Raw genomic sequence first — 143,096 nt, 5'->3', positions numbered from 1 at the left:
GGACCCATCGCTCCGCCCCCCGTCTGCTCCGGCTGGAGGCCCAGGCGGTGGATGATGATGATCACACTAACTGCCGTGGTCCTACCCCTCCCTCTAATAAGTCACTGAAGCTGGACAGCGGCACAAAGACAAATAGAAGTATGAGGCGTAGATGCAGGTTCCCTTCGCCACGTGTCGCTGATGACTCGCTGTTTGCAAGGAACTACGTTCGCTATTTCCATTTTTTTCTTTCTCCCAGGATTATATGTTGGAGATAACTTAGTGAGAAAACAGATAAGACTGATTGGTTTTTTGGACTCCTCAATGAGGCCTGGGCAGGGCCTTGGGGGTCCTGCAACACATCTATGTACTGTTTCCCTGGCAACAGACTGCGCTAAGTGAGCCTCCGTGTACACAGAGTCAGGTGAATGGAATTGAATCATTGAACACTTACGGTGAATGAACCATCTCATCCACTGTGATCCAATAACAGCAACCCCATTTGCTCCAAAAAGGCAACCAGGACAAATTCATTTAAATCAGGAGACACTGAATCGAATCAAATGTGCAATTAAAACAGCAAATTAGTGGTTCTGCATTTGGAAGTAAAATGTCAATCAATTTATGTGGAATGTATAGTTTTATGACAGCGTCAGGATTTGCATGTATGTTCCACATTGTTCCACTACTGATGGTGAACTGCAGCTGCTACCTGATACAGGTGGAGATGACACCTGATACAGGTGGAGATGACACCTGATACTGGTGGATATGACACCTGATACTGGTGGAGATGACACCTGATACTGGTGGATATGACACCTGATACTGGTGGAGATGACACCTGATACTGGTGGAGATGGGGGGAAGGTGCAAGGTGATTCAAGGGAAGATAGGGTAGAGATGGAACCTGATAGTGTTGGGGATGGGACCTAATACTGGTGGAGATGAGATCTGATACTGGTGGAGATGGGGGGGAAGTTGGAAAGTGATTGAAGGGGAGATGGGGTGGAGACAGAACCTGATACTGGTGGAGGTGGGAGGTGATTTAAGTTGAGATGAGGTAGAGATGCAATCTGATACTGGTGGAGATGGGGGCGGAGATGGAACCCGATACTGGCGGAGATGGGGTGAAGGTGGAAGGTGATTCAAGTAGAGAAGCGACAGAGATGGAACGTGATACTGGCGGAGATGGGGTGACGGTGGAGCTGGATACGGGTGGAAGTGGCGGCACGCACAGCATCCAAAATGAGACGCCGTACAGCGCTGGTGTTCATTGGGGTGAACAGGTGCGTTGTGATACTCGTGCAGCGGCATGGCTCTGTGGTACAGGCAAAAGCAACCCTTCAAATATCGTCGGGCATCAACGCGATTGCTGCCAGGTGGGTGTGGTTCGCTTTCTAACTGATCATTTGCAGACCTTGCAACTGAATTCAATTGAACTTGTATGAATTTTTTTTTTTATAACATGACCCTTTCCTTTCAAACGATATTGCATAAGCAATGGTCTGTTAATTAAATGAGAGCGATTGACAGGCGTGCTGCGATGCCATGTGGCAGTTGCACGAGACTGTACAACAGCTGTAAACTGCAGCAGTGCTGGTAACCGTGGCGGGTCGGAGAGTCGGAATAACCTTCGGGTCATTAATTTTGAAACCCTCCTCTCTGAATTTCCTGCTCGTAAAGCCAACTCCCGCCGGATTCCAAGGGTGCTATTAGATTAATTTCTCAACAAGATCGACAGACGGGCGTTAACCCGAGGAGGAGTGGCGAGCTATTGTGGTAGCACTGAGCGCCGCTCTGAATGCAAGATGGCGTGAGCCTTAAGAATATGTCGAACGTATTAATTCAAGAATGGGGGTGGAAAAACACTGCGCACTCCCACCAGGGTTCATTATTTTCTGCATCTGACTCCCGCTGCTTATGTTAATTCATACAGGAATTTCCACAACAAAATCAGCATCAAGGTAGGCAGGACAATCACATCGTCAGGAAAGTGTGCGATTTGCATGTTCCTAGTTCTCAATCAGTCAGTCACCGACGCCGTCTGCGTCGCCTGCATTTTGGGCGGTTTCACCTCGAGCCCTCTATAAAATAACCAAAACGTAGTCTCCTTAAAGCGGACCCGAAGAAATCATCATTCCCGCTGTCTGTCTGTAGCCTGGGCGGAGCGCTCCGATCCCTTTCTGGTTCACTTCAGTTCTTAAGTGGTCTCGGTCCACCGTTCCCTTTGCACTGAGGTGTGAATTAATGTAAGGTGGAATACGTTTGTGTTTTAAGCCGCGATGCGATGTGTTAATAAGAATAATTGCGCTCTGATACGGTCGTCGTTACCTGCTTCGAGGAGAATTGTATCTTAATGGGAAAACGCCGGTTGAAATCTCAAGCGCACTCGGAGCGCTTTGTGCTCACGATACGTCGATAAAGCGCCGCGCAAAGAGGACGCCAAGCGAGCCGCACTCAGACCGCCTCCCGAGACCGTCTCAGCTCGCTTCACTCTTTTGGTTGTCCAAGCTCACTTGGAGCGTTCATACGCCGCACACCAGTCCAATTAAATTGGCCGGAATCTAGCGGCGTGTGGAAACACCTGCGGTATAGAACCACTGGCGGTTGTACAAACTGGTGCAGGTTGAGGCACCAAGGCACCGCATATAAGCAGGCCTTTCAGTCTCCCCGTCACCCTTCACGCTGTCGCAACGACGGCTCAGGATGTGGTCCTGGCATATACCTCACAAGACATTCAAAGGATTACAATATATTGTATATTTCTCAATACAATATACTTCTCTCGGAAAATCTCCACATAACAGAAAGCGGGGAAACGGAACGGAATGTGGAATGTGTCTGTTCGCTCATCTTTGGGTTGCATAATTGTGATGAACTTCATTAATTATTGCATGATTAATTGAGCATCATTGTCAAACTGCCGGAGCCTGCAGAGCTGCTAAAAATCCAAGGGAGCTGATAGAGATGATTATAATTATACAAAACACCGCTCGCAAATCATCTAATACCAAGGCATGGGAGGAAATTCTCTCATTCACTTTCCTCAAAACAGCAAAGATATATGTATGTATATGTGTATATATACATGTCTATATATATGTGTATATATATATATATATTTGTATATATACATGTATACGTGTGTATATATATATATATATATATATATATATACGTATACGTGTGTACATATATAGATATATAAAGCTTGATAACAAAGTTTTGGAGCGTGGCTTGGCTGAGCTGGGCTCTCTGTATTGAAACAGACAGTGGTATTAATGGAAGGGGGATAAAGGGGCAGCTGACAGTCCATGCCAGCCATCTCTCTTGTCCCTGAGCTAAAAGCCTCCTGTCACCACTAACAACTTCTGCAATTGATTAAGTCGTCGCTGCCGATAGGAAAACAGTGGGCCGTCTCTGGGTCACAATTATGATGGATGTGCAATCTATTTTGTTGGCATTGGATATTACCAAGAGATTATTTTCCCTTTGTATGACGAGAGTCAGGTTCTAATCGTGATATTCTGCTGTAATCATGAAAGCCTGCAGCCAAAAACAAATTCAGACCGGTGAGAGTTTTTCCGAAATAGTACCAATTTTAAAAAGGATTCAATTGAATTCTATGATCTTTGCAGTTGGACAAATTTCTCTAAATCTGCCAACGCGCGTGCCAACAACTTTCCCCACCAGCTGGAGCCGAAATAAATGAAAATTCAATTCCTCGGCCCAGAATCTGTTTATTCATCACGCTGTTCCCCTGTGCATCTATCGGTCGGCCCGCGCTGTTAATGTAGCCCCATCTCACCGGAGCCGGGGCCCTTTTTCCACCGCCGGCTTCTGCGCCTCAATATCTCCCATCGCTCCGGCTCTCCGCGGCTCGCTACTTTCTCCTCTAATACATATAACCGCTCCTCTCAGAAGCCAATTCAGGAGCTAACCACCACATTCCGGACCTCTATCAAGCCCTGATAAGGTGGGCTTTGACCATCTGTCAGTCCGGTGGCAGTTGGCTATAAACTTCACGGTCTGCCTTTTTATTCGGCTGTTTCTCTGAGGAGGAACGCAGGCAGCCTGGTGCGGGACGGGAGACGGAATTGGAGAGGGGAGAGAAATCAATTACTGTTTTTTGCCTCGCGCCTAAAACAAGCCGTGTCTGAGACGGTCTATAAAAGGGAGGACGAAAGGAGGTCAGCGGCCCCATGCAACCCCCACCCCCACCCACACCCCTTCCCGCCTGCCCAAACCTCCGGAGACGGGGCGGAGGGCGGGACGTCGGGGAGCTCTGGCACAAAACAGGCTCCCGTCACAACTCAAAATGGACGCCGGCTGACCCGCGTGCTTCAGTGTCGGGCGGGGTGACGCGCGACGGCGGATTTTCTGCCACAACCAAGGTTTATGTTAAATGTCAATGACTGTATTTGCTTTGGGGGGGATTATCTCTGTCACGCCCGCAAACAGGGCTGTTTATTTTTCTGATGGCCGCCACGACTCAGATGCGTATCCACGGTAAGAATCAATCGGAGAGACACTCAACTCCGTGCAAAAAACTTCCCAAAGCGAGGTTTGACATTTTAATTGGTATCCAAGTCGGTAAGTGCTTTTTCAGATCACATTAAAATTCTCATGAGTGATTTCCCGCTTCATGCGAACCATACACCTCTGCAGTCCCTGAACCGCAGGTGAGGCGGTCCCAGCGAATTGAAAGCCATTAGACGGAGAAAACAAAATTGCTGTGGCCCAATAGGAGGAAACCACGGCCTCTCTTGTACTGACTGCCGATCTAATATTGAGAGATGGAGCTGGTCGAGCTCTCAATGTTATCAGCCGACGTGCAAAATTCTTCCGCAGGGTTGCTGTGACGTGACGGTGTTCTCCGATTGAGAGGAGCACGCGTGAGGTTTTTGATGAGATATGCTCTGAAACATTAGAGTTTTCACTGAAAAATGTTTGATCTGGTAAGATATTACTGCTCCAGCGGGGTTCTTTTATGTAGAATTTAAGAGCCGTCTTATGATATATTTGTATGAATATATGTGTATATATCTCTCTATATATATATACATACTGTACATACAGTATGCATATACAGTATATATATATATATATATAAATGTGCATTATATACATCTGCATAATGTCAAAAACATATTGCGTTAACATAATAATGCATTATTCTACCTCCCAGCTCTGGACTTTAATGTGAACAAGAAAAAACTGTGTGCGTGCGTGCGCCTCAAAACCCTGAAAGAGTGTTTTTTGGGGTTTTTTGTTCGTGAAAACAACGGCTTGTAAGTCGAAATGAGATTTACCAGAACCGTCCTCAGCCAATCACAACGGAAACCCAACAGGGCGGCCCTCGGCCTAATCCGCCCGGCGACGGCAACACCAAAACACAAAGCATCTGGAGTGTGAGATTGCCGCCGCCGCCGCCGCCGCCGCGTGTGCACGTGTACATGCCCCGCGTGCCCGTCACAAGCCGCTGCCTCCGCCCGCGCCCCATCGGCGGGGGTTGGGGCGGCGTGCCGATCGGCTGGACGCATGAGGGGGTCAGTTTGCCGGGACGCCGGAGCATGAAGGCACCGCCGAGGGAACGGGGGGGGCGGTGATGGGGGGGTGGGGAGGGGGCAGAGCGGAGGAGGGCTGAAAGGACGGAGGTGAAGAAGCCCAGCTGGTGGCGGCCTTTTGTAATTGGGGCTGAGCTGGTTTGCGCCACGGCTGGACAGAGCCATATGCGGCGCGTGGGAAGGTGCGGGGACGGAGGGCCCGGGCGGCGGGCTGCGCCGTCACACTCTGGCAGCCATGCTCTCTCTCTCTCTCTCTCCCTCTCTCTCTCTCACTCTGTGACAGCGGGGCGGAGAGGGCCAGCTGTCGCCTGCCAACCCCCCCTCCATGCGCGACGGCGGCCCCCGCTCCCTCCATGTCTACACACATCGCACGGAAACACAACACCACGGGCGCTTCGCGACCGCGCCCGCGGCGTCCCGGCCAAAATGCAAAAGAACGGGGGGAACCGGAGGGGGGGTGTTTACCCTGCCGCATTAGAAACAATCAAACGTGATTAAAACGGAGGTGAACTGACAAAGTGGGGCGCCCCGCCCGGACACCCCCGCCGCGCCACGCCGGTGAGCCGGGGGTGTCGGCCCGTGTCGTTGCTCAGGGGGGCGAATCGATTCCCGTCACACTCCCGGCGGCTTTAATTAATGATCTGCTTCTGCCTGGTACAGTATCTGTTCCACCGGGGCGTCGTCCTCCCGCCTCCCTCGCACTTTCCCCTTCTTTTGTCTTCACAAAGACATTCATGGCGCAAATGCTGCTTTAAGGTGTAAACGCCGACAACAAACCGTAAACGCGCCCAATAAGGATTATAATAACATTGAAAAGGGATATATGTCCCGGCGATACATAAATTCCAGGGCGTCATTCTTCTTGGGCCTTTATTTTTATTTATCCGTTCCTTTTTCCTTTTTTTTTTTTTTTTTCCTTTTCCATTTTATTATTATTATTATTTTTTATTTTTTTTACAGCCGAGCAGATGTCTGGAGGGCAGAGTCTGTTTATTATGGGAGGGAAAAGGGCGGGAACGACCTGGGCCGGAGCGAGCCGCGCCTCAACGCTGCCCCCTGCTGGTACCACACCGGAAATAACACTTTGCTTTATTTATTTATATATTTATTTCCCTTCCCAGAAAGTGTCTCGAGGTGTTGGAAGATGCAGACACACTGGACAGTTTCTGTTGAACTAGAGGTTATGCTGCCTTTTTTTTTTGTGTGTGTTGCTGGGAATACAGCTCTTGTCTGTGCTCGTATGCCGACAGTGTTATCTATACTTGTCTCGCAATATATATAGTAGTACAAGTGTTCATATTTGAGTCCCTTGGGTTGATTGCACACAGACAAGCAACAGCATGAAAAGCCGTCCGAACATTTTTAGAGTGATAATCTGTAAAATTAGTTCAATGGATTTGGGTTGTATATTTGCTCCTCTACATGCTTTATTCTTTATTCTTTATGTGGATCCCCATTAGCTTCCACAAACAATAAAACAACAATAAAACCAAACAATGATTAAAATCACACAGTATCAACAAAACAAAAAAGCAAAATATGCAGAATATGAGAGATCATATAATAAGTGAAACGACATACGAAACAATAAACAATTGTAATCTCCAATGAAGACAAAAACAAAGTTGTCACAAATACAAAACCAAATAAAAACCAAATAAAAACAATTTAAGGTTCCAAAACAGCCAAAGCCACAATAACGTCTATATTAGATTCATCAATTTTTGTTCTACTGTCAATTAAAAAAGAAAATCTACTTTTGGTGAAGCAGCTCTATGAAGAACAGTTCTCATCATACAATATGTTCGTGGACTTATCCTTATTGTTATTCTGTATTATTCCAAAGGACATTTTGCATGAATCGAAGACACGATTTTAATTTAGCCTCCTTAGCCGTGATAATCGTTTATGCATCTCACGCCCATTAGCACGGAAGGGAACAATGAAGAGTTCATCCGGCTGCTCTGTTCTGTGCAAGTTTTATTTTTTTAGATGTTTCTCAGCAGCACTCGACATAATAACGCGGTGGCGCTGCAGATGTGACGGAGGAAGTGAGCGAGCACGAGGATGGAACAAAGACAACAAAACCGGATGTTGTCAAAAAGTATATATATAATAATTAAATAAAAATGATTCTGTGTTGATGAATTGGAATTCTGGGACTTGTAATGTAAACCTGTCTGTAACCCAGACGAAGTAATGGATTTCCACTTTAATTAATCAGTCATTGAAGTCCGCGACGCGACTCTTGACCGCAATCTTACTCGTCAGAACTGCTCAGAATATTTTCCCGTGGTCTGCTGTTCCTTCGGCATAATGGATTCATTTACACCGTACGTCTGACAATGAACGCCGAAAGCCGAATATCGGCACGAAATTGAAATCAACGCAAATGATGCGATGCACAATTGCGTGCAGACATTTTTTTATTCCGGTGTATTAGCGGCCGCGGCTCATCCCTATGCATATGCCGGCGTGCCCGGTGTGGGGCCGGAATGATTGGAGTGACTGTGAGATTCTCTCGGGTGGAGAGAGAGAGAGAGAGAGAGAGAGAGAGAGATGGTAAACTAAGCCTGGAGGGGAAAAAAGAAAAATCCGATCACCTTGAATTTGCATAAAGTGTCTTCAAAAACGGCCGTGCGGAGGGTATAAGTGCAGGCTCTCAGAGCCTCCAGTAACGCCAAACCGTGGATTAGCATGGGGTTCAGCCAGGTCATTTAACACTTAAAGACGGTCCCACGGGACCCTCGTTCGCATCGGACAAATTGTTTCGCCTCTGTGGCCGATCTGTTCCCCGCCCGGGTGTTCGGGGAGTTCTGAGGAGCAATTTTCGGCCTGTGGTGAGGGACACTTTGCACCTCGTTCCCTCTGTATGGAAAAGCGGGCCCAGATCAAAACATAGGGAATGACGCCGCCAGCCGCCATCGGGGGCCATCTCCATGTAAATGCCGCCATTCTGCGATGAGGATACGGCTTGAGGACTAATAACCAGGCTGGAAAATAACGTTGAGAGAAATGTCAGGCTTCAAAGGGTTCAGTTTTTTTCTTTGAACAACGCGCTGCTGTAATTCAGAAAAGGTGAACCGCATTTCATCGCATTTCACCACACCACTCTTCTTTTTAGGATTCGCTGCTACCCAACAGAAAATAGACATTTACAATTATGGAAAAAATATATATACATTTACAATTATTAATATTAGTTAAGTAATGTTCATATTTATGAAAAGGCTCGATGTTTACCTAAATGCTACACACTCAGGTAGTAGTGATGCAAGACCCGCGAACGATTCGTCCGCAGCGAACACACCTTTTAAATGACTCGGGAGTCGTGAGCCACTCCGGCGGCTGCAGTTACCGACTCGGTAGCGGCAGCCTGAACCGAGACTCGAATCTCTGACCAAAACAGCCGGGAGCTTCTGGAGTGACACATATACAGAAAATAATTACTCAGGATTAAACGAACGTGAAAAAAGGGTGAAGGCATTTGCCATAATCCATATTGAATTTGACTGATTTACACTTCATAATAATAATCAATAATAAATAATTAAGAATGAGTCATTTCGAGCAAATTAAATGTCCCTTGTGAGAATCCCATTGACGACTCAGAGCCGTACCGACTCCTCTGACTTGTTGCAGAAACTCAACGAAACGAACCAGGAGTGGGGGAAAAACGGAACCGGTGCCACTCGTGAGGAGCCGAATATCCGAAAAGAGCCGAACTTTTCCTCGCCCTTAATTTCAGTGGCTCTTTCAGCTGCGGTGATTGCCAAATCTCTATCTCTTCCGAAACTCACGCTGTCAGCCCCGCGTGTCCACAATTACCTGAAACCTCGGCCGCTTCCGGTGAGTCAAGTGGCCGCTCCCGGCCAAAAACCAGAGCAGACGATTATCATCACCAGCCCCGGCAAAAAAAGAAACAGAAAGCAATCAGAACCACAGCACATGAATGAGACTGTAAAATAGATTTGTCACCCCTTCCCCCGCCACCCATTATACATTTCCCGCACAATTTATAACACAGCAATGCTTGCAAGTAACACTTCAATTGCATAGCTTGATTAATGGCGCCGTCGCCGCCACCGCCACCGCCACCACCAACACCAACACCACGCATGGAGCTGTGAGAGCCTCACACCGCTGGCATCAGCAGTCTGGACCGGTTCCTTCTGTCAAGGCTCACACCCCGGTACCCATAAAAGTAAAATGCGGCGGGTTTGGAAAACAGCCTCGTCCCTGTTTGTCAGGGAGAGGGCTTGTCGTAAATAGTCGGGGCCCGCGGGGAGGGGAGGGGGACTGGGAGGGCGGGCGTGGAGGGGAGCGGAGGAGGTGATGGAACTCATCACCGCCACGGTACTTCATCCAGCGGTGTCAGACGTGCACACACACACACACACACACACACACACACACAAATGGACACACAAGCTGGTCAGAGAGCATGTAATGAGATGATTTGCCATTATGCCAGGCCACAATGTTTTATATAAACTTAGAATGAACTTAAAGGAGAGCTCCACCCCCGTGTCTCGCCTCTATTCTGGTCTCCACGTGTGCTACATCCCTTCTCTGACTGCCTCTCTCCCATCCCAACCCGAACCCAGCGAGCGTGGAGGTATACATCATTTCGACATACTGTAACCCTAACCCTGAGGCCTGTTACATACACCATGCAAGCTACAATAGGCAAACGCAGGTACCTGTCCTTACCCCTGGGCCACACCAGAAGTAACACGCCGACGTCGTGAAAGCACTTCACAATACACCGCCATTAATCAATATGGAAGGTCACACCGTGCAGAGGCGTCAGCATCGCGAAAGCGGCATTTACGTTCTATTTTTCCGGGTGCGGGGCGTAAACTGGAGGATAGTTTCCCATAGAGGTCCATTCAAAGACGTATTTGGTAAAAATATTTCATTACCAAGCCTGGTATGCACCAACCACATTATGTAAAATCGCTGATGTGCCGTCCTAACGTGGATTACCGAGTTAAATTAACAAACTAGTACATTCTCACCCACAACAAATTAAACCTCTCCGAAAGAAAATGTATCCTTCCAGCAAGAAATCAAATGTCGTGCCCAGGATTAGACTTTATATTTTACGCCATACTTGGGAAGTAGTTTTATAAACTTTATTAGTCTGGTATACATGAGGAGAGTGGAAGGGGCGTGGTCTCCTTGCTGCTTGGAGTCACTACCTGTGGGTTCTAGTCATATGTATATACTGTGTGTGTATATATATATATATATTTATTTATATATACACACGTGTGGGCTCTAGTCAAACTCACTTGTCAAATGATGGCTTTTTTTAGTAGAGAAATCTGTGAATTTATTTACAAGGTATTATGAAGCAATTAATATGTTTTATCAAGTGTACAAATATCCATTGCATGTTTTTCTTCATTTGACAATCGAAGCACAAATAACTGATAGCAAAAAATAATCAGAAAACACTTTATCACAGAAACAGCTCAATAAATACACATATAGATTGTGGAAATCTCCTGCATCCTCCTCTGGTTAATGGGATGTATCAGCCACCACTGCCGGCCCTGCCTTCTCCATCGACCCACGGAGAGGAACCGGCGCCGCCCTCCTCCTGTCAATAGCCGCAGTGTGTATATATAGATTACTCAATCCAGCAATAAAACACGTTGTATTCAAGCTAGAAGCTGCTGTGTGAAATATAAACAATAAACACTAAACACTAAACTCACAAACTTATCCAACTACATTAATAAACAGACTAACCCTAACCCTAACCCTAACCCCTAACTTAAATGCAAATAAAAATGAAAATGAAGAGGTTGAAAACAAAAAAACAAAGATTCACTTACCCATTGAAAGTTGAGAAATGTCACAATTTGAAGGTCAACGTCTCGAGAAAGCTGCTTGAGTTCGTCGTAGATGGAATAGACGGGTCCGGAAGGAAATGACCAATCGTGCGACCCTTTCGCATTGATGACGTTTTGCTGCTGCCATGGCCCAAACTGCAACCTGAACCCTAACCCTAGTCCTATCCTCTTACCCCTAACCCCAACCCTAACTTTATCCTCTAACCCCTAACCCTAACCCATACCATAACCTCCAACCCTATCCTGTAAACCCTAACCCTAACCTTAACCCTTACCCATAACCCCTAACCCTAACCCTAACTCCTAACCCATAACCCCTATCCTCCAACCCCTAACCCTAACACTTACCCTAACCCTATCCTCTAACCCCAAACCGCAACCTGAACCCTTACCCATAACCCCTATCCTCTAACCCCTAACCCCAACCCTAACCCTAACCCTAACCCCTAACCCTAACCCCTAACCCCTAACTCCTAACCCTAACCCTAACCCCTAACCCTAACCCCTAACCCCTAACCCTAACCCATAACCCCTATCCTCTAACCTCTAACCCTAATGCTTACCCTAACCCCTAACCCTTACCCTAACCCTAACCCTATCCTCTAACCCCAAACCGCAACCTGAACCCTTACCCATAACCCCTATCCTCTAACCCCTAACCCTAACCCTTATTCACAAGCACATTCACTACTGCACATATCTGTTTCTATAAATACCCTTTCACACATACATAGCTCTATTACTTTCTATTTTATACTCCCAGTCTGTATTACCTTGGTTTTGAGTCTTGTTTTATTTTTATTTTAATTTATTTATATTATTCAATTCACTAACTGCATTACGTTTTAGGAATCAGTTTGTTTCAGTATTTTAGCTAGGTGGGAATTAGGTTAGCTATTATTTTCGGTTTAGTACTTATTGTGAATAATCTCCGGGTGCGTTGCAAAGACATTTCACTGCATATATGTATGAGAGTATGTATATTTATGTGCCAAATAAACCTCTTGAATCATGAATCTTGAATCCTAAGCCCTATCCTCTAACCCCTAACCCTAACCCCTATCTTCTAACCCCTAATCCCAACCCCTAACCCCTAACCTTACCCCTATCCTATAACCCTTAACCCTAAGCCTAAGCCTTACCCACAACCCCAACCCTAACCCTAACCCCTAACCGTAACACTAAACCCTCATCCTAACCTCTAACCCTAACCTCTAACCTCTAACCACTAACCCCTAACCGTAACACTAAACCTTCATCCTAACCTCTAACCCTAACCTCTAACCTCTAACCCCTAACCCCTAACCCCTAACCCTAACGCCTAACCTCTAACCCTTTTCTACTGCATTGCACAGAATTAAGGCTTAAAAGGTTATGCCTCAATCTGTTCGGTGACTATAATATTGCTTTGCTTTGCAGTGGAATTTGGAATATTCAACCTTTGCCTTGTGTTGGAACGTGTACATTCATATAAAGTATACATAGAAAGACCGCCGTCGCTGAACTACAACTACATTGTTCCACACCACAGCAGTTCCTCCCGATTCCAAACACCTGACATCAGAACAGGACTTGTTATCAGAAGGGGGAGGGTCTGTTTGAGCCATTATGAAGTAGCTTGGTCTCCTTTTTTTAACCTCTCTCTCAAGTTCAGAAATGTTTTTGCAGAAATGGGACGATGTCGGGCGCGGAGACAGAATAATGAACTCAAAAGTCACAATGGAAGGCGAGGGGAGTACGGACCCACTTTCTCCCGGCTCCACGTCTTCCATTCAGCGTGAAAGGCACAACGCATTCTCGCCGCACTCAGAACTCATCGGGTCACACGCTGCCACAGCTCTGTGTGTAAAGCCGACGATTAACTTTATGCTTACTCCCCCAAATACACAATGTAATCTATGAGAAGTTCCATAAAGGAAGGTGCTGCACTGGCAAGAAAAGCGGACAAATCAAGAATTTTTCTCGAGAACAATTTTATAAATTTAACTTAATAGCGGCCCGCTGACTGGGAGCCCAGATTGAGATCTGCGTTAACGTGAAGACAGCACAATCATTTGCCTCATAATGAACTGAGAAGTTTGAACTCAGCTGCCGCCAGAATAGAAATGTGCCGGGGCCGTTGGAGATGAACCGTGCCGACGCGAGCTGCATTTGCAAGTAGCGGTGCCATCTGACTGCTCCCTCGACAATGAGCAGACAGACCTCCGCTCGGAGACGGCGCAAAATAACTCAAGGGCACATCCACTCGGAAAAGCTGACAAAACTGACAGCATGTACTGTGCCGCCATCGTCCTTTATTATTGGTTGGACAATGGGATTCCTAACAATCTCCATCCACTCACTCTATCTCTGCTGAATTCCGCTACCACAATTTTGCTCCGGGGCACTTCAGCAGGGGAAGATTTCCGTGAAAACGAGTCATTCAGTTGATAGTCACCTGGTTTAGTTTGCCGAATCGAAGATTGCAATCATACTTATAATCTTGCACAGGCGTTCCTGTTTCTTCCACGTCTTCCAGATCTGCGCTGACCAAAAAAATGAGATGGGTACAAAATCCGACGCACCAAATCTGAATTTCAGTGGGTTTCTTCCCTCCGGTTGAGCTTACAGTAACCCAGAATTGTGAGCGAGGTGTCGACAGAACTCTCGGGATCCGCCGAATGCAGTCACAATCAACAGATGGTGAGAGCTGCCTCTTCCCTCCGGGGCAACAGTAAAACGGAGCCTGTGAAATCTGTCACAATCCATGGTGGCAAATGTCTCGCAGTTCCTGCAAATGCTAATGAAACTCATGTGAGGTCCAAAACTGAGCTGTGGGGCGGGGGTGGGGGAGGGGGTGGGGGAGGGGGGGTGCGGGGCGGTGGAGGAGAAATGACACAGTGTGATAAAATCATATATCTAAAGGGCATTGAAATTTCCCTGGCCCATGGACAAACGCTCGCAAATGAGCGGGGCTCAGATGCCGGTGACATTCAGCTCTCTATTGTGGCGCTCTCCTCTGAGACTCACCCCGACAAATTCCATCAGACTCGTAAAAAATAAAACGGGAGAAAAAACGGCCTCTGCTGGCACACACCAGGCCTCATTAGATGGGAGTGCAGTGATGAAGTTAATTACATTGTGCTGCCTTTTGACTGAGAATAATTTAAAACAGTGGGATGTTGGCCCTGGACTGTACGGATCCCACCCACCCCCACTCAGTCTAAATCCAACTTGAAAACCTGCCCTTGGTTTAAAAGCCTCCATCTGCAGGGGGATGAAATCAGGTTGCTTTGGTTTTTTTGGGGGTTTTTTTGTCAGCTCGTGGACACAAATTAGCTGAAACACTCACTCGCAAAACGTTCATTGTACGCTTATTCCCAATTAGCGCAAATGTTCCAGATCTCAGCACATATTTGGAGAGCTGTTGAGTGAGGCCGGATGTTAAGTATTTGCGAATAGAAACAGCAGCTATGCGCCCTATCAAATGCGGTTAAAAAACAGTCCAGTGCCACTTTGGGCAAGTCCCCGTCAGGTTGCCGGACAGAAATGTTTCCCTCGCATTCTTGTGTTGAGCACCAGGCTACAGAGAGTTCCCTTTGGAACCGCCTACGTCAGCGCGCAGGGGCGGCTCCTCCCATTGGCCGGATAGGCGACCCACCTATTGCGCCATCCAGAGGCGGCCACGGAGAGGGAGGCATCGGGCTGCAATTTGCGCACCCGTCTCCCTCTCCCATGGTACTGATGGTTGCGGCGTGCCGGTGATGGGGTGCCCGCGCTGCCGACGGTACCCGGAGGGTTTTCAGCTGGATTGCATCCCGATGATGCATTTCGAGACGATAACTGATTGCTCAAACTGTATTGCACGTCGATCATTTTTTTAGACCGGTGGCTCACACCCAGCAGACAGGCAGCCGGGAAGCCAAGTTGTAGAGGTGAAGTCCGAGGGAAGCCAAGGCCCCCGCAAAGTCCGGCAAAAACACATTCGCCCAAGGCGCTCACCACGCGACGCTTCGCAGCAGAAAGTGTCTTTTACTACTTGAACAACTTTAAACACCTTCCTCCTTACTTCATAATGTCTTTAAAGTCAGTCTGCTGAGCCAGTTTACACTCAGTGGAAAGTGCTGCCAGGTTATTGAGCCTCTCCTGGCTCACCGTGAAGTGCGTATAATTCTTTATCATTTTTAATTTGCTGAATGATCTCTGTCCTCCTGCCGCAGTCACAAGAGCAGTGCGGATGTCACCATTTGGCAACAGCTATCGAGCCGCTAGATCACTTTTGTGTGCCACCTGTGTGGCAGCTGTTTTGGTATGTGTGTGTGTGTGTGTGTGTGTGTGTGTGTGTGTGTTTTTTTACTGGGATGCGTGTGTTTATATTGTCATATGTACTTGTTTGTTTTTTTCGTTTGGCTGTAGAGAATTGGAATCGGTTTATTACACCAAGTACATTTTCATATGCGAGGAATTTGACATGGTGAAGGTCGGTGCGCTTCTCTGCAGACAATTACAATAAAGAAAACTTAACAGCCTGGAAAATTAAACATAAAATGGCTAAATAATAATACAAAATAAAAAAATAAATAACCAAAAATTCAGATTAGAAATAGCCTGATATGTAAAAATATACAAAATATACAAATATACAAATTGCGATTCTATACACAGGACAAATTATTGGTATAGATATAAATCAGGTAGAAATCAGTGTGGCACGGAGGAATTCCAAGGGGGGCACAGAAAAAAGAAAGATAAAACATTTTAAAATAAAAGTAGGTACATACCTGTGATTCATAAATCAACATTTTATTTAATTAAATTAAAAATAATAAAATAAATACAAATAAATTGAAATAGGACAATAATATAAATAATAAATAAATATGTATATATATATATATATATATATATATATATATATATATATATATATAATTATAATAATAATAATAAAAAAACGTTCATTAGTTGTGCACCTTTCTGCCCCCGTTGGCCTGTGTGAATAGGCAGGTTTTTGTGTCGAAATTGAGTTTGTGAATTGCAACGTGTGCGTAAAAACTACACATTACATTTTTTATTCAGCGATCATTTTTGTAGACTTTTGTGGACTTAGACAAGGAGAAAGTCACCACCAGCTTTGAAAATGTTTTGTAGTGCTCTGTGGGGTTTTTTTTTCCCTAGGGCCCTGTATTAAAACCAGATTAAATCACAAAGCCATTCTCTCATGGGCTTGGCAAAGCTTGGCTAAACAGCATGCACTTTGTTGCCAACTGGAAGGCTCGAATTCTAATCAGGACGCTAACACCCAACACTGTAAAGAGATTGTGTGGATTTAGGTAATATGAAATAAACCCAGCAAAACCCATTCCGCCATTCTTTTTTTTTTGTCTTTTCATTAGGAAAAGCTAATTTCGTCACACAACAGTGCAACAGGTTAACAGACCGAATTGTTTGTTAAAGGCTAACAAATGCATTGAAACGCCGCCATGGAAACTATTTGGCCCCGTCAACAACTAACAAACCAGGACATACCTTCCTTTTTCCTCAAGAGAGAAGGTCAACAATTTTCCTCAATGCACTTTGAATGACGCTGCGCATCCTGTGTGGAGAGCCCGGTGGGAAATTAAGCGCAGTAATCATTAGAGATTCAGAACCCGTTCCCGAATGTGTGCCTTCTGACGATGGACACAGAAGGGAACTTACACTACTTCAATCCGAAAATGAAGTCATTCCCAAACTTGGAGGTGAATAAAGCGACACTGTGATTGATCGCCGGTGGGAAATCTGGGATGTAAGGTGATTAAAAATATATATTTTTTAAATCTCTTTTACCGTTTTATTATTATTTTTTTGATTAGTAAGTGTTCTTGTATGTAATGTAAATTTGGTGGGACTAATAAAGGTTTATCTTATCTTATCTCTTTCACATCTTATTTCACTGGTTGCAATGTATTTGTTTAATGTTTGTATTTAATGTATTCTCTGTAATTATCCTTCTTCTTTTAACAATGTTTAGTCCTCTACAGGTCATCATATAGTAGGCATACTGAGTGTCCTTTTTTCTTCGTCCCTAGAATTTCTAAAGAAGTTGCACGACGTGCCTTTAAATTTAAAACTCCATCTGACTGGAACAACCTGCCAAGTTCACTTAGATCAGTGACCTCCTTTCGTTTCTTAAAGGCGTCTCTTTTTATCTATCTTCAAACAACCTGCTCTTGCTCCTCATGACACTTGAGATATGGGGAAAAAAAATTCTCATATGTATGTGCATGTAAATTCATGTTTACAGCTCTATATTGGTATGTGAACATTGACAGTAAGTGTATTATTTCTTTAAATCATGTTGGGCGTCGTCAGGGGAATCAGCGGGAGAGTGGTCAGGCCTGGGAGAGCTCTTCCTGTGTATGCGTGGGTGTATCTGTATTGTTTTGTTGTCTGTTTCTGTACATTTGTGTTTAGGACCCCCTTGAAAAGGAGAAGTTTTCATCTCAAGGGGTTTTTCCCTCGAATAAAGGGTTGTTGACGTCTTCATTTGACGTTACTATCAGCAAAGAAAGGGTTAACAGATGATATGCATTAACCAGGACAAATCTACCCTAATCGTTTGGTTTTCTTTCCCGCGTTGCAAATTTGACTTCATCATTCCAAATCGACATCCCCCTTTTTTTTTTTCCATTTACATGAAACTGTGCATAACCTGTACAAATATTTGCATCAGCTTCGATACGATCGGGACATTTTTTCACAAATGAACCCGTGGAAAATCCAAACCCTAACTCCCGACTGACTCGCATTTGATGCGGTTATATTCGGTTGTGACTTCTACGTCGACGCGTTTCAGCCACGGGACGGTGCGTGACTCATGGCGGAACAAAGACTCCTCCACAGCCTCCCCGCCCCCACCCCAGAAAACGCTCCGATCTGCGTTTTGATTGGAGGTCAGATCTCCCCCCGTCCTGGTGTCGTGACTGTGATGCTCCATGCGAGATGGGCGCGGTCGGTCGGTCGGTTCGGGGAATGAGGAGCGGGCAGCCTCTTGCCTCCCGCTCCTCATCTGTGTTTGACCAAAGTGGGTTGCAGGACCCGCCAAAGCAGCCGTTGGTATGAAAATGAAAGCTCTGTCCTTGGACTGACAACGGTGACAGGCCCTTGGCAAATGTTTTGCACGATTTAAGAGTGTGTTTACCTTGTACTGGGATGATACCAGTACAGAAACAGAAATAAGTGTGTGTGCGTGCGTGCCTGCGTGCGTGCGTGCGTGCGCGAGACTAGAGAGGTCAAGGATCTGTGTTTTCATTAGGAAATAACCCAAAACAATATGCAGTGCGATGCAATGCGATGCAGTGCGATGTGATACAGTAAATAAATAGAATATATTATTATATTATATTTAAATATAATTGTCTGAAAATATAAGCATCATCTTCAGTATTTTCTGTAAATATTTCACGCCAAAAACCAATATAATTAAGAAAATCAACATAATCCATGAAATAAATTGAAGCCGCAACGGCAAGTTTTTTTCCCCTCACTTTTACAAGTAGTTACAGCACTACTAACAAACAATAAGGCAATAGAATTAAGTGTTTGAGACAATAAAAAATTCAAGCGCTAAATCAATATAATATAAAACATAAATCCTGAAAAAAACTATATTGGCACAGAAAGTCAAACAGAACATAATTTGTAGAGGTAATATTTGCTCTTGGTGCAGGGGATGGTACTTCAGAGCCAGAACTCTCTGGCCGGGCTCTTCATTATGAGCCGTCCAGCCTATGATCGGGCGTCTGACAAGTGATTTATCAGGCAGCCAGCCAGCGCCGAGAAACTGAAAGTTAATTTCCACACTTCAGCCCATCGAGATGAATTGGAGACTTTTGAAGGTGGTATAGCTACCTTCGCCCCCCTTTCAGGGTGACCCTTGACCCCAGCGTACGCTAGAATTAAATCCACTCTGGTCGCGCCTCTTTCGTCTGCATCGCGCACCAGCACACACAGAGGACACCTGAGTGGGGGCGGAGGGACGTCCTCGATTTGGGAGGTGTGGACGAGGCTGGAACAGAGCCCTCTTGTCGCAGAACCGGGCGGGTTTCAGTCACAAACATGCACGAGGGGTGGGGCTCATGCACACCCGTACGCACGTGTCCGGCAGTCGCAGGTCGGGAATGTGGACTTGCCGGTCCACTGACATCACCATCAAGTCTCTGTGAAGCAGTCGGTGCCGGGGAGACCCTCCGGACCTCAGGTCAGAGAACGCCCAGCAGGGCGTGGCACAGCTCTTTGATCAGCCTTTTGCTGTGGGTGTGGAGACCCAGGATAGTCTCCTTTGTCGTCACTTGGACCTCCCTCAGCTGATGCAAGGGGAAGTCGTGGAACATCGCTAGGGACCAAGCCAATTTCCAAAGTCTTCCCGGAAGATTGCGTCAGTCTGTTCAAGGGCGGTGGTTGGAGCTTTGCAAGGACGTCAGGGAACTGCGTCAGGTTCTGCAGTGCTCTGCACAGACACCAAGTCCTCCAATCATGAGAATCCTTGTCTCCAATTGTAAAAGTAGCCTGTGCCTCACAGCCTTGCTGCCATGGTGACAGCTGCTTTTTGATCACACTCGGCTTTTCTTCTGAAACAATATTTACCATGTTCGCTTTTTTTGCTTTTTTTTTCCGCTCAAAATCCTCCACACCACATGATCTGTTCTATTCTTGGACCGGGTTTGGATGCATTGGCTGGACGGTACGGGTTGGTGCCAGGGGAAAAATTAATGCTATGTTCGGGCTGATGAGGCTTCTTGTGTGAGCTCTACCTGGATGCTGCATCAGTGGAAAGCCATTGGCGATGGAGAACACGAGGCTGCCTTTTCACTACATTCAGGAACCGGCTCTTCATGACCAGGGAGACCACCTTGCTGGACCAGAGAGTCTCCAAAATGTCACGTGCTGTCCTGCCCGACCTGCAGGGCCGCAGGGGAACACTACAGAATGCGGTCCGCGTGGCGAAATCTTCCAGAAACTGCACTGGCCGGGGAGTACCGCCCAGAGTGCTGTTCCGCCGTGACCCCTGCTTCACCGTCTCACGGGGTCCTCTCTGGATCTCTGTGTTCATCAATCTCTCCACAGCAGAGCCGGCCCTCCAAGGCAGTCCGCTCAGGTTCGACAGCGGGACGCCTGGCTGCCGTGTGCGCGTGTGAGTTTTTTCCGGAGAGCAGAGAACGAGCGCCGGTCCACGGTGGGACGGGCCCGCAGCTATAGCTCCTCCAGCACTCTGCAGGTGGGACACGCTGCCTAATGAGCTCCCACCAGAGCCAGGATGCCCCTCGTAGCCGTCAGCCGCCACACCTTGGCTCTGATTAGCATCCCCCTCTGGCTCCCCTTCGCATCCATCACCGGGGCCCAGGACACCTGTCTGGCGGAGTCTGGCATCCCCCAGACCGAGGAGCTCCACGCCCGCAACCCTCCACTCCGGTCCCAATCTCGGCCTCACGACGCCCGGCCCCTGATTTATTGCCTTCCCTGGTGCAACCCCAGCAGTGCGGCTCCAGCCAATGTCGAAGCAGAGTGAGGCGTATCCCAGGCACCGAGTGGCCCAATTTATAGCGCCGGATGAAAAAGAGCGAGGACATTTCCAGGGAGATGGAAACTTTTGTACAACGGAACGATTCGGCTTCAGACCTCTTCTATTCCCAAACAAACAGCCAGACCACACGACACCAGGCGCAACACGTTCGCCGATCGCGTTGAATCCCGTCCGCCGTTCGACGGCAAAGGGGAGTCGGGGAAAACAAAGCGATGGGGACATTTTGAGAGCGTCCCCGATGCGCTCCGCTTCTCAAAGAAAACAAGCTCGATCTGATTTGAAATAGGTCCATAATGAATGGAAGAAAATCAAAAAAAATCTAACAAAGGGATTTCACGCCTCGCGGTGCTGCCAGTACCAGGGGGGGGGGCGGTTTTGGCGTGGGCTCGCTTTCGCAAAGTGCTACAGTGCTGCTGATGCACTCTGTCGTTTTAGACTTGGCACGGCAGCATTCTAATGCGGGGAGAAAACTTATCGTTGACATATTGTCATATACCTTTGCTCAAGTCCTTAAATGCTCCGGATTCGTCGCCAACGTGACAATTATTCTTGGCTGTATCAGTCAATCTTCATAATATCCGTGTGTGTGTGTGTGTGTGTGTGTGTGTGTGTGTGTGTGTGTGTGTGTGTGTGTGTGTGTGTGTGTGTGTGTGTGTGTGTGTGTGTACGGAGCACGGGATGCTGCTCCTCAGTCTATCGTCAGCGCTCGATGGGGCCGGCCCATCCACCCTGCTGGGGGGTAAAAAAAAGAAAAGAGTCGGTTAATGCAGAGGATTGAAATGCTAGAATTGTTATTCGATCAATTTGTTATCTGAGAAAAGCCCCATTGTGCCTTAATGATATGAGAGGGTTGGCGCGCGGTGCAACCGGGTTTATATTGTAATAGATGCCGCCAGGCTGTATTCAAAAGCAATTTGATTTCTTCTTCTTTTTTTTCTTTTTTTTTCTTCCGTTCACTGTGGTGCGACACTCGAGACGTCAAACAGGCGAGAGACAAGATTGCGATACAACCCCCCTCCCCACACACCCCACCACCACTTCCCCGCCTCAACACACACACACACACACACACACACACACCCACGCACACACGCACACACACACACACACACACACACGCAAACACCCCAAACGGCTGAATGAGATTAGAGCCACTCAACCTGCTGTGAAATAAAATAAAAATCTGTGCATTTAGATTTGAGGATTTGCATACAATATGTGACACTCTTAGCAAGGACAGAAACCAAATCTACAGCTCAGGAAAATATTTCTGACAGCAAACAGCAACTTCAGGCTAGCTTTCAGCATTACCAGTGTGTGTGTGTGTGTGTGTGTGTGTGTGTGTGTGTGTGTGTGTGTGTGTGTGTGTGTGTGCGCAAACGTGTGTGTGTGTGTGTGTGTGTGTGTGCAAACGTGTGTGTGTGTGTGTGTGTGTGTGTGTGTGTGTGTGTGTGTGCGCGCGCGCACAGGGGGGGTGGGGGTTACGCTAAGCATCAACAAAAAGGCCGCTGTTCAGCTCCTGTGGATGATTAAAGGATTTCCGCAGATCCGGGGATCAATATGGGCGAGATCTTGAGAATGAGCGGTGTTTGCCTATTCCGCTCACGCCGTCCAACGAGCAGCTTGAAGCCGTGGGGGGGGGGGGGGGGGGGTGCAGGCGTTCTACAGTTTCCAAAACACAAACGTCGCCACGCCTCCACACCCGTCCTCCGCTGGTCGGCAGCCGGGAGGGGCCGAGGGGCCACGGCTCTCCCGGCCGTCTCTGCCCCGGCGTTATTTTCGAAAACCCAAAAAAAAACGCAAGGCCGCGCTAGTTCGCTGAGTCCCCGGGCTCCGGACGGAGCTGGCAGCTCCGGCGGAACGAGCTTCACCCTGAAAACCCAGGACGGCTCGGCGTGACGAAAGGTTCCACTCTTTCTCTGGGGACTCGTTTCTCGGTCGTGCCCTCGCTGTTTTGACTCTTTGTTCGTTTGATTCGCTCGGTGTGACGCGCGGCGAGAGAGGGGGGGGGCGGGATTCACTCCCTCGTGCTCTGTTCCGTGGCGGGGGCTCCCGAGTCACTCAGAAGAGTTGTTGGCTACGAGTGAGTCGCTTGCATCGCTACCAGGAGGCCGAAATAACAAGCGCAGTTCCACATGTTTCTGGCGTTTTTGGCGGTTGCGATGACAGCGGCGGGGTCATTTCATCGTGAAAAGAAAGTGTGCTGTGGCAGAAGAAAAGGTTGGGAAAGGCTGCTCTAGCCACCTCCACCTCACTACAGACTGCATGTACTGTATTCATAAAGGCATCCCTCCTCCTTAGCCGCCTCCCTCCTGCACCCGCGTGTCTTCTTCTTCCCTGCCTCGCAAAGGAAATTGCATGTCAGCGACAGCCAGAGTCGCTGCGAGACATCAGGGGATCAGATGGAGCTGGGGCAGGCGGCGGGGGGCCCCTGCGGTGAGATGCGCGGGTTCACCGCCGAGCAGGTGCACGTCGGAGGCCTCGGCGGTTTCGCGTCCTGCCGTCTCCGGGACGCGGCCGTGATTTATCGCTTTCATTTGTTCCCGCGGGTCGGACGGAACGCCGCGCAATAAGCAGGCGCGCCGAGGAGAATGCGGCGGGGGCACCGTTTTCAGAATAATGGGGCGGTCAGCTTCGGTTACAGCACAGGCAGGGGGAAATATTACACAACACTCCGCAAGTCATCCCGAGGCCCCGCCCGGGATTGAGCGTCGCGCGGTCGATTTCGACAGGAGAGTCGTGGAAGGATGATGAGGATGTGGCAGGGTTTACCAATTTTGAGGATTTACCAATTGAGTCGAGGATTATGAAATTTAGCCGAGAATAAAAAAGTGGATACGTAGATATATGCGATGGAAGTGTTACAAATGTCAAAATGATGATAAAAGCAACCTTTAATGTTGTATAACGTAGTTAAAGTAAAGAAAGCCAACCGGGTCGACCAGTCACGTTCATTTATGGCTTTTATTGCCTATTTACAGGCTTATGGACTGTGCAGAAAGGTGCAGAAGTAATGAAAAAAATGATGATGATAATATCTATAATATATTGTATTCATATAAATTAATATATTGTATTATTTTAACATTTCGTGTTTTATTTTTACATTTTATTATCTTTTTATATATTATTTATCTTTCATCTTCTCTTGCAATTCCTCCGCCTCCCACTTGCCTCAGCCTGCAAGTGTGTGTCAATAAGCACAATTCATAATTCCTCACCGCGTCAATGTTTTCTGAAGCTAAAAGCCTGCGTCGACAGAACTTTGAGTGAGCAGGAAATCCTCGTCTCTCATTTGAGGAATTTGTAAGACCGGTGTGGAGAGTCACAGCTTTGGGGGCGCTTGGATCTTCTAGACGCCAAACTCTTTAAACTAAAGCCTTTTTTTTTTTTTTACTGCACGATGCTCAGCACAGAGATGTTATGGAAATAGATTCCGACTGGTTACGCAAAGTCAAATGTATATTTAAAAAGAAGTACACCGTCAACAGCACTGCGCACAGACACTGTAATAACAACGTCATCATTTAGACCTAACTCATCCATTCTTATCCTTGCTCATATTATTGATTACATATTGATTCACCCTGTATATCAAATCTATATTTATATTTATACCTCCACTTAGCCCCCCTGCCGTGGAGTTTAACTGGATTGATCCTGTGCATGAAACCAGGTTTTGTATATTCTGTATATTTTTGTTTTTCTCTTTTCCAAACAAAAGACTGGAATGAACCATTTCTCCATCAACAAAAAAACAACAAAAAACAAAAACTATTGACATCCAGCTGTAGTTCAGCTATATCGAGTCCATACTTGGTTTTTTATTTATAGCATAATGCAGAGGAGTAATGTTGATATTATATTACAAATATTTGTGTTTAAACACCTTAAACCAACCAAAACAATTGAAATTTATTTCGATTGCCGAAAAGAAATCTTGAAGGATACAATTTGTCATACCACTGAGCGAATAACTTTCCAAACTGGCGCGCTGCGTTTCAAGACTCTGCTTGTCTAATGACAATACATGAAAATTCATGAACTTTAAGAAACATTTGAACAACTATATCTCAAACGTACATTTGTACATTTAGGCACAGTACATATGTACATTCAAATACTTCACAGCCTTGAGACGTTTCCTTGCCTGCTCAAGTAAACATGAAATTCAGTTGAACATGAACAAGAAACAGGAAGGTTCACGACAATATCACTGGAATGAAAGCAATTTTCTTTCTCTATTTCAAATTTCCACATCCACATGGACACGCATATGGAGGAATTTTACATGGAGGATTTACCTCGGGGTCGCTGAAGGGAAAGCCTGTTCCCTTTTCCCTTTATGACAATAGTCGCAGACTGCAGTCATAACCTTGGTTCCAAAGCAGATTCCGTAATAATTTCTACTCTTTCTTTAAATAGACAGCGCATTAGCGTTAATATACAACACTATTATTATTATTAAGACTAGGATTAAAATTGAAAGACTTTTGTCTTTAAATACCATACATTTGGATCTCTGATGGGCCTACTAACACAAAAACTGTGAAATAAAAGTCAAACTCAGTCAGTTTGCTGTGAGCTGCCCTGAAACATCCCGTTCAGATGTTTCAGGATCCCTTCCTACGTCACAGGGCACATGGCAGAATTAGAGCCGCCCTCTATCCGAGAGTAACTCCACCCTAACTCCTAGAGAAATAACACGGATAAACACACAATAAAACACAGGGACGTCACCATATCCACTCCGGCTCAAGCCATTTTTTGTGGCAAACTGTCAACGGGGTGGGGGCTCCATAGAGAAACAGAGTAAAAAAATAAACCGCGCATCGCACCTGCGCGCATCGTTGGCAAATTGCGTCCCGATTGCTCCCTCTCTGCGCCCCGATGTGTGCGCATCTTCGTATATTATTATTGGGTTGGGGGAAACGCTCTGTTTTTCCCAGGAGCAGGGGGTTCCGGACCCCCTTGTCTCCCCCCGTGATTTCCACCCCTGTTTACTTGAAACATCAAGTCCCATGCATCCGTGTCTCCCACAAGCTTGCAGAACGGCAACGAAAGTCGGAACAAACTTTGAAATGAGGCCTTGTAGATCAAATGCCAGCAAGACAGCATGGATAATATCATTGCGAGACGGCACTGGAACTGGATTGGGCGTGTGATGAGGAGAGAGCCAAACAGCATCCCAAAAGTAGCCCTACACCAGACAACCGGATGGAAAAAGAAAGAGGGGACGACCCAAAAGGACCTGGCGTCGTACGGTCGAGGACGAATTGAGAGCTATGAATTTGACCTGGAGACGTGCCCAGAAAACAGCCCAAAACCGACAGGAGTGGATAACCTTCTTCCTTGCTGCCCTAGATGTCAGAAGGCATAACGGGCAGGAAGCAAGTAAGTAAGTTGTAGATCAAATACGAGTGAAGATTGAAGAGTGGACTGAAGCTCAAACCCCATTGGCTCACAGAACCCGGGGCCTCGGGAGGGAGGCTCCTCCCACAAGAAACAGCCCGTTTCTGAACAGGATGGTTTCGAGGCATGTAAGAATGACTAGAATGCATAGCCTGAGTGTTATTTTCGGCAAAAAAACCTCAAAGATATACATATATATATATATATAGTATTTTAGATAGTTAACCAGCTGTTTCAAGATTCAAGATTCAAGATTTTTATTTGTCACATACATATACATACTTCCATACATATATGCAGTGAAATGTAATGCAACGCACCCGGTGATAGCACACAATATGTCCTAGGAAAAACTAAAAAATAAAATAAAATAAAAAGTAGAAAATTCCTTTCTAATAGACCGACTAACTGACTCCTAAAACGTAATACAGTAAGTGGAATACTTATAGAATAAGATAAAAATATATAGAATGAAATACAATAAAAATAGCTTGAAATAAAGTGGAATAGCTAGAAGGAATATGCCTATGTATATACAGATATGTGCATTTAAAGTGGCATGTGAATTTAAGTGGCGTGTGAATGTGAATAGTGTGAGGTAGTGTTTGCGATAATACAGCACAGTATACAACAGTACGGCGCAGCAATACGGCATCACGAACAACCCTGAACAGTGATACAGTATGCGGTACAGTATGCTACATACAGTACAGTAGGTAGTGGAGCTTAGTGCATGGCTCAGTTAGGACCCCTGGTGAGGTCAGCGTTGACAGTTCTAATGGCGTGCGGGAAAAAACTCCGTCTCAGTCTCTCTGTTCTCTCTGTTAACCACCCTTCTTAACTTTCGGAAACAATACTTAATTGACGGATTGAGAAAAAAAAAGGCTTGTTTTTTGTGGCCATTCTTTTTCTGTATCCACCTTGTTTATCTTCCTCAGTTGAGCAGCTCCTGCGGTAATCGATTAAAACAGAAAATTGGCCCCTTTCCCGTACGACAGCCACGAGACAAAATATACCAAACAAATGGTTCTGAATAGAAACAAAAAATCCCCAGCTCTGAGAAGTTTGGCGTTGCTTTTGATGGGGAGGGAGGCTGTCGAAACGGAGAATGACGTACATTAAAGAACGGTAGCGATGTCAAGCAAGGCTGTGAGTTTGCTGCAGCAAGCTCACCGACAGGCGTGGGGCACGGCATCGGTCCTGTGCCAGAAACACGTTCAACTCCAACCGCCGAAAGCCTTTATTCCGGGATTCGCGCCGACCGACCGGTGCACTCTGTAAACAGAACTGAAAAGTTCCCCTCGGCGGCTTCGCCCCCCGTCTGAAGGATCGCCGCAGAGAACACATTTCCAATGCCCTCGACGCCGGACCGGAGCGGAGGGGAGCGGCGGACGAGAGGAACCCGGGAGCTCTGGCAGCGCCGTCGGGGACGGAAGCGACATTACGGTGCATATATTTTATATTGCGTTAGGCCACATCTGCACATTCCCTTTAAGACGAGCGGAGGGTAAATACTAATCTCGCCGCGGCTAATGACTTCTGACGAGTGACAAAGCACCTGAGAGGGCAGCCCGCCGTGGATTGCTGCCGCGGTCGGAGGGAAAATGACTATCATTTGTTCGAGGAAATGGCCTCAGATGCGGCGGTATTCTGAAGGGGATATTGGGCAAATTGAAATGGTTATAAAAGAGAACGCCGCGGCCGGGCCCCCAGCTGTCGGGTTCCGTGCGCATTTCTTTTTTTTTTGTACCTCTCTGAAAGGCGAGGCTGCGCGGCAACGGGAAGCCGGGAGGGGCGGGCGGAGTTTCGGCCGGGAAAATCTCCCAGCCCGGTTGTGGGGTGACGGAGGGGGGCGGGCGGGGCGGGGGGTCTCCGGGGCAGGGCTTTCAGCTCCGCTTGGCTCTGTCCTTTGAAAGGTTAATGCGTCGACCCACTTCAAACCTATCGGCCCTATCAGCTCCATCTGCCAATTAAATGGAGGGCCCAGGGCTTTGTCTGGGGCTTTGTCCGGGGCCTCTCACCCTTCAAAATGTTTAGTAAGAGGAATGGCATCTGCCCTGCGGAGAGAGCCGCGGTCGCAATCCACTTATGCCCCCGAGTGCTCAGGAGTTGAACCACCGTGCGAGAAAAAAATGAAATACAAAAAAAAACAAAAAAACGGCTCCATGTGAAGAAATGAAAGACGAAAAGGTATTGCCTCCAACCAGAGCAATGATTGTGAATCTGGGAAATTGAATCGAGTCACGAGTGGCCTCTCCCCCATCCTTCCACCTTTCTTGCGTTGGGTTTGGAATACCAGGGGCTGATTAAGGTATTCAGATTCCTTACCTTGAGTAAGCTGGCATGGTTGAGTCACCCTCCATCCCCAGCGACAAGACACAGCGCTCCTCTCCCGGGGATGAGGTTAACGGTCCCCGACAGAGCTCTCAAACGCACGGTGCGCGGCTCGGGGCCCTGAGCGGACAGAATGAGCGATGGAAAGCGCGCTACACCGCGGCTCTCATCGACAACGCAATAGATGACACACCAGTTGTGAATATATTGTTAAAAAAATGAATAAATAAATAAATGAAAACCCCTAAAAACAAGGAGGAGAGAGCCCTCTTTCCTCCTGACTCACCAATATCCTGAGAACAGACGCTACATCACGCCCCACCGGCGTTCCGCTCTCTTACGCGGGGATCAGAAGTTAAACATGGTGCCCGCTAGACATTTTACAGCCATCTATTTGAGAAAAAGTAGAGAAAAACGTTCTGCGGTAAGAGAGTATCTACAGAACAGTGTGAAATGAAGCAACGAAATAGTTTTTGCTGCCGACGCCCATGCAATTCCTTTAATAACCCCTAGGGGACCGGGTAAATGCAGTATAGGGGTTTTTAGACCCAACAGTTGTGGGGAGTCCCTGAGGGGACCGAGGAACTGGGGTGGTCCCACGAGGACTAGGCACCTTCAAGGGCTTTTTTTTCTGCCTGTATTCGCACTGCAGTGGAACTCTGACGTGACGCTGAAGTGACAAAGGGGTTTCAGCGCGGCTTTCGTGTTCCATGTTGTATTTACTCCGTAAAACGTTCCCCTTTTACACCTTATCACTCCACTAAAATATGTTTCTGAACAAATCTGAGGCAAGAAACAAACAATCCAGTTGCTGGCTCTTCACTCATATTGGATCTCCAAGACGTCCTTTGAAAGTTTTTTCCAACTTTCGCAAGGCAAGGGCTCGCATCGGGACAGCGGTCGGGGATTCCTTGTATCATTCAGTTAACGTCGGAAAATAAAATGAATGAAATAAATACATCTGCAATAAAAATACTATTTTTATTGTTTTTAATTTTTATTGGTTATTTTTTTTAGTACAGCTGAGTGTACGTGAGCGATGCGACTTCACCGAGCGGACTCTCCTCGGTCCCAGGGGCCGGCGAGGGATGGTGCACTTACGTTTGGGCCAACCACTGTGCACTTAGGTCACTGAAGGTTCCTCTTGTGCAGGTTAGTTCCTGCCGTGGAGTTGGAGCTAAAAAAAAAGTTCCAAACCTTCCTAGTTCCTGCAGTGCGGACACAAAAAAAGAGACGGTTCCTTCAGAAGTTCTGAGAACAATGGAAAAAGTTCCCGCCGTGTGAAAACAACTAATGATATAAGCAGATGCCCAATGTCCCCCCCCCCCCCCCTTCACAACGTGAATTCCGTGTTGATTTGGGTTCAGGTTCATCGTGGCAGCTTGGCGACGATCGGCAAAAACAGAGAAAATCCGACGCTTGCTTAATTATTCATCTCCCGTTCCCTTGAATAATGAATGACAGATAGTTTATTCAGCCAAAGAGAACAAGCCTCCTTTAGTGCCTCTAAATGACTTCAAATCCACCCTGCAATGTAATCTGGTCTATGAATAATATCTTGGTTAGACTCCATATATGTGCGTGCGTGCGTGTGTGTGAATGTTCGAGGGACGATGCCCGAGCTGAGTGTGTCCACATCGATGTCTAGTCCCACTCCTTACAAAAGAGGGCACGCTATCGGAAAGAGAAAAGTAAATGAGCCTCCGATCGCCCGTGGTTAGAATGTTGCACGGTATAATACAAAAACAAAAAAAACGCTGACACATTTAACGGCGGCCGGCAGAGAACCCAACACTGAATTCTTCATGAGCGCTCGTCTTCGCCGCCCGAAGGCCCGAGCGGGATAATAGTGACGTTTTCCAACGACGTGTTGCCAGGAAGCGGTGGCGTGGCTCGCGGCAACATAAATCATCCTTATCGCGCTTGGAGTCAAACTGTAAAAGGCTTCACACCAGGCGGGGGCTTTTACGCCCCGGGAAGAAAAAAAAAAGGAATATTGCGTTAACTGTGTTTTACACGTTGGTTCGGGTGGAATGCGGCTATAAAAAGCGTTCGCCGCTGCTTTTAAAGTCCTCCCGGACTGATGAAACGGAGTCGCTTCATGTAAATAACCGTGCCAAACTTGATAGATCGTTGTCGCGTAAGCCGCGGCGGATGGATTTGCTTCGGTCGGAATCGCGTTTTTTTTTTAGACGGAGAGACATTCCGGGGTCGACGCGCATCGGTCCTTGTCCGTAGGCGTCGTATGAAAAATTTATTCCGGCGCTGTAGACATTATGGACATTTTCCCCCAACGGAGAAGAGCGCAGAATGTAGTCGTGCAAAATAATGCATCAAAGGGGGGAAAGGTGATGATCCGTGTTCCACACACACACGCGCGCACACACACACGCGCACACACACACCTGCCGCCGTCCGTGTGACATTCAGATCACAGCCACTAACGGCGACATTACAGTCACATGGCAAGCCAAAAGTCAGGATGAAATCAATGTCCGCGTGGAGGAAAAAATCCATTTCACTTGTCCAGAAATCCCTGCTAAATATGTATTCAATGGCATTTCGGCACCTCTCTACAAGACAGCGATAAGTGGAGAAATTGATTTAATCCGTGAGAGCCATTTCTAAAGCAAAGGACGGCTATACTTATACCTCCGATTTGTTCCAAACACCGCTCCCCTTCCTCCAACCAGAGCAGATAAGGAAAAAAGTGTCTGTCAGGGGGAAAATATGCACTTAATGTCTCATATACTGTTTATATATATATATATATATATATATATATATATATATATATATATATATATAATATACTGTATATATACTGTATATATATATATATATAAAGCTAAATTATTAATTTCACTGCAAAATTGGCCTTGAAATACAGAGGCGAGCCAGAAGGAAATGCAAAGTTCATCCCTCGGCAAATTTATCCAAAAGTATTAAGCATTGTGATTTTTTTTTTTTATAAATTTGGGGGGTTGGGCCACATTCATATGTCTGGTGGGTCGGATCTCGCCCCCCGGGGCCTGTAATTTGAGACCCCTGAGACCCCTTTCGGCACTTTCTAACCCGGGGAGGCCAAAGCGAGTTCCTCAACCTATCGACCCCGAGAGCGAGACGTGCCCGCCGCCAGCCTCCTCTCATTGGCACATGTGCGATGGGAGAAATCCATTTTTTATTTCTTTCTTTCTTCCTTTCCCTAATGAAGAGGGAGAGGCATCGACCACGGCCTGTACTTAATTAAAGGGGATTCTTCACAGACTTCATTAGAGGTGAGCAGCCGCCCGGCAGATTAATGCACTGTGTCACTTTTCCTCAGACACCAAGAACAGATGAGACCCCCCCCCCCCACACACACACACACATACACACGCACACGCACACACACACACACACACACACTGTCCATCTCACTCAACCCTTGAAACCAACACACACACACACACACACACACACACACACACACACACTCACACACACACACACTGTCCATCTCACTCAACCCTTGAAACCAACACACACACACACACACACACACACACACACACACACACACACACACACACACACACACACACACACACACACACACACACACACACACACACACACACACACACACAGACTTATAGACATCCAGAAAGTCTGCCTTCTCCTCTGCCTTCAGGATGAGGCAGCTGGTGAACATAATTAATTGTGGCCCAAACTCGCAGCCAGGCTTAAAAGTCGTCATCTGTGATGGTTCCCTTTCCGTCGCTGATGTAAACTCTTCATTTAAGGAAATATCCGTCAAATTTCCACTTCCGGGTCCGAAATAAAGCTTCAGGTAAGTCCCCATCACCTCAGCGCTCCTGCAATATAGCCGTTCTACGGCTAGAGGAAGACAGAGTCCTGGTTTACTGTAACATAGAGATCCATAAATAAGGATGTTTGTATATATTTTTACACATGGGCAATCGAAATGCTACTCAATGCACTTTCCCCCGTTTCAGTTGAACAACACACAGGTGGAAATCGAACGCCCACGGAGCATCCCACGTGTGTGTCCCGCTCGTTTCCCTTCCACCCAGACGGAATGCAAATGCCCCGGCAGACAAATGTCAAATCTATAAAGCCATTCATCAAACACTTACAGGTTATGGCAATAACAGTGTGCCGGGTGCTCCTAAGTACAGTGGCCTTTTGACAGCGTCACAATGCGTCGTGCATCACAACCGCCGCCTCTGGATGGATGGCCGCGGCCCTGGACATATCAGGCACCATGACATCGGCGCCTCAGCCCCGCGACCGGAGACGGGCCGCGACAAAAGGCTGGCTGCGATCCAATCGAATTCAAAACCCAACGATTAATCATATTCCCACGGAAATCTACGTGTAAGCCAAAATTGAAATACGTGGATAATCCAGATCTCTTAATTAGAGGTAGTGACGGCGGCTTGTTAAGCTCCAATACGCCAATTAAAACTCATAACCTTCAGGGCAAGGCCCTCAATCTTCGGGGGATACTTGTTAAAAAAAAAGGCCAATCATTAATATGAGACGGATCATTAATTGCTGGATGGAATCTGTAATAATTACTGTTGGTTTCTGCTACTGGGCTTCTTCAAAGCCGTTTGGGAGAACAAGGAGCGTTTCCACTGACAGCCCCTGCCACGTGTCATCATCATAACACGTCAATGTCCAAGCCCATGCTCAAATCGGGCCTAAGCCCGAAATCTCCATTCAACGCTTTTCCTAACACACGCACGCACGCACAGGCACACGCACACGCACACACACACAGGCTGCCGCGGCTCTCTCCCGGCCTCATATGGGAAGGAACGAGAAGGAAGGGTTTTATTTCACCGCTCACACTGCCACGTGTTGTCTTCAGGATCGTCACGCCGCTCACACGGCTGTTGGCCGCCGTTCTAATCCAAAAGACGATAGAGTTAAATATAAACGGCGGGTTTTGGGGGTGGGGGGGTTATGACCCAAGCCTCTGAAGTGGCTGACTTTGTTCCAAAGACCTGCAGCTACACCATGTGGTGGACCACCATAGCTGCAGCACGGTGTTCTTGCCTTGGCTGCCGCCTGGGCCACGTCGGTTTGCACGGTAGTGGTATCATCATAATAATAATAAAGAAAGCTTTGAGATGGCACGCTCTCAGCGGCCTTTTTGGAAATCTACACAGGTTTAATACAACTGAAAATGCTAGAATGGACCCTGGACTCAAAGACCTGACTCCAGACAGATAATTGCTTCAAGAATTTTCTGCTTTTGCCATCAATGAGCTCATGCATGATTGCGGAGGAGTGAGAGAGGCCTGAGCGAGTGATAAGCATTATTAATTTATAAAAATGATGGACACAAGAACTGGAGGAGGCATTAATGATAAGGCCCTATTGAGAAAGAAATTGTGTAATAGCCACTAATATATATGACGACAGTTCCGGGAAATGTCTGATTGCTCCTCAGCGGCAGCACCGACACGTTTGATGCTGAAGGGGGTCAAAGCATGTCAGACTTGTTGTTCCAAGCATGTCAGACTTATGGGACACAAATTACAGCTAAAGAGTTGTAGTATCTAAAAGTAAATAGGAATCAAGGTAAGCACTATAAACAATATCAAATATGTAAAAATATATACCTATGTAGAAACAACATAAATAGGATGATAATATACAGTGTATATATATATAAATATATATATATATATATATATATATATATATATATATATATTTATTTATTTATTTATATATATCAGACTGTATATATAAATAATCATTGAATTGTTTCTTTAATACGATAGATTCTAAGGATGAGACAGGGGGAATGAGAAAAAAGAAAAAAAAAAAGACAGTGCAGAGTCAGTGCCTGCGTTGTGGGGTCCACATTTCTATCTAATTGAATGCAATATGGTTATGTGGGGGTTATGATGGGGTTATGATTATAAAAAAATGTATCTCCCTCCTTTTATCACAACGGCATCAACAACCAAGACGCGGTTGCAGGCTTCTCCTCTGTAGACGACAGAAGCCTGCGGATGAGGTGACGACCACCTGAGACACCGCGTGTAAGAAAACATCAAAACAACTCATCTTCTTTTACTGGAGGAAATCTTTGTTTGGGTTCAAGACAGGCATTCCACAGGAGGCATGCTTTAATGCTTTTACAATTTAGGCAGCTGAAAGATTTCAATAAAAATAAAAAACAGGCGACTTAAAGGGGATTTTAAGGTGGACCGGGCAGCACAATAGCGGTTAATATAACTCAGAAGAGGATGAAGACGGAGATAATTAATGCTCTTGGGAGCTGGACTCGAACAACACCTGACGGTGGGAGAGATTTTTCGGGGAAAAACTTCTTGAATTCAAAGCAATTCAAACTTGTTTTTTAGGTCGCAGATTGGATTAGATTGCAATTTGTGGGACCAACGCAGGCAATTCAGGGGCTAGTCTCAGACTGATGTATTTGGAATCAATGGGAGGCCGATCCCGTCCAGACAGAGTCGATGTTGTGGTGGAAAAATAAGGAAAAAAATGTATTAATCCAATAACTAGATTTGTAAATAATTTGACACATGCAGTGACAGATAAATAACAGGATTTATGATTTCTTTGCATCTGAAATCATCACATAATAACAAAAGTAATAATAATAATAATAATAATAATAATAATAATAATAATAACAATATGAATAATAACAACAATATTAATACTACTACTACTACTACTACTACTACTACTACTAATAATAATAATAATAATAATAACAACAACAACAACAACAACAACAAAAATAACAATAACCATAACAATATTAATATTAATATTAAGAAAAAATAAAATAATAAATAAAATAATAATAATAATAATAATAATAATAATAATAATAATTGCTATCCTATGTAAGTGTGTTGGTTTTACAGATGCATTAAACCTGAAACTGTGTATGGGAAGGTATAAGTATCACTCGTCCCACTTTCTCTAGGTGCGAACACTCCAACATGATATTTTTTTTCCTAATCCTCTAAAATGAAGTTAAACAGTACTGAGATAGTGCTGTAGGTGTACTACTGCAAATACTGGATGAGCCATTCTAATTGCACTGAATCTATTTTGGGATGACCAGGTTTAATTCAAGTGTGAGGACCAGGTACCCGACCTCTGTAAGACACTCTCACATCTCGCGCACGTTTTGCAGAATAATCCCTGACAGATCTGTGGGATTATACCTTTATCCCACTGAGGAGAACAAAGAAAAGTGTGTTTAAATCAAACATAAACTGTATAAGCCTGGTATGTTGGAACAGTTTTTGTCTTTATTAAGTCTGCATTGCACAACTAAAGATTTTTTTTGCCCATCCCAGTAGTGGATCACACATTTTGGGATTCCTTCATCAGTCATTGAACCCATTTAACCAGGATCCCAGCATAGCACAAATGATAGGAGTAGGGCAGCCACCTTCTACAGTACGCGGAGAAACAAGGGATGCCCCCCCCCCAGGTTGCACACAGTCTTTTTGTTTTGTTCAATAAGGACATCTAAATACATCGAAACTAAAAACACACTGTTTTTAATTTGTTTTATTTGAAGGAACTGGGCAGAGAACGCAGGCGCCCCGATCGCTCCCTCCCTCGAGGTCTACAGTACGCATGGAGAGGGAGCAATCGGTCACAATTTGCGCCTCTGTCGCCCACTCCATGCATACACGCATCAGTGATCTGGATGTTCAGCAGATCGCTTTTGCTGATTGCTTTTCTGACCCAACACGAACCCCCCCCCCGACACTGATCGTGTGCGCCCCCACCCCCAAAGGTTATGGCCCTAAACAACGGCAAAGAGTGTTTACGCCAGCAGAAAAAACAGGACAAACCGCGACCCTTATTGATTCAATACGGACGCAGCATTTTATTTTTCAATACAGGACGATCCCGTTTTATAAGGGACGGGTGGCAACCCTAAATCGGAGCCAAGGCTTAAGATTTAGGAGAATCTCAAACCAGCATGATATCCTCACAAGAGTCTCGAACAAGTCTGGGACTGAAAATAAGAGTTTCTGACCGTCTCAAATCAAACGACTGCGGGTGCCAGGAGCACACTCTTCAAAACCCTCAACATACGAGATCGGGATTGTCTTGCAAAGATCTTGCAAAATCTGTCCGGGACTGGGAAAAGTCTCAGCTCGAGTCCTCTAGTGTATGCTGCGCATTGAGTGAATCAACCAAACAACGCGAATGACAGCTCATCTGATACAGAGTTGCTGAGGCGTGAAAACAATTCCCGTCGAGTTTATTCCCTCTCGTTTTTAATTACAAAGTAACAGATAGTGAGTATTAGGAGCCGCACACAATTATGTTGACAGCGGCTCCGCTGATGACCTTGCATCCGTCTCCTGGCGGACAAGCCGAGCGCCCGTCACCCGTGGAAATTTTCCAGGAGATAAAAGGAAGCTGCCGCCCTCATCACATTTTCTGATTAGTAAGCCGGGGAAACTCGGGAGATAGACGGGGAGGAGGGGAGGGCCCCGTCCAAGATGGCGCCATCAGTCAGCCCGTAAGGTAGCGTGGCGCAGAGCGCCCGCACGGGTGCATCAGCGTGACCACGTCCACTGAGGAAGGTCGATGGTGTGGAATGAAGGGATGGTGTCCGTCGTCCACGGGGTTCTGGGCGACGCGCTACATCGCCGGGTACCACACTTGAGGTATTCTGTTTCTCTTATCGACGGGCCTTGAAACCAAGCAAGACACTTTTTAAGGCGAGGGTCAAAACCTGGCACCCAACGAAAATAAAACTAAATGACACTAAATACAATTGAGCATGGGCAACCAACACTCTCATCAGGCTAATAAGGGCGCGCGTTTCGGAGCCACGTCCAAACATCCCTCGCTCTCTCCGCCTCAAGACAAAATACTGTTGAGATAATGAACGGCAACCTGCAGTCACCCTCTGCATCCCCCTTCATCACTACACGGGTCGATAGTATAAATAAAAATAAGACGTGCATTTTATCATTTGTTAAGCGATCTCTAAACTCAATGTATGAGCTTTGAATAGTAAACAGATCTCTTGCAAATGAGAAAATAATGAATACACTTTTTTTTTTTTTTTTTTTTTTAAGAAGCTGCGTTGGGCGTGACGTCATCACGTCGTCACACACCCGGAAGTGTCCAGCGCCTACGTATGTGACCGTCCGCCGCTCTGAGTGTTTCGTCAGGAGAACTTCGTCGACTTCAATTAATGACTTAATGTCTTACTTTTGCGTTACTGAAAAAAAAAAAAAATAAATAAAAAAAAACAAGTTTAAAATGGAAACCGATGATTGATAACGACTAAAATCACGCTCTCCAGTCTCATTATCACGCTATCGATATTATGACGATATATGAACCCAATAGCAGGTGTTCGCTGACGTTACTAACCCTTTGTTTTATTACTAAAAAGCATCGTGATGTGGCTGCATTCTGCCGTCTCAAATAGATGTGACTTAACTATAACCATCTGTAGTCATACATCTGTAGTATGTATGACAAGGGGGGGATCTAGTACCACGTATATTTTAAGATGCGTTTCTCATCTATAAGCTTTGAGGAACGGAGGGGAACCTGCTGTTCTTGTCAGTAGATGGGGCCATTTCTCAAGTGTACCCCAAGAGACGAACGCTTCTTCTGCGTCCCGTCCACATTGCTATTGGTCATATTTTCAATTTTATATTGCTGTAAGTCGTCCAAACTAGGAGTTTGATCAAGTGATGCACTATAGTAACGTATGTTTGGATCTCACCAGACCACGAGGAGGTTGTGCTGTCGCAGTACAAAATGGCTTTAGCTTTGTAAACAATAAATATTAATGTTTGTATTAATATATGTTATTATTGTACTGTAGCGTAACCGCCATTGCGTAATTATTCTATTTTTTGTTGTTGTTTTTTTGCCCTGCTGTTGTTGTTTAGGGCAAATTCTCAGAATTTTTTAAAAACTCAATCTATCAATCTATAGCCTTGTCACAAACATCTCGGAGTTGAGGTTTCATCCAAATCGATCTGCATACGGAGCAGATATTAGTGAAAAATCGACCAAATTTGATTGATATCACAGACACGGGCGAATGCGTTTCACGTCAAAATACGTCCAACCCGGCTGAAACTATCTGGAGGACTCAGGCAGAAGCTACATACACGGTTGAGGTACCATCTATCGATTTACGTGTGTATTTATACAGCTTCAGAAATACAATAACAATAAACAGAAATACTATTGATATTCATGCCACCACCTGCATGCTGCTTGGATTATTACCCTAACCCTATTCCCCTGTTACCCGTATCATGAAACGTCACATTTTAAAAGTCTTGCAAATGATTTGTTTTAGAAAAATAAGAAGAAGAAAAACTATAAATAAATTATATGCTGAATTATTTTCTTTACAAAGGTTATACCAAACCCTAGCGCCTAGAGACATGCAGACACTTGCATATGATTGTGAATACTCCCTTAGCTTTCTTACAACATAATCAACATTGCGAAAACACAAAATTGGTTATTCAAGAATGAGAATGCTAGATATAAATTATACCAAACATAGATTTACAAATGTACAAATATGAAATGTTATATATATATATATATATATATATATATATATATATATATATATATATATATATAATACTTTATCATATAAAATATGAGGAAGTATTTTACAGGATTATGTTGGGAATTTTATTTTATTTATGTGGGAATTATGTCCATTGTGCAACCTGGAGACACATAATAACTTGTGGACTGTTTCAGGTTTTGGGTAATATGTAGAGCGGGAATTTAATTTAATAACGAGTCCTTTATTAATCCCCAAAGGGAAATTCCAGAGTTGCAGCAGCAGCGACATACATGACAAAAAACACATAATTTACAAAAACAAATTATGAATCAATTACTATATATATATTTATGCAGATATACACAAATACATATATACATATATATAACATACATACGCACATATATACAGATACACAGACATACTGTATAACCATATACATATAAAATAACAAAAAAAAAATCGAAATAATAATAATATAAATAAATAAAATAAAATAGAATTTAACTTAGTGAAAGGTAAAGCTTAAAAGTGTAAGTTAAATGTAAAGTGAAAATATGCCTTGTGCATTGCCAGTCGGTGGATTGCTTGTGCATTACTCTAGTCTTTGTTTATAAACCCAACTTTTACATGATGAGGTTGTAATACCCAAATTACCATAGATGTACAGGTCACTATTAAACAAGATGTTAGGCACAAAGGTTATGGAAGAAGTTGCCATCTGAAGAATCTGTGCTGGCTCCAACAGATAGAAAACCCTGTTACGCCTGTCTGAATTTCAAACCATGCGAAAAATCTAAATGGCTGGGGAGATAAATTCATAATAAAACATATTACGATGTCAAACAATATTAAAACTTCCAGAATTTAACCAAAGCAAACTCCTTTGTGTCTATATGTACTTAAATAAATAATTGGCAAGACTTGTATTATAGAGGGGAATATTCCAATTTGTATGCAGGTGGTTGCATGTGTATCAATGGTATTGTTGAGTAGCTTAGATATTTTCAGGATTGTGTTTTTCTTGCTATTATATGGCTGTTATGTGGGGTTCTTCCTTTTTTTAAGGTAGGGATTAAAAAATGGGCTGAAAATAAAATAGTCATGATTGAGATATCCGTATATACACTAATCAGCCAAAACATTAAAACCACTGACAGGTGAAGTGAATAACATTGATCATCTCATTCCAATGGCACCTGTCAAGGGGTGGGATGTATGAGGCAGCAAGTGAACAGTCAGTTGTTGAAGTTGATGTGTTGGAAGCCGGAAAAATGGGCAAGCGTAAGGATCTGAACCACTTTGACAAGGGCTAAATTGTGATGCTAGACGACTGGGTCAGAGCATCTCCAAAACGACCGGTCTTGTGGGGTGTTCCCGGGATACAGGGGTTAATACCTACCAAAAGTGGTCCAAGGAAGGACAACCGGTGAACTGGTGACAATGTCATGGGCTCCCATGGGCTCATTGATGCACATGGGGAGCAAAGTCTAGACCGTCCGGTCAGATCCCACAGAAGAACTACTACAGCACAATGTGTAATGCTGCTCTGATAGAAAGGTGTCAGAACACACAGTGCATCACAGCTTGCTGTGTATGGGGCTGTGTAGCCGCAGACTGGTCAGAGTGTCCTTCGCCGAAAGCGCCTACAATGGGCATGTGAGCGTTAGAACTGGATCATGGAGCAATGGAAGAAGGTGCCCTGCCCTGATGAATCATGTTTTCTTTTACAGGATGTGGATGGCCTGGCATTCATGTGGATGTTACTTTGACACGTACCACCTACTGAAACATTGTTGAAGACAAAGTACACCACTTCATGTCAACGGTATTTCCTGATAGCAGAGGCCACTTTAAGCAAGATAATGCGTCCTGCCACACTGCACAACAGGAACATGACAAAGAGTTCGAGCTGTTGACTTGGCCTCCAAATTCGCCAGATCTCAAGGCCCAATCCATGGGGGCCCCACCTCACAACTTCCAGGACTTAAAGGATCTGCTGCTAACGTCTTGGTGCCAGATACCACAGGACACCTTCATAGGTCTAGTGGAGTCCATGCCTCCACGGGTCACAGCTGTTTTGGCAGCACGAGGGGGAGCTACACAATATTCGGCAGGTGATTTTAATGTTGTGGCTGATCGGTGTATTTAAGAAGTATCTCTCAAATGTTATATGGTGTCATTTTGTATCGAGGATATTCCTCATACATCTGCTTTTCTTGGATTTATTTTCTTGGTGCACTTTTGAAACGACCCCTTTGGAAAAACATGCGAGTGGCCTGTATTTTTCCATACATTTTCTGAAAACGTCACTCGTTGGCATATCAGATTTGCTCATTATCATTAGCTGGTTGAAACTATGGTGTTCAGTCTAAATCAGTCTAAATGACAATGACCAGTCAGGCTGTACAGTATTATTGAAAGGTGGTGCCCGGTAAGTCTACTGCCTATGTACGCATCTGTGCTTGCATTTGGCTTCTATCGACTCCATCTTTTTCTCTGTGCACCCGTGAAATATCTTGCCAGGCATCTGCTGCGAAACCCGGGGACCCTGCCGCTGGTTTCCACAACCAGACAGCCTGCGAGGAGTGAGTCCAATTCCAGGCATGTTTGTTTCCAATAAGGTTATGTTGAAACAAGATACAAGGTTGATATTACTTCATGCATGTACAGCGTGTTTGACTTTGCTCGAAGGTGAGGGGTCATCGGGCACACCCCCTGCATCGACAGCTTCTTCTTGCTTCCAGCCTACAGAGACAGGCATGGTGCGGTGTACTAAAATGCCTCTGATTGTTTGGTGACGGCTGATGCACGGCGGCTCACAACGAGACGGTTCCCACTGGATTCCAATCCAACCGGGGCCTTTCTGTGTGGAGTTTGCACATCCTCCCCATGTTCACATGGGTTTCCTCCCCACCTAAAAAAACCGCTGCCCACGCCCCTGACCAAGGCATCGGTCAACATCTGGAGTTGGTCCCCGGGTTCCTCAGTGTGGCAGCCCACTGCTCCTAGATGCTCCTAAAGGATGACTTAAATGCAAAGGATTAAATACACTTTGGTCACTTACAGTTCAAGTGCGGTTCTGCAGCTCCATAATTGATCATGGCATTTTACATTTCCAACTGCGTTTGTGACTCGGTCTGTGTTCTCCTGACGACCAAAGCAGAAGGATCGTCCCTGTCTCATCAGCGCCGCACACTTTTAACTCAACAGCTATTCTTTTTTGAATGCCAAAAAGTATTTATTGGGTATGCAAACATTCATTAGGGGATTAATTACTCTGCGGCCATCTGTCCCTCCCCAATGATCCCTCTCCCCCAGGTTCCCCATCCCTCCACACCAAAAGCAACACTTGCCCATGCACATTGATACATTTAATACAGAAAAAAAGATTAGTATTAATATTTATTTATGTATATTTTTATTTTGTGAGCTAGTTAATTACTTAGTTGAGCAAGTCGGTTAATGCAGGACTGGGACAAATGGAGCACCCTTGGACATGGATCTAAACACAAAACATAATTCAAAATGCTCCAACCTAATCAAATTAATCGCAGGCTAATCAAACGTGTATAGAGCGGCGGCGGTGGGACAATGCGTTTAATAGACGGGTGTGCATGTCATACGGTTAGCACAGAGAGTGGCTTGTGTCGCGCTACGGCCGCTCGCGCTCGAATAGCTCCGGACAGCGTGATTATGCACGGCCATTACCCAACAATGGAGTTTAATTTCGGCTCCTCTGTTGAATCCCCGGCAGGATCTGGCACACAGGCCTCCTTAATCGTCTATCTTGTGGCTTGTGCCACCGCGGTGGCGTTTAAAAATTTCCAACGTTCACTTCTGAGGAGTATTGTTCACTTAGTGCTCAGGCGGGTTTCTTGCCTTATAACAGTGGGAAATATGCCCCCCAGAAAAATCCCAATGCTTTTGTCATCCTGTGCCCCGATTTTGCTGTCAAATAGAAGTGCACTTTGTGCGTCGATATTTTGGTCCCTTGTTGACGTAATCGTGACTTGACTTATCTGAGAGAAAAGAGAGCTGTGGACAACAGAAGAGATTTATTCTCCAGGGAGGCGGCACATCAGGCATGACACTGCCATCAGCCCTTCTTAGAACTTGACACACACACTCACAAACACACACACACACGCATTTTCAAGTATGCTTTCACCCTGAAAACACACCATGATCAACTACTGAGGTGTGTGTGTGTGTGTGTGTGTGTGTGTGTGTGTGTGTGTGTGTGTGTGTGTGTGTGTGTGTGTGTGTGTGTGTGTATACATTTTTTTATTGATTAACATTATAGTGTTATTATATGACAACTATATATATTACTACTATATTGATAACTATATTATATAATTATGACTATGATAACCCCTATACTTCTTCAAGAGTTTTAGTTGCAATCAGTCAGCAAAATTAAGAATGAAACCTACTAAGCTTTGAAATGTTTCGTTTTAGGTTAAAAAAAAAAAGGTATTACATTAGAAATAGTTATTATAATCATATATAGATAATTTATGTCTGCGTCGTGGCTTTTATTCGCCAAGAGAAATGTGTGGACAAAAAAAGATGTACTGTACACAACAACCTGTTTTCATGAAAAAATATTAATTTTATTTTCGGTACAAAAACTATCATTGAACAAAAATAAATGTCTGTCTGAGAGCAAGAACAACTTACAAGTCTACATATTAGGGCTCGAAAAACATTTTTTGCTTTTGACAAAATAAATGATTTATTCAAACCACACCGCTTTCCCGTGACTCGCTTACAAAACAAATACTGATAACGATTGCCAGCGGCTATTGAAGAATTGCACAGCATTTTGGGGCCATATCATAACAACAGATAATAGTACAATCTAATAAAAATGCAACGTATTCGTAGCACAATCTAATGGTCACACTAGTCATTTCACATTTCCTTCAGTGAAACAATCCCTTTAAACTCTACACCTGAAACACAGCTTGTTGGACATTGCGAGGAGAAACACCCAAACACAAGGTTCTGAACAGAAGTAGAAGCTAATTCATAGTCGTAAAAAGACTACATAAATGTGCCAATAAATAAAAGGTAATACAATTGTATTTACTTACTCCTTGACCGGAGGAAAGACTTATTATGCAAGCACATCACATAATTTTGCACACGCCTTAACACGCGGTCGATCGCCGAGGGATCACGTTTGGACCTGGTAGCCGTCAAACTGGTACGAGAAGGACGAGTGGATGTACTCCTGTTCTATGGGGGAGTCGTACCTCCCGAGGCAGGGGTAGGCCTCGGCCTGCACGCAGTCCAACTGCAGGTCCAGCCACTGGCAGTGGGGCGCGCTGTGCCTCCGGGGGTCCGTCAGGATCCGGTTCAGGGCCACGATGTAGCTGAGGGCCATCTGCAGGGTCTCGTACTTGGACAGCTTCTTGTCCTGGCCCCACTGGGGGACCACCTTGCGGAGGCGGTCGAAGGCCGTGTTCAAACCCTGCATCCTCTTGCGCTCCCTGGCGTTGGCCGCCGTCCTCCGCCGCGTGGCCGTCTCTGGGCTCTTGGCGTCCGACTCCGACCCGGAGTCGGTGCAGCTGGGCCGGCGGGACTTCATGCTGTAGGTCCTAGCGGCCACCGTTCTCCAAACCACTGAGTAGAGGCACTTGAAAAAAGGAGAAGTTTCCAAGTTCTAAGGCGGCTCAGGGGTCTGTGTGCAGCAGTCCTGCTGATATCCAAACTGCTTCGCCCTTTATCACACAATGCCCCGGAGATGTGATATGTGTAAATCCGGAGAGTGGGGTAACCCTGAATGTCGGAGGGCGTCCCGGGGGTTCTATGGTCTTGGAGATGGTCGGGGTGCAGCTTTTATAAGACGGGGCAGAGATGGAACAGGTGGCAGCAGGTGGAGTCCCAGCTCTTTAACCGCCCCCCCACACCCCCACTCTGCTTCCCTATATTGCTTTTAGAGGAACACACCCATGTGGACTCATAAACACCCACAGCCACTCTCAGTATCTATACACACACACACACACACACACACACACACACACACACACACACACACACACACACACACACACACACACACACACACACACACACACACACAAACCCCTTAATGAAATTCCAATTATCTTGGACTGGTCTCTCTGGTCATGGCTTCACTTGGGGCCATGTGTCACAAACACCGAAAGTCTGCCATCTGGCTGGCACTGTCACTTCACAAATGCAGCAAATGCTGAGTCCTTGCAACCAGCAAATTAAGAGGACATCATCAATATTTCAGAGGGTTTTGTTTTTGTGCGTGATGCTAGGCCGGAGAAAATGCATTAATTTAGCCTTCAGAATGCAGTATGAATTTCTAGTGACATTTAGACATTGACATTGATTGTCTGTATATACTGTAGTCAGATCATGAGACATTTTCTGTTTAGGATATAACAATTGAACACAGATATAGTATAATACATCAGTTATAATTGTTGTTATTATAGTTATTATTATAATTGGTAGTATTCATTATCATAGTCATAATCATAAATTAAAATTGTTAAGCGCAATGATGAAAATAATTCACTCCAATCAGTAATTACAATAGGAAAAATAAAGCAAATATCACATTAGTATGTATTAATTATATTATATATAATATGTATTTAATTATTAGCATACAAAATATATTTTATTTTCAATATTTATTCTTTACATGTATGTGTATTCAATCTTGTTAAATAACGTATTTTCCACACATGACTAATTACACTTGCGTTTGTATTTTAGGTGGATTCGTTTTTGATAAACGGAACAACTTGTATGTTAAAATGTAGGGTTACTTTTGTATTTGTGTTTTTTTATTGTGAAAGTCGGCATCACTTTTTTTCAAATAGTGGATAAAAAATGTGTGTGTGTGTGTGTGTGTGTATATATATATATATATATATATATATATATATATTGAGAGAGAGAGAAATGGGATAGACATAAAATAAATGTATTTATTGTCCACTTTAAGTCCTTTTTCCTCTTCTGTGCGGTTACATAAATCTCCCTCTCGCTCCCCGTGGCCGTGTCAGATTATCACATAATCTCATTTCAGCCCGAGGCGACAGAAGTGTAAGTGTGGCCCCTAACCTGAGGGACTTAAAAGCACATCAGCAGCCTTCGCTAAAGCGGATTAAGGATTTCAAAACAATGGTGGGACAGGATGTTTTCCAGCTTTCTGCATTATTTGACTGTGTGTGTGTGTGTGTGTGTGTGTGTGTGTGTGTGTGTGTGTGTGTGTGTGTGTGTGTGTGTGTGTGTGTGTGTGTGTGTGTGTGTGTGTGTGTGTGTGTGTGTGTGTGTGTGTGTCGTGTGTGTGTTCTCCGGCGAAGCTGGGAGTTCAGGTAATATTTTGTGCAGCGTCCCTCACAGCCACAGAGTGTGTAATCAGCACTGGAAGTTTTAATGAATCACAGTATGTGGCATGCATTAGTGTTCCTTACGTACCAGGGGCCACATGTGAAATAAATAATTGATCTGTCTACTGGTCCGAGGAAATGGGAAAGACAGAATAATTTGTCTGTCTGTTCTTTCCATCTGCTCGCAAACCAGGAACTAGGCCAGTTTTGCACACACACACACACACACACACACACACACTGATAAACACCAGGGGTGGAAGTAACAATGACAACTTTTCATGTTAATTCTAATTAAGTACTTTGTTTCACGTACTTCATTACTTTGCTGCTTTTTCAATGAGGTCGTGGATGTCGGTCATTGTCATTTTACCATTTATAAAAAACAAGTCTATGGATACATTCATACACTTTACGAACAGAGAAATATGTCGAAATGTTCTTTTCTGCATGGACCTCCCCCTTGGACTGAACACTTCTACTGACGATGCATTCAGAATCCACCGTTAAAAAGTAACTACGTAGTAATCCCTTTGTACTTTTATCCACCTTACTTCTATTTGAGTAGGTGTTTGCACGACAAAACGCGGCCTGGCAACCCAATGAGCCTCTCATTGCCACTAACCATTTCAAATATACTTTGTCTGAGGCAAACGTTGGCCGGTGCGTATGTATAAAGGACCCCCCCCCCAAAAAAAAGTCACACTAACACCAAACTGTGTTCTTTAAACGACAGCGTTTCGACATCCTAGACCCCCCAAGCTCCGTGGTGGGGGAGGGAGGGGGGGTGATGAATGTTTAATCATCGCCAGAAGCCCTGGGTAACGCCGGCCCCTTTGCTGTCGGGTCATGGACACAAGCTGATGCTGTCTGGTCATTTTTGGGAAAGGACTGGTTCGCTGTGCAATTAGGCATATAATCCCATCCACCGCTTGCTTCATTGATTACAGATCGGTGTGGTCGGCCAGCTGCTGCTGCTGCCGCCGCTGCCGCTGCTGCTGCCGCCCGCTCGCTTGTCTTGTCTGCGGGCCCCGTCTCAGACATCGTCGTCACCACCCCGGGCCCCGACCACCATCTTCCAGCCTCGCCCCCCCACCACCTCCTTCGCGATTGGCTCGTCTGAGCACCCATGGCTATAGACCCTCTGTCAAAAGCCATATGTCACATGGAGAGGGAGGGAGGGTGGGGGTGGGGGTGGGGGGCTCGGGGTCTGACCCTGTATGCTGGAGCCCGGTGTCAAATATCATAATAAATCCGCATGCGATAAACACTCCTTATGGGGGCGGAGATTAATGGGAAGCCCGTATGCTGAGACAAAGGGGAAAGTGTAAAAAAAAAAATATATATATATATATATATATATATATAAAAATATATATATAAAAGCAGTATCTACTGTTTGAATATTCTTCTTTGTAACCACCTCTGAAAATGACCACGGACCCTTTTTTGTATTCAGTATAAATATGTGCAATAACGCTGGTATTACATTAGTATTATACATACTGTAATAAGATCGTTCATACATAGTAATAATTCATATTTATAATATGTACCCTACACACCCATAACAATTTTTTATCCTGTGCATTCTGTGTATTTCTATGACTATTTCTGATTTGTATTTTTTGCCTATATTGTTTATATAGTTGACAATACGTTTTTACTTTTTATTGAATTTTATTATTCTTTATTTTTTCAGACAATTTTTTTCTTTCTATCTGCATCTGGTTGTCATGGTTTCCATGGTACATGGTTATCTGTAGTGCACGGAACCTTCCCCACAACAAACTGTGTAAATGTAAATGTACCCGGCGGAACAAACTGATTCCAACACAACGTTTTCTCTTCCACCCGTCCTGCAGCGATGCAGCGCCATTCAAAATCAACAGGGGGAAAAGATTTGTATTAGCCTCTAATCGTCTTCTCACGTTGTCTCCAAAAACCTCAGACGCTTGTTAGCTCCCCTAAAACACATCCCGAAACGTCCCATCCCCGTCACGCACGTAAACGGCCGGGGCCAACTTGCGGGGACCCGGCAGCTGGCGAGACGGGGCTGGGGGTGTAATTAGGTCACGTAAGGTGAATGAAATTTCACGCCTATTTGAACATCCACCCCCGCTCCGCCCCTCACGCTCCACCCCACCGCTAATTGGTCTGATTAGCGATGCTTAATTGGCTCCACCACGGCCCGGTCACTCGGATTCCAATTATTATTATTATTATTATTTTTTTGTCTGGCTTGATGGGTCTTAAGTACAGCGGGGTCAAAATCGACAGGTTCACGTTTTCAAATCGAACCTTCTCTACCGTCCCTTCGGTGGTTACAAGCAGTCGTGCAACCGCGTCGTCGTCGACGTGTTTCCCTCCTGAGCAAAGACCAAAACACAGAGCTCGTGCTTGAATAAATACAGCTTTAATCTCGGAGGAAGAAAAAAAATAACTATTTTACATTGTGCAACTTCACATGAATTAAAATATGTGCTTTAAAAACACACCAACCAACGAAACCAAATAACAATCACGATATGGACTTGATTTGGGTTGGGGTTTTTTTGTCAGTGAAACTTTGCCGTCCAATTTGGGTATCCATGAAGTCCTCCCAGAACTAAAAACCTAATTTATCGTGGTTTATGACAAAAAAAACAACAACAAACAAAACAGAAATGGCCACAGGGTAAACATGTTTCACGAGTGTTTAAGTGCAAAACTGTGACGGAGACACGCCCGGGGGGCGGGGGGACCGGACATCTCCGTTCGTACGTCATTGAGCGGGAACGTCCTCCTGGAAGCCGTCGGCCACGCACACGTGGAGTGTCTCACCAAAAACGAGCCGAGCAGCGCGTGAGCGAGTGAATCGTGCTGGAGCGGACGTCCAGAAACGTGCAGCACTTCCTTCCTTCCTTAACTGAAGCCGTTTCAGTCGCTTGTTTGCGAGCACAACAGCAGCAGGGTACAGTGTATCTACTGACTTGGGCAGAAACTCGTTACCCGACGCTTTACCAATAAAAATAAATGGTGGCACGATAAAGGGATATAAATGAAAATCTCGTCAGTAGCATTCAGCAGAAGTTCATAGCCAAAACCTAAAAATTCAGAGCCAAACGTAACGTAGAAAAAAATTAATATGTAGTAAACCGCCGTCTTTGATGAAGCCAGCGTCCCCAGGGCTCGGCTTCGACTCGTCATCCTCATCCTCATCGTGGTTCTGGAGAGATGGAGGAGGAGCTGACGGAGGTGCCGAGCGCGCGGGACTTCACAGCTCGTCGCTCTCCAGCCGGGCCTCGGGCGGGGAGCTGGAGAAGAGGATGGGGCTGTTCTCAGACGCGGGGAAGGCCGACTTGACGTCCAGGCCCTGGCCCGTCAGCGCGGCGTAGCAGCTCCCCGCCCGCAGAGCCTTCTTGGCGGGCGCCGGGATGCTCTGGTGCCACTGGGCTGGAGCGGACGGGAGGGGAGTAAACAGACAGATACCTCATTCATCCCCAGAGGAGAGTAAAAAAAAGAGAAAAAAATTGGAAATATATAATCGACCTAAAACTTAACTGAAAAGTAGAAAAAGAAAAAGGCAATATACTGCACAATAAACCTAAAAATGAACCAAAAAATATAACATTTGGTCATATACAATATACCTAGGAAATAACAACAAAAGGGCAATAAACATAGAAATTAAGTATAAAATATAAGATTTGGCAATTTACTGTACAACTATATACACAAACTATATTCACACACACAAATAGGAAATTGTTCCAGTTTGCATACATACTGCATATATAAAATATAATCTGTACATATACTGTGTGTACTGGGGTTGAAAGACAATTGTTATAAGTATTAGTTCTTTAACAGTAAACCGTAATGAATTCAAATTTTACGGATATAATATAAAATTGTTAGAAATTTTTTTTTTTTTTAATCAATCATAATCGGGAACTCAATGCAGGAACGTCGTGTTATATCGGTATCTGGTTGAGATGCCGGAGCACGGTCAGACAGCTGGATCTAATCAAAGCGATGGCGGCAATCAAACTTAGCAAGAGGGAGATTTTACCATAGATGTCTAATCTTGACGTGCATGACACTATGCCAGCCTCGTTTTTAGCCGACACGGTGTACCAGCCCGCATCCCCTTTCTTGGTGGGCTGAATGAGGAGGCACACGTAGCCAGTGGCATCCTGGTGCATGCTGGAATAAATAGATAAGGGAAAGGATTCACCTTAACTATCGCCCATTACAAATCATACAAACTCCATCCGTTTTCTACGGCGAAAAGAAGAACGTGGATTTGCATTCGCTTTATTTATTTACGTGTGCCACGTGTTAGAAGCCTGTTTGTCCAAACCCCACTTTCCCAAACGTGCTGGTCACTTTACCACCCCCCCGGTTGCCGGGCAAAATAATTATCGTTTTTCCAGGTGTGTTTTGAAAAGATGTGTGGATCCACGTTGATGTGCCTGCCTGGACTCTTATGCCCGCTTTACACCGAATAAGACAAGCGACAACAACAAACCGGAGGTCCATTCATTCCTATGCAGAGTGGGATTCCGGACGCGGAAAGCTGTGTGGGTTTTGTTTTAATCCCTGTGACAAGTTTCGTTGACTGCTGGTGGAAGGTATGTCACGTTTTTTATTGAAACTGGGCTTAAATCTAAGAAAAAAAGTGACATATACTGTATATATAATAATGGCGTTATTAACGTTAACCCTGGATGTCACCATATTAAAAAATTCAATGAGCCTCTTCTCTATGAGTGAATCGTGTGTATTCTTTCCCTGCACTTTATTAACACTATATAAAGGGAGCTTTAAACTCACATTCATGGAACATGGTAAATGTCCAGCTGAGCAAACTACTTGCCGTTGTTCTGGAAAAAAACGAGGTTTCCCATTTTCCCGAGCGTCCCGAACCTTTAATCCCACCAGCCGCGGTTTGATTGGATTAACAGTCGAAATTTGGGCGTTAGTTAAACGTTGATTGTGAGCTGTGAGCGTTGAGTGTCACCTTCAGCTTTGTGTCGATGCGTTTCCCAATAAGGGTTTTTTTTTTGTTTCCATTTTAATAGTTTATTTGGCTTAAGAAGTGGGAGAATGTTCTCAAGCCATCAAGGAACACTCAAACCAAATTTGGAGACACATAGTTTTCACTGGACAGCAAGGGCATGAAAAATTGGAATGTGAGAAATAACCTGTAAATACAGCGGTCAGATAAATCCAGTGGAGTAAGAGTAGAATATTTCCCTCTGAATGTAGTGGAGTAGAAGTATAAAGATGCATTAAATGGAAATACTCCAGTTAAGCACACAAACCTCAAATTTGTACTTGGACGACACCCTAACCCAACCCTAAACTTAACCATCTATAACATTATACCTAAACTTAACCTCCTCTCACCAGACATTCGTTGGATTATTGGGTTTCTGGAATAATTGGCCATCGGAACAATGGGCAGCGCCCCTACGTTGCGGCCAGGCTCCCCTCTGGATGGATGGTAAAAATGACCGAAACGCTATGGAAGACGAGTAGCGACACCATGCTCATTGGATGAGGTGTGTGTTATGGATGTTTAACTTGTCAACTCGTGGTTGAAAGTGATCGTTATGTTCAAAACAGAGGGTTTACAGAGGAGTAGTTCCCCGTGTCGTTTAACCCCGCCCAAAGCCAAGTCCATGCCAATGAAATCAACGTTTAACCCCGCCCCAAATTCGACAGTTAAACCAATCAAATGACGCGGGGTGGAATTACACATTCAACGTTGACCGCCACCCAGTTTGGCAGGCTGCAGCCAGGTATACTTGATTTTCCCTGGTATTCATTTTATTTTGGGGTGCGAGACTCCGACGCAGTTCATCCGACGGCCACTAGGGGGGGGGGGGCGATCCAACTATCACATCAGGATACGCATTCGGTGTGAAGTAAGCTCAAGGAATAGCTATGGTATGATGTTGTGTTCAGATGTTTGTTTCTGACAAAGCTTAAACCATGGATTGTGTGTTTGTGGGACGCTCTCAATAAATAGCATTGTGTTTATTTTCTAGCGCAGTTAAAATAAACCACTTGGATTGATTCAGAGACAGCTTCCATGCGACTCACATTCCTTCGCGTTTCCATGCAGTTCCGTTGCAGCGATGCAAACCATTCGTTCGCAGAAAAACAAATCTTTGAAATGACTCAAAGCCGTCGTCCGTTACTGCAGCCAGGCACGCGGGCGCTGATTGAGTCCCGACCCTCGATTCGTTTTTCCTCATGCGCTTCAGTGAGTGGGCGAGCGAGAGAGCGAGCGAGAGAGCGAGCGGGAGAGCCAATCTTCAACTCACGAGTCACAAACTGGAGACAATTTGGGAGCTGAATTCATGCCACTGGGACAGGAATGTGACTGATTTACACTTTGAATTCTGCCAAAATGATCTATTTTGTCGGAACGCAGCGATTCCTGTGAGAATTTGATTTACGACTGAGACTCCCTCGCTCGCCATGCGTTACACCGGCTGAGTCAAATGGACGAAGAGTCGGACAACCAATCATTTTTCCGAGTCGCGCATCGGGATACCTCGCCTCCTTACCTGAATCTGTCCTTGGATTTGGGAATGGTGTCATTGTCTTTTTTCCAAAAGATGACCGGAGGAGGCATCCCCACCACCCGACACTCCAGCCTGACGGGGTTCCCCTCCGGTATCCCGGTGTTCTGAAGCTTCTCCACAAACTGGGGGGGGTGCTTCATCGCTTCCTCTACGGTGGGCATACTTGACCGTTATTCTACCGTCCGCAAAACACGCAGGACACCACCGGCAAGGACCTCAAACGACACCGGGGTACCAATATGCATAAACCACACCTAGTACAGCCGTACCTACCTGCAACGTGAAGTTCCAGACAGAAGGAGCTCTGGCCCGCTTTGTTGCTGGCTATGCAGGTGTACGTGCCGGCGTCGTTTTGCGTCAGGGGGTCAATGACCAGCGAATGGACGCCATTCTCCCGCACCAGCATCTTGTGGTTTGGGTCCGGATAGATCGGTCTCCCATTGACCAACCACATCAACTCCGGGTTGGGCAGGCCGCTCACCTGTTGAGGCAGGCGCCGGTTGAGATACGACTCCTCCGAGGGGCACGTCCTTATTCTGAGAGAGATCCTCCTCCGCGTGTTCGCCTACCAACCTTGCAGTCCAGCCTGCAGAGCCGCCCTTCGTGGACGACCATGTCCCCCGGGGCCTGGAGGAAGTGCGGTCGAAAGAAGCGCTCCTGGGTCTGCTCGTTCTCCTCTTCGACCTCGAGGATGCGGGCTCGCACCCTGTATGGAGGGGTTTACCGTGCACAAACCTCAATGCATTGAAATTCAGCTCTATGGGAATAAAAGTGCTAATTCAACCTCATTGTTTCAGTCCGTCCTGCGCCTAGAGATGCCTGCTGTGCACACTCCCTTTACCTGCACAACACACCGCAACACTCAGTCCTGCTCACCTCTGAGAGTGAATAGGTGTCATGCGGTTTCGGTGGGGGCCGGTTTGCACTATCAAATGGCCCGAGCAGCTGATTCGTCCCTGGCGGGAATGAAAGGACAAGTCAGATTTTAAGATAAGATAACAGTGCAAGTGCAAAAATAAATAAAAATAAATTAACTTAAATATACAGTATGTACACATAAACATAAGTCAACAGGGGGTAAAGCAGGGCAATATAAAATAAATCAAAAAATGGACAAAAATATTAACAAGAAATTTCAATATACAATAAACATTAAACTGATCAACAATAAACTAAACAACAAATGACCAACAAGAAAAATAAACAAAGGAATAATCGATAAACAAGAAAGAATGGCAATATACAATAAACATAAAAATGCACCATGGACAATAAAACATCAACAAGAAAAATAAACATCAAAATAAAGATTTGCAATATGCAACAAACGTAAAACAGTTAACTATTTGCTAACATATTGCTAAAGTATGATATAATATCCTGGTTTAATATAATATATGTATAACTGTATTATAAAACAGTCTAGAGTAATCTATAGTATGGTAGTATAGCACAAATAGTAGCGTTAATAGTAATAATGCATTAGAATCACACAAACTGTAATCTTAATAATAACTGAGGCGTTACCTGGGGATTTGCTGCCATCACAGTGTAGTTGCCGTCGTCGTCACTGGTCGTGAACTCTATGTGCAAGGCACAGGTGCCGTCCCCATCTCGGATTTTCTGGTAATGGTCATTCTTCCTCAAGATCTGCTTTCCGTCTTTGAACCAGTAAACCTTTTAGACATATGATTAATGTAATACAAATATACACTTGCATGCATAGGGCTGCGTATCAAAATGTGATTGTTTTACTGTAAGTCGCATCAATTCTAGTGAGTAGTGAAAAATGACGTACCACTTCAAATGGAACTGGATGCCACATTTCAACAAAGCACTGACATTCGACGGTGAACCAAAAATACAACCAAAGGTTTGTAGAGTATGAGTAAATATCTAATGTAATTGACATAAACGTTTTTCCGATTACTTTTAAAGCGAAAATCCGTAAGGGCATTTTGCAAAAAAAATAAAATAAAATAAAATGTGATGTTTTAAACTTTTACACTTTTAAAGAAACAGCCATTCAAAGAATTTGCATTCCGCATGTGCTTCTCTATATGCTGTTTGATTTGGTGGTGGCGGGCTCCGTCTTGCCTGCCAAAGAGACCGGGCACGTCTTTGCCATCAGCTGCAGGGAAGCCAGTTCTTAGATTTACTTTTAAATGTTATTTAGTTATTATGCATCATTTTAATTTGGCGTCTGGGCTCTACTGCTCAACACTCCCGGTGAGTTGTACAGCAAACATGAGCCTACTAAGTGAGCTAGAAATAAAGTGGTGATGAGCTTGAATCCACCCACTGGATAGAAGAGTAGAGGCCGACATGTGGATGCAGGGGAGGTGGAGGGAGGGCGGTAACGCAGCAAGCAAGCAGGCAGCAAAGCAGGTAGGGCAGAAGGGGGTGGCTGCTTAAATAGGCCGGCCCATAAGGACGTGGAATCGTGTGGCGCCGTCAAGTTGTCTGACAGAACGAGCTCTGCATGCATAATTAGTGGTCATATGCTTTTTATCTATATATACACATATATAACTGTATATATAGATATGGATGAACATTCACAAAAAAGAACAGCCCCTCGAATGAAAAAATATCCCCACCACCTCACGTGGCCAGAAAAAAACATTTTGATAATACCTAGCCATTGCTATGTACTGTATTACGGCCAGATAGGGCTGACTTGTGTCGTCTTGTTATGGAGACTTTATGGAGACTGCACTCCCACCTTCGGTATTGGGATTCCCATGATTTTACAGGAGAAGGTGACCGGCACGCCCTCGATGGCTCTGTAGTTCTTCAGCTTCTTGCAAAATATGGGGGCGATGCACTTCCCCGTGGGGATGGCCGCGTGCTGCACCTCGTCGTCCGATTCCTCCACTGGCGTGCGCTCCAGGCGGAACTCAATCTCGCTCATCAGCCTCTGCTCAAAGTTGGACACTCTATACTCCTGAAAAAACCCAGAAAAAAGTTAAAAAAAACAAAAAACACTGCATAAAAGCTCACCTGTGTCGGATTAATCTGTGCATGTTTCAACTCTCGTGTGAGAATGAACGGCATCTGTCAACGTATTGTTAACGTATCTGTTAACGTGAATTTGACTTTAGGCGAGTTATGAACTCAGAAACGAGGGCGTAGCTATAACAACGTGCATATATTACAGACAACATCGCCCTTGATCAGTTGCGAGGATGATCAGTACAGAACATTTCAATCCAGCAACAGCGGTGTTCCTTTGAAGCAACAATCTCATTGTTATCTAAACCTTTCGCACAAAAGTTCAGATTGTGGCTTTATATGAATCCCATGGAGATCATGCACCGACATCGTTTCCCAAAGTGTGAGTCCTCGGGGGGCATACATTACGCGCATCCTAATTAACAGAAGAAAAAATAAAAACAGAGGAAATAGAAGTGAGCTAATGACTTTGAATGGACCGAGGTTAGCCAAACCCTCAGCGAACGGCGTGCCCTGTTGTCGTGAGCGCTGGTCTTTTTCGGCAAAAAAAATAACATAAGTTCATGTGCGCAAAAAGGGATGAAGCAATGACAACCGATTAGACAAATGTGTACATGGAAAGCAGGGAAATAAGGGCTGAAAGGGAGGGAAGAAATTATATCAAAACAGCATTGTGTGGTACGAGTAGTTTCGCACCGACTTAAATACGTTTCGTTTTTTTCCGGTTTATTCATGCATGTGATATATTAGCTAAGGGACGCTTTGATGCTTGATTAAACGCATGAGGTAACCCTGGTCATTGGATAAGTATCGGGAGAATTCAAATAAGTTCACCGTGGTTCTCGGAACCCATTCTAGCCTTCGGCAAAGCAATGCTTGTACCTCATCATAGTTAAAGACAGTGGCAGGAATGTTTGGTCCGAGGGTTCTGCTCGCTGTTTTCACCTCATTACTCAGCTTCTATGAGAGGACAGGGGATGAATGATGAACACCGACACAAACACGGACCCAAACACATGAACGTTGACGATGAAAAGGGTAATGATAATGTGCCGTTCACATTATTGTATTGACACACAGAACGATGGATGAACAAACACACAAAGCAGCCTCACACATGCGCACACACTACAAAGTAACACGCGATTCCTACGGATGGAATTACATGGAAACACTGACTGATGAACGAATATGGTGAATGAATGATTGGGTGAGGATCGGGCACTCGCGCTCATACGGAGAGAGTTTCTCGTCACCTCCGCTGCAAGCGCCGCAATGTTTGTGTCGGGGGGGGGGCACGAGAGCGGGGCCCAAGCGGTAGGGCTAGAAATTGTTTTTTGAAGTCAAAAACAGACGGTTGGTTGAACATTTGAGCTTCTAATTGATTTCACATCATTCATTCAAAGCATATTCAGATGACTTGAAAATGTGGCTGCCCACTCAGTGGAGAGGTGTAGACCACCCGGTACCTGTTGTAGCCCAAAGCGCGAAGGATCGTCCTTCAAGCGCATCTTTTTCTCGATGTCGCGTAGAAGGACTTCCTTGCTGTCGCGGATGTCTTCGGCTGTTGACAAACGGCTCTTGGGCAACTTCTTAAGTAGCCTGTGGCAACAACGAAAGGAGCCTCAAGAACGCGCCTCACCCAGTTTTGATGATAATCTCAATAATTGTAAAAAGGTCTTACCCTGCCGGAGCGCCTCTGGGCAGGCCCATGGAGTTGGTGGGCTGCGTGATGGGTAGCGACGGCAGAACGGAGCTGAGGAACGCCACGGGGTTCTGTATGGGGCTCGGCGTGGAGCTGCTGGAGGCAGGAGAGGAGGCCTGGGGAGGTGACTGGGCTCGCGAGGCAAACACCGAGTTGAGGAACGGGGTGGCCGTCAGGGTGGGGGAGGACAGCCGGGCGGTGGGGCTGGTGGGAGACCTGAGCACCCGCGTGGGGAACACCCTGGGAGGCGGGGAGAAGGGGGGGAGCGTCGGCGAGCTCGCGGTGGAGGAGTTGAGCTCGGCGGCCAGCTCGTGGAGCAAGGGGACGGGGGACTCCGTCGGGGAGGGACTCCTCACCGGCGAGAGAGTCTGCGCGGCTATGAACTCCTTGGGCCTGGCGTAGTTGAAGCTCTGGGAGGTTGGGGCGAGGTTCATGAGGGAGGCGTGGGTGCTTCTCAGCATGGCAGCGGGGGACGTGATCTGCTCTGAAGCGGGAGGTTTGCTCAGAGAGGCAAGGCCGCGGGGGTCTGTGGCGGCTGTGCTGAACTGAGGTGCGGGAGGCGGGCTAAACTGACTCATGGGCATCACTCTGGACAGACCTGCAGGCGACAGATTGAGGTGAGACGCGTGGATGGTGTTCATCTCGGTTACAGGCGCAATGCTGAGCGGAGATGCTGTAGCTGTGTACAGCTGCGGGGCGGCCGGGGGGGATGTCACGGGTGGAGCCATCTTTAGCTGAGGAGCAAAAGAAAGACTGGCCATTGGAGGACCAAGTTTGGTGTGTTGTTGAGGACCAGATGGAACACTGACCAAAGGTGTAATGTTCTGCTGAGGTCTAGATGGAAAACTGACCAACGGTGGAGCCAAAGTGGTGTTTACTTGAGGTGCAGATGAAAAGCTGACCAAAGTTGGAGCAGGTGTGATGGTCTGTTGAGGTCCAGAAGAAAAGCTGACCAAAGATGGAGCGGAAGTGGCGTTTACTTGAGGTGCGGATGACAAACTGACCAAAGAAGGGCCAGGTGTGGTCGTAAGTAGAGGTCCAGAGGTGGTACTTAGGAGCGGTGCCTTACTGGAACTTGGGGCAGTGGCCAGTGAAGGCACGGGGAGATGGGGCTGCTGGGGTACGGTGGCATTAGGGTAGTGCTGAAAGGGCTGTTGGAGAGGTTCGGGGCGCATCCTGGGTGACCAAACAACAGACTCGGAGCAGGTCACGGGCTGAACTTGGGTCTGGATTTGGATTTGCGGCTGGGATTGGGGCTGGCTCAGAGGCAACAGTTGTGACCGGGGCAGGGACTGGGGTTGGGTCTTGGGTTGTGGCTGGGGATCAGTCTCCTGCTGCTGCTCCAGGAGAACCTGGTTGTGTAGGAGCTGGAGCTGTGCCGGATCCCTGATAATCAATGACAAAACCAAGAAGAGAACCATTAACTACACAAAGTACTTAAGAATATCGCTCATCAAATCGTATCTACACTCCACTAGAGTAAATATTCGCATATGACAAAGAAAAAAAATGAGCCTCACTCAAAATGAAAGAGTCTGCCCTTTTATGGGCTCCCAAGCAGCTCCTGAACCAGACACTTTCCATGCTCAATTTCCACCCTTATCCCACTTTCAAGCTCATACTGTGAATAGGACGTTGATCTTAACAAGACATTTCTCGTCTGAAATCCCATCAAGTTAAATGTCGAAGGCAACTTGTCATCACTCGTCACTTTATGCTGCATATTTCAAAAAATACAAAAAAAACTACTTGGAATCAATATGTTAATTAATATATTTCCCAGTATATCTGACATCTAAACAAATGATCATGGAATAGAATTCAAAGAATTTAACTTACAAATAGAAAACACCATCCTTTGTTTTTGAAAGCTGGAAAGTCCACATGTTGCAGTCTGGATGCCTTCACCAGTGAACTGCGTTTGTTATTAAAGCAGCGAGGACAGCCTTAAGAGGAAAAGCCCTCCCACCTTCTCTGTTTATCTGGACACATTTTTTAAACGATATAGTGCAACATGGGGACCGGGAGATTTGTAAGTGGACAACAAATACATAGCTTTTAGACTACGGCTTTTTTTGTTGTTGTTTCCAGCCTTGTGTTTGGTGGGGAAGTTAAGGTTTACCTAAAAAGGCTTTTTTAATATATTTTAGACCAGGACTTGGGTTACTTTAAACATAAACGCTATCGGCCATACTCACAGTTTGGGTTTTGCCAGCAGCGGTGGTGGCTCTTTATTAGCGGATGTCTGAGTTGCGTCCCCGTGAGACTGGCTGGATGCGTCGCTTTCCTCGTCCTCTTCGACCTCTGGAAGTTTGAAGTGCACACGGAGGCCGACTCTGGAGCTGGAGCGTGACTCTTTGCGGCTCGCCGGAACACCCGTCTTCAGGCATGAGTTGGCAGGGGGGTCGGGGAGTGGCACCACAGCGCCACAAGACCCACTCTGGTGGTTTGGAGGCAACTTTGCGTTTGGGCTCCCGGGCGTGGCCAAATCGGGCAAAGTCGGACGATATTTGGGAAGTTCAGGTTGGGCCTTGGGGCTTGAGCTATGGGTGTCAGCCACTGAGGAACTAGAGAAGGGTTTTAGGTAGGAGGGAGCCTCTCCACTGCTCTGCAGTTCCATGGTAGTTCCACCACCGGATCCGGGCAGGTCCTGGCGGTGGGTGCTCAGGTAGATCGGGTCCAAGCGCGGAGTGCTGACACACCGGGCACCGCCGTGGTAGCTGCCGCTCAGGGCCTGGGGATCCAGGACGGGTAGACTGGTGCTGAGGGGGTCCGTACGGGATACGCTGGAGCTGTGGGGGTCCAGGGGGAGGGCGCTTGCACTCAGAGGGTCCAGGCATAAGGTGCTGTAGCTAAGCGGATCCAGGCGAATTGTGCTGGAGTGCGGCTTGACGCTGTTGGTCAAAAGGACCTCGGGCTTCACGGTGCGAGCCGCGAGATCCGATGAGGGCGATTCCTGGACTTGGACGGGCTCTGCAGCCACGTGGCTTGGCGTCTTCACCTGGTTGCCGGTGAGACCATTGCCTTATGAAAATAAGAAGAATGGATGTTTAAATATGATATGCCATCATTGAGAAGTGCAAGCAATGTGTCTCAATTCAATCTGACACAGAAATGTTACCTTTGACCGTGAGGGCAGCAATACTGGACACAGTTCCGTAATTGTTGCTTGCTGTGCAAGTAAACATTCCTGAATCTTCAGGAAATACCTCAGCAATGACCAAAGTGCATATTTCCTCTAGAAGTTCCAGGACAAAAAAAAAATCGGCACTTAATGAAGAAATGCATTTATATTTACAACACAGTATTGTTTGAGAGCAGCATCTCTGATATAATGGATAGAGCGTAATACAGAAAGGAAGTGAACTATTTCTTAGTTTTAGTCCTTTCCAATCTTCCAGTTATGGGAATGGAGATGGAGACAGTTTATTAAATGATCAGCGGCGCTGGCATTTTGACCCAGGTTGAGAGACTGCCTTATATGGTTCAGAGTCGGGTTAAAAGCAGTCCTGGCTAATGCTCCGAAGAGGAGCGGAGTCCTCAGCCAGGGGTCTATAAACACTTCAGGAGTGTAATATGTACACAGCACACCATCGTATACCGGAGAGTGGAGCTTCTTTGGAGTTTGAAACCTTCATGATTTCAAACAATTACTATTTTACTGTTGAAGTAAAATACATTGTTAAACTGTTTAACTGTTAAATAAATGCATGCTTCATCCGGGGATCTAGGCTCTGGGAAGTTAAAAAAAAAAAATGTAATAAAAGAAAAAATATAAAAAACTGGATTAAAATCGCTACAAAGTAAAAATTGAAGAAAACTAAATGTCGGGAAAAAGTTTAAAAACTTGTGAAATTATATTGTATTTGTGGATAATTAAGTTACCACAACTTTTGTACTCATAGAAAGCTTTTCAATAACAATCTTAACACTTATGGGTAGGTAACTTATGATCCTGATGATAATATCCTGTCCTATCATACAGTATATTTAAACATTTTGTTCTGTATGATGAATCTAATCATCCTGTATAAAATTAGGGATTTATTTAAATCACAGTGTCATTTATTTTGGGTTTTATTTTTCTAATATATGAAGTTAAAAAAATGTCATCTTTTGTTCCCTATTTACCCATGAAAGAAAATATACTAGTTTTGGAACTCAGCAGTTTTTACTCAAACAAATCTGTCCCAGTGAAATTTGAGTTTAACATAAACACTTTTAAACCATTTCAACTATTTATATCTTTCCCCAAAGCTGTGCTTGTTGAATACACTAAACGCCTCAAAACCAAAGCAAAGACACACAACAGAGCTTTTTTTTTTTTTTAACAGATATACACAATTCCACATAATACGATAGTTTGTGTAGTGGGCTACAATTTGATCCTGACACAATGTAGAACAGAAGTGGCACCTACTTTTCTGTAGTATCCTGAAATCAGGAGAGTCCTCTATGAGAGTCCCCTCCCTGTACCACTCCACTCTGGGGGCCGGCGCCCCCTTCACACGGCACTCTAGCACCACCAGCTGGCCCTCGAACGCCATGAGGTCCTGCAGGCTCTGTTAAGAAGACCAGCAGAAGGCGTTTTTGGAGATTCGGCTCTTTACGAGTGACTCAGGGTTTAGAGTTAGGGTTAGGGTTAACCCCAAACCCAGTAAAAAGAAGAGTTGTTCCATTTTCCGACTCGGGTCTCAGTGGACGCCCGTGTGTCGGGCTGCAGTTACCGAGTCACGAACGAATAACTCTTTTGCCCGGAGCTCACTCCCGAATCACATAAAGGATTTGTTCGCACACAAACGAATCATTCGCGAGTCTTGCATCACTACACCAAACCAACTCTTGACAATCCAAAATCATGTCTGGATCGATGAGACAGAGAGATGACGTACCTTCGTGAATACGGGCGCAGCCATGATAGGTCGTCCGTTCAACCCTTGGAGGTAGCTGTGGTTGGCGTTTTTACTCTGCAGAAAATAAAAAATTGAGCATACAAAGTAAAAATAGTACGATTACTGGATAGATTTTTAGACTGTTTAGGCAGTTTTACCCCGTTTGTGGTCGCTTGTGTGGGAGCCGCTTGTTCGGAAGAGAGCGTCGGGTTTGACGGCAGCTCCGCCGGCGTCTGTATGGGTTGTTGGTAGGTGGTGGACGTGACCGGTTCAGGGGCCGACGCCTCCTGGACCTCTTGAGGACCGGTGACCCCCGGTGGGAAGGCAGGGAACCGCTGGGCGGGCGTCACCGTGGCCGCCTCCTCCTCCTCCGGGACGTGTGGCGTGGAAATTTTAGGTGTTCTCGGTGTCTCTGGAACCGGAGGCTCGGGGGTCACCTCGGCGTTCGGCGTCCAAGGCGGCAGCTCTTGCGGCCGTTCCTCGCTCGCTGTAACGGGTAATTGGGGTGAAGCGGCGTCTTCCGCTTCAACGGGGGCTGCCGGTTCAGGCGCTGGCAGTAACGCTGTGGCTAACGTTGTGGCGAGCTCTGATGGATTCCTCTGTAGCCTTTTGGGAAAATCTGAAGATTCAGAGGCTTTGCAAAACAAACGCTTCATTGCGGGGCTACATGCTTTTCATCACGCCATGAAGTTAAGAAATGGACGTCAATAACGATCGAAGAGGTTCCAGAAACTCACTCTGCGACAGTGTCGGGGTGCTGCTCCGCCTCGGAGTCCGTGGAAGAGGCGCCTAAGAGACAATGCAGGTAAGCAGCCAGAGTTCTACTTAATCCGATGCCTCACACACGCGGGAAACCGCCTCACGCGACAAGGAAACAAGAGTCACCTTCGATGTAGATTTCAGCGGACGTCGAGTCTGTGCCATAGAAGTTGGACGCGAAGCAGGAGTAGCGGCCCGTGTCCTCCTCAAACGCCTCCGCTATGATCAGCGAATGGAGCTCGCCGTTGGTGACGATCTGAACGTCGGGGCTGTCCTCCAACTCCTTCCCCTCACAAAACCACCTGAAATTAAAACCCGCACAGGTGGATACTGCTCAGTGGGGCTTGCAGTTCACAGCATCACTGTGTAAGTGTATGAATATGTGTGTATAAATCTTGGGAGGCATTGGTGCCGCCCAACTGCTTCCTAAAATAGATTCAATGCACACTTAACTCATTAAATTATTTAATGACAGAGATGGAGATGGAAAAGTTTTTGAGACAATACTATCAGTGGTTTCGGATTCCAGAAATCAACATATGGACCAAAGTACTACACTGATATACGATGCTCAAATCTCATCATTACTCCTTAGTATCATGTTGACAACATTCCTGATGCCTACTCTTGGAGTTATGGGACTCCTACTACGATGGAGATTGGTCCTTGCTGTGTATTTTCCTGGTTGCCAACACTGCTGCTGGCAACCAGCCGATCCGTGGAGCTATATGGAGGTCAGGAGGGAAAATGTTTCTGATGAGCTCGGGCCTATCCTTTTCCTTGTAAAATAAGAAGCAATGCAATACATCTTGGTGTGCCGAAAGGACGCGTCCCTCCGCCCCACCCCCGCCCCAGCCCCGCCCCAGCCCCGCCCCGAAGAGAGAAAGTTCTTAGTTTGGCTTGTGGGACGGCGAGACATCCTGTTTGGCCTCGTCGGTTTACCATTCCTTGCTCACACGCCCATTCACCTGCCGCTCTCGCCTTTCCTCTCTGTCCCGTATGATCGTCTTCCCCCATCCCTTCATTAGCGACGCGTTGCCCCTTGAACCACCGGGTACCATTTCCCCAAAAAAACGCTCGGCTGTGTTCTCGCTTTAAAACGCTGCCCTGGGTGTTACCTCCAGCTAAATGCCGTCTAAATGAAGCACCAGCGGATGGCAGACAGTCAACCAGTCGACCCACCACAACAACTCTCTTCTCCGGTTCTGACTTATAACGTGCAGCATCCTCTAAGGCCGAGTAGATCTATTTTTAAATAAATGAATTGATGGATGCTGTGTTAAATATACCCAGTAAACAGGAATAGGTTATTACGCTCCTAGCCCCCCTGCCCCCTGGGAGCAATAAAGTGATATCTTATGTCAACATGTCGCCCGGTCTTAAGTACGCAGCTTTGCGGAGCACACAGATCCGCTGGTTTGTGAACTCCTCAGTGTACTCTGCTACTGCTAAGGTATGGTCCATGGCTAAGATATGGTCCATGGCTATGGCATGGTCCATGGCTAAGGTATGGTCCATGGCTAAGGTATGGTCCATGGCTAAGGTATGGTCCATGGCTAAGGTATGGTCCATGGCTAAGGTACGGTCCATGGCTCTATTGTATAGATTTCACACCAAATATTTTTATTCAAACTATGTCAGACAACTTTCTAGCAAGGCCTGTACGCCTGTTTGCATCTCTTATACTTTGGGCATCTACTGCCTGTCTTAACACTCGATACAGCGGGGGTTGGGGGTGAAGCCTGGGAACCAGACCAATCTGCAGCTCATGTTTTATTTGCCCTGGCTGATACGTCTGGCCCCCCTCCCACTCAGACCGATTTCCAGCCGACCCGGCCGAGGTTGGGCCAATCACAGCCATTTATGTAATATGACGCAGGTTTCTAGCGCTAACCTGCTGAGCAGCCGGTATGCAGCGCTACGTCACACGTTTCGTTGCTCTGGTTGGTTGTAGGTCTAGCCAACTGGGCCAAGTTGTGCCCTTAAGTGCACAGGCCCGGCTCCAGCCATTACGCTCAGTGTTTTTTTTGTTTTGTTCAATAAGAACGTAGTATTATAAAATACATCTAAAATACAAACAAATTGTATTGATTTGTTATACTCTACTTAGAGGAATGGGGTATGAGGCTTTACCAACCGGCACAGACCAAAATATCTCTGAACGCAGTTGGATAGACCTACAACCAATCAGAGCATTGGATAGACCTTCAACAAATCAGAGCATTGGATAGACCTTCAACAAATCAGAGCATTGGATAGACCTTCAACCAATCAGAGCATTGGATAGACCTTCAACCAATAGTATAGCCATCGTATCAAACCCGTCCCATATCAGATAAACGGTTGTGATCGGCCTGACCCTGGTAAGATTTCCACCCGACCAGGGTGGAAATCTGTTTGAACGGGAGGCTGGCTAGACGTATTCTGCAGAGCAAATGAAACATGAGCTGCAGATTGGTCTGGCTTCCAGGCTAGGGACTCGGGAAACCCAGCTCGAAATCGGGACAAACTGGTCTGTTCCCCATACTTTATACTACATCACACATTTTGTTGCTCCGATTGGTTGTAGTTCTATCCAACTGTATCCATTCCAGAGGCATTTTGGTCCGCGCCCGTTGATAACCACCTTGGAAATCGAAAATGCACTGAGAGGCCCCAGACCCGAGTAATATCCATTTGCGAATTGGTCTGGCGATGTCAGGCTAGCGGGGGGTGGGGATTGGACCCCCAATCACGGAAAACAACAGATGTGACACATGACCGGGATGTCCTGGGTGGGGTGCTCTCCGCGAGGAAGCACGTTGAGGTAAAGGGCCCAATGTGAAAGCGTGAGTCGGAGAGCGCTTGACCTGCTTCTCGATCCAAAGTACCCAGATCACTGCACCTGTTAAAGGCTACCCCCCCCACAACCCCCACCAGGGCAGCGTGATGGTGGCGTTGGTGGTGGTGGTGGTGGGGGGGATCCCCATGGAGTCTGGGAGCTCTTGCCTGGTTGGCTCAGTCCACATACGCACCGGGGCTAAACATAGAGCTTGAATATGCACAATGCTATTCCCTGACGCATCAGAGCCGCTTAAGCTCGGAGATAATATGGTGAGACATATCGGGCCGACTCCCGTCTCCTCACATTCACAGGTACACACACACACACACACACACACACACACACACACACACACACACACACACACACACACACACACACACACACACACACACACACACACACACACACACACACACACACACACACACACCTTTTGTGCAGCAGAAACTGACACACTCCAGGCTAAAATAAAATACAACAAACAACAGCAACAAAAAATGAATAGAATAAAAAGGGAATCAAATATCCACAAGTACTATGACTTTTACTAGTACTACCACCACCACCACCCCCACCACCACACAGGACACTGGAAAACGTTGCGAAAATGTTTTGTTTACATTCAAAACTCTTCACAAAAAACAACCGTTGGCCGTGACGGCCTGCGATTTCTTACTTGATTCGACTTTGTTTCTGTGTCGGTCACATCTCCCGCGATTCCATGAGACACAGCCACGCTGCTCAGTGGCTGCCCCGGCTAAAAATGGCCGAGAGCTATTCTCCCCGGACAAGAATATGTTAGCAGGCTGAACAATGTTTGGAGAGACCAATGGATCTCTGCCCCCTCTCTAAACCCTCGGCTTAATGGAAAAAAAAACCTCTTATTATATGCAATACCATAAGGGGATCGTTTTGCCTGCTCGGATAAGTCCTTTATTTTTTAATGTTCATTCATTTAGGTTTTACCACCTTACCAAAGTGGTTATAAAGGTTTCCGCAATGTGCCACATTTGGAGCAAAGATAATCAAAAGCAAAAGCAAGTAACCTAACTAACCCAGCCATCCACGGGTGGGCTTATTGTGCATCACCGAGAAACGAGACGGACACCAGGATTATAAAATGTTCCAGACATAACCTACCACACGCACACGCGCACACACACACGCACACACACGCGCACACGCACACACACACACACACACCAAAGAACTCTGATCACTGCAAACCACCTGAGGAAAGTGCAGGACTTCCAATCCTCCACCTCCGCCTGATGGCTCTCCCCAGGAGAGCAGAGTTTGAATAGACTTGAGAAACACAGACGCTCCAAACTACATTTGGATTTTCAAAGTGTATCCCGAAAGGCAACGGCACGCGTAGTTCCCATAGTCCGCAGCCTTTGATCACAAACTCTAAAGCAAGACTATTATTACCTGGAATTCAGCTTTAATATTACAAAGCTGTTCTGTTCCACCAGCTCACCCTGGACGCTTCCCCCGTCTGGTCCCTGTCTCAACCACCCCGCCCCAAAAAGAACAGCAGCTTATCAATCCAGACGCTGTCACATCACTTCACAGAACAAGAAAATGGCACGGATGCTGAGTGACCGCACCCTATCGTGGCAGACGTGACCTCTTGCCGTACTCCCTGTATTACATTTCCAAAGAGACTCATTTAGACTCATTTTGAAAGAGACTGAATGTGAAAAGATCGCGCCCCACCCCCACCCCACCCCGGGACTGAGTCTCAAACTAAACTCCGGCAGCAGCTGCACCGAGCAACAATGAGAGCGAAGGCCTCGTCCACAGCCCGTGTCTGTCATGTTGGGTGGGTTTGCCTTACCGGACTTCGGGCACAGGTAGTCCTCTTACAATGCAGTCCAGCTGGACCTTCCTGCCCTCCGGAACCTCCCTGCTCTTCAGTTTTTGGATAAAGTGGGGGGGCTCGCAAACGGCGTCCTCCGAGTAGGGGGTGTCCGCCAAGTCGGGGGGGCTCTCGGCCTCCTCTGTCTCCTGGCCGGGCGCGTCGTGCTGCTGCTCCTCGGCGATGCAGTAGTCCGACCCGGTAGGCTGCGCAAGGCCCGTCCTGGAGTCCAGGTGAGCATGGGGCTGGTGGGCAGAAGCGGGGCTGGGCCTCTGCCCCTCCGCCTCCTCCCTCTCCGCCTCCTCCCTCTCCGCCTCCTCCTCCATCTCCTCTTCCAGCTCCAGGGCCACGACAGGACGTTCCCTGTCGTCAGCCTCGAGGGCGTACGCGGCCCCCTCATTTTGGCCCTTGTTCTGGCTCGCACTCCTGTGTGCCTTGCAGGCTCTCGGCCGCACCCTTTTGGAGCTGTTGGCCTTGAACAGGGAGGACAGCTCCTCGATGAAGTCCGCCGCCTTGTTCAGGAACTCCTTCTTGGACTGGGTCTCCACGCCGTAAGGCGCGTTCTTCGTGGACCTGCTAAAGTCACCAAAGGCCTCCCCGGAGGCCTTGCTGTTCCTCAACCCATTGCTCGGCTGGGCGGAGGCTTTGGGCGTCTTTCTTTCGGCCGGCGGCGGCTCTTTGGTTTTATTGGCTTTTTGAACAGAGGACACGGCAGATGGGGCGGTGAAGACCGGGACGAGGGGATCGGTGGGAGGAGGGACACTGAAAGAAGCTGAAGTTTCTGGGGAAGGAGTAGGAAAGGCGGCTGAGCTCCCCACTGCGGGAGCCGAGGGGAGGGCGGCGTTGGTGGAGGCGATGGGAGCCTTGAGCTCCGCCCTCTCCTGCCGGGGATCATGTCCGATAGCCTGGCGAGCCAGGTCCACGCTCTTATCCAGCTCCTCCTGGCTGAGGAAGGCCGACAGGTCGGGACAGCGGGGGTCGCTGCGGGTCGCCGGGTCCTCGACTTTGCCTTTGAGAGGCCCGTAGACCAGGCGGCGCGAGGGGCAGGCGTCCGAGCGGCTCATCTCACTGTGGCGCTGCTGGGCTCTGGCCTCTGCCAGGTAGCTCTCCCTCAGAAGCTGAGACAGGGACGGAGGCTGATCCCCGTGCTGCTCCTGCATACTGGGGGGGAGGGGTGACAAGTTATACTGACGTGCTCAAACAACTGTCATTAAAACACTAACGGTACATGCACTCAGCACTCAATTCTGAGCCATTCTGTAATCACTTAAAAGGTCACTGGACACATTGGTGACTCGAGCAAAAAAATACGGCAACAACATACTAATAAATTAAGAAACGGGTTAATGCCCCGTTGAATTATAGTAATGATAATAATAAGGTTGAACGAAAGAATCCAAGACACAATGCCTTATTCATTTTGATTATTAAGTTGAACAGTCAGCTACAAGTCAACACCATGAAAACCGAGACACGCACCAATTTACATGGAATATAAAAATGGATGATTTTATTCTCCATCACCTGTTAAAAAATACTGATGAATTTAAAAGGTACAATCAAGATGCATTTAAAATAGCTTTTTACTTTGGCCTAATTTCAACTCCCATAAAGCCTCAGCACGATATCCGTTTCCCACACCAGACTGCGGCGGATACGAGGCAAGCTTTACACTTCCCTGGCCGCCCCAGGCAAGTTCTCTGCTTGAATTCAGTCTTTCTTTTTGACAAATTTCCGATCCCGTCCTCAAGCAGTTATTGGATATTGACATGGGATAGGGTACACATTTGTCTCCGACACTCAAATCAGCACAATTACGGGAGGCAGCAAACGCCCTTCCAACAGACCTGTAGCTGCAGCTGTTGTGTACATTAATCCTTCGCAAACCGCCTCCAAGCCCACCGAGTCCTCTCTAATAATAGCCGGGGCTCAGTTTACATGAAGGAAATCAAGAAAAAGCTGTGTCGCTCATCCTACCCCCCAGCCCCCCTATTAACAACGTCGCTCAAAATTAAAACCCCCAAATCCAATTTCCAGAGAACTAGAAACGGAGCCATTTTCCCATTGAGGCAACACTGGCCACCAACAACCTATCAGGGCGATTAAGCGACGGCACAAACCAGCACAACAACACGTTCAGGTTGAGGCAAATTCAATTACGCATCACAAATCACTTAAGCAAAAATAGAAGCCCGCGCTCGCCTGTGGGTCAGTGTCACCGGCTTTCCTAAGCCACACACGGCGCTGATAAGGCTGATGTCAAACGACAGTCGACGGGACGCTGGGAACGACAAGCAGACCGGGGGTGGGGGGGTGGGAGGAGGTGCGTTGTTCTACCTTGGAAGAAAGGCAGCTGGCGCCTGTGCTCAGAGAGGGAGATCCCGGTCGTCCGGCGGCCACCGAGGGAGATCCAGAACCGGACAGCTGCCCGGCCTTTCCCGCTTGTCTCGCACAGTTAACCTTGGAGTTTACAGGAAGATATGGAGGCGAGTCGCCCCGGTAACCTGTCAGCGGTAAAAGTAGCAACATTTGTCAGTGCAGTAGTCGCAGGTTATTTTGGGGGGGTGGTGGGTGGGGTGGGGGGGCTTGCCCATGTGCCTGGGTGGCGTCACTGCTCATTGGCCGGGGCGGGCGGCGCTGTAAAGGGATTCCTCTCCTGGCCGCTCTCAACAGAATTAGAAGGCTCTTGTTCGGTCTCCGCCTCTTAACGGGCCTCACGGTCACCACGGCAACACAATGATTTTCTGTTGGATTTGAAATCTGGGAATCGTTTTATTCGGCTTGGTCAGGTTAATAATCTGCTGGTAAGAAAATAAAAATCATATTTTCAACAATGTGAAGGGGATAAAGTAATCGACTCTCAGGCTGTAGGGAAGCGCAATAGTTTATTTGAAACAGCCTGTACACACAAAAGAAAAAAAAAAGAAAAAAAAAAAAAAAAAGAGGGGAAACGTCTCCAATGTCCACCGGGTTAAACAAACGAACAAATAAAAAGTCAAAAGCTAGCCTGAGTGTCTAATTAAATACACTTAAAACAGTGTAAAACCAATGCGTCAAAACCTCCATGTTAGGCGTCTAACAGACTTTACTCAGAGCAGCAGTTAGTGTATGCAGACCACCATGCAAAGACCAGGTCTATTTACATTTTCTTTTTAAGGGATTTTGACGACCATTTCGGTTTGCAAGCAAACCACGGCTGGCGTCGAGTTGTATTTACAGTTGATTCTTGGGATTTGTTCACACACACACACACACACACACACACACACACACACACACACACACACACACACACACACACACACACACACACACACCTTCAACTGAACTGTTAAACCCAAAAGGCTCAGTGACTTGGTACAATAACAGATACAATAGAATAACAGAATGCCATCAGGTGAATCCGCATTCAATCGAAAAAAAAACAAAAAACATTAGCATTGCAGGTTGTCTTTGGCATCTTTGCCTGGAAAATACTGTACAATCTGGTTGAACCAAAACAGTAAAGGCAACGGGTTTATAAACCAACAGAATCAAGGTTGAAAATCTCTTGACTTGCTCACAGCTCATAAGTTCTTTACCATTTCTTTTTTTTTTTTTGTGCCACAGTATTTCACCGTAAAAACTACTTTTGTCTGCATAAAAGCTCTCAGCCGTCAACAGCGCAAGCTCGAGTTTGCTTATTTTCCACGCCTGCGGTTGTGGCATTTTTACGATATTTAAAAAAAAAAAAAAAAAAAAAAAGTAAGCATCGCCGTTAACTGGTGTAAAACTATTTGATGGCAATGAGTAAAAAAAGTCATATTTTCATGTGCTCAATAATCATTCGTTATTAATGAATCACTAGTTTCCCTCTAGCAGCAGTGAAGAGTGAGTGAGTTATTGAGAAGTTATTGAAACCACAGTCTCTGTTAATAGTAAAGAAATATTATCAAGCTCAAATCATCCCTCTCTGCGATACCTGCTTATTAACAACACATGGAAGGCACTGCTCAAATAAGAATGAAAGGTGGATAAAATCTTTGTCGTACAGGAGCTCGGAACTCAACCCTAGTTTGAAAGCGTGGCAGATATGGGCAGGACAGCCCCACACTGAGTTTACTGTGCGTCCCAACGCCCCCGCGCAGAGAACCCAAAAGGAGTCTTGGTGTTGAACAAAGCGAGGACGGCCCTCCACCGTCCTTCTGAGAGCGTAGCTTCAGACGGATGGAGCGCGTGGCGACGCAAATGATGAAATGGTATCAGATGCGACGAGTCCTTTTCTTGGGGTGGGTCGTGGGAGCACAGTTTGCGGGGGGGGGGGGGGGGGGGGGGTCCTTGGTGGTTTTTTTAGTTTTTTTTTTGAGTCAAGTCCGTGTCGCCGCTCAAGACTCAGGATCAAGAATCTTCGCTGGCCCGCTTGCGAGACTGGTCGCCCCTGGGAAACAACGGGACACGGGAGAGTCGGTCAACGACATTAAAGTCAAATAAAAACAGCTTCATACACTTCACGGCTTCGATGTTTCAGGCGTGAACATTTTAAATCAAGTTGACGACCACGGCTTTGAGTCGTGAGCAGCAACCTGTTTCAATGTGACGGCTGTCAAGGTCGGAGCAGAGATTTTTTTTGAAGGGAATATTTCATTTTCACTTTGAAATAACCCCACCCAACCCCACCCCACTATCCTGTTAATCACTAAAAATAACTGTGCTTAATATTATGGCCTACTAATAGTTCTCACTTTCGGTGTGACGCTAGAGCGCGATGTGATGAACATGGGCTGGTGTTCTGGCTGAAATTTATCAATTAAGACCGCCTTGCCATTTTGATCTTGCAACACAAGAAGTCCTTTTCCATTTAGTCACCATTCATGCATAGACGTGGAACTGCGAGTGGAGGCTTCATGGATACCAGCTACTGCAGCCCATGTCATAAAACGCTGAACCATCATGTCTATATGTCGTAATCCTCACCGCGGGAAGCCATTCATGGACAGCTCCATCTGTAGCTTCTGGTCGTGAGCGGCGTAATCGGGCAGCTGTGACTCCATGGCAGGAGGGTTGATTTGGGGAATGAATCCGGAGAAGAGGGCCGGGGCAGACTGGGCCCAGTCTGGGGAAAGGGGGGAAAAAAGAAACCAACAGCCTCATGTTTCTGGGTGAAATATTCGGATGAAAAAGAGGTGAAACTAACAAAAGGGGTACTACCTCATAAGGAGCCGCAGTTGGATGTGACTACAGGTACTCCTCACTTAACGACCGAGTTCCGTTCCACAAACCAGGTCGTTAAGCAAATCGGTCGATAAGCGAGGACCCGTGTTATTTCACGGTAAGAGGGCGTGGCCATTGAGAACGCTAGTGTAGTGAATACTGACAGACTGCAGGAACAAGACTGAGAACGGAGATGAGATGAGATGTATACAGTGTATATAGTATATATAGTGTATATCGTATATGTATAGTGTATCTAGTGTATATAGTGTATCTAGTATATATAGAGTATATAGCGTATATAGTGTATAGAGCTTATATAGTGTATATCTAGGATATATAGCGTATAAAGTATATATTACATTTCACTGCATATATGTATGAAAGTATGTATATGTATGTGACGAATAAACTTCTTGAATATATAGTGTATATAGTATATTAAGGGTGATACGTGATGAGATGCTTGATGCTAAGACACTATGGTATTGTACACAGTGTACAATACAGACTGGTCAGAGAGCTGGTCCTAAGTCTGAACACTGGTTAAACAGGTAGGTCATTAAGTGAGCACTACTTGTAGAGTATATAGTGTATATAGTATATATAGTATATACAGTATATAGAATATACTGTATAGTGTCTATAGTATATATAGTGTATATAGTATATAAAGGGTGATGCGTGAGGAGATGCTTGAAGCTGAGACACCGTGGTATTGTACACAGTGTACAATACAGACTGGTCAGAGAGCTGGTCCTAAGCCTGAACTGTGGTTAAACAGGTAGGTCCTTAAGTGAGAAGTACCTGTAGTGTATATAGTGTATATAAAGTGTATAGTATATACAGTGTATATAGTATATATAGGATAAACAGTATAGTGTAAATAGTGTATATATAATATATAGTGTATATATATTGAATAGAGTGAACAGTGTTTATAGTGTATATAGTATATATAGTATAAATAGTGTATACAGTATATATATAGTGTATATAGTGTATGCAGTGTATACAGTATATATAATGCATATAGTATATACAATGTGTATAGTAGTATATATAGTGTATATAGTATATAGTATATAAAGGGTGATGTGTGACGAGATGCTTGGTCAGAGACTGGTCAGAGAGCTGCTCCTAAGCCCGAGCGGTCATTAAACAGGTAGGTTGTTAAGTGAGGAGTACCTGTACTGTGCTGCAATAGGTTTGCACAGACTTTAAGATTTCACTATATAAAAGACACTTGAAACTACTTCACTAAACTAAAACGGTAGCTGCAGCAGAGACAGTTCACCTAAAAAGAGGGAATACAAAACATCAGGACGGGTGAAAAATCCTGGCCTACCTGGTCGCAGACTGTAGAGGCCTTTCACCACACTGGCCATTGTTGATGGTTGTACTTGAAAGGGCATGGAATGGGCTTTGATGAGAAGAGCTGAGCAGGACGAAACAATATATACAAATGAAAGATATCAACATGCATGTGTATGAAAACAAAAGTCACAGCAGAGCCTGGGGGGGGGTGACCCGAGCAGCTGCAATGTTCAAGCTGCACTCACGCATCAGTGTCTTTATGTGTTTTTCGGCAACGTGGTTGGCAAACAACTTCATCAGTTCGTCTCGCAGGTCCTGGTTCAGCTTTGTTTCGATGTAGAATTTGTTCTAGGGAAATCAAAGAGGGACCAAGAGCAGAAAGAAAAACCCTCAAAAACTCGGAACCAAATCAAATGCATCAAATGTCGGCCAAAAAAAACAAGACAAAAAAGAATGGCATACCATGTACATAAATACAGGAACTATACATTGAAGAGACGCGATATACTGGGTGAGGGCGAGGTTGAAGTTCTCGATGAAGTTCTCCGGGGCGCTCGTCTGGAGCGCAGGTAGAAACATTCAAGTTAATATTTTCCAGTCTAGTCGGTCCAACGTGTAAAACAACGTCAACTTGCCGAGGGCATTCCTTACCTGTAGGTGTGAGGAGACCTGCTTTAGATGAGCGATTATTTTCAGCATTAAATCTTTGTAGAGCAGCTCAGAGTGCTGCTGGCAGACGCACTTGTAGACGTAACTACGGGGGGAGAGAAAGAAGTGAGGACACACTCAGCGCGTCCAGCGTCTCGCCCCTGGGCGGCGACATATACACCAACACCAAGCAGCAACGTTGCACTCGGTGGCTCTGGAGGACGACAATAACCCCCCGTGTGTTGTCTCGGCGCGGCGGCGGCTTTGACGCGCACCTTAACATGCAGACCTCAGATTTAATTATGATTTAATTTTACTGCGAACTCTGGCAATCTGAAAGCATTGCGTGTCGCCGTCGGCCTTCGGAGAAGCCGTGGGACCTCACACCCGTCTCATTCTCACCTGTATATTTGTGCATATGAAACCGAGATGTGGTCTGTGGGTTTTTGATTCAGCAGCAGATCAATCGCTTTCTCCAGATTGGGCCAGTGGTTGTTTTGGTAGTCTTCCACAGCCATTGCATTCAAAACTACATAGAAGAGAGGAATTCAGATTTAGAAGCAAATCCATGTTAAGGGGATGATGTAGCCGAGCTACGCATCCCTGGCGCCAGCCGATACCGGGGCTGGGCCATACAGGCAAAAAATTAAAAATTAAAAAATCCCAATATAAAATATCCCTATATCAATAATTACACACAATAAATATCTGAGAAACTTTCATTGTAACACTTCTATCGCAACCAAGCACGTAGAGGCAATGCTTGGAACAGTTAGAATGATCTCAAATTCCGTACGATATCTAATCTCATATCATGACATTAATATTAAATAATACCCTCAGTGTGCACTCCGATGTAATCCAACATGCGGGCCGTTGATTTCTATGTGATATGGGGATTTGTGAAGCCCTTTGAGAATGTATAGTGATTAAGGGCTATATAAACAAACTTGACCGGCTCAGTCATAAATGTTACTTTATGTTGCCTATGAGGTTTTTTTTTTTTTTTTTTTTACACCGTCATAGAAGAGGTGTTAATTCGACGATATGTTTTGGCATCTAGGTCATAGTTGGTAGTGTTGTACTGAGCTGCATTATATTCAGAGGTGTTTCTAATATTCTGTCTACCTCATGTATGTCAATCGGAAGTCCAGAAAATGGTTGACACCTGTCAATATAATGTAGTTCTGTACAACACCACGTTTAATTATCACCTCAGTCATAAACATATAATTAAATTTACACATTTCCGACTTTGTAAACCAAAACCATTATAAACTTCCTAAATCTAGAGTTCACGGCAGAGCTGGTACAATTGTTTACGTTGGATTGTACAGGTGTACCTGATAAAAGTGTCCACTGAGTGTGTATCCCGGACGATATCAAGTCTCGGATCGCGAAATCGATATCGTGTCGTGTATCTCAGGCATGCATGACACAATGACATGTCGTGCACCTCGTCTAATCTCATACAATATCGATCCCACGCCCCAGACGATATAGTCCCAAACTGCGATAGCGTGTAGCCCGTACTCCCGACGCTGCCTCGCCTCATATCGCGATACCGCCCGGTCCTGGTTCGTGGTCGGCGGTGAAGCTACGCTGGAGCGCTAGCAAGCGTAACGGACGGCTAACCGACAAACGCCGTGCGCTCGATGTCGCCCCACCGGCGAAAACTCACGAAACTTTGAGGTAGAGTTGGGGGTGAATTTGCCCGCGTCACTGCCATCGCTGCTCGAGTCCGAGTCCATGGATTTTGAGGCGCTGTCGGGTCGGCGGCTGCCCTCCTCCCGCCGCCGCTGCCGCCGCCGCCGCCGCTCCGCGCCACACGCCGGGGAATGCGGCAGGGGCTGCGGAGACCCAGACGGCACCTCCGTCAGCGCCCGGCTGACGGAGGTGCCGTACGCGTGGACGTTGTGGTTGTGGTCGTCCTTCGCGTCCAAAGCGCCTTCCTCCATGTACTCCATGGCCGCGACGTCGAGCGAGATTAGGAAATCGGAATGGGCGACGGCGCCGCGCTCCCCTCAGCCTCCATCCCGCCTGGCGCTGTTGGGCGCTTTGCGACGTCTCACGACACGTCGCAAAGCGAGGGAGAAGACCAGGGGAAGTGTAGTTCTTTTGAGCCAGAGGCGGCGTCATAAAATTGGGGAAAAATGGAAACGCGCGATCAGTGTTTAGAGGCTTTTTACTTAATTATAACAAACCCAAATAGAGACAATGAACAACTCTAATATGGGGGAAAAAAATGTATTCTCTTAAACTGTAAACAAAAAAAATAAGACATATTTAAATAAAATGGCATGTGAGTCATGTTGGTGTGGACATGTTCCCAACACAGACTGGTTCAAATATGATCCAACACAACACTGATTTATTTTACAGGTAGTAGAGAAGATGCTCTACCATTTTGATTTATCAAAAGTGAAAAGGGCAACAAAATCTGTTTTGGAAGAAAAAAAAAAAAAAATTAAAAGTGCCATTCTATAGTCCTCGGACTTATTACAAGATGGGTATAACTCTCTTACAGATTTTAAACTATCACCTACTCCTTGAGAAGTATGCGTCGTGTGAACAGTATAAAAAATAAGCTTGACCATAAAAAGTAGCTGCCACGTCAAAAAGGGGAAGGAAAAAAAAAACCCAAAACAAAACAAAAAAAAACCTTTGTCAAATAGTTACATTTCTTTCCAAGGCTTAAATGACAGGGTAAAAATATAATGTTATAACTTAGAACGTTGAGGAAGTGTTCTTTGGTTTCGATCGCAGATTACCGTTCCATTATTCCGTGTTCACCGCCAGGGCGAGCGTAACCGTTCGTATTGCGGGGTCGGTACAACCGGTTCGAGCGAACCCCCTGGGGACCAGTCACGTCTGTGTCTGAAGCATCGTGGTACCCGCCATTTTTTCCTTTCCCTCATAAATCGGCGGCAGGCTTGAACATTTCCTCGCAATGCATTTGCAGTACACACAGGACCACAGGTGACGTCACATTATGGATTGAGAATGACCCATTGCACTCCGTTCTACTGGCCGCACGCAGGAGTGGCAGTCCGTTAACTGAAGCTTATTTTACTGTTGCAATCATTTTAAGCTGCCCCGAAATAGAGCGCGAGCTAACTACTCAAACGTGAAGTGAGATGAAGCTGTAGACAGAAAAGAAACGTTAACGCCAGGCTACTGCATCCTATTTACCAAGTAGTATATGGTGTGAACTTTCAGACGACGCGTGTGACCCAAACCGGACACAGAACGCAAACATTGAGAATGAAAAAAAAATGAACTTGCTGCATATTCACACAAAATCGTTGCCCGACCTCAACGCAAAATAAAGTAAAAGGTCGATGCGTCGAAAAACAAACAAAAGAACATTAGTGCTTTGTGGACTGGGTAGTTTTACACTTGGAGGTGTGTGGGGCTCTGAACATTGTCTGTGGGGGCGTCGGCCGTGTCCTGGTGGGGCGGCGGGTGCGGTGCCGCGCCTCCGTCCGACTCCTCCGAGTCGCTGTCCTCGGGCGCGTCGGCGCTGCAACACGAGTCCTCGCTTTCGCTCCCACACGAGCTCGACGACTCGTCTTCCGAGTCGGAGTAAACCTCGGCGCCATGGAAGATGTAATGGTTTGGTGCTTGGAAAAGGTACTGGCATGCTGGGGAAAACAAACATTCATTTTTAATATATTAGTTTTTAGGCTTGTGAATATTCATTTCCATTAAGAGAGCTGCACTGGACTCACTCTCAATTAAATTGTTTTGGCGGGGGGTCGCCAGGGATGTCACAATAAATATTAAGATAATATTCCTGTAACGTTACGGTAATATTGCGATTCTTTATGTTTTGCAATACAAGTTTTTGCGGTGCTTCGATAGTTTGCAATATATTAATTATTTCCTTCCGATTCTCATTCAACTGCAGTAAAAAGTTAAAATCTTTCAAAAACTGAAAATACACTAATCCACACCATTTTGGGTCTTCCGTCCGCAAAGGCAACCAGCAATGTATAAATAAAGACACCTCGGATAAACGTCAAAACGGTGGCCTCGCATTGCAGTGTAATCTGAGATGTTGGAAAACGACAATGTAGGATTTGTCACATTATCCAGTGTGTTGCTCCACCATCTAGTATCATCGCTTCATTAAGTTAACATTTTCCCACATTTGCGTGGACACTGCAGAAAAATAAATAAATAAATAAATAGATAACCAAATAAATTAAAATGATAACAATAATCAATTCTGGGCATCTAGAGCATCGACACAATATTGTGGGAAAATTACCATACTAGGCTGCATAAAAATAAATACTGTATTAAAAAGATGAGACCAGGGACAGGGTCTAGTCGTCTGGAGCTTACTCTCAAGGCGTTTGCTGATAGGACTTCTGTTGAGTCGGTTCATCCAGCACCTCCTGCGGAGCGCGAGGTTGGAGTTGTGGCCCTTGGCCTCGGCAGCCTCTTCGTTCAGCGCATCGTCCGCGGAGGATTCCGAGGAGGCGGCCGCCTCGCCGCGGGGATGCCGAGCCGCCGTGCCAGGCTCCGGCGGCACGTCGCCCGGCGTCTCCGGTACATTCTGTCCCTTGCCCTCCCCCGAAGGCGCGTCGTCGGCCGCGTCCCCGGGAGCGGGAGGGGCGCGGCGCGGCGGCTCGGCAGTCGCCTGCAACCGCGGGGGCTTCTCCGTGATCTCGGCGAGCCTTGACGTGTTGTAGCACAGCTGCTCAAAGTCCCCGCCCAGCCGGTGGCAGAGCTCGTTGACGATGACGTCGCAGTCGCCGAGCAGCTCCACGTCGAAGTTGAGGTGAGGCAGCTGCTCCCTGTTGATCAGGATCTGAGGCACTTCGTGGGGGATGGAGTCTGGGTGGAGGGCGAGAAAGACAAGCGAACGGGCGTTTAGGCCGGGGCAGGGCTCACGGCGACGGCACCTACACAAACACCGCGGCCGTTCGACGCACAACATACTCGGGATGAGGGCGACTGGTCGGACTTTGAGCGAGGAGCCGATGACGATCAGGAGGTCCACCTCGTCCTTGTCCTGTTTCATGGCCCTGTGGAACATTTCTGGGAGATTTTCCCCGAAGAAAACAATGTCGGGCTTCATGATCGCCAGCGGGATATCTGCACAGCGTGGACAGCGGGGGACCACCTGCAGGAGGAGTTTATTTACTTTTTCAACATCCCGGAACCAACAATTGGTAAAACACTGCTCGAGGCGTCTCAAGCTGCCATTTGCGTAAAACCACGTAAGAGTCGATGATATAACAGAGTTTGAGCTGGCATTACAAAAATAAATTCAAGGACTTTCAAGTACCTTACATACATGCGTATATATTTTTTTATTACTTAAAGTGATGACAGTAATGATGTCGACCCGGCGGTGACTAATATCAGGTTTTCAATTATCACATTTTTTTCCCAAGGACTTTTCCAGCACTTCAGCACAAAAGGCAATTTTTTAAGGTATCCCAGTAGATACATTTCCAAGGAGAAAATTAAAGCGCTTCAAGCACGTCAAGGACACGGTAACAACCCTGGAAATAATGACGTGATAACACTCCCTTGGTTGAACATTGCAACAGTGATACAAACAATGTACAATTCAAACCGGTTTGAATTTTAGGCGTGTTGCGGCGGGCGACGCATTTCAGCTGCATGCATCACACCGTGCACTATTCCACCGCTGTGTTCTGCACGTACCTGGTTAAAGATGTCTTCCCTGACGGCCTCGCAGTCCACTTTGTGTTTACAGATGAGACAGGACGCGGTGGCGAATGACCCTGGAGAGACAACCGCCGCTTAGTACCGGTTCACCTCGCCCTCCGGAGGCCGCTCTCTCCCGGTCGCACAACTCACCATGACACTGGATAATCTTCTGAACCCCGGCCACTTGTTCCAACGTGTCGATGTTCTGCGTGTAGTTGCGCAACAGCTTCCCCTGCTTATCCAGCATGGAGATGAATTTGTGACAGGGCGACGGCTGGAACTGACCAGGGTAGATCTCCTACAACGGGGGAAAAATAAATAAATAAAACAACCGCCGAGCATTAATGTGACCGTCGGGACTGCCGGAAGAAAATACGGCTCCAAAGCGGAGCGGCGACGTGCAGACAAACCTTGGCGAACTTAAAGAACGGCCGGGGATCCCTTCTAAAGTATTCGATGTCGAACATGGCCTGGGGGTCCGGGAGGTCGGGGAAGTCCACAGCGAGCCTGGCATAAATACCACCGCGGGAGCGAAAGTCTGGTATCCCGCATGACACCGACACCTTAAAAAGATATGCACGAAACCATTCAGTTACATGGGCAACTTTAAATACACTACGTGAGGTGGGGGGAAAAAAAACAACCAAAACAAAAAAAACAAAAAAAAACCTGACAAATTCCCCAAATCCCATGTGACTTTGTTGATACTGGGGTACGCTTACTGTTCTTTTATGCGGTTTAATTTTAGGTTTAATTTCCTTTTTCTTTGTCTAAATGTTTTGAAATCACCATCTTGGGTTAAGCTTTCTGCTTCACTGCCATTTTTATTTCATTAGTTATTGTACATAACCAAATGTGATTTTTTCTATATTGTATATATTTTTTTATTAATTTTAAAATTGTTTTTCTGTTATTTTTTAAGTTATATTATTTGCTGTTTATCATCCGGTTTAGTATAAATTGTCATTTTATTTTGTACAGTCAACCGTTGTATATTTCTATATTATCCATAAATTGCCATTTATTTTTTATTCCATTTCTTTATCATTTGTGCCAATTTATAATGTCAATTGTTGCAGACACTATCTATTTATCCATATTATAAAACATACCCCAGCGCCGGTCAACACGAGGATCTTTTTACTCTCGTGGAGAAGCCGGACCACATCCTCCAGGGTGTTTATGTCCTTGCGCTTCTTCCGTTTTGGCGGTTCCGAGATGTTGATGATGATCTGCCACAGCGTCATGTCGTCCAAGTCGGGCGGGAGCACGGTCTCGGGGAGCAGGTCTTTGAGGATAGTCCTGGGATCCGTCTCACGCATGATGTGTTGCTGGATGAAGCTGTAGGAACCTGGTAAGAGACCCACCGTTATACCATAAGCCTGCTCCCGGAAAACCCCTTTAATTGTTTTTACCTCTTTTAACCTCTTCTCAAGTAAACTGCAAAAATTATAGCGGCAGTGAATCTTATTCAAACATTTGCCTTGCTATTGTACTGCTGCTGTCAAATTTGCGGTTAATTTGTTAATTTTTGGCAGGCTTACGGTCAATATTCCTTTACTACTTAAATTCCTCGGGTTCATACCGCCTTCAATCTTCAGGTTTATGCTGGTTTATTCAAAATGTCCGAGTTTGTTTTCCACTATCCTGCCATATATTTATAGTATTGTGCAACAGTTAATTATTCAGGTTTATACTGCTTAAAACATTCATGTACATTTTCTAAATTTCAGGTTTATTTTTCACTGCCCTGCCATATTTATGCCATATGCCTGCCCTTTATCTCACTTTCCCCCCCAGATATTGACACCGTTTAATTTTTATATTTCTATGTTTTTATTCTATTTTTTGTAAGTATTACTGCCTAATGCTTTGTAGTGTGAGCTGCTGGGCCATTGCAATTTCCTTTTGCGGATGGAGAAAAATGATACATTTTCATATGGCCCGGACACACAAACTAAATAAACTCACATAAACTCAAATAAAATTGGTACAATCGGATTACAAAACACAGCAAATATTTAAGATTTAAGAGAGTATTCCGACCGGGAAACAAAACAAGTGACGATGGAATCCACATCTTTGCACAATGTACTACATTTTTACATTTTCACCATCAGATATCAACATCAAAATGTAAGTAAGAAACAGTGGATATTAATAAAGCTTCTCTGGATAATATACGGATGTCTGATATAATGGTATGATACTCAGAACTACTCGTCAGGGTTGGGTGATTCTGCAGCAAATCAATAAAGGGATCCTGCTTCTGCCACTAGCGTCACAACAACAAAGAATAACATTATGTTAAATGCTAGTGTGGGAGGATGTGCAGGATGGAGATGGGGCGGACGGGGGTTGATATGTATTTTATATAGATTATTATCGGTCGTGATTCAGTTCATAAAGTGTGCTGGCGTCGGCACACACTTATTATTATTATAGCCAGATTTCACCCCGCTACCTCCCCCTCCTTGTATTCTAGCCGCAAACGTGCGTGATATATCAAAATATACAAATACACTGTGGAACGTGTTGCCCAACGGCTTAGGAAATACTCCACTTTTTGTGCCAACATGCTGCTATCCAGTCGTCATGGAAACATATTAGGGGAATTCCCTGCATAGCCCCCCGCCCCGGCATCATCATCGGATGTCTTTGTTAAGTCACAAAGTATATAAGTGCTTGGGGGCACATACACACACACACTGATGTAAATTACAATTTCACCATGAATTTATTGTCATTAGTCCGGGTTGGTTAGTTACTATTAATAGTATCCTTCCAATTAGAATGCATCCCCACAAAAATGGGCTCATGTTATATTGTACAGTGTTTTTGTTCAATTCTAATGTGTGGTGAAAAACATGATTAACGTTGGTCCGATGAGTGTCACATCAAAGTGTTACGTTAGTTGCTGAGCTCATCGATCTTCCCCATCGAACAAGCGGACGGGCAGTGACAGCGGGCAGACAGAACAATGGGGAATGCTGCCTGCTTTAAAATTCAGGTAAGGAAATAACAAATAGCAACAATATATTGGACTCACTTTTGGTTCCCTGGCCAGAACGCAGGTCAAGTAGATTGCGACAAGGCAGCTATAGGCTATAGAAGAAACGGAGGCAGTCCAGCACTTTATTGGGATACGTTCAAAGCAACAGAGTCTGTGGCTCGTGAACATTGAACAAAACATTTCCAGGATATTTTGGGCAATTTTGTCAATTAATAAACTCGGTGACTTCTCCGTCACCGGAAAACTACATTGCAAAATTGTGTTTGTTTTTTTTCCAGGACACGCGAGAACCGTACAAAGCGCCCCCCGCTTGCTATCAGGGAGCGGGTTGCAACTTGAACACATTTAATATTTGCCAATTTCCATCACAAGCAAATGGCATCAGGTTGAAATGGGTCTCGCTACCTATTTGAGGTTGCGGCGTCCAGTCACTGGAGCTGGCGTGCGAAGAGCGGTCATCCTCCTCATTGACATGTTCCGGGGTGCTAGCCAGGCCGTTCGAGGGAAGGTCGCTGTCGCACCGAAGAAAATCTGAACAAAGAGGACAAAACATACCATAATCACTCCGACACCACCATCCACCGTGTGACACGCAGGTATAGTAGATCGACATAGGTCACGTGGTCTGCGAGCCCCCTCGTTGACATTGTGGCTTCTGCAAAGCGGGGGTCCTCGTCTATATTGCACCCGTCGTTGGCAAAATGCTACTCAAACCCACATAGTTCAGTGCACTTTGCCACGCAAACTACCTCGAAGGACCCTCAAACATATTGGCGATGACCCGCTGCGGTGGCACAAATGTGCCAGTCGTGTGTAAATGCCAAAAATAAGCGGTTCGTAGTGCCACCGGATGGGGCTTGATCTTCGCCCATCGCATGTTTCCCACGGCTCCCGGACGACGCGTTGCTCACTGCTGCCACTAGTGGTTGGAGGGTTTATTGCAACAACACGTTCAACTGTTGCAATTGTCGCGTTTTGGATTTTATCTCTTTTTTTTTTTTTTTGCTATTTGGGCTTCACGACGGGTGCAACTTTGACCCTCGCTTTGCAGGAGTCTCAATGAAAATAAGCGGTGGGGGCCGTTACGGGCCCGGTGTTTTAAAGTGGTAATCCATAAGATAGTCTGTGTGGGGTGTATCACACGACTGCACCTGAACCCAATTCTAAGCTGCCCCCCCCCCCCCCCCCCAGCCTGTGCACCAGACGTTCACTTTCTTTTCTCGAGCGTGCGTCCGTTTATAAAAAAAAAAAGATTGGTTACTTAAAGTGGCTGTGATTTTTCTGACCACACCCAGCTATGCAGCTGTATTAAAAAACAATTGCACAGAATATCACTGCACAGAATATCACATCTGTACGTATACCCACAGTCCATTCTAGCGTCCGTGCTGCCACCTATCCACTGCGTCCCGTGCACAAAACCCCTTCTGTGTCTTCTGTGTTTCTTCAGGGGCTGCCGAGCTTTTCGTGCGGCTGGTCTGTACAACGACGCACGAACCAAAACCGGCGAGTTCTACAAACTCTGCCAAATAAACAGATTCTGATCCCGTGGTTGTCTTGCGCATGTCCGATCGGTACATTCTTGCCGGGAAAGGCGGACCCCGCCGCCAACAGCGACAACATCATGCAGAGGTGTACATCGGAACGGCCCTTTTTAACAAGTTCCAGCTAAATTAAGTATCGATTTGGGGATTTTTTTTTCAAACATGATAATCTTACGGATTACCACTTTAACCACTAGGTTTGAGGTGTGTTGCTATGTCCACCGTTAGCTAGCTAACTTACATTAGCTGCTGTGGAGGCTAGCAACCAAAAACCAAGCTCCATACACTCTCCGTGGCAGCCGTGGGACACCAACGGCTCCCCGTGTACCTGCGGCCTCTGCGACAACCCCGAGCGCGGTGCTCCGGTCCAGTTGCGCGGCTGTTCTGCCGGGCTCCGAGAGCTGCGGTCCGGGTCCATTGTCTCCGCCTGGCGCCGCCGCCGGGGCCTGCTCTGCCGCCGCCTGCGCCTCCGCCGCCGCCGCCGCCGCCGGCGGCGGCTCAGCCTCCTGCTCCGCGGGCCGCCCGCCGCCCGCCTCGGCCTCCAACACGCCGGGGGTTCCGTCCGCCTCGGCGGCTTCGCATCCGCCGTTCGAGGCCGCGGCGATTTTGGCCTTTTTCGCCGCGGGTCCGTCCGCCTCGACGGCGCCTGAGCAGGCCCTGCCGGGAACGTTCTCGCCGTCCGCCATCTTCCGCCAGCACCGTGATAGCCGCCGCTGCGAGTGAGACGCTGGTGCGGCGGGGAGACAGAACCCTCCTCGCAGCGAGACAGCTGGGCGGTGTGCACGGAGCACGTGACCCGGTCTCCGCCGCCTCCGTACCTCTATGACGTCACACCACAACAAAGGACGTCACGCGGCGGAATGGAATTCTGCGGTGTCGCAACGCGTGTAATAAAATGCATGCCAGTGGATAAACGATATGAATAAATCGGTGTTTCTAAATGAAGCGACAAAAACGAGAAACATAAGCGTGTAGAGGGAAAAATAAATACTTTACTCCATACACAAATAAACAAAAAAATGTATTACCTGTGCTGTGTAGACCATTTATATGCGGTTCAATATATTTCATGTTTTTATCGCTTACAGCCTTAATTTCAAACGCCAAAACACGCATTTAAATGGTTGATGGTTATTTTGTGACTCACATATACATGAAAACATATTCAGTCACTTTTAAGTGACGATAAATATAGCAACACGCAACACGAGCGATGACATTATGTATTTGTGGATACAGAAATATATCTATTTTATTTTTAGTTTTCCATTTTTCCCGCTTCAGTAGTCAAAAATAGAGATGTATTTGTTGTAGCTTTTATTCATCTCTGTCCATTGAAATGTGTTTTATTACACATATATTGCGAAATTACATAATTTCTTTCATCACATGATTTTTGTTATGGTGTGACGTCGTAGATATACGCACTTCAAAATCTCAAGAGTGATGGTCGGATTGTTGTATTAATTCAATTTTTTCCCATTTGTATTTTTGAATTTCTTTTATTTTATATATATATATATATATATATATATATATATAAAGTACAGTTCACAAATATATAAATGTACACACACACACACACATTTATATAAAGTATATTATATTATATTATAGTATATTTTGAATTGTGACTCAGTGTTCCTCCCATTGGCCACCAGCACTGCAGCCAGGGGGAGCTCAGTTGCCCGTATCTACATCTGGAAACCTCGTAATCACCATTTCTGGGGGATTTACACGAAATCCACCGACAAGCGCCCGAGTTGGTCAAATTCATGGAGGCTCTTTTGAACTGTAAACGAGAGGACGCGGAGGATTACTACGGGTTACTGGGATGCGACGAGTTATCGTCGGTAAGTCGGGCTCCAGGTTGAACGGGATCCGACTATTTGCTGGACGCTGCTTCGATTAAACCAACTCCGCCGACCTGAATAACGTGTCGGGGCTCGACTCGCACGGGAAACCGCGCTACCGCGACACCGCGGCGTCACTTTTCACCCACGCGTGTATCTGACACACGCCGGTGAACACGCGGCGCGTGCCGTGAATGCGGCTCCAGGAAATAGTCGGCGCCCGCGTTCACCTGTTGATGGAGCGAGAACACGTCTCGTTGCTGTGCGCTCTGACGCTTTCCCCCAAAATGTGCAGACCGAGCAGATGATCAACGAGTATAAAGTCAGAGCTTTGGCATGCCACCCGGACAAACAGCCGCACAACCCCAAAGCAGGTACACCACTGCTTTTACACAACGCTTTCAAATATCTGACTACTTCTGGGGGTTTTTCTTGGGGTTTTTTTTCGGGGCTTTTTATGTCATTTTATTTTATTTTTTATAAAAAAAAATTACTTGACCTTTTTTTTTTATCCTATTCCCTCTTGTTGTTGTTGTTGTTGTTTTAATAATAATTAATTAATTAGTTAATTAATTAATTAATTAATTAATTAATTAATTACTTAATTAATTAATAAAGCCCCCACTTGACGTAGGAAGGGGAGGCAAATCTGAACAATCACATGTTTTCAGAAATAGGGAGCCCACAAAAATCGGACTGGGTTATCTTATTCCATAAATGCTGTTTTTTTAAGCATTTATAAGTCCTTTTTAAGTTGTTGTTTTTTCATATTATTGTATAAACCATCTACACCTGAACCTGTGTGTGTCCAGACCGATCCGTCCGTTTGCATGGCTTTTATCATTCAAAGTATATCATCTTCCTTTCATCTTACTTGTGTTGGAGCACCTACAGTATAAAGGGGTGGGACTGCCTCCTAATTCCAAGACAATGAAACCACTTCTTTCATTTGCCACTATTTTTCTCTTTTGTAGTGGAAGACTTTCAGAAGCTGCAGGAGGCCAAAGAGGTTTTATGCAATGAACACAAGAGAAAAAACTACGACCTTTGGAAAAGAAGTGGAGTTGAGATTTCCTTCCACGACTGGCAGGCCTTGAACGACTCTGTGAAAACGGTGTGTACCTTTTACCTAGTTCCGAGTTCCCCAAGTTACACTAACTCTCTGCACATCTTAAGTTGTAACAGTCATGGAATAACATTTTTCAGTCAATGCACTGGGCTGTGAGAAATAAAAAGGAGCCCATGTTGGAGGGGGCAAAGGCTGAATTCCCCCAAGAAGACGACCATCATGTTGGCCAAATGCCAGCGGGGACGCCCTCCTGCGAAGCGGTGCCATACTCCGGTGACTATACGGCAAATTTCCACACAACACATTTTACAACCGTGGTATTCAATCTGTGAGGCGTGCCCCCGTGTGGGGGAGAAAAAGAAAAGTAGGCCTTTAATATACATTCTAGCACTAATTTGAAGTGACTCATTAAATTTCATGAAATATGTTTGACGGGGGGGGGGGGGGGGGGTTGTTATTTTCATTAGTTCACTGAGAACAATACAATTTGTTTATATTTTAATTCATTTTCATTATTTGTTCTTATTGTTATTAGGGGTCCAGCCTAGTTATTGTTATTGCTTTTTTAATCTTGCTGTTTTTCGGGCTAAAAGTTATTGAAAAATGTCAATTGCAGTGCGCACACGTTTGAGGTCCTATCGTGGCCGCTTTGTGACATCATCATCCGAAGTTATATAAGTCTGGAACTCTCGGAACCCACTTGCATCCAGCCACTTGCGACACGTAGACGGACAAGTTGAGCCAATGCTGCGTTTGAAGGAAACTTGGAAAACTAACTCGTGCTGCTTTTTACGAAACCCCAAAAACTCTAATCGGTCACAGAGGGGATATTTAAACTGAACCACAGAAGTTGAACATTCAGCGATGTACAGTAAGCACCTTTTGTCGAACACATGAGCATGAGAAATACTCATGTGAAAAAACACATGAAAAATGTGATACTTCATTTAAAGTGTCTTTATTTATCCACAATTTATTTCAAAAACATTAAATGTAAAGGCTGGGAGCAGGCCTCTGCAACAGAAGTTTGAATACCACTGTTTTACACATTTCTCTCCGTTACTTTTACTTAAGTCAGTAATATCTGCAAGAAAATCTCTGATAATAAAAGGTCTGTATCAATCCTTTTTTTTTTTACCAATAACAAAAACTGAACTTTTTATGTCACCGTTGTTTAGGTGACTACTGCCACCGACGTTTCCGCTGGGCCGCCGACTCACCATCCAGTCTGCTTCAAAAGTTCCGAAATTATGAAATCTGAATTTAATTAACAAGGCACTGCGGGTGCCTCGTTAATGTGTCAATGTGAGCGTTTAGATGCCCCTCGAGTGTCTTGTCATATTTAACTATACTGTCACTTCGTCAGTGTTAGAGCCCGTCGCTGTCATGCCAAAGTTTCGTGCACCTGTTTCATCAGCGAGTGGACCAAAATGTTTCTTTGAATTCCGAGTGCAGGTTGTATGCGGTCAAATTGTTCTGACGAAAATCCGGCTCATGCTAATCAGTTTGTCAGAATACATTAAAACATTATTACTGTCTCCTCCTTTCATTAATTAGGCCCAACACTGTGTCATGGAGGATTAGTCACGTCTCCTTTCACCCCCCCTCCCCCGAAACATGACTCAGACCCATTTCTGATTCCCGAGAGAGTGTGGATACAATGAAGTGAATACAAATGATGCATGTTAAGAGCTTGGAAAAAAACACACCAAAGGCCCATTTCCAAATGTCCTCGTTGGCTACTTGTAATGTGTTGTTATGATGCATATTTGTAAAGCATAAATGTCATTTGTTACGTAACTGCACCCAACTGGGGTTTATAATGTGTGAAGCACTTAAGAGCAGCTCTACAGTGGAAAGTAATTTGCAAGTTTTCATTTTCATCATGTCGTCTTTTTTCCTTTAAAAAAAAAATAAATGGAAAAACCCAATTACGTTTGTATGTTTCACGTTGAATCAGTTTACAATGAAATGACACCTTGTCAAAACAGGTTCTACACTACACCCCCAAAATGAATAACTTTCTTTATAAGAAAACCAATTATTAATCGATTTTCTTTTCTTTTTTTAATGTTTTGTTTGATTTGTTTTTACAAATAATCTATATTAATTGAGAATTAGGCTTAAGACGCTGTCAGAAATTCTTGCGTCATTTTTTTTTTCTAATTGTTTCTAAGGAAATGTGGGTTTTTTTCAATTAATTATATGGAAACTATTCAGATTGTATTATCATATTATGACACATTCAGTCCTTTGTAGATGTGAATTATTCATGTATTATATGGGGAATATATAATAAATTAATGTATTATTCAGATGTTATTATATTATACATTATCATATTATAAATTCATAAAATGAATAGATATTTATTTATGAAGTATATGGTAAAATATAAACTTTAATTTTGTATTCTAATTGTATTATTCAGATTTTATTATATTATACATTATCATTACATCAAGTTGAAGTTCAAGTTCAAGAGATCATTATTATAAATTCAGATCACAAATTCCTGTAGATATTAATTTATTTATGAAGTATATTGGATAATATAAATGATTACATTCAGATTGTATTATTATTTTTCACATTGTATTATTTTTTGGGCTGGATCCCCTATTGTAATTGCTTCAAGCCAAAACTATTTGAAACAACAGAAGTTATGAACACGGTTATGTCGCGTTTTAACCAGTAGAAGAAGAATCTTTTAATTATCACGCAACACACCGCACTACAACATATGCACACACACTTTGGATGGTGGCCGGTGAAATGAGGCCTCTGCATTTAACCCATCCTGGCTGAAAAACTGACCAAATTTGACCCAAATCACAGACACGGTCCAAGCCATCGGGCGCCAAAGTATCTTCAACAGGGTTAAAGGTATCTGAAACACAACGACAGAAGCTACGAACACGATTGAGGTGTCGTTTAAATCGGTACGTCACAAACATCTTGTGGTTTGAGGTTCATCCAAATCGATCCACATAGAGGAGAAATATGTGAAGAATTGACCAAATTTGACCCCAAGCATCCAGGTGGTCGACCGACACACCACTGTTCGTAAACAAAATGAACGAGATGAGATTTACAGTAAGACGCTTTATGATGCATCATACTATGTACAATAAATGTGCAGGTTCTGATTGTACACTGGCACCGTGTCCAGTGCGGGGTGTAGACTCTGTTGCGCTGTAGTGGTTTGACATTACAAACTGTATGTTTTTGAGGGTATATATGTACCTTCTTACCTGGTAGATGTCTGTGGATATGTTCAATTTATATTATATCTCTTGGTTCCCTATTACTTTGCCCCGATTCATTAAGAAATACAAAAAAATATATCCCGCAAAACATCGGTTATCGGTGGGCCAGGACTCTCCAAAACCGGGATGGGCATCGGACCCAAAAATTTGGCATCCTGGCTCAAAATTAAAACTAGACATAGTCAAGCTCTTCGCTCCCTGACGTTTTCATCAACGAGAAGCACTTGTTGCCCTCCCTCTGGTTACACACTCACAGTATGATCAATGACCATCACTTTCGGATTCAAAAATTATTTTCAATCAAATGTGCAAAATATATACTTTTTTTTTTATATTCCACATTATTATCATTATTATTATTATTATTATTATTAATAATAAATATATTTGTTTTCAAAGTGGAGGTGGGATTGCATCAAGGATCAGCTCTGAGCCCTTTCTTGTTTGCAGTGGGAATGGACAGGTTAACAGATGGAATCAGGCAGGAGACTCTGTGGACTATGATGTTCCGGATGACATTGTGATCTGTCGCGAGAGTAGGGAGCAGGTTGAGGAGAGCCTGGAGAAGTGGAGGCGTGCGTTAGAGAGAAGAGGAATGAAAGTCAGCAGGAGTGAGACGGAATACATGTGCCTGAATCGGAGGGGGGGGCGGCGAAAAGCTGAAAATGCAAGGAGTGGAGGTGGAGAAGGCGGATGAGTTCAAGTACTTGGGGTCGACCATCCAAAGCAGTGCGGGAGAGGAGTGAAGAAGAGAGAACGGGCGGGGTGGAGCGGGTGGAGAAGAGTGTCCGGAGTGATGTGTGACAGAAGGGTTCCAGCAAGTATGAAGGGGAAGGTGTACAGGACGGTAGTGAGTTGTAGGGTTTAGAGGCGGTGGCACTGACAAAAAGGCAGGTGGCTGAACTGGAGGTGGCAGAGTTGAGGATGTTAAGATTTTTTCGTTGGGAGTGACAAGGACGGACAGTATTGAGAATGAGTCCATGAGAGGGACAGCTCAGGTTGGACAGTCTGGTGGTAAAGCGAGAGGCCAGACTGAGATGGTTTGGACACGTGTGTAGGAGGGATGAGAGTTAAGGCTGAGGATGGAGCTGCCAGGCCAGAGGGAAGGAGGAAGCCAAAGAGAAGCTTTATGGACGTGGTGAGGGAGGACGTGCAGGCGGTCGGTGTCAGGGAGGACGACGCGCAGAACAGAAGGCGTTGGAGGCGGAGGATCCGCCGTGGCCGCCCCCTGACGGGAGCAGCCCGAAGGAGAAAGAAGAAGAAGAAGATGAATAAAGAAGATGTTTGTTTTTTTTATGATAGACCCAGATCGCGGAGTCCCGTGATGCCAGTTACGTCACTTTTCATTGGGCCGTTCTCGTCGGCTCTGTGCTGTGATTGGACAAAGCGGCTGTCACTCCGGTTGGGGGCGTGTCGGGGTCATTCGGGTCCGAGAAGTTGTTGCTTATTTTTCAGTCGCACGGTCAGTCAGTCGGTCAGTCAGTCAGTCAGTCAGTCAGTCAGTCAGTCAGTCAGTCAGTCAGTCAGTCAGTCCGTCCGTCCGTCCGTCCGTCCGTCCGCCCGCCCGCACCCGGAGACGAAGCGCAGCATGGCGGCACGACTTCTACTCGGAGCTCGCACGGCGTCGCGGCTCGCCCAGCGCGGCGCCGCGGCCCGGCCGCTCTCGAGGGCCATGGTCACGTTGAAAGGTGAGAGGAGCGCGTTTCAAATGATATTAAAAAAGTAAAGTTCATATCGCTTCTCTCGCGGGAAACACTCGAGGCAACAGGTGTATGCGCGGTCCCGGGGACCAACATGATAATAGTCATAATTGAAATGACAGTCACAATAATAGTAGTCGTGATAAAAAAAAAAAAATCATATTAATCATAATAATGTTGGAATCAAGGTCATTTGGAGGCCTGCGTGGACCCGCCTCCTTGGCAGACGCGCCTCGGTGCCTTGGTCCGGGGCCAGCAGATAAAGGACGCACGTAGCCCAGTGCGGGAGGCGGAAAGTCATTTTATTTACTGGCCGCGGTGAACGAAGGACTTAAAAAAAAATAAAAATAATAATAATAATAAAAAAAGGTTTTGGGTAAAAGCACAAATACTTTGACACGACCTTACCCCAGCGAAAGTGAAAGTAGCGCCTTCACAGCGTCCTGATGCGACAGGAGCCTGGAAACACGGCGCCACTGCACCGCTCAGGGACAGATGCACAATTTCAATGGTTTTTTTTTTTGGATTGAAGTTTTAAGCGAAAATCCAAACTCGATGAATGTGAGGGATAAAAAAAAAAGAAAAATCCCCGAAATGGACAAAAATATCTGGACAAAAAAAAAAAAAAAAAAAAGAGAGAGAGAAGCTGCTCCATAGATTCATAGTATGATTTTGGGGGCGAACTAAACATATAAAGAAGGGAAAAGCTTTTCCAGATTTCCGGGGGAATGTTCCGTGTTAGCAGGTTGAGCCGTTTTTTTTTTTTTTCTCTGTTTTTTAACTACAACTATGTGAACGCGTGCTGGAAATGTAGTGGAATATTAAGTAGAGGGCCGGCTTTACGATGGAGCGGGGTAAAAGTCGAAAGGCTCCTTAATTGAATACTCAAGGAAGCACAGACACTAGAAACATGTGAGAAAAGTAACTAAGTACTTTTACTTTCTGCCTCCCATCACTCTTAACTCGGTACGTGAATCCCTGCGCGCGTACTGAAACTGTCACCACGTTAAGCCGCCCCCGCCGCGCGATGGAAGCTTCCGAGTCCTTAACGACGCTGTCCCGACAATTGCAGGGATACCAACCGACGAGGAGCAGGCCACCGGGTTGGAGAGGCGCGCCCTGCAGGCGCTCAAGAAGGGAAAGGTACGCCGCCCGATCCCCCCCACCCCCGGCGCTGAAATCGGACGCCGCCGACCAGCTCGCGCGTGCTCGCGAACCGTCTTTTGTTTTTAACCCTCGCCGTGTACCTCCCAGGATCCGTACAGCATGCTGAAGCCCCAGGAGTACGCTGGAACCAGGCAGGACCCGCACATCGTCCCCTGCATCGGCGCCAAAAGGCTGGTGGGCTGCTTGTGTAAGTGTTGCGTTTGTTGTTTTTTTTAGAAGGCGGAACACAATGCTGCCGCACGCAATTCTTGCTGCACGGCGACGAAAGAACTTAGTGTACCATAACGTGTGTCGCAGGCGAGGAGGACAACACCGCTATCGTGTGGTTCTGGCTCCACGAGGGAGACGCCCAGCGCTGCCCGTCCTGCGGATCCCACTACAAGCTGGTGCACCACGACCTGCCCCATTAAACCACTTTGAGAGCTACAACAGCACTGTACAACTGGGACTTTGTGAGCGTCACCAGCTGCCGTTCATTCATCGCCATTTTCCATGTGTGTATTTGCAGTTTCTGATCATTAAAATGTCAAATCGGAGTCTTGTTTTACGTGGCGTGAAAATGAAACCACGGTAGACGGGACCCTTGAGTCGCCGTCATGGCAAGAACAATGACACCACGTTCAGTCATCACCACTGCTTTAATGCCATACGACGACATGACATATGACATACCACAGACGTATGGTGTATGATCATTTCTAGAATTACGCGAAAAGACGACTCCGTCCTTGCGTCTTCAAAGATGTTTTGAGGACGGCCAAACGCTCACACGACAACCCAAAGTGCTTGTGATGTGTGGCTCACTGTAAGCCCAGACTCTATGGGACGGTTTAGCAGACAGTTTCATCTAAATCAGGATGAAGATAATTCTGCTTAAATTAATAAATTAAAAATGCCTTTCTGGGACGTTGCTTAAATTCAAGATTGATTAGCGCTAAACTAGGAAGTCCTAGATTAAGGTCATTAAGGACTAGTCCGCTCCCTTTGTCTGGTCTTGGCGCTGGTCTTAGTCCAGCTCAACCTGGAGGCCACGCCCATTCATCCAAAAATAAACCTGCCTCTCTCCTGGTTTAATTGAAGACTTCACTTAGGCCATGGATCAGCTCTGATTCACCTTCTGGAAATCTCGTTTGTTTTTTTTTAAACCCAAACCGAGGTCTGAGACTTTTCAACCAGACTGAGCAAGGTCATTTAGTTAAAAATGAGAATTAGTCTGAGATTAGGCCTAAGCTCTGTCCGTAAAACCGCCCCTATGTTTCAATTCATACCACCCACGGTGATCACGACGTCACTTAGGATTTGAACACAGTTGTGTCAACTGTCACTGACATCAGTAGTACAGTTATACTTCGATAACCATTACCTGCAATTCAAAGCGACACTGAGTAAGCGTTGCATTTAGCCCCAAATATTAAACACATCCAAACAAACATAGTGGAGCTATTCAAGTATTGAGCGGATGGTTTTTTGGCAGGCTAACAAATTATATTGCAAATGAACTCATTTCATAATCGTAAATGTAAGATGTTGAAATAGAAGATTGAAGTATCTTCATACAACATTTAAGGCGATAGAGTTTAGAGAGCTTTACTACGTACAGGTTTTGTTTGGAAGAAAAGCCCGGATTTCCTCTGCATTTTTTTATTATTATTATTTATTTGTGGCTTGTTTAAGGCTTATATAACTAAGAAAATCCTCCAAATGTCCAAAGCATTATCAATCACTGTCAACTCTGGGACTCATGTTGCTTTACACCCTCTTTACACCCTCACCCTCAAAGTGTCTTAAATATGTAGCGGTGCTTTGGCGTCACCACACCAGTCTTTCTCAAACAGGAGTAAAAGCATATCTACAGTGAAGATATCAAACTGTGTATATTCACTTCAAGCGGCAAATACTGTGGTGGTGATTTAAAAAAAGAAAAAAACCTGCTGCAATATCCAATCGAATATGAGTTTGCCAAGTCCATTCCTTAAGACTTTTAGAAGAGTGATCTGGGCCCCGCTGCAAAGTTTCCGCGGACCGCCATGAAGTACCAGCGCAGGACCCGACGAACGCCTTGAACATCGAGTTGGAAAGCGCGTCCCCGTCCCCGGGATCAGGCGAGGTTGAAGCCTTGATTCTGATCGATGGCCTGCAGCAGCTTGTCCCGCAGGGCCTCCAGGCTGGTGTACTTGGGCAGGTCAAGGAGGTTGAAACAGGTGTGCGCGACGGGCAGGTAGTGCTCCCCTCCGCTGGTCGGCTGAATCACCAGCTTCAAGCTCTTCATGCCCAAAATGGGGATGCGGTCGCTTCCTGTAAGAAACACTGAACCGAGAAAACGCACTCCGTGAGGCACAATATTCCATTTCATATCGCAAACCACCCCCCCCCCCAAAAAAAAACAAGAAAAAAAAGTCCAAAATATATGTGCGTATGGCAGTACTTACATAGAAACTGCTTTTTCTTTTCCAACGGGAGGCTGTGGAACGTTTGCCAAAAGAACTTGATAGTTGGGTGATCGGCCCAGTACTCTCCTTTGTATTCAGTAGTCTAGAAAGACAAAGACAACAATGCAACACACCTTAAAAGAGTGACAACGTGAACCGAGCTTGATATATATGCAAATATATATTTCTTCATTTCCATCCTCCAACCACAGATAAACACTGATTTTGTCCAAGTGCGACACCTTGAATTGTATTTATCCAAGACTGAAAAAAACCAAACTCGAAAACGGTTCCTGAATCAGATCAAGCTGTTGAATTTAATTTAACCTCCGCCGGCGGCAGAGATGTGTTTTGTGACCGCTCTCGTACGTAAAGCAATTTCACGTCCACATAAGGGATCTGGCGCCTTTTTGGGCAGAAACATACGTTTTTGCACCTTCCTTTTTTGGGCAACGGAGCCGATGGAACTGGGACCAGTGAGGTCCATCGCGGCCCGACGGTTAGAACGAGCCACCAAACTTGAAACGTGAAAGACCGACAAGACGTCGCGATGATTCCCATTTCAAGGCAAAGTCGTTCATTCTCAAAAGGCGCGCTGAGCCACCATTGTTGTCTAGTAAAGTGTTCCTCAAATAGGGGTGCTCCAAAAATTTATTTTTGAATAAGTGTTCAAAATGTTTGTTATATATAATGTAAAAAAAAAAACCAAAAAAAAAAAAACGGGTACATACACTACAAAAAAAAAAAAAAAAAAAAGGTTTGAGAACCACTGGTCTCGTAAGTGAACACCGTCGACAGGTAAGTGAGGTTCAGAAAAACAAACATGTGTTAGACTCACAGTTCTAACTCGCCAACGTTTTCTGAACATCGTCCTCCCAATGTTTCACTCCAGCGCTGCGTTTCCAGAGGGTCGCATGTAGGGGCACATTTCTCGACCGAGGAGGGGACAAAAAAATAAAAAACATCCCGCGTACCTTCTCCAGCTCCCGCCAGTCGTAGTTGGTGTTGCCGATGACCATGGCCTGGAGCTCGTTGGGCTGGAACAGCTCCAGCACCTTGCCGCCGCACACCTTGTGGAACCCGGCGTAGAAGGACTCGAAGAGCGGGGCCACCGACCTGTCGAACACGTAGTCCGTGTACGTGCTGACGAACTCCTGCCTGTGAGGGTCCGAGAGAGGAAGCCAATAGAAAAACACTCTGCCGTGCGGGAGACGGAGCCAACGAGGCGACAGGGGAGTTACCTGTTTGATTTGTTGACGTTGATGTCCTCGCCGTGGGGCACGAGCTCCAGCACTTCCGTCGCGCCAAAGTTTTCCTCCGTGACCTGAGAACGCACGTGTTGAAAAGCTTCAAACCAAAACCACGTCCGATGAGAGAGAGAGCGAGAGAGAGAGAGAGAGAGAGAGAGAGAGAGAGAGAGAGAGAGAGAGAGAGAGCACGGCCGGACAGGGAGGTGGACCTACCGTGAAGTTCAAACAGAACGTCTCCTCCAGGTCGTCTTCTGCGTAGTCCAGGAGCTGCTGGAGACTCCTGATGTTTCGGGAGGGGCGACAGGGAAATGGAAACGTTTTTTTTTTTAAACACCTGATCTTTTCTTTCGTTTCCAAAGTCTAGGAGGACCCAAAAAAAAATCTTTAAACTTGTCTTTTGGAATTGATCTAATTGGTGTCGGTGAATGATGTCAGCCAGAGCCACGCCCTTGATCTGACCTTCCCACGTCCGGCATCAGCTCCTTCAGGTCGTCCAGCGTCGGGCTCCTCTTCAGGAGCTTCTTGTACAGGGCCACCGGGAAGTGGAGCTCGATGATGGTCAGATTGTAGATGGCCAGGCCGCAAATCACCCCGATCAGGTGGAACAGGTCGATGTCCTCGAAGGTCTTTGGGAGGAAGGGAAAATTCGTTTGCCGTTCGGGGTCCGACACAGAACCCAATGTGGTTTTTATTTTATTTTTTAGCGGCGTGAGGATGGACGGGACGCACCTTGTTTGAAAACCAGATGAGCCGGGACTCTTCGTAGTAGCGAAACATCCCGTACTTGGGATCCAGTAGCTCCCTCATGATGAGGAGGAAGAACTCTTTTCTCACGCCGCCCGCGTCCACCGCCTCCTCTCCGACGAAGATCACCTGACATGAGCGCCACACCGGGAAGCGTTAGTCGCCGTTGTACCATTCAATCCCAACAGCGGAGAGGAGCTAGGAGAATGACTGCCACTCCTTCAAAAATGGGACGTCTTAAGCTTTACTTTATTATCACTTAAGTATCCGTTAAGAGTTAAAAAAATATGGTTTGGTCCAATTAAAATCCCCAGATATCTCAAAAATACCAAATATATCAGAAATAAATCCAGCATAAGTGTGTGGCCAATTCAATTAAAATATAATTCTGTTTAAATGATTTTGCCAAATTCACCATCTTCATGCACATTTTGAAAACGCTACCAGAGCCAGCGTTTCCTAAATTTTTCACAAACCTTGAGTGGCTTCTTGTAGTCCACGTTCTTGGACTTCCTGAGGACCTCCATGGTGTCCCCAACGATGTTTTCCCTCCGGACGATGAGGATGAGACAGGGGTTGACGGACTCCACCACCGGCAGGAACATGGAGCTGAAGTTCTGCCTCTGGGCCTGGTCCACCGCCATCTAGCCACACGCAACAAGAAGTCACTATACCAGGGTGTTTGGTCCATCCTGTTCGCTCGGTAGGAAAGAAGAGCGGGCAGCAGCGCGGGGAACTTTATAAGTCGTACAAGCAACACCATTACCTGCATCTGTATGACAGCATCCGTTTGAAGCAGTGTGGTCTTTGCCTGGGCATCGAACACGAAAGGATATCTGCACAGAGGGACTAGACCATCCTGACCCTGATGGAAAAACAAAAACAGACGCTAGAGATATCGATATCTATCTAAGACCTGACACAAAACAAATATCATCAATTTTCAATGTGATCTTTATGAATTTAAATATATAATTTTATAGCCTCATCTTATATTTTATTATTTATATTAGTATATCTATATTTCTTTTATTAATGTCATCGTCATCTATTATAATAAGTGTCCATTTCCAACCACGCCGAATTTCCCTGGCATAATCTGTCGTTAAAGCGATTCTGGAAATGTTTTATGACGTTACAATTTGAATAACAAAACCAGTGGGAATATCATAGGTTTTCAATGCTTTTGAAAAACGTTTTTTTTTTTACCCCAAGGACTTTAAGCACTTCAGCACAAAAGGGAATATTTTAAAAAGGGATTCCATTAGTTACATTTCTGAGGATGAAATTCAAGAAATTCAAGGACCTTTTAAGAACGGTGCCTTCAACAGCTTGAATACCTGAATGGAATTAAATGGTAAAATTTGTATTTTTTTTTTTGTAATGCATTGAAGGCCTCACCATAGGGAACATCTGTTGCTGAATCCAGGTGACGTAGTCGTTCCTTATGTCTATCAAGTCATCCAACTCGTGAATGTAGAACTTATCGTACTGTATGATGTGTCCCGCTCTCTCGCTGACCTGGGAGAGACGAGAATACGCTGTGCACAGGTCGTTCGGAATAATCGAAAGTGAGTTGACGGCTTCTGGCGAGCCCGTGGAGTGCTCCCGGCGCTCACCGTGTGCAGGATCTCCAGGAGCCGGAGAGACGTGTCCAGGAAGCAGGTGAAAATCCTCTGCTCCACTTGAGGGATTCCCACCTTCTGCATCCTCAGCAGATAAACCACCACCTCCTTGTACAACTCCACGAGCCTCTGGAAGACCGTTGGCTCCAACGTAGGCCACCAGTTACCTGAAGGAAAGGCCAAAACAAACAAAAACAAAAAGGAAAAACTGGAGGAACCGGCCGGTTGCAGCATGATTTTGGCCGTGTTGTTCATTTGTGCTGGACGGTAAGCTTTGCTTGTGCATAAGCCATGACTTCTTCAAATCCCTGATGCAACACCAAACCTCCCATCTCCATCACGGTGAATGAGAGGAACACCCTACCTAGCACCTTGAGCGGGGTTTCTTTTAGGCTGATGAGCGACTTGGCGAAGGGGATGGCGAGAGTCACGTAGGCGTTGGAGTCGCTGAAGAGGGGACATTCCGGCAGCGTGAGGTAGAGCCGCAGCGCCTCGATGTCCGGAGGAGAGCAGCTTAGTCTGGGGATCAGGTTCTTCTCTAGACTTGCGGCGATCTGATTGGTGGACAGCGGGAGACAAAGGTCTAGCAGGTCCACGTGTTCTTTCAGCAGTAAATTCATTGATAAGCTCTAATGCTCTATTGAAAAATAATCAACTCTTGCCATTTTCGAACTGCCAGAACTTAATAGTGGGGGTATAGCTTTCCCTCTGCTCTCTGCTCTTGAGGTAGGACAAAAGTTCTTTTGAGAGTATATAGTTTTGGAATTAAATCAAAAACCTGCATTTTTGTGATGGAAACATTTTTGGTATTTGCATGTACACCTTCATACCAGACAACATCCACGACTTGTTAAGTAAGAGTCCCTTTAGCGACAACAGACAAGAGATGCAGAAATACGATCCAACGCTACAGCAGGTACAGCCGTCTGTTTATTCAGTGTTGTGTGGTCTTTTAGAATTACTAGTACAAAGTTCTCCAATATATATTTTGATTGAATAACAGATAGACATTGTCTTCTGGTACAGTTAAGACTGTACTGGATGTTCTTATTAGTAGAAACTGTATTATTGCCGTTGCATCCTTCTGCCCGAAAATGCAAAATTACATTATTCTGTATAGCGCTGCCTGACGCTAAACAGTCCGGAAGGGAATAAGAATAAAAAGGGTTTGTCGGGTAAGGATAAGGATAGCCCAAAGGGATGGGGCAAAAACAGGATCGGTATGGGCTACTCGATCCTTCAATCACTTGCCAAATTGGGCCAGTACGAGAAAAATAAGATGTCTGCGTGACTACATTGCCGCCCCCTTAAATCACTGTATTCATATTTCTGGATGATCCCATCGAATACGATGAAAATGCAGACTTGTGAATATGGCTCGCTGAAGTGATGAATGAAATAGAAAAACATGTTTTCACACAGCAACGTCACAACGGTTTGTTCAATCAGAAAGAGCAAGGAAGGTTTTACAAGTAAATCAGAAAGTTATTTTCATGCAATGGATTATGGGACCCATCAGTGGTGAGGGACCAGTTAAATTGAGTGGATATTCCAGCCATGGAAATTCATAAATTTAAAGTCCTAATGTTCAGGTACAAAAATCTATTTAAATATACACCAATCAGTCACAGCATTTAAACCACCTGCCTAATATTGTGTAGCTCCCCCTCGTGCCAAAACAGCCACTGACCCGTGGAGGCATGGACTCCACAAGACCTCTGAAGGTGTCCTGTGGTATCTGGCACCAAGACGTTAGCAGCAGATCCTTTAAGTGGATCAGGCTTATTGTTCCAGCACATCCCACAGATGCTCGATCAGATTGAAATCGGAGGAATTTGGTGGCCAAGTCAACACCTTGAACTCTTTGTCATGTTCCTCAAACCATTCCTGAACAATGTTTGCAGTGTGGCAGGACACATTATCCTGCTGTAAGAGGCCCCTGTCATCAAGGAATACCGTTGCCATGAAGGGGTGTACTTGGTCTGCAACAATGTTTAGGTAGGTGGTACGTGTCAAAGTAACATCCACATGAATGCCAGGACCCAAGGTTTCCCAGCAGAACATTGCCCAGAGAATCACACTGCCTCCACCGGCTTGTCTTCTTCCCCTAGTGCATCCTAGTACTATCTCTTCCCCAAGGTAAACCACGCACACGCACATGCACCCGGCCATCCACATGATGTAGAAGAAAACCTGATTCATCAGACCACCTTCTTCCATTGCTCCATGGTCCAGCCACTTTTGGTCGGTACTAACCACTGCATACCTGGAACACCCCACAAGCCCCGTGGTTTTGGAGATGCTCTGAGCCAGTCATCTAGACCTCACAATTTGGCTCTTGTCAAAGTGGCTCAGATCCTTACGCTTGACCATTTTTCCTACTTCCAACACATCAACTTCAACAACTGACGGTTCACTTGCTGCCTAATATATCCCACCTCTTGCCGGTGCCATTGTAACTAGATGATCCATGTTATTCATTTCATCTGTCAGTGGTTTGAATGTTGGGGCTGATCGGTGTACATTTAACAATAAAATGTGTACGTATGGAAGTATTTGTGGGCAGCACACGTCGCCATCAAAGCAGCCCTCACCTGCTGAGTGATTTCGGGGTGTTCCTGGCGGACCAGCTTGTGAAACAGCAGGCGGGCCACGTTCATGTCCACCCCTGAACATTTACTGCTGGTGTTGTAGTGATCTGGATGGCTTTGCAGAGCACGCAGAGACAATCATGACAAGGAAATACTTCAGTCAAAACAAAGGGTCAAGTGAAAGCCAGAGCCAAAGAACAAGTGCCAAAATAAACTCCCCAGCGAATTAAATATGAATGGAAAACTAATGGAAAAAGAATACCTTGTAGCCAAGAAGGACCCGTTGAGGCAACTCGCTGAAGAGAACACCAGTTCAATCTCACTGAGGGAGTCAGAATGGATTTTGATGTCATTTGACTGGTTGAGCACACATCATTTGGAATACCGTGACTGATTGATTGGACATCGATTGCCGCAGCGGATATTGGCTCTGGAAAGCCCCTTACTTGGAGATCTCTGGCGGGAGTCTTCCTGGTGAGTGACTCAACCATCTTTCTATCAGATGAGGAGTCAAGGTGCAGATTCTTCTATCGGTGCCCTGTATCATCACGTCATTTAGGATCTGGTGATTCTGAGGAGACATTTAAAGTACGTGTATATGGTCTAGTTATAGAACACTTCTGCTGAACACATTTTATCGTGCGTGACTATGACTACTCACGTTTTGAGTGTAGTAGTGAGCAAAGCTCTGGTCTCCTCCTGCATAGATCCTCTTGACACAACAGCCCTGCTCTGTGCCTGTGATCGAAAATCAAGAGCCATTACGAGTGTCCGCAGGTATCAGCGAGTTCAGCGTAGACACATTTTAATTCAATTAAAAGACCCATTTCTGGACAAATTCTCTTTATTATTGGAAGTATTTATAAAAGTAAGTACTATGTTACCTATATTTGGTACCCGGCAGAGGTAAATATTAAGTACAAATGGCGACGGTTATGAACTATATGATTGTAACCCCCCCACAGGAACTTCAGACAGGTAAGTACAAGAATGTTTTCTTGGATTTCTATCTACAGCCGAGTCTAAAGATAAGAACTGTATAAAGTGAGTTGGTATTCGATTTAGCGATAGGTTAGGGTCTTATTTATCAGAAATGTTGACTCTGACACGAAAGAACTTGACCAAAATGGACAAAATAGAAAGGTTCAAGCTCAAGAGAAGTATGCATAAATCAGACAAAACATTTCTGTTGAAATTAAGACCTCAGATGCAAATGTAAGGCTATTTAATGGCCTTTAAAAAGGACCTTATATTTGTAGAACCGAATAAAAAAAACAAAGAAGAGCTCCTTTTAACACTGCCTTTTTTGCAGATTATCTTGTTTTTTTTCCTCCACTGGACCTGCTCAGGCTGGACAGATACTTCCTAGTACTCTAGAAGGGGATTGAAGACATTCTAAATACATTTTAAAGGACCCACAGACACCGCAGATAATCAGATGTGATGATTATCAGATGTGAGAAGAACCAATAATAGTACCGCACTGTATCCGGACACGAACCATGAACCACCTACTGTGATAATTCTGGCCAATATACAGCACCAGAACTGCTGTGTCTAATTTAAATAAAGACCTATCTTTAATAAATACAGAATTTGTGCATATGCTTGATTTGACATTAGCCAATGAGATCACCTGCATCTGTTGGATGTGGACCATTAGAGGGTACCCAGGGCCCTTTGACAGGAGCAGGGCTTTTCCGATTGCAAGTGGAACGTGTCCCAAGCTGCCCATTTCCTCCAAGTCCGAATGAATCCATCTTCCCAGAAGAAGGTATGAAAGCCAAAGTGTGCTGCCTTAAAAGTGGCAGAAGAAGGAGCAAATTAAACTGAAGGCTTAATGACATTATGACATTACTCACAACAACATACATGGCCTTGGATAAAGTTATAACCTACTAAACCTAAATTTTTTTTTATATATATATATATATAAAGTTGACATACTGTATATAATGTGATTTTTACCTTCCGCATGCTATCTGTGTGACTACGTTCCCCATGAGCTCAAACACTTTCCTGGGGTTGATCTCATGATTTGTAGAATTATGTCCAAGTTGTCCATACCCTCCCGCTCCAAACGTAAACACACCTCCTTCCTGCAGACATTGCACAAGGCGGAAGTTATTCTAACTTTTCTTTGGATGTGAAGCATGAAAGGAAGAATTGTATCATGGTAAGACATGTTAGCCTATTAGTCTTGATTTCAACACATCACAAGAAACTATTTACATCTTTATCCATCTGCTTTATTCGTCAACATGTTCTATAAATCCAACAACAGAAGTAAAACCTCCCCAAACTCACTTCCATTAACTAAGGCAGCTAGCTAAGTGATTCAAAAAAATGTACAGCCATCATGCTTAGAACCTTTTGACCTTACAAAAAAAAAAAAAGATGATTGGCCTGGTAGAGGGACAGGTGGCACAGAAAGAAATATTCTGCAAGTATTTGGGCTTGGGTTCACTTTTCATACTACAGTGTGCCTCTGTAATTGAAGGCCAAGGAGAACCAAGTCTCAAATCCAGCTGTCACTCAAGACACTACACGTCGAAAGAGCAGCCAAACGGAGTGCACAGCTTACCTTAGTGAGTGCAGCTGTGTGGTCTTCTCCGCAGGAGATGCATATAACCCTCTGTGACCTCAGCGACTTCAGCAAGGTCGGAAAATGACGATCTACAAAAGAGTATCCGAAAATTAGTTTGATCGGAAAAACGCTTATCAGCTCAGTTTGTTTGAATAATTTAGCACATTTTCACATTGTGACAAAACATTAAAGGCGTTTGATGTGCTCACCGTTGTTATCGTTGAGGCCCAGTTGCCCAAACTTGTTGCGCCCCCAACCAAACACCGCTCCTGACGGCGTGAGGGCAAAGCTGTGAGCGCCCCCAGCGGTTATCTGGGCAAATGGTATACCCTGCAAAGACTGGATGATTTGGGGCGTGGGAATGCCCTGTCCATCCAATCCGAGCCCCAGCTGGCCATACCGATTCTGACCCCAGGAAAAGACTTGCCCCCCTAGACAAAAAAGCAATTATCAAGTTTGGTTAGAAAATCCCCACAATATTTAAAAAAGGTATAAAGTAACATTAAATTGGCTGCTTTTAATATGATTTCACTCTCACCTCTTGAAAGAGCGTGGGAGTGCCAAAACCCACAGGTCACCTGAGTAATTTGTACGTCCGACAAGCTCTTGATGTTCCTGGTAGGTTCAGGTGAAACAACAAGAACACAATCAGTCAGTTTTATGGCTCCCCATGGGTATAATGCACAAGTTAAACCACAGGAGGTGCCATTACGCCCGTGAACACAGTCAAGGCCATTTCTTTCCATAACTGTAAAGTCCTTTAGTGGCAACAGAGGTTTCAGCTACTCTTATTGGTTAATGATGAAAGGCATGTTTCTGTATCGTGGAGTAAAACTAAATAAGCAAATGACGCGGTTGCACCATAACAGGCTCATGCTAATGCACGTTAGTTCACCTTGGCACTCGAACACATTCCTCAAAGTTGTTAAGGCCCAGCTGCCCGTCAGAGCCCAGACCCCACGAGAAAACTTGTCCTTTATCATTCAACGCCAGAGTATGGGACTCTCCACATGACACAGCAACGATGTTCTGTGCATCCAGGGCCACAACCTGTTCTACAGGAGGACACCAACAAAGCCAAACAGCATTAGGGACGGAACACTTGAAACCGTAGGGCCGAGTGAGTAATCTCTCAACCTTTCCTCACTAACCTGGCTTCTTCCGAGACCGCTCGTGTCCCAGCTGCCCGAGGTCATTGCAGCCGCAGGTGTAAACGGTCCCATCTTCAAGCAGGAAGGTGGTGTGCTTTCTGCCACACCCCACATTGTACACCTGCTTCCCGTGAAAGAACTCACATTTCCGTGGCTCAACTACGATCTCCTCATCAATCCCACCTAAGCCTAACTGTCCGTAGGAAGCATTGCCCCAACACAGCATTGCAGATCTTTCCTTCCGCTACCCGCACCAACAGGGCCCCCCGTTTCTGTGGAAAGAGAGGGTCAGATGCTCCGACTAAATTGGAATAACGGTTTTGTTTAGTTTTTTTTCCCCCCAACCTGCGCTCACATCTCTGCGAGAACTACAGTTTGTAGTTCACATGGGTACACATGGGTTTCTTCCGACCTTGAACACATACATGTCAGGGCACTCCTGACAACGCCCTCGATCAAGGCATTGTCAACAGCCGTACTGTGGCTGCCTTTAATTTCAAAAATGTAATTTCATTTTTTGAGCCAGATCCACCAGGTTGACTAGACCTCATGTTAAGTTTGTGTAGTTAGATGTGTGCGTATTTGCCATTTCTTATCTAATTTTCATTGGTATCTTTTTCTTGACTGCAGTGTTTTTGGCTGAATCCCCCCCCCCCCCAGGATCAATAAAGTGTTGCCCTATCTTATCCAATATCTTAGTTACCACAACTGCACTGCAGCTGTATCTAAGAGCACACATATTAATATTTATTTACACAGGATTTATTGTATATTTCCATATTAAAATTAAACAATATACAATGAGACAATATGCACTAAATCCAATGATAAAGAAGAAAATATATAACCTAAAATATAAAACAATATATATTTTAAATTTAAATATAGGCGACCCAGAAAAAAAACCCAACAGATAATGTGGTTATAAACAATAACTAATGAAATAAAGCAAGCAGTGAACCAGAACGCTGCACCCAAGAGGTGAACGAAAACGGGTTACGTAAAATAAACCAAATGACAGAACATTTCAAATAAGACCACCAAACAACTTAAACCGTAAACAGAACGACAATAAACCAACAAAAATAAAGGAGAAGTAAGCATCAACAAATTCACACGATGGAAGTTGTGCAAATGTTTTTGGTTTTTGTTGTTGTTGTTGTTTTTAAAACATAGGCGTGTGCCTCCCAGTGAGAACGGGAAGGTTATTATACAGTAATGCAACCGTTGAGTGTTTTATCCCCCGGTCTGGCCCCCTTCCACATTATCCCGCGGGGGCCAAAACACAAGCCGCGGGGCCGTACCTTTGTTGACACCCCTGGCACTGAAAGTAACGAGTGGAGTCGAAGAGTAGCTTATTTTAAAAGGGGGGCGGCTGTTGGGTTAGCAGGGTGACGTTACGGACGAAAGGCAAAACTAATAATAACAATAATAATAATAATAATAATAAACCGTGTAACACATAACGTGGTGACAGCCCCCGCCGCAAAAGGCCGTTATGAACGCCCGTTGTTGTTGTTGTTGTTTATTCAGATTATCAACCAACTGTCATTTAGCCTCTAAGCTAGCGCGGGGCTAACGGCGTCGCAGCGCGCACACCGCGGCTCAATTTGCCCCAAAAACGGGGCCGCGCCTCCCTACGTTACCTGCCGCTGGAAGTAGAAGCGCCGCGGGTCGCGTCCAGTTACTTAACATGAGCCGAGCGAGCTGGACGCCGAGTGCTGCCGCGCTGCACACGCACGCACACACATGCGGGCAGGACAGCGGTGCGCCGCCTACTGTCCGCTGGCGACGCGGGGCTCGCAGAACGACTCGTCGCGAACGAATCTTTTCAACCGGCCGGGGGGCGTCGGGACTCCGGCAAAGCGGCCTGCGGGCGTGTGGCTGCTTGGGCTCACAGAGCGAAAATTACAACCGGAAAGGCGAAATCGGAGTGGAGGCGGAACACCGAGGCATTGGGGAGGACCCTTTCGTGATTGAATGCGACTGATTTACACTTTCCACTCGACCTAAAATAATGTACTTATATGTTCATATTCTAAGTATGTATTCTTTTTTAGTGCGATTCACACTCTTTGCTCTGCCAGAAAAAAAAAAATCAAATTGAGAGAGTTCGGCGTAGAGTTTCTGGGATCCATGCCCATTCATTCGGCAGAAATAATTGTGACACAATGAAAGGATTGTTGTGAGCATTCCATCCCCAGCCCAGAATAAACGGACTCTTCTACCCCCAGTGCATCCCATGCTGCATGTATGCAGATCTCACTGAAGGTGTGGCCCTTCTGGCAGTTGGGCAAATGCCAGAAGGGTCCACTGCTCGGCCCCTTGGCGTGGCGGGCGGGGCCCTAACATGTATTAACATAATAATTGGTGTGAGCGCTGGTACAGTGTCACCTTTAAAGCATTACCATACCTCCAATCAGTGCACTCAGCTGTGTATATATACCTCCTAAGTCACGTAGGAATTACGCTCACGGTTGGTTGTTAATTGACGACAATTTGAGTCACAACTAAAGTAAAAACCATTAAATTGATTAAATCATTTGAAATGTCGTGTTGCGCGAGTAGTTCTATTTGCACGCTCACAGTTAGCGTTACCACATGCAGATGTACGAGTGACCCCGACTCGTCCCGTCACCGTGGCGACGGCCTGTGCGCTCATCCTCCAAACTGCAAGGAATTAAAATCTATCTCAGGAGCACGGCGGGACGGGATGGACTGAGTGGCTCGGCCGTGTTATCACTTGGAAGGACTTGGACACAGGGTGCACTGTGGACGACTTCACGGAGCGCAAGGCTCACAGAGTGTCCTTAAAAATAGTCTCGAGCACTTGATGAACTGATAGGCCACGTAAGGAAGCCTGCCTGCCCCTGGTGCTCATTAGTGCAAGCGGGTTCCAAAATGAAATGATCGATGTGACAGCGACACAACCTGTCGGCGGTGTGCAGGGAGGCCTGCATTGTAGTTTTATTTTGTTTCCCTTGTCTGTCTGTTTTAGTTAAGTAAACAACAATAAATAGCACCGATAAGTAGACAAACCAACATGTTCTATATAGTGTTTGACTTACATAGCCGGAGGCCCATATCGGCCCTGACCTGCATTGGCATAGATTTGGGCACAAATATTCACCAGAATGCAGGAAATTAAATGTTTGACGCTCAAAATTTCCCAACCGACGTTCAAACGAAACCAACGCCGCTGCTGACGTGCAAACCCGTCGTCCGATCTGGGCACAGGGACCAAGGACTCATGGCGGGCGGAGCTCCATGAGCGACCGACGACTACGGGGCTTTGGCCGCTTGGCCGGCCGCTTTCGGTCGCCGTGTGCTTAGTCTGTGAATTTGCATTTCCAAAATATGTTCCACCCCCCCCCCCGCTAATTTTTGCGACAGTTTAAGCTCTGGAAAGCCATGAGCTCTGGCCGAACCTGATATTATTTTAGTATTTACAACGCCGGTTTTGTTCGTTGGGATTGCTGGGTCGTGTTATATTTCCTAATTCTGGGTGGACACAGCTGTGTTTTCTAACCCAGAACATCGCCAATTGCTTTTTATTATGATCTATTTTTCTATTGAAGTACAGTTTGAAAGCGAATTTGTTGTATTTAATTTGAATCAATAAAAGTAATAAAGTGTACCGTGCCTTGTATTCAGGTTATGTATTTTGGATTATACTATATGGCCTATTTGTTATAAATGTCAACTAATAAAATATCCTTTGTACAAGGTTCTTAGTGTCTTGTCATTTGATAAGACTGTAGGGGGAAGTATCACTGTGCCCCACAAACCAAGAGGTACTGAATTAAAACTCCTCACATGTGAGTGATTTTGGCCATTTTAGTCCAATTTATCAGCGGACTCGCCCTCGTTCATTTGAACATTTATTTGTGTGATTTAGTCGTTTATGATGATTATGGGACGCTCCACTGCAACGCCGGCCACAGCCGCAAATAAAATATATATCTCTAACCCTATCTATGTCTGTCTGTCTGTCTGTCTGTCTGTCGATCGATCAATCTTCCTCTCTATCTATCTATGATCTATGCATCTATTTCATTTTACGACTCTTTTTTTTTTTTTGGCCGAGTGAGACGCTAAGCGCCGACTCCCTAAAAATCCCTCGAAGCCGTCACCAGCGACGCCGCCTGCGCCGTTCAAACGTCACTTCCGACGTCTCCGCGGCGGCCCCGGTCCCGTCACCAGCGAAACCCGGCGCCTTGAAGAGCGTTGACTCCTGGACTCCAAAGCATTTCAAGGGTCAAGCATGACGCTCAGGGCTTCGACGCGGTGCGCTGGAGGTCGCGCCGGATTACAACTATGACGTATCGCCGACTCGTTAAGACCCGAGACAGCGCAACACGCGGTTTGGACGGTTACGTCAGAGAACGGTCCGCAATTGTATCGACGCGTCACGTCATTGCAGGGCGCCGGGGGGTGAACGACCCCTGTCGCCCGGACCAGCCTATGACGCGTCGTCCGCCCCCTTTCAACACTCGTTCATAAAACACTTGACGGTTGAATATTGGTTTTTTTTTTGGGGGGGGGGGGGTCCGCGGACATTGACGCCCTCAGCTCCGGTTAAATACTTCACTTCGATGAGACGGACATTCGCCGCGTCCGCCCGTGCGCACTCGGAATGGCCGATGTTTTTAAATGTTGTTTTATTGTTGTTTTTATCCGGGCGCCGCCTGAACGCGGCGCGGACGAGCTGCCGGCGGGAAGGCGCGGGAGGCCGAGTGGCGTACTTCCGGTTGGTCCCCGGGCCGAAGGAGGGCCGAAGCTTCGAGACGCGGAACGCGCAGAACACAGCGACCCCCGGTGGCCAGAAGGCGCTCAGTGATTTCCTGGTTGTAGGAAACACGGGTTTACGTGCACGATAAACTGACAGGACGGTTTTTTGGGGTTTTTTTTTTTTAACGTGTGACGCCACATAATACCGCGCACACGGATCTTTAGGAGGCCGCTCGGATTGTTATTATGGGCGGTTTTAGGACAATAATTCTGGATCATGTACTACTCTATTACCATATGATTCTGTTTTATAACGCTATACTATACACTACTGTATTAAAGTCTACTGTGGTCATTATGCTGCCACCCCTTATAATAAAAAGTTATAAATGTGATGCCATTATTACCACGCTGCTGGTTCCTTGTAACCTAAATGGGAAGTGGGAAGTAATAAAGTGTTATTTCATCTGGAAAACCGATAAACAGCCTTTGTGGTTTTTTTTTTATTTCGATTTTCTGATATTGGTGTTGAGTTATTACAGCGCTGCAATAAATGCATTTAACTATAATCTCTGTCGAGGTGCGTCATTGAAGTGGGAATTCACTGTAAATGTCTTATAGAATGAGTGCATCTAAAGTTATTTTATTTTTGTCATATTATGTATACGATGAACGGTCGTTTAGCGTCCTCTTTTTTCGAAATGTTAAAAGCCAGCGCGCGGGGCCCCTTCCGTTGGTTTAATGAGGGCTTGCTGCTTTCTGACGTCATCAACACGTCATAATCGCAATTCGTCCCCACCCAGTCCCATCTCTTCCTACAAAACCAGCGGTTTGCGTGAATAGATTTTATTTTCTCCACTACGTCATGTTGAGCGGTGGGGATATTTAATAAAACTTGATATATATATATATATATGCACACATTGATATTGGTATTTTAAGGATAAGCGTGTTAGAAAATGGATGAATGGATGGATGGAAGGATGGATGTTTGGAAGGATGGATGGAAGGATGAAAGGATGGATGAGTGGATATTTAAGTTTGGAGAAATGTAAAAAAAAAAAAAACAGTGAGTGAAGCTAAAGAACTTTTGTAATGGTGGCTGTCTATCCAAATGATTCTTTTTAATATGCTGATTATGTTTTTAAAGGTGCTACAGAATACAGCTATTATTATTATACAGTTATTATTATTATTATTGATGTGCCCCAATATAAATAATAATAATAATAAGATTGATGATGATTGTTGAAGGCAAAAAATAACAATTTAAATAGACCCAATTTGCAAAGTAACCGGGCAAAATTGTATATTGTGTTCAATCTGGTAAATGTGCACTTTGACAATGCTTGTGTAATACTGATTGATTATTTCAGACACTAACAGTAAGAGATCATAAAACACAAGAAATAACCATTGAATTTCCCGAAGGAAGAGTTACAAAGTACTAACCTACAGGGTTCCAAAACCCAGAGCCTTTTTATTTTTATTCTTTACTATTTTGAAAGTGTAAAAAACGCTTCCAATTTTGAAGAAAGGTGCCCTTCTTTGCTTTATACAGTTTAGAGGTCATTCAGCTTCTGTTCACTTAGATATTCATTGTGACATGCATTTTGACCAGGGATGCCAAAATGTTGGCGTTCCACTGCGTGATTATACATTTGTCCACCTGATGCCCAAATAAAATGTTATTTTTAAAAGCAATTGCGTTCTGAGTGAAACAGAGCGTCTATAATTTCATATTTGCATACAATTCAGAATTAGTTGTTTATATATCTTGTTTATATGTCTTCAAACTGAGTTGTACCATTACATTGGTGCATCTCATAAACTATTCCACAGATTGTAATACACAAAACTCAAGAGTAGTGCATATACATTTATTTATGTTGAGTCTGCCCCTGAATTCATATTCTCCCTCTCTGGTTGCGAAAATTCTTTGTATATTACCTGATAAAATATTTCACCGAAACAGTATCCACCAAACCTTTCCTTCATAGTGTATTCATCTGCTTGTCCGAGAGCCATCTCAATTTTCTGAACCAATCCTTTTTCTTTTATCAGATACTGCGATGCATGGAAACAGAACTCCCCACTGCACCATCTTGAACATTTGTTAATCTTTTTCTTAATCTGTGAGAACATGATTTGCATCAACACTGCCAACATCCACTTTAAGTTGGACCCAAAGAGCCTAGAAAGCCACACAATGGAGGTGGAGAGGCTGTTGGAGCCTCTTGTCACTGTGGCTACAACTCTGGTATACTCCAGCAACGAAGGCCCATCCAACACAATAAAGGAGGCTCATCTTTTGGCTGATTTAGTGGCTGCAACCCAGAAATTTCTTGAGGAAGGAGAGAAAATAGCAAAGGACAGCCAGTTCCTTAAGGATGAGCTTACTGCTGCAGTGGAGGATGTCCGCAAGCAAGGGGAATCAATGAAGTTGTCCTCCGGAGAGTTTGCAGAGGACCCAACTTCTTCAGTGAAGAGGGACAACATGATCTCTGCTGCCAGGCCGCTCCTCTCAGCTGTCGCACACCTGCTGGTGCTGGCCGACATGTTGGACATTTACACAGTGCTGCTGCAGCTCAAACTGGTGGAGGAGAGACTGGCCAAAGTGCATAACGCAAGAACTAAGCAGGATCTGGGAGTCCAATATAAGGCATTGAAGCAAGAGGGGATCCAATTCAGCGCCATGGCTGCCAAGAGACAGCAGGACCTAAAGGATGTCCACCACAAGAACCAAATGGCGGCTGCCCGTGGGGACCTGCAGAGGAACATCCCCATGCTGTACATGGCATCCTGCGCCTGCCTGCAGCATCCTGACATAGAGCACTACAAGGCCAACCGTGACTTAATCTACGAGCAGCTACAGTACACTATTTCAGGCATCTCCAATGCCACTCAGGCCACCCCCACCAAGAACCCCACCCAGCCAGCAGGTGGAGGAGAGCTGGCCTATGCCCTCAACCACTTTGATAAACAATTAATTGTGGACCCGCTAGTCTTCAGTGAGGAGTGCTTGGGTTCATCCCTGCAGGAACGCCTTGAGAGCATCATCAGCAGTGCAGCCCTCATGGCCGACCCCTCTAGCACTGATGACCACAAAGAAAGCATCCTGGCTGAGTGCAACCAGGCTCTCCAGGACCTTCTGTCCGTATACACGGCCAATGCGGGCAGGAAGGATAGAAGTGATACCCTCAACACCGCCATCAGTAGAATGACAAAGAAAACAAGAGAACTGCGCCAACAGTTGCGTAAAGTGGTCACAAACCACGTCTCTGTCTCATTCTTGGAGACCAATGCCCCTTGCCTGGTTCTGATCGAAGTGGCAAAAAATGGCAAGGAGATGGAGATTAATAAGAATGCACAGGTGTTCAGCGAACATGCCAATAAACTAATTGAGGTGGCCAACATGGCATGCTCCATCTCGGACAATGAGGAAGGAGTGAATTTGGTCCGTATGGCAGTCTCCCAACTAGAAAGTCTTTGCCCACTGGTTATTAATGCGGCTCTGGCATTGGCTTCCAAGCCAAACAGCAGGATTTCCCAGGACAACATAAAGTTGTTCCAGGAACAGTGGGAGAAGAAGGTCTGCGTCCTTACAGATGCCATAGACAACATCATATCAATTGAGGACTTCCTTTGTGTGACCGAGAATCACATCCTTGAAAATGTGAATAAGTGTGTGATTGCACTTCAAGAAAATGACGTTGATGGGTTGGATCGCTCTGCTGGCGCAATTCGTGGTCATGCTGCCAGGGTTGTTCACGTGGCCAACTCAGAGATGGACAATTATGAGACTGGGATCTACACCGAAAAGGTCTTGGAGGCTGCCAAGCTGCTCACTGACACAGTCTTGCCATCATTTAAAGAGCGGGTGGAGGCTGCAGTGGAGGCCCTGAATGTGAAGCCCACCCTGCCAGTGGACGAGAAAGAACTCATTGGCACGTCACGTCTTGTGTATGACAGTGTACATAACATCCGTAATGCGGTCCTCATGAGCAGGACTCAAGAGGAGGAGCTGCACAGAACAAAGGATCCGGACAACTCTAATTTTGAGACAAAAGACTTTGATGTTGGCTGCAGGACCAGTGTGCACACCAAGGAGGACCAAACCATTGCTGGCCAGAGTGTAGTGTATGACGGTGTGCAGAACATCCGCAAGGATGGAAGTGATGCCCTGAACACCAGCAGGGTGACAGAGAAAACAAGAGAACTGCGCCAACAGTTGCGTAAAGCTGTAACAGACTATGTTTCTGTCTCTTTCTTAGAGACCAATGTCCCTTGCCTGGCCCTGATTGAAGCAGCAAAGAATGGCAAGGAGAAGGAGATTCTGAAGTATGTACAGGTGTTCAGCGAACATGCCAATAAACTCATTGAGGTGGCCAACATGGCATGCTCCGTCTCCAACAATGAGGAAGGAGTGAGTCTTGTCTGTATGGCAGTCTCCCAACTAGAAAGTCTTTGCCCACTGGTTATTAATGCGGCTCTGGCATTGGCTTCCAAGCCAAGCAGCAGGATTTCTCAGGACAACATGAACTTATTCCAGGAGCAGTGGGAGAAGAAGGTCTGCATCCTAAAAGAGGTCATAGACAACATCAAATCTATTGATGACTTCCTTTTTGTGACCGAGAATCACATCCTTGAAGATGTGAATAAGTGCGTGATTGCTCTTCAAGAAAATGACGTTGATGGGTTGGATCGCTCTGCTGGCGCAATTCGTGGTTATGCTGCCAGGGTGGTTCGTGTGGCTACTTCAGAGATGGACAACTATGAGACCGGGGTCTACACCGAGAAGGTCTTGGAAGCCACCAAGCTGCTCACTGACACAGTCATGCCACCATTCATAGAGCAGGTGGAGGCTGCAGTGGAGGCCCTGAATGCGAACCCCACCCTGCCAGTGAACAAGAACGAATTAATTGACGTATCACGTCTTGTGTATGACAGTGTGCACAACATCCGCAACGCGGTCCTCCTGACCCGGACTCAGGAGGAGGAGCTGGATAGAAGTGATGGCCTGAACACAAGCATCAGCAGGATGACAACAAAAACAAGAGAACTGCGCCAACAGTTGCGTAAAGCAGTAACAAACCACGTTTCTGTCTCTTTCTTGGAGACCAATGTCCCTTGCCTGGCCCTGATTGAAGCGGCAAAGAATGGCAAGGAGGAGGAGATTCAGAAGTATACACAGGTGTTCAGCGAACATGCCAATAAACTCATTGAAGTGGCCAACATGGCATGCTCCGTCTCCAACAATGAGGAAGGGGTGAATCTGGTCCGTATGGCAGTCTCCCAATTAGAAACTATTTGCCCATTGGTTATTAATGCTGCTCTGGCATTGGCTTCCAAGCCAAGCAACAGGATTTCCTTGGACAACATGAACTTAATACGGGAGAAGTGGGAGAAAAAGGTCTGCATCCTTTCAGATGCCATAGACAACATTACATCAATTGATGACTTCCTTTATTTGACTGAGAATCACATCCTTGAAGATGTGAATAAGTGTGTGATTGCACTTCAAGAAAATGATGTTGATGGGTTGAATCGCACTGCTGGCGCAATTCGTGGTCATGCTGCCAGGGTGGTTCGTGTGGCCACGTCAGAGATGGAAAACTATGACACCGGGATCTATACCAAGAAGGTCTTGGAGGCCACCAAGCTGCTCACTGACACAGTCATACCACCATTCATAGAGCAGGTGGAGGCCGCAGTGGAGGCCCTTAATGCGAAGCCCATCCTGCCAGTGGACGAGAACAAATTCATTGGAACTTCACGTCTGGTGTATGACAGTGTGCACAACATCCGAAAAGCGGTACTCATGATCACGACTCAAGAGGAGGAGCTGGACAGGACAAAAGATCCGGACAACTCTGATTTTGAGACAAAAGACTTGGATGCTGGCTGCAGGACCAGTGTGCACACCGAGGATGACCAAGCCATTGCCGGCCAGAGTACCAGGGCGATCATGGCCCAGCTTCCTCAGGAGCAAAAGGAAAAGATTGCCGAGGAGGTGGCCAGTTTCGTTGAGGAGAAGAACAAGCTGGACGCTGAGGTTTCCAAGTGGGAGGACAGCGGAGACGACAACGAAAACGACATTGTCATGTTGGCCAAGCAGATGTGCATGATCATGATGGAAATGACGGACTTCACCAGGGGGCAAGGCCCGCTGAAGAACACGTCTGATGTCATCAGCGCTGCCAAGAAAATTGCAAAGGCTGGATCAAGAATGGAAAAACTGGGGCACACAGTCATCGACAATTGCCTAGACTCCACCTGTAAAAAAGACCTGTTAGCCTACCTGCAGCGCATTCCCCTTTATTGCCACCAGCTCAACATCTGCAGCAAGGTCAAGGCGGAGATACAGAACATGGGAGGGGAGCTGGTCATCTCTGGGATAGACAGCGCTATGTCTCTCATCCAGGCCGCTAAGAACCTGATGAACGCCGTAGTGTCGACGGTGAAGACCTGCTATGCGGCGTCCAAGTACCGAAAGAGCCAAGGCACACAGTCACTCAACATGCCGACCAACTCATGGAGGATGAAGGTGCCCGAGAAGAAGCCGCTGGTAAAGCAGGATGACAAAGTTGGCCAGAAGAACAAGGACAAGCATGTCAACCCCATGCAGGCCCTCAGCGAGTTCAAAGCTTTGGACAGCATCTAGATAGAGTGCACCTGACCCAAGAGACAGCAGAGGTTTATTTTTTTTTGTTTTTGCTTTTTTATCTCGTTTTTTTCGTTGATGAAACACTGCAGGTGTGACCCTTAGTAAGCTTGTCTGTCCTGACCTGCAGTTGCTTGACTAAGCTACCTAAAATGTGGATATCCATATATATACATTGGATTGGGCCGTTCTAATCTCCAGCTTTTAGTATCACTTTTTTTGGTGGAAGAAAAAAAACAAAACACTTTTAACGCAAAGCAACTGGACAACAGTAATTTCCTTGTTCCCTTTTCGCCAAGTACAAATCCCAAGAACACCAAATCCATATCTCCTTTGTATTCTAATTATTTCATAATTAATTCGAAAAACTGGATACGCAAAATCACCTCTGGATTCAGGACTGTATTATTTACTAGGACTCTGATGTGATGTCCGTGTGAGTGGTCCAAAGCACTTCTAAATTTGTCCCTAAAGTAAGAGGAAGAAATTGTACGAAACAAATAAAAGTGACATCATATTGTTGAATCCCGACCTTGCTGCTTAGAACGGGCGTACGCACAATCTAAGCAGGTTTGTGCGGCGCTCTGTTCGTGAATGAGGCCCAATATGATTCTGTTCTTCTGTCCCTTTACAATGTCGTTTGATGCACACCCACGGCTTTACGAGCTCCATCATATCTTGACATGTCGGCCGCATTTAACCAAGATGGAGTGGATGATGGCATGCTGTCTCCACAGGTTAGGTCTAGTTAAGGCTGGTGCGGGGGCTGCATTGCACACTTCCAGCTGAAAGGACAACATTGAAATGAGTGTGGACACTCATTCAGTTTGTTTGTTTGTTTGTTTGTTTGTTTGTTTGTTTGTTTGTGTGTGTGTGTGTGTGTTTTTGGGTGAAGTCTTAAAGGAACCAGGACATTTAAAAAAAAAAAGTCAGTTGGTTGTATGTTAATAAAAATCGTATTTGCCACCCCAATCTTTTTTATTTTTATTTTTTATCTGCTGTATGTACAACAAATGCGAGGCCACACCTCGACACGGCGACTCAGGTACGGGTGAAATAAGTGAACAATAAATAAATATAGAGACCTTTGCAATCCAATCAGCGCTTTGTTTTCTCCAGAATTCTAAGGCTCCTCCACAACTTTGATCCCACATGTCTTATATGCGCGAGTCTCCAATTTTAACATTGAGCTATGTTGTAAAATGTTTACAGGAAAAATAAAGTTTAGGTATTGAGTGAAAGGTTGTCAAGTTTTGGTTTAATGTCATAGATGGTTAAGTTTAGGTATAACGTTAAAGATGGTTAAGTTTAGGTATAAAGTCATAGATGGTTAAGTTTAGGTATAATGTCATAGATGGTTAAGTTTAGGTATGATGTCATAGATTTTTAAGTTTAGGTATAATGTTATAGATGGTTAAGTTTAGGTTTAATGTTATAGATGGTTAAGTTTAGGTATAATGTTATAGATGGTTAAGTTTAGGTATAATGTTATAGATGGTTAAGTTTAGGTTTAATGTTATAGATGGTTAAGTTTAGGTATAATGTTATAGATGGTTTAGTTTAGGTATAATGTTATAGATGGTTTAGTTTAGGTATAATGTTATAGATGGTTTAGTTTAGGTATAATGTTATAGATGGTTTAGTTTAGGTATAATGTTATAGATGGTTTAGTTTAGGTATAATGTTATAGATGGTTAAGTTTAGGTTTAATGTTATAGATGGTTAAGTTTAGGTATAATGTTATAGATGGTTAAGTTTAGGTATAATGTTATAGATGGTTAAGTTTAGGTATAATGTTATAGATGGTTTAGTTTAGGTATAATGTTATAGATGGTTTAGTTTAGGTATAATGTTATAGATGGTTAAGTTTAGGTTTAATGTTATAGATGGTTAAGTTTAGGTATAATGTTATAGATGGTTAAGTTTAGGTATAATGTTATAGATGGTTAAGTTTAGGTATAACGTTATAGATGGTTACATTAAAGGTTTAAGGCGGTTACATAGTGTCGGAGTGAGTTTTACATGGTGGCGGGGTTACCGAAGTGATATGCACCCAAATGCCAGAGCTTTTTTTGTCGCTGATGTTCAGACAAGTTGATAATGTGTTTCATACCAAGTTGATACCCAAACATAAATTGACTTAAGCATTAAATGTATATCAAGTATCAAAAAGACTCCACTAATAATCTGCCCACTAATGCTTTGAATAATTTGAAAAAAAAGCTTGTATTGTCAGAGATCTTTCCTTTTTTTGGAATCCTTTATAAAGGGGTTTGAAACCGATGTGGATATTGAACCTTGCCGAGCAGTTGTAAGTGGTGGTTTAGTTCTTTAAACTCAGAGATAAAACGTCTGTGTCTCTCGGCAGCCTATTTCAGACCATCCTGCACTCTCATAGGACCTACTTGGAAAAGGCGTCTTTTTCTGAATATGCAGCGTATCCTGTTTTTCTGGTTCTCGCTGAGTGTTTTCTACTTCCTTACACGCGGTGGCTCGTCCTTACAGCGGGGGAGACTGCATTTCACTGGTATTTACCCACAGGTGAGGGCACAGAAAACCCAGAGGCGATGCACTGATGTTGTACCTTCTAGGGGTAAGTAAATGTGTGCTTCCGTTTAACAATCCGTTTGAGGAATACATTTTGCATTTAACACAGTACCTTTGGACCCGTGGTGACTTTGTCTTCTCTTTGAATACATTCAGATCGTCACGGGGCTTCTCTTCATCATCGTGTGCTTTTCGAAAGGACTGAAAGAGGTGAGAAGCCAATTCAGGCGCTCGTAGCTGTAACTTTGGAAAAAACGTATTAAAATCGGATCGGTTATTGACAGAATTGTCGGAACAACGTGACGGGTGCTGTCATATCTTAAATAATATGACATTATCATAACTATCTTTTAACAGGTGAATAAACGAGTAAAAAGCAAACTGGCTGAAAACTCTGGCAACAACAAAATGGTAAGAAACCACAGGATTATTTAAAAATGATGTCTGGCTGATGACAAATCATGACACCAAAGCTCGATTTCAGCAGGATTTACGTGAAGACGACATTAACCTGCTGACTAAAATCATATTGGTGGGACTAGTGGACGCGGATCCTCACTATCTTCACCACCTCAAGTGCTTCAGGGACCTTTGATGAAAACGCACCGGGACACGGGACATGACCGTAGAGAAAACCCCCCGCGCCCTGAGGTGTTCCAAAGCGCCGGGAACGAACAAGGACCCACAGAAAACCTTTGCACGGAGAAGATTAAACCTCTCGCCCATCGTCCAGCTGATGCGTCTACCATGTCGGGCTTAAAAAAAAACAAAAAACAAAAGGTTGGTTGAATGATAACGCATGTGGGGCGTTTGCCTCCTCCCAACCACGTCCAACAAATGCACGGAAAGAAAAAGGCAGATAAGCCAAGTTATTTTCAATTGGATTCGCTTTATTAGGCTTCTTTTGATCAAAAATGATCCAAAACTGTTTGTTTCTTTGTTGAACCGTTTCCATTTCTGTATGCAATATGCATAGTCGCATAAATGTATTAAACCATTGTTAATATTTGAAATGCAAATTCCAAAATGGTGGTCTATGGAGGTAAATGGAGGTTTATTTACCTGAGGTCGGGCCACAACATTTATAGAGCAAATGAAGCAAATGGCCCCTTGTCAGAACAAGGATATTCACAAATGATCCTCGTCGATGCGTGTGCAGCGGAAAGATCCGATATTAAGAACGTCCGACAGTCACTTTCTTTTAGTTGTCATTTTGTGCTTTCCTTTACCTAGAAAAAAAACAGTGAAAGATGCAGAGAGATGTTAAAGGGTAGGTCGGCTATATAGATTGATATGATTCTCACGATGCTTAAATGCAATCCAATGGAGAGAAAGTAAAAAACAAAACAGTTGAATCTGCTTGTGGGAAATGGGAAACTCACATAAAACTCTAAATTGCGTCTTAGCGTCTTTATTGAACATGTTTTATATCACATCACACAGTAATAATTGTATCGTATCTTAATCAAAACTACTTTTTACGATCGCTGTAATACATCCAAGAAGGCTGCCAGTAAGAAGCGTCGCAACTTCCTGTTTCTAGTCTCGTGCGTTAGAGCAACAAAGCCAAAACAGCCAATTTGCGGAAACGCAAAAGCCTGAAAAACCTTGTTGAGTTTGTGACGATTTAACTTCGGAGTCGCATATAAAGACTTGGCACTCCACCGGCTATATTGTGAGCTTTCTGGAGATTTTGCATGTTGTTGTTTTGTTGTCCAAAATGTTTCCCCCACTGAACTGCATTAAAGCACAGTGGGAAGCTGCAGCAGAGTGGTAAGTTTCTCAAAAGTAAAGCGTTGAGTGAGGTTGTGCCATGAACAATTCTAAATGAGAGGAAACCACCATTTTAATAAGGCCTGGGTTGAAAAATGACCAACCTATCCTTAAACAGAGAGATAACGAGAACCTTTGAGCCCGGAGAGCGGTTTGTCTTGCGTTGCTATGTTTTGAGTAACTTACCCCAGACGCAACTGCTGAGCTTATCTCCGAGCACGTAGAGCATGGCGACCACAGACATGTTAAACAAGAACAAGCCCACCAGCCCGGCGTGACTGAAGAGCCCGAGGAGGGGATACACCCAGATACCGGTCGACACGTACACCCAAATAACCCTGCAGAACAGGACGAGGGGAAACAAGGAAAACCATGCCCAATTCATGAGCAGTTTCAAACTCAAACCTAGATCGGCCTGTGCCTCTCACCCCATGGCTGAAAAAGTAGGGCCCAATTACAGAAGCTACAGCAGCTTGTTAGAAACTACAGTATATTATTATGGATATTATGGCCTGTCACCTAAAGAAGAAGAACCTGAATATATACGCATGAGGTTCGCGGCCATGGAATAAATGCAGGTGGACAGATAGATAGATAGATAGATAGATAGATAGATAGATAGATAGATAGATAGATAGATAGATAGATAGATAGATAGATAGATAGATAGATAGATAGATAGATAGATAGATAGATAGATAGATAGATAGATAGATAGATAGATACTGTTACTGTTAACAGTATCTATCAGTATCTAACAGTATCAGTTACTGTACACAATGAAAGACGACAATATACACTAATCCTAATGATAAACAACAAATATAGCCCCCCCCCCCCCAAAAAAAAAATAGAGAAATAAATAACAAACAAGCGAGCAAACAAATAAACAACCCAACAGAAAACTCATAAATATGACCCAAAAAATATACAGGGAGAATTGTTACTTACCAGCTTAAGTAAGACAAGCCCACAAGCCCTAATGCTGCCAAGCCGTGTTTCATCTTCGGGTAGACATGCGGCTGCACCAGGATTTCTCCGAGCAAGATAGGCAGAACAAAGGAGTGCTGCACATGCAGATAAGATAAGATAGGATAAGATAAGATCAGATAACACAGGGGGAAATTCAGGCGTTCCAGTAGCAGTAAACAGTACAGTCAAGAAAGATACACAAAATATAATGAGATGAGAAATAACACATATGTACACATACGAGTGTAATGACGTTTTGTTTTTTTTGCATCTGAACCGATTATCAGTAAAATATACTAGATGTGAAGACGCTGCAAAAATTTTTTTATTGTAAAATGCTAAAAGAAATCTCTAAAAGTACGCTCTATTTGAAACTGCTTAAAAAAATTAAGAAGTGCATTAATTTTGGGAGTTTTGTGGATAAAAAAAAAAGTCAGGCGGCGCAACTGTGTTCTAGATGGTGAAAAGGCCTACAAGGATTTATTTACGGTTGTACCCAGGCCCGCCCACAGAAATGGCTGGGCCCCTGAAAAGGTCCAGTTAAGAGAGATTAAGAGATAAGAGAGTGACCGAAAAAGTCTCCCTGTTAAGCATGGTGCTTTTTTTGTTTCATTCAATTAGGGAACAGATTATAAAAAAAAATCTACAATAAAAACACAGTTTTTATCTTATTCACTGTTTTTATTATTTATATTTGGAGGTCATTCTGATGCAGAGCGGGCCCTACCCAGATGCCTCCATGCCCCCCCCCCCCCCAGCAACTGGGCCCCAGAAAGCTTTCCCTTTTGTCCTCCCTTGTGGGCGGCCCAGGTTATTCCGCCTGACATTTTTTTTTAAATAAAGAAATGATGTCAAAATCTAACAAACAGTCTTGCAACTTAACAGACTTTCATTCACTACATATTGTTGTACCCAATATGGACAAGTGGCAGTTAAGTCTGTCTTAAGTATAAGTTACAGTATTAACATACATTACTGATAAAAGTTGCCCGAAAAACGCCAGTGTGTTGAATGAATTCTTACATTACAGCATATAAAAGCTGTTTTAAAGCATTGTATTTATATTGTACTCGTAGGTGTAGGGTGGAACCGAGCAGCACATTACAGACCATAGAATGGTTCATCCATGGAGGAAAGAAGGCATCGATAGAGGCTGGGTAGACCAACTCCCTGTCGTAGGCAAAGATCCCCCAGAAAAGCACGACGACAAACTGAACACCATTCGGAGAAAGATGTTAAATCAGGAGACGCCAACAGGAGCAAGAAAACAATCTAAACATCACTTGTCATGAAAAAAAACAATAATTAAATGTTTTCTCACCATGCCCACAGGGAAGGCAAAGACGGAGAAAAGCAAGTCTTTACATCGGTGGAGGAGGTTTTCGCCCTTTTCCCCAGGTTGCAGATCGTTGACGGTGGCCAGTCCAAAAAAGAACATCTGCAGTAGCTGGAATGTTTCCAAACGACACCATGATTAAACCTTCCCGCCGTTTCCCAGCTCCCGGATGGGAGACAGGTGTGTGTGACTGGGGACTGACTGCCCGCTGTTCCGATGGCCCATTATGCCAAAACCCCAATAGTCCGAAAAATGACGGGTTAGAGATGGTTAAGTTTAGGGTTCGGTTAGTGTTAGTGTTAGGGTGTCGTCCATGTCCAATGGGAGAGGGTTAGTGTTAGGGTAAGGGTGTCGACCAGGTCCAATGGGACAGGGTTAGTGTTAGTGTTAGGGTGTCGTCCATGTCCAATGGGAGAGGGTTAGTGTTAGGGTAAGGGTGAGGGTGTCGTCCAGGTCCAATGGCACAGGGTTAGGGTTAGGGTGTCGTCTAGGTCAAATGGGACAGGGTTCGGGTTAGGGTAAGGGTGTCCTCCAGGTCCAGTGGGACAGGGTTCGGGTTAGGGTGTCATACGTCTCCAATGGGACAGGGGTAGGGTGTCGTCCATGTCCAATGGGACAGGGTTATGGGTTAGGTTGTCGTCCATGTCCAATGAGACAGGGTTAGGGTTAGGGTGTCATCCAGGTCCAATGGGACAGGGTTAGGGTTAGGGTGTCGTCCATGTCCAATAGGACAGGGTTAGGGTCAGGGTTAGGATTAGGGTGTCGTCCAGGTCAAATGGGACAGGGTTCAGGTTAGGGGTTAGGGTGTCATACGTCTCCAATGGGACAGGGTTAGGGTTAGGGTTACGATTAGGGTGTCGTCCATGTCCAATGGGACAGGGTTAGGGTTATGGTTAGAGTGTTGTCCATTTACAATGGGACAGGGTTAGGGTTATGGTTAGAGTGTTGTCCATTTACAATGGGACAGGGTTAGGGTTAGGGTGTCATCCATGTCCAATGGGACAGGGTTAGGGTTAGGATTAGGGAGTCGTCCATGTCCAATGGGACAGGGTTAGGGTTAGGATTAGGGAGTCGTCCATGTCCAATGGGACATTTTTCAGACTAATGGGGTTTCGGAACATACGGCACCGCCTGACTACTCACCAAATTCAGGAAGGTGAGGTATTTCCAGGGTCCTCCGTACACAAAGATCCCGGGCGGCAGCTCCTCTCCGTCCTTGGCCACCAGCGCCCTCACTACGAAGGCGTACCAGCCAAACGCCGCGATGTGATAAACCCTGCCCACAGCTGCCTTCATTCTCATTTCTATTTTCACAGGACCAATTTATCAAATGCTACTGGTTGCAAAACGCAAATGTAGACTGAGGAAAATAAAGGTATCCTCGGCGAAGCGCTTTAAATTGCGTGTGCTGTCCCCCCCACCCATGGGACATGAAAGGAGGGCCGTGGGGGGAGGGGGGGGGGTGAAGGTCGGACAAAGAAAAAGCCTTTTAGTACAAGATTAGTGTAAGTCTTCATGGGCTGATCAAGTTATTTTCAACATTCCCGGACAAGAGGCCCTCTGTTTCTTGTGACGCATGCCATTTAGATCCTCTCTTTCGCAACCAGTCGGCTTTCCGGGTCTGAGCGTGCAGCTGGGTTTGGAGACCCACGTGTGCAGATTCTAAGACTGTACCAGAACCAGAACCAGAATCATCTTTATTGCCAAGTAAGCTTACACACGCAAGGAATTTGTCTTGGTGTACGGTGCATGCATGAAAGATAAATGTAAAACTTTATGTAAAATATATAAGAATATGTCAAATAAGGCTGTTTTTTTTGTTGTTGTTTTTTTTTTCAATAAAGCTGTACAGTTTGTGCAGGAATGTGCAAATGTTTCGTCTAAAAGTGTCACAGTATGTGCAATGTTCACGGATAAGAGTCCAGAACCATGAGGAATGTGCGTTAATGTAACTCATCGACAAACCCATGAAATTTTGGGCGAACAGGACCGTGTCCCAGGCCTTGTTGATGAGGCCGGTTGCAGACACAGCGTCAGTAGGAAAAAAATAAATTAAAATCGCTTTTTGTCCTTTTTACAATGGAGTGAACCACACGAGTCGAAGAGGAATTCAGTCTCCGTTTGAGAATTCCACTTTATGCCGCTAGAGTTGGAGGTGGCCAGGGAATGACCCCGTGGCGCCGTCGCTGTGCTCAGGGAGTAAAACTGGAATCGCACAGAGCGTTTGGCTCCTATCCAAATAGCCTCAAGACTTTAAACTATTTTGAGACTTGGAAACATAAAGCAAGTGGGGCAAACGTCTGAGGAGCTATGTTTCTGCCCTGGATTTAACTGTGTAAGTGCTTCCATTTTCCATAACCCTTGCTGAATCGTAACAGTGTTTTTCAACTGTTATAGAACTATTAGTGGTGACGTGAGGTTCGACTCTTTTTTTTTTTATTCATTCTGCAATTGACGAGTCATTCAGTAAAGACCAATGAGTCGTTCAATTTTCAGACTCTTCTTTCGTTTGATACAGTGGGCGTGACGCACTCCTGAGAATCATTTGAGTCTGTCAAAGTTGTTTATTTTGGTGGAAAGCGGATTGTAAATCATTCACCGTCAAAATCAGTTATGGCAAATGCCGACACCTGGTTTTTGCATGGAACTTTAATGCATCCTCTGTAATTATTTGCCCGCTCGCTCGCCCACTCTGACTCCAGAGTGGGCGAGCCATATCTAATGAGTCATTAAAAACTATTTGTTCGCCGTGGACAAATTGTCCGCGAGTCTTGTGTCACTAGTAGTCTAGAGTCCCGAGTCTTTCCATTGAAGGGAATGCCATTTGGTTCCAAAACGTTTAATGGAGTCTATAAAACACAATAATCTACCACAGCTTTTCCACGCTAAAAAACTAATTATTTAAAGTTCATTATGTTAAGAAAATGTTATTTAAAGTCAATAATAATATTTTTTTATAACTTTTTAAAACTTTCTTTTCATGTCCATGTAGACCCTAGAGTCATGGAAGTTGAATCACAAATATTACAGAATAAAAAGGTGTATTACCATCACATTTAGTTATTTTTTAAAAGTAAATATTTATTTCAATTGAATATAAAAAACATTGTTTTTAATTCAAATTCGATCATGTATTTGTCCCTCAGTGTTGCTTTCCCCGTCCGTCCAACCAACTTATTCTCCCTTCAGAGACAATGAACTGCTGCTTTTAAGTGACGTAAAGAGGAAGTCAGGTCATCTGAGCTACAATGAGTTATGATGTCATTTATTACTGATAATTTGATGTTTTAACATGTTTAATTGGGTCTGTCAAGCATAACCTATCCACCCTGTCACTGATAATTGAATGAGAAAAAGTTTTTAAATCAATTCTTAGTGTGATATTTATATATATATTTTTTTAAAAGCATGTTATTTAATGATAATTATTAGCTAATGAATTTAAGCCTGATATATAACTTGTGTGGCGGCCATTTTTAAATGAGATGTTCTACCCCGTCACATGCAGTGTGTGTGTAAGCGATGATATGAATAAGTCTTTTGTGCCGGGCGTGGGAAAGCATGTTTTCTAAACTCTGGGAGTTTAACGTGTATATTAGACGAGAAGAAAAACAAAATCGCATGAAGATTATTTCCTGTTATAAAAGATTCTGAAAATAAAAAGGCCGAACGGCACCCATGTGATGGAGTGACTCAGTAGGTCATAATAATAAGCACAGTGCTATGTGTTCCTGACGTTTTGGAATGTTTTTAGTACAATACTACAAACTTAACCCATACAGGACAAAATAACCTAATGATGTTCACCAAATATGATCAAGGACAAATGCCTAACTAACAAAGTTACTTTCAAACTAACTACGTTTGTTTTAGAAAGGCTTTGTGATTTACATTTCCTGAGAGAGCCAGTACCTTTTACTCTACCCTACTTGTGAATAGATTTTTTGAAGAGTTGAAGAGCCCGAGGAGGGGATACACCCAGATACCGGTCGACACGTACACCCAAATAACCCTGCAGAACAGGACGAGGGGAAACAAGGAAAACCATGCCCAATTCATGAGCAGTTTCAAACTCAAACCTAGAGCGGCCTGTGCCTCTCACCCCATGGCTGAAAAAGTAGGGCCCAATTACAGAAGCTACAGCAGCTTGTTAGAAACTACAGTATATTATTATGGATATTATGGCCTGTCACCTAAAGAAGAAGAACCTGAATATATACGCATGAGGTTCGCGGCCATGGAATAAATGCAGGTAGATAGATAGATAGATAGATAGATAGATAGATAGATAGATAGATAGATATACACTAATCCTAAGAATAAACAACAAATATGCCCCCCCCCCCCCAAAAAAAAATAACACAGTATAACATAACAAATATTATAATGACGTCATAATGCATCTGACTCTAAATCTCATCTCCTTCATTTTGTTTATGAATATTTCCATGTCAGTTAACCAAGAGCAGCTGAATATTTCGGGTCAAATTTATTTCTCACTAATATCTGCTCTGTCTTTGGATGAATTTGGATGAAATTTAAACCACAAGAACCTTGTGACATACCGATTTAAACGACACCTCACCTGTGATGGTAGCTTCCGGTGGAGTATGTCATCCATATAGTTTTCAATATCAAAATTCTGAGAATTTTCCCCCCGAAAAATAACAATAGGTTTCCAGCCCAATGGGCTGGACCAATAATAATAATAATAATAATAATAATAATAATAATAATAATTGCTGACTTACAATTGCTAATAAATAAACTTAAGCTGCTTTGAGTTGAGTAATCCGGGGGTGCATTTTTTTAATTTTAATGGTAAAGGGCATTAAATTGAACACTGTTCAACAGTTGCACAGACATGTCCATCACTTGCAGAAAGGATGTTGAGGTTCTGAGGAATGACTGTGGACTACTAGCACCACCATGTGGTGTTGAACATGTACTGCAGCCAGAGACAGCATAACAGCATGCTAATACGCTGATCAGCCGCAACATCGAAACAACCACTAATAACCACTAATAACCACTAATAACCACTAATAACACTAATATCGTGCAGCTCCCCCTCGTGCCGCCAAAACAGCTGTGACCCGTGGAGGCATGGACCCCACAAGACCCCTGAAGGTGTCCTGTGGTATCTGGCACCAAGACGTTAGCAGCAGATCCTTTAAGTCCTGGAAGTTGTGAGGTGGGGCCCCCATGGATCAGACTTGTTGTTCCAACACATCCCACAGATGCTCCATCAGATCGGACCCTAACCCCGGGCATCCACATGATGAAGAGGAAAACCTGATTCATCAGACCAGGCCACCTTCTTACATTGCTCCATAGTACAGTTCTCTCTCTCTCTCTCTCTCTCTCTCTCTCTCTCCCCCCCTTTTTTTTAACCTGTGCTCGAAATACAACAGAGAATATTTGTTCCGTTTCATCTAGGACAGAGTTGCCGAGCTCTGGAGTTCAACCTCTCAACCTGCAATGCAACTCTTTATTCATTACTGAATTATCAACAACTGCTGCAATAACTCAGTAGGATTACAGTAGGATTACAAGAGCACAGCTTTTTGTTGAACAGAACCACTGTTATAAGAATTTTATAACATATATATTGCTGTGCCTTTCGCGTGAACTCTTGTACAACATATGTGTACTCTGTTTATCCTTCTAAATGCTAAGTAAGAGTTCATGTCCTATTGCTGTGCATTTCAGGTCAACTCTTGTACGATGTATGTATCCTCGGTTTGTCCTTCCAAGGCTAAGTAGAGTTCCTGTCGTAAAAAGGATGTTAACTAGTCACTTTCTGTGTCGTAAAGGGGAGGAAGGAAACCTCAACAGATAGTCGCTCTCTACGAAACTGCCCCATCAATGACCTACGCAGGGGGTGTTGTGACATCTACTGACCTTCCTCCCAGCGGCTCCTCAGTTTCCCACTCCAACAAGACTGTATAAAAAGCTCAAACTCTCCAGTGAAAATTTAGCACTTTCTCTGTGACATTCTGTTGTGTTGTTACATGGAAACTGCTCCTCTTGTACAACCTTGGATCCTCTTGTTCAAGATTAAATACTTTATCAACCTAAAGTATTTGTCTACGATTTCCTCTGTAACGGTTAGTCCGTCCACGAGCAAAGTTTATAGCTGTTTAACTTTTCCAACCGCCACCCCTCTCTGGAGAACCATCTCACCATATTTTGGTCTATAATCAACTGATCACTACTGAGAGGAGAAGAGGGGGAGAATCAAATAAACACAGAACCAAACCACAACATATACATGGAAAAAAGTAAAGTAGTCTATAGTGTATACACCCCATCCAGCCGTGAGCCCCGAGTGCCCTAGATAGGTGGGCACTCCACCGTCCCCAGCCCCCGTGGCACCCGCCGCAGAGAGGCCACACAGCGGGAGAAAAGGCCGACAGCCGCCCCCCGCACCTCAACCCACACCCGCGACAGCAAGCGGCCTCACAGGGGCTCTGGAAGCCACCCAGCAGCGCTCTCCGCAGGGTTGCAGCGCGCCAGAAACAACCCCGCGCCAGGCGCAAGCCCCCAGGACCCCAATCCAGCAAGGCAGGGGGCCCACACGTTTGCCCCCCGGCAAACCACACCCCCACACCGACCCACCAGCGCCCCGCCCCCCCGGGAAACCCCAGGCAATCGCGGTTAAAATTGCGGGGTGTGGGGGTGTGAGTCCTCCAAGCAAGTCGAACCGGAATCACTTGCACCACTCCTGCCCCACAGACCCTGGTCTGGTGTTTGGTGGTTTGGAGTTAGATTAATGTGCGAGTGTATGTGTTCTAAACCAAATATGAGTGGTATTAAAATGACAGGAAGGACTAGAAGCACGTCGGGGCAGGAGCGTGACGGGCAAGATCGCAGCCGCCCGCCACAACCCCACCCACATACCTCGCACCCCACCCGTCCTTACCTGTGTGGCGTATGTACTGATTATGAGTGTTGGCACTGGGAGAGATAGGCGAAGCACAACCAGATCAACCGTAGGGGTGCAGCAGGGCGGGCCGCGACCACGCGGACCCCGCCCCGGCACCACCCCCCCCACCGTACCCGGGGGCACCGAAACCACGACGACCAACCACGGACGCAGAGAGGCCCGCCATGCGCTTCTGCCATGCTGGGCCTCTCCACACCCCCTTCAGGCCCATATCCCGCCCCCAGCCCAGTACTAACCACTGCAAACCAGGAACACCCCACCAGACCTGTCGTTTTGGAGATGCTCTGACCCGGTCCTCTAGCCATCACAATTTGGTCCTTGTCAGAGTGGCTCAGATCCTTACGCTTGCCCATTTTCCTGCTTCCAACACATCAACTTCAACAACTGACTGTTCACTTGCTGCCTAATATATGCCACCCCTTGACAGGTGCCATTGGAACAAGATGATCAATGTTATTCACTTCACCTGTCACTGGATTAAATGTTGTGTCAGTCACCAAACGCATCAACCGCAACACCCCTCTGCCTCGACGTTTATTTTTGTCTGGCACGTGATCTAATAAATTAATCACAAGACAGAAAGGAAAACTAACAAATTAACTAAATGAGGATAAACAAACGAGATTTATCCTATAAAATATTTAGGTTAAATATGTATACAATACTACTACTACTATACTACTATACAATACTCTATGTACATTTAACTGCAAATACCTAATACAGAGGTAGGTTAAGTAAGAATGTGGAAATAGATAAATACGATAAATGACACCCGCTCTGCTCTCATCCATCTACTTATTTGTTACTGCAGCATCTACCTGTTAGAAGTGTTACTGTGAGAAGCCTATAAGCATATTAGAAGCGTAACCTAATGCAGGGCTTCATTGTGAATATCACTTTATAAACACAGCAAAATGGATGTGGTTTCATCCAATAGAACATTTCTTTGTTACATCTCTTTGGATCTGTCGCAGTGCTTCTGGCAATATTCCAAACCAATCATCTGACTGTGCCATTGTGCCCCATTTGCGAACCCCCCCCCCAAAAAAAAATAGGCAACACAACTCTACAGTAAAATGACTTTCTGAATACCTTGTAAGCAGATCTAGGGTGGGGGGGGGGGGTTGGAGATGAGAGGCTGAGTGGCAGAGGAGATATTTCACATACTGTTTTATTTACAAATGTGCAGAATATCTGTGAGACAACCAAGATGGAATTTGAAGAGCATATTGAGCCGTTCGGCACAAGGTGAAAAAATACTCCACGCATACTTAAAGCAGTTAAAAAAAAACAACAAAAAAAAACTTTTCTGATTTCAATCCATGCAAAGCTGTGATGTCAGTAGTGATCAGGGCGAGCGCAGGGAAAACAGGTACATCGGAGCAGCTCGAAATAATTTCAGCTGAATCCAACACACAAATATAAGTCCTTTACAGAATGAATGGTAAAAAGCATATTACACAGATATTGTGCGAGAATGTATACAATGTATACAAGTTATCGTGACGTGTGAAATAAGCTAAGCTTCAAAACTGTGCTTGTCTTTTTGCGACTGTTCAAAACACTTCCAACAATTTAAACCATGTAACAAAGCTTTCAAATTATACAATCATTGATTTTAATCACATTAAGGCAGAATCCCCTCTAGTATGACCACATATCCATTTGTTTGACAAATAATCATGATTATTTAAGTATCTTTGGTTCAAAACAGATGCCAAAATCATGGCATATTGTAAGGCAAACTGTCTCCAAACAGCCTGAAATCACATTTTATTTTATTTGTTGTAAATTGGCACACATTTGTGTTTTGGCTGTCGGCACTGTATTACTTGCAGACAGACCACGTCAAACACGTCAACACAGTGATATAATTGCACTTGACCCATGCAGCCACCGAATTTCATATGATTTGATCACACATGACTCTCCATCCATATTTCTCTTTCATGGCAATAGCAGTTTGATGGTAAACCCAGTCAGCGCACAGCCACATTTGGAAGATCCTTGAATCATCTGTGCAGATGCATTTACTTCTGCTGCTATGAATCAATGTTTACCCTCAAACAAGAGGCACACTTAAGCACATACTCTCTGCCAGTTAAAGACTCCTAGTGTAAAAAAACACGACCACAACATTGCAATGGTAAATCCAATTATCTCTTTGTCAAGATGTTGACTTTTCCTCATTGACTCCTGATCCTTTCCAGTTTTGTCGCCAGCTACGGTGCCATCTATTGAAATACAACAGAATTCAGTTATTATTTGAAAAACCAGGACGGCAAAAAGTAACAGTTAATTTAGGCTACTCAGAGACCAAATTGCATACCTCAAAACGGCTGTACACTTTCCTCTCCTTTCGCATGCTTTGGATTTTCTCAAGCAATTTTTCTCGCTCTTCCGAGGTCTTGATTGTTCCTTTGCTTAAAGACTTTGCGGCTCCGCCTTTCCCCCTATTTGCATTCTTCTCAGCTTCACCTTTCTTATCGTCATCGGTCGCCGTCGACTCTTTGGCCAGCTCGGCCCTGCTCTGGCTATTTGCAGAGATTTGCTCCAAAAGCAGCTTCGTATCATCTCTTAGATTACTACTTGAGATGACGTTAGCCGTCGAGGAGTGGTAGCGAGAGTGGCTCACTTTTGGCACCTTTGACTGGGGCGACAGAGGGAGTGCTTCATCTGACGTGGCGGCGGCTTTTTCGGGGCTTGTGCTTTTCTTGGATTCATCGCTTAGTCCGTCTGAATCCTGCGGAGTAGTTTTGCTACTACTGTCTGTTGCCTCGGCTCCTCCCGTTTTCTTCTCACATTCAGGGTCCGGTCTCTCAGGCTCGTTTCTAACTTCACATTTATCGCTAACATTGCTATCTTTACTTGACAAAGGTGGCTCTGAAGGGCTGCGTTTGGAATCTGTGGTCGTTTCACATGCCAGATCGGTTTCCGTCGGCACCGCAGTCGGGTCTGAAGTGACGTCTGAGGTAGGTGTAACTGGACTGTCAGATGGTTCTATTGATGCAGGTATTGGAGATGTGCTCGAGTCTGTTGGGGTGACTTCAGGTGGCGAGCTTACTTCTGGTTGGCTGGGTGTCGGCAACATGTTTGCTGCTGTATCGTCAATCTTGGGCAACACATTCGATACATCTGAGTCAGGCACTTTGGCGGAACATGATACGACAGGACTGGAACCGCTGAATCCCGGGGCGCTATGTTCGGATGGAAGGGTTGAATGTGTCAATGCATTTGATCCAGGTGAGTAAGATTGAGCAGGTGAGGCTGTCGCGGGGGAGGAACTCAGTTCTCGTGTCATTTCCACAGGGGGGGCCACAGCTGGCGTGAGATTTGGTGGAGCACCGGGCTCTTTTTGGATAGTACTGTCCAATGAAATTGCACTTTCTTGATCTGATATAGAGCCTACGCATGATTGAGTAGGAACAGAGCTGGAAGAGGAATTATTAAGGTCGGGAGATGCATTGCATTTGTCTCCGACATCCTCGAGAGATGGCGATACAGCGCTGGAGGGAGGAACAGCATTGGAAGGAGAAACAGCACTGGAAGGTGGAACAGCACTGGATGGAGGAACAGGAACGGCACTTGAAGGGGGTACAGTGCTGGAAGGGGGACATGCACTGGAGGGAGGAACAGCACAAGATGGAGGAACAGCACTGGAAGGAGCAGCAGTGTCGGAAGGAGAAACAGCACTGGATGAAGGAACAGGAACAGCACCAGGAGGAGATACAGTGGTGGAAGGAGGCACAATACTGGAGGGAGGAACAGCACTGGAAGAAGGAAGAGCGCTGGAAGGAGGAAGAGCGCTGGAAGGAGGAAGAGCGCTGGAAGGAGGAAGAGCGCTAGAAGAAGGTACAGCATTGGAAGCAGGAGCAGCACTGGAAGGCGGACCAGTACTGATGGGAGGAACAGCGCTAGAAGAATGTTCAGAGCTGGAAGGAGGAACAGCACCGGAGGGAGGGACAGTGCTAGAAGATGGACCAGCATTGGAAGGCGCACCAGCACCGGTGGGAGGAACAGCACTGGAGGGAGGAACAGAGCTGGAAGGAGGAACAGTACTGGAAGGCGGACCAGCACTGGTGGGAGGAACAGCACTGGAGAGAGGAAGAGTGCTGAAAGGTGGACCAGCACTGGAAGGAGGAACAGCATTGGAAGATGGTATAGTGCTGGAGGGAGGAACAGCACTGGAGGGAGGAACATCACTGGAGGGAGGAACAGCGCTGGAAGGAGGAACAGCACTGGAAGAAGGTATAGTGCTGGAGGGAGGAACATCACTGGAGGGAGGAACAGTGCTGGAGGGAGGAACATCACTGGAGGGATGAACAGTGCTGGAGGGAGGAACAGCGCTAGTAGGAGGAACAGCACTGGAGGGAGGAACATTGCTGGAGGGCGGAACAGGGCTGGAAGGCAGAACAGCGCTGGAAGGAGGAACAGCACTGGAGGAAGGAACAGAGCTGGAAAGAGGGACAGAGCTGGAAGGAGGGCCGGCACTGGAAGGCACAGGGCTGGTGAGAGGAACAGCACTGGAAGGCGGTACGGAGCTGGAAGGAGGAACAGCGCTGGAAGAAGGTACAGCACTGGAAGGAGGAACAGCTTCAGAAGGCGGAACAGCACTGGAAGGAGGAACAGCACTGGAAGGAGGAACAGCACCGGAAGGAGGAACAGCACCGGAAGAAGGAACAGCACCGGAAGGAGGAACAGCACCGGAAGGAGGAACAGAGCTGGAAGGAGGAACAGCACCGGAAGGAGGAACAGCACTGGAAGAAGGAACAGCACCGGAAGGAGGAACAGCACTGGAAGGAGGTACAGAGCTGGAAGGAAGAACAGCGCTGGAAGAAGGTACAGCACTGGAAGGTTGAACGGCTTTGGAGGGTGGAACAGCACTGGAAGGAGGATCAGCACTGGTAGAAGCTATAGTGCTGGAAGGAGGTACAGCTTTGGAAGGAGGTACACCGCTGGAGGGAGTAACATCACTTGAAGGAGGAACAGCCCCTACAGAGACAGAGTTGGATTCAGATTCAGGAAGTTTTGTTTCCAAATTGGGTTCAGCAACGCACGGTTCCCCATGGACCGTCTTCGAAGGTCTTTGCTCTAAAGGTGTGTTTGCCTTTAAATCCCTTTCACTTTGGCGAAGAGAATTACCACGTTCACCACGTGCAGAGTCACGTGTTGTGGTACTGTGGTCTGGGGGCTGGATATTTGAGGGTTTGGACTCTAACGGAGTGGAATGAGGCGGAGAACTAGTTAACTGTTCACCCGAACAGGGGAGTCCACTAGGCTCACTTGGGATGTTTTGTGAATCCCTAGGATCTGAGCTTTTCACTGATGTAACTGATTGAGAGGGCTCATCTGGGGCATCGGGAAGAAATTGGCTGCTGTCTTCCACAGCTGGATGGACCAGCTCGGGGTCTTTTGGTGGTTGGCTTTGAGGTGAAGCTGATAAACCGGTAGATAAGTCTGTTTGCCTGTTCTTGAGTTCTATCTTCTCTGAATCCGTCGCAACACTCTTTTTCTTATTTTCACAGCTAGGGGAGGAGTTCATATTACCTTTGGGTCGATTACCCTTCGTGTTAGTCTTGTCTTGGACATCGGGACTGACAGAGACAAACTTTTCTATTTGTTTAATACCTGGAACATTCTGTACAACCTCTTTCTGTGACTCAGCCTCCTGTAATGTAGTTTGCACTCTGGATGAATCCACAATATTCTGCGTATCCGTTTTAAGGGCAGGATCCTCCTTTTTCACCGTGCTGTTTTTTAAATTCGGTTGAGTCTTCGGAAGAGATTTCTCCGCCTTCTTCTCAGCGTCCGCAGTCTGAGCAGCTTTCCGTTTTGCCGCTAACTCCTTGAAAAACATTAATCTCTTGTCAGGATCATTCATATCTATGAATGGGTTGCCTAGCAATGATTCAGTAGAGTGCACATGATGGTCCATTTTGGAAAGCTCAACTGCAGAGCTACTTGGGCGCAACATTGGCGGAGGAATCTTATCTTGTTGTGCTTCTGCAGGCTTTGGCGGTTCCTTAGTATCGCTGTGTCCCGGTGGATCCTTTGACAAGTTCTCTCCTGAAGAGCTATCTGCTTCCTCATTGTTTTCGAGGCCGTCTGCTTTAGATGGTTGTGTCGTAGAGCTATCAAAGGTGGCTGACCTTACAAAACGGCTCCATTCAAAAGGTTCTCTTGGAATCAATCTCCTTTGGCCCAAAACCTGTGATGCAAAAGGCAGTTTAGACTGAGTACCTTCATGTTTGTCTGTTTCCTCATCCTGTTGCACTGGGTTACTTTTAACATCTTGTGAAACAGGCTGTTCGAGTTGAGAGCTGAATATTAGAGACGATCGTAGCCTGGAGCTTCTTTGAACTGCAGCATTATATTTCCTACGGAAAGACTCGTCACGTCGACCAACTGCGTCTTTTGGATCTTTTTGCTCGCCTTCATCGGTCTTATCTGCTTCATTTGTTGAAGATGATTCAGAGGGTGTTGCCGATGTTGTTTTGGTTTCCTCAGTCATAGTCCTAAAATCCTCAGGTAGTTTTTTGGGAGGCTCTGGGACAGTGGGTTTGACAAGGCTTGCCAGTTGACTTATCCTGGGTATTGTAGGGATCTTGAACTCTCTCACATTTACGTTAAACTTAGGAGAAGATAAATTCAGGCCTGATGTCGATCGATGTAAAGGGTTAGGGGCCTCATCAAAGGGATCTGTTACCTGAGAAGGGGGCAGTGGCGGGTCCTCATCTCCCGTATTCTCAAATGCACTGAGGTAGGAGTTAATCCTCCAATTTCTTAGCCCCTGTTTCAAAGCAGGATCCTTGCGGTTCAAGTTTGAATCCTGGAAAAATGGCTTCTGGTCAGGTGGCATCGGGGGCATTGGGGTCTCAATGGTGCCTGGTGGCCCAACACTTCCTCTTCTTGGATAAGAGGAGCCAAATTGTACATCTGCTGGTTGTAAGAATGTCTCTGAGACCTGGTCCATTTCTACATTGGTGGTCGATGACAAATAATTCAGCACAGGGTCAAAATCATCAGGCAGTTCCATCTCTTGTGGCGAACCAGGCTCGGGATACTGATCCGCTGGCTGATAAGCATAGCTCCGGAACTTATCATAGACAGGATACCCTGCCTCTGGTCCCATCCTCTGCGGTGGATAAGGACTTCTGTGAAACTGCTTTCCCTGAGTCTCAAAGCTTGGCATTCCCGGTTGTTGCGCGGATTGATAAGGGGGTTGTCTGCTGTGAATACCTTCAGCAAAACTCTTCCGCCTGAAATCAGGATTTTCCATCATATTGAGTGGCATCCGAGAGGGGCTCTGCTCATGAGGGTCATCCTTTCGTAATTTCTGGGGGGAGTATTTGTAGATATCGACAGGGCCTTGGTCTAGAGACCTGTGAATGGAATCATGCATACTGAGAGGGGTGTTTTTCCAATCCTTTGTAATCCGTTCATCAAAGGTTTGTCGAGGCCATTCATCTGGACAAGGGACATCAATTGCAGCATATTTCCTGGACTCTCTGAACAGTGCTCCTCTCTCATCCAAGCATTGCCTTTCGGGCAAATGTACAAAATCCTCCACTGGAGCAAGTGCACTTTCAAAGTTCAGTGGTTCAGACTGAGCAAAGAGAATCCTGAACTCTTCATCAAAATTAGATACCAGTTGCCCGAGAAAGAGGTGGGCTAAACAACGGTGTATTTTCTCAAAAGACCACATGAAGCTGGAGAAAGAAAGACAAAAATGAATTAATGAAAGAATTATATTCATTGGGTGCTTAATCTCAATGTTGTCAACTGGAAGTTCTGAATACAGTCTTTTAAAACACAATTGTTAAAAAATATTAATGAAACACCATCAAACACCCAACACTTGATTCCATATTAATGTTAACCACTACTACTACATTTTAGGTTGACCTCAAAGCCTACATCAATGAATTGCCTAACCTGTAATTTCCACTAAGCACAGCTCTGCAGTCTGTCAGCAAGAAGCGATTCATCATCTGACCCTTGAAGGATTTTCCTGACCGGCAGTGATAGGAAATGCCAGAAACTGTCCTCACACGCATGAACTGTGTGAAAAAAGATTGGATTAACAACATACAAAAGAGATGAAGAGGAAGACACATTCTTCATTATCTGATTTACAACCCCATTTTGCATTGCATTAACTTTAGAACGTAATCAATGTCAAGTAAACTAGTTGAATTACTAACATTTCCTTTAAAGTAAAGTCAGATTAAAAGATTAAAACAAGACGTCTTTCAGTACAATTCAAACTCACTTGGATGCTCTCCAGGTTAACCCGGCAGTTGGCAGCCATGTTGACAAAATGATGAGCGTTCTGTTCATCGAGAAGGATATAGACGGCGACATTCCGCGAAGCAGCATCAAGGATCTCCGCAAATAAGTCAACATCAGTAAACATGTCCATCACCACGGCAACCACCTGGACAGTAAAAAGAACAAGTCACTAATAGGTCAGGAGTGAGAGGAGGAATAGTCATAAGAGGGCCGCTTTAAAAGGTTCTGGTACAACATGCTGTATAGTGATGAACAGGGAAAGTCCATTACCCATACTTAAAATTTCAATCCGATATATCATACCATGTTACCGTACAACTTTTGCGTATGTTCAACCAGAAAGAAAAAAAGGAAGACATACTTGCTGTGCGTTTTTAATCAGTCGCCGGGCCTGCTCCTTAATGCTCGGCATGTCGGGTTCGGCGGGGTTGACCAGAGTGGTGACCTCCGTGGGGCCGATGAAGCGGTTGAGCGGCGGCCAGCCGAGGTCAAGATCCGGGGCGTCCAGGTCAGAGTGGACGGGCCAGTAGGTGTCCGAAGAGCCATCTCCCCCGGACATGAGGAAGCGCTGTTCGCCATAGGTACCCTCGTGGGGTACCCGCACGGCGCTCTGAATGTACTGGATTTCCTGTGTGGATAGGAAGTCCACGCAGTCGGCCCGCTGGAGGCAATGATAGTAGCCCTCGAGGTTATCCTCGACGAGCGCATCGACCCCCAAGCGGTACTCCTCGCGGTAATGCGGGGGAAGGTAGTTGGGGTCCAGGGGATTATCCCCGGCAGAGGAACACTGCGATCGATGCGCCATAGCGCCGTCTGGGGGGAGAACACAGGCGAAAGGACGAATGGATTATTGAGAAAGTAGTTCATAAACATACATAAACAACACAAGGAACTCAATTCAGTTTCACTCAAGATTCCACATTGCTCCAGGTAGACATGTGAACCGCCCCCGCCCCCGAGGAACCCAAATTTGCAGCTCTGCGAAGACTTTCGGCTCTAATAGTGCAGGATCTCACGTCTCAGGAATCCACTCCACTGCAACAGAGCGAAATCTAACCAAAGAGGGAAATACATCCAGCACAAGACAGAGGGATATGGGTGTGGCTCCTCCCTCCGGCCCCGAAAAAAAAGGAAAAAAAAAAAGACTCCCAAAAAAAGTCTAAATGTTTGCAAGTGAATTCCAGCGCATGGAACATTACTAAAGTTATAAAACACCAACACCGACTGACGTTCAAAAGATCACTATAGGTGAAAACAACAACAGTTAGGCCTGAAACAAAGCACTATGTGCGGCTAAGTAGTTTGTGCTTCTCGGTCGCCACAGCTGGATCGACCCAGAATGTGTCACGGATCAAGCCGCCGCGGATAGCGCTGGTGACGGGGGGGAAAGTTCACAAAGAAGCGGACCCGGTTCCAGCTCTGCTCACCTGCCGTTCACACGCACTTCACACGAACCGACCCGGCGCCGAAGTCACAGCATGGCGTCCCTCTCGGATCCCCCCTTCTCCTCTTCCTCCGCCGCCGCCGCCGCCGCCGCCGCCGCCGGATCGAGCCGCGTCGCGTTCCTTAGCTCCGCGGCAGAACTCGTTCGCGGGGCTTGTGTGGCATGGCTTCGGTCCGTCCCGCAGAACCTGTTTTGCGTCACACCGGAGGCATGCCGGGGAGAATGCCTGAGCTACGACGGAGGGGAAAAAGCCTCGCCCCGCCTCGACGCTTCGGCTCTTCCTCGCCTCCTCTTCGGGTGTTTGTTGGCGGCTCCCCGGCTGGACCCCGCCGGTCGCGTGTCGCGTGTCTCTCGTAGCCGGAGTTTCGCTTCACGACGCCGCGACTGTCGATAGTTGAGTGGAACGTCACATGATCACCGGGGACACAACACGCTACGTGCACTAAATAATCCCATCGTGATATTAATCTCATAACAATAATGTATAATATTATATATTCAGATGTTGTGATTTGAATGATGATGGATGAATTGTTACTTTTTACAATGTAATTATTAAAACGAAAAATACGAATTATTATTATTATTATTATTATTATTATTATTATAATTATTATTGTTAATACTACTACTACTAATACTAATAATATGACTACTACTATTACTACTACTACTACTACTAATACTACAACTTATTATAATCATAATAATAATAATAATAATAATACTCCTTGTTATTATTATTATTACTACAACAACTGCTACTACTACTGCTCATACTAATAATAATTATTATATTACTACTACGTCTTGTTATTATTATTACTACTACTACTACAATTTATAATAATAATAATAATAATAATAATAATAATAATAATAATAATAATAATAATGATATTACTACTACTACTACTACTTCTAATAATAAAAACAATTTCATTGCATATATGTATGAAAGTATGTATATTTATGTGACGAATGAAGCTCTTGAATCTTGAATAATAATAATAAGAAGAAGACGAAGAAGAAGACGAAGAAGAAGAAGAAGAAGAAGAAGAAGACGAAGAAGAAGAAGATATACATATATATATATATATATATATATATATATATATATATACATATATATATATATAATGTAATTTGATGTTATAGTTTTCCATTTCGTCCAACGTCGAGCGCGCGCCCGATGACGAGAATCTCGCGGACTCCGTCAGCGCGCGCCCCTTGCTTCGTTGACCGCGGTCGCTATGGATACCGAGGCGCGTCCAGGAACGGA

The 143,096-nt window shown here is 45.4% G+C and overlaps 10 protein-coding genes across 13 annotated transcripts; 3 read left to right on the top strand and 7 right to left on the bottom strand.

Moving 5' to 3' along the window:
* Nucleotides 1-44,482: 44,482 nt before the first annotated feature.
* Nucleotides 44,483-44,896, bottom strand: atoh7 (atonal bHLH transcription factor 7; the record flags this gene model as incomplete). The annotated part of the gene is made up of 1 exon (XM_080017040.1): nt 44,483-44,896. One exon carries the CDS (start codon nt 44,894-44,896, stop codon nt 44,483-44,485), a length of 414 nt encoding a protein of 137 aa, XP_079873166.1.
* A 4,185-nt stretch (nt 44,897-49,081) lies between these two features.
* On the bottom strand, nt 49,082-70,764 carry mypn (myopalladin). Of its 3 annotated transcripts, XM_080016656.1 has the most exons (20): nt 70,603-70,764; nt 68,245-69,426; nt 63,704-63,879; nt 63,556-63,607; nt 62,977-63,424; nt 62,819-62,893; nt 62,347-62,488; nt 61,048-61,164; nt 60,125-60,950; nt 57,906-59,312; nt 57,691-57,823; nt 57,104-57,181; nt 55,992-56,213; nt 54,794-54,943; nt 54,143-54,222; nt 53,840-53,972; nt 53,540-53,747; nt 53,249-53,414; nt 50,740-50,873; nt 49,082-50,120 (listed from the first exon to the last, which is right to left on the bottom strand). In XM_080016656.1, the coding sequence occupies exons 2-20, from the start codon at nt 69,423-69,425 to the stop codon at nt 49,942-49,944; spliced, it is 5,907 nt and encodes a 1,968-aa protein (XP_079872782.1). In that variant the 5' UTR covers nt 69,426; nt 70,603-70,764; the 3' UTR covers nt 49,082-49,941. The 3 variants fall into 3 exon arrangements, with proteins under 3 accessions (XP_079872782.1, XP_079872784.1, XP_079872783.1); XM_080016658.1 differs by lacking the exon at nt 50,740-50,873; XM_080016657.1 differs by lacking the exon at nt 57,104-57,181.
* A 384-nt stretch (nt 70,765-71,148) lies between these two features.
* Nucleotides 71,149-77,387, bottom strand: cacul1 (CDK2 associated cullin domain 1; the record flags this gene model as incomplete). The annotated part of the gene is made up of 8 exons (XM_080016460.1): nt 71,149-72,682; nt 73,219-73,357; nt 74,804-74,893; nt 75,018-75,120; nt 75,235-75,330; nt 75,424-75,526; nt 75,823-75,949; nt 77,102-77,387. 8 exons carry the CDS (start codon nt 77,385-77,387, stop codon nt 72,643-72,645), a joined length of 984 nt encoding a protein of 327 aa, XP_079872586.1. The 3' UTR covers nt 71,149-72,642.
* Nucleotides 77,388-77,651: 264 nt separating this feature from the next.
* sirt1 (sirtuin 1) lies at nt 77,652-94,110 on the bottom strand. 2 transcript variants are annotated; one of them, XM_080016626.1, is made up of 10 exons: nt 93,968-94,110; nt 85,997-86,488; nt 84,530-84,655; nt 82,224-82,462; nt 81,522-81,674; nt 81,262-81,409; nt 81,106-81,185; nt 80,371-80,554; nt 79,771-80,265; nt 77,652-79,064 (listed from the first exon to the last, which is right to left on the bottom strand). In XM_080016626.1, exons 2-10 carry the CDS (start codon nt 86,352-86,354, stop codon nt 78,814-78,816), a joined length of 2,034 nt encoding a protein of 677 aa, XP_079872752.1. In that variant the 5' UTR covers nt 86,355-86,488; nt 93,968-94,110; the 3' UTR covers nt 77,652-78,813. The 2 variants fall into 2 exon arrangements, with proteins under 2 accessions (XP_079872752.1, XP_079872751.1); XM_080016625.1 differs by lacking the exon at nt 93,968-94,110 and having other exon boundaries at nt 85,997-86,803.
* On the top strand, nt 87,332-90,504 carry dnajc12 (DnaJ (Hsp40) homolog, subfamily C, member 12). The gene is made up of 5 exons (XM_080017219.1): nt 87,332-87,521; nt 87,817-87,895; nt 88,496-88,635; nt 88,728-88,863; nt 89,769-90,504. Exons 1-5 carry the CDS (start codon nt 87,444-87,446, stop codon nt 89,849-89,851), a joined length of 516 nt encoding a protein of 171 aa, XP_079873345.1. The 5' UTR covers nt 87,332-87,443; the 3' UTR covers nt 89,852-90,504.
* Nucleotides 93,266-95,262, top strand: cox5b2 (cytochrome c oxidase subunit 5B2). The gene is made up of 4 exons (XM_080016627.1): nt 93,266-93,547; nt 94,632-94,702; nt 94,814-94,913; nt 95,024-95,262. Exons 1-4 carry the CDS (start codon nt 93,448-93,450, stop codon nt 95,134-95,136), a joined length of 384 nt encoding a protein of 127 aa, XP_079872753.1. The 5' UTR covers nt 93,266-93,447; the 3' UTR covers nt 95,137-95,262.
* Nucleotides 95,263-95,396: 134 nt separating this feature from the next.
* Nucleotides 95,397-108,872, bottom strand: herc4 (HECT and RLD domain containing E3 ubiquitin protein ligase 4). Its single transcript, XM_080016624.1, has 24 exons — nt 108,750-108,872; nt 107,104-107,375; nt 106,848-107,007; nt 106,491-106,567; nt 106,162-106,383; nt 105,950-106,041; nt 105,334-105,464; nt 105,002-105,162; nt 104,027-104,103; nt 103,812-103,936; nt 103,628-103,687; nt 103,369-103,480; nt 101,139-101,328; nt 100,769-100,941; nt 100,551-100,670; nt 99,916-100,014; nt 99,626-99,793; nt 99,135-99,278; nt 98,865-99,031; nt 98,619-98,685; nt 98,397-98,479; nt 98,130-98,313; nt 97,156-97,258; nt 95,397-97,033 (listed from the first exon to the last, which is right to left on the bottom strand). The coding sequence occupies exons 2-24, from the start codon at nt 107,327-107,329 to the stop codon at nt 96,825-96,827; spliced, it is 3,150 nt and encodes a 1,049-aa protein (XP_079872750.1). The 5' UTR covers nt 107,330-107,375; nt 108,750-108,872; the 3' UTR covers nt 95,397-96,824.
* Nucleotides 108,873-113,977: 5,105 nt separating this feature from the next.
* On the top strand, nt 113,978-118,498 carry LOC307241877 (catenin alpha-1-like; the record flags this gene model as incomplete). Its single annotated transcript, XM_080016128.1, has 2 exons — nt 113,978-115,096; nt 116,909-118,498. 2 exons carry the CDS (start codon nt 113,978-113,980, stop codon nt 118,496-118,498), a joined length of 2,709 nt encoding a protein of 902 aa, XP_079872254.1.
* Nucleotides 118,499-122,984: 4,486 nt separating this feature from the next.
* On the bottom strand, nt 122,985-126,809 carry LOC307242124 (androgen-dependent TFPI-regulating protein; the record flags this gene model as incomplete). The annotated part of the gene is made up of 5 exons (XM_080016459.1): nt 126,270-126,809; nt 125,112-125,237; nt 124,900-125,001; nt 123,770-123,885; nt 122,985-123,156 (listed from the first exon to the last, which is right to left on the bottom strand). Exons 1-5 carry the CDS (start codon nt 126,426-126,428, stop codon nt 122,985-122,987), a joined length of 675 nt encoding a protein of 224 aa, XP_079872585.1. The 5' UTR covers nt 126,429-126,809.
* A 6,432-nt stretch (nt 126,810-133,241) lies between these two features.
* Nucleotides 133,242-142,040, bottom strand: fam83ha (family with sequence similarity 83 member Ha). The gene is made up of 6 exons (XM_080016508.1): nt 141,798-142,040; nt 140,732-141,183; nt 140,351-140,515; nt 140,014-140,138; nt 134,408-139,787; nt 133,242-134,312 (listed from the first exon to the last, which is right to left on the bottom strand). The coding sequence occupies exons 2-6, from the start codon at nt 141,173-141,175 to the stop codon at nt 134,301-134,303; spliced, it is 6,126 nt and encodes a 2,041-aa protein (XP_079872634.1). The 5' UTR covers nt 141,176-141,183; nt 141,798-142,040; the 3' UTR covers nt 133,242-134,300.
* Between the last annotated feature and the right edge of the window lie 1,056 nt (nt 142,041-143,096).

The sequence above is a fragment of the Zeus faber genome (assembly GCF_960531495.2).
Source record: "Zeus faber genome assembly, chromosome: 16".
NCBI classification, from domain to species: domain Eukaryota; kingdom Metazoa; phylum Chordata; class Actinopteri; order Zeiformes; family Zeidae; genus Zeus; species Zeus faber.
This window is presented reverse-complemented; position numbering and strand designations above follow the sequence as displayed.

Coding starts and splice junctions, on each gene's coding strand:
- mypn (XM_080016656.1), bottom strand. CDS start 69,425: ATGCAGGAGCAGCACGGGGATCAGCCTCCGTCCCTGTCTCAGCTTCTG. Junction 56,214..57,103: donor CTGTCTTTAACTATGATGAG/GTACAAGCATTG, acceptor GGGTTTTTTCAG/GAGTATAGAGTGTCCAACTT. Junction 54,223..54,793: donor TGATGGCAGCAAATCCCCAG/GTAACGCCTCAG, acceptor CATTCCCGCCAG/GGACGAATCAGCTGCTCGGG.
- sirt1 (XM_080016626.1), bottom strand. CDS start 86,354: ATGGCGGACGGCGAGAACGTTCCCGGCAGGGCCTGCTCAGGCGCCGTC. Junction 81,410..81,521: donor CGTTCTTTAAGTTCGCCAAG/GTTTGTCTGCAC, acceptor CCCCCGTTGTAG/GAGATCTACCCTGGTCAGTT. Junction 80,555..81,105: donor GGGAAGACATCTTTAACCAG/GTACGTGCAGAA, acceptor CTCCTCCTGCAG/GTGGTCCCCCGCTGTCCACG.
- dnajc12 (XM_080017219.1), top strand. CDS start 87,444: ATGGAGGCTCTTTTGAACTGTAAACGAGAGGACGCGGAGGATTACTAC. Junction 87,896..88,495: donor GCCGCACAACCCCAAAGCAG/GTACACCACTGC, acceptor TCTCTTTTGTAG/TGGAAGACTTTCAGAAGCTG. Junction 88,864..89,768: donor CGAAGCGGTGCCATACTCCG/GTGACTATACGG, acceptor ACCGTTGTTTAG/GTGACTACTGCCACCGACGT.
- cox5b2 (XM_080016627.1), top strand. CDS start 93,448: ATGGCGGCACGACTTCTACTCGGAGCTCGCACGGCGTCGCGGCTCGCC. Junction 94,703..94,813: donor AGGCGCTCAAGAAGGGAAAG/GTACGCCGCCCG, acceptor TGTACCTCCCAG/GATCCGTACAGCATGCTGAA. Junction 94,914..95,023: donor AAGGCTGGTGGGCTGCTTGT/GTAAGTGTTGCG, acceptor CGTGTGTCGCAG/GCGAGGAGGACAACACCGCT.
- herc4 (XM_080016624.1), bottom strand. CDS start 107,329: ATGCTGTGTTGGGGCAATGCTTCCTACGGACAGTTAGGCTTAGGTGGG. Junction 106,042..106,161: donor GGGCCTCAACGATAACAACG/GTGAGCACATCA, acceptor ACTCTTTTGTAG/ATCGTCATTTTCCGACCTTG. Junction 103,937..104,026: donor CTCACTACTACACTCAAAAC/GTGAGTAGTCAT, acceptor ATGTCTCCTCAG/AATCACCAGATCCTAAATGA.
- fam83ha (XM_080016508.1), bottom strand. CDS start 141,175: ATGGCGCATCGATCGCAGTGTTCCTCTGCCGGGGATAATCCCCTGGAC. Junction 140,516..140,731: donor TGATTAAAAACGCACAGCAA/GTATGTCTTCCT, acceptor TTTACTGTCCAG/GTGGTTGCCGTGGTGATGGA. Junction 139,788..140,013: donor GTGCTTAGTGGAAATTACAG/GTTAGGCAATTC, acceptor TTCTTTCTCCAG/CTTCATGTGGTCTTTTGAGA.